This window comes from Onychomys torridus, chromosome 14, assembly GCF_903995425.1.
Source record: "Onychomys torridus chromosome 14, mOncTor1.1, whole genome shotgun sequence".
NCBI classification, from domain to species: domain Eukaryota; kingdom Metazoa; phylum Chordata; class Mammalia; order Rodentia; family Cricetidae; genus Onychomys; species Onychomys torridus.
Window position 1 is genome coordinate 5,346,022 of NC_050456.1, and position 121,896 is coordinate 5,467,917.

Sequence of the window (121,896 nt, forward strand, 5' to 3'; positions counted from 1 at the left end):
CAGGGTGCTGGTGACACAGCCACCCAGCCAGCTTTACTACTGCCTATATTCTTACATTTAAAATTACTTCTAAGTGTTCTCTGTGGAAATGTCTCTTACCCATTAGTCACTGTGATGGTGAGCATGAATTGTCGGCTTAGTGAGATCTAGATCGCTCAGGAGACAAACCTCTGGGTAAGTCTGTGACAGAGTTTCAGGACTGGGTTAGTTGAGATGGAAAGACCCACTCTGCTAATAACGGGAGCTCCCATTCCCTGGGCTGGGGTACTTGACTGAGTAAAAAGGGAAATGCAAGCTAAACACCACCTTCCTCTCTCCCTGCTCCCGGATTACATGTGTAACCCAACCAGCTGCCTCCTGCCCCCGAACCCAACTTCTCCACTATCATGGACTCTACTTGCAAACTGTAAGCCAAAACAACTCTATGGGGGATTTTGTCACAGCAGTCTGAAGCTCTATCTGTAGTGAGGTTCTGTGATTGTTTTGTGCCTGTCCTCCCTTCCCCTCTTTTAGGTATTCAGTTCCCTGATATTTCAATCGCCTTTGTAACTCACAGAGGTACCTAGCACAGTGCCACGTTTAGAGGCAAAAGCAATCTGTGTGCAAAAAGTCACATTCGGTCTGCATCTTAAAAGAAGTCTATCTTCAAGCATCTTAGATATGCAATGTTGGTGGCTATCATAAATTAGTGTTAGCCATGTCATGTTTTTCAGATGGTTTAGAGTCATCCCAGACAGACCCAAGATGCTGCAGGGGTGTTGCTGGGATATAGGACACAGTCCAAAGATGCAGCAGAGGTGCTGCTGGGATACAAGACAGGCTCAAAGGATGCTGCCGGGGTGCAGGCTAGGCTTGCTATAGAAAGAGATGGGACAGGCTTAAAGAAAAGTTTCATAGGCTCTGTCACTCCCAGAGGTGACACTGGGGACACCTACCTACAGCCATGCTCTACCCCTTCAATTCTAAGTACTAGTTTATCCAAATACTACAGCATTTTGCCTCGGAGTTCAAGCACATGGAGATTACAATGTGTGTCTTCTGTCAAAAGGGCACCTAAGTCCTTCTAGGTCTCCGGTTGTGCCTCCTGCTCTCCCAGCTTCCAGCTCACGAGGCTTCAACCCCATGCCCGCCCTGCTCCAGCGCCTTCCATCACTGTTACTCGGTGCTCCTTCCTCTGCCTGTCTGACAACCTCTTCTTGTTTTATGTGAAGCCTTTCCAAAAATACTCAAAATTATAGACACAGGGACCCACAGCCAGACCTTATGCAGAGAGCGGGAGACCTTGGAACACTCAAGCCTAAACTTGATGTCTACATCCAAACTCTCCCCTCAGAGCTCAGGGAGCCCCACCCCCATCCCCGAGTGTAAAGAGCCAGAGTGATGGAGGACACCAAGAAAACTAGCCTTCTAAATCAACATTAGCAGTGCTCATATGAACTCACAGAGACTGAGGCATAGAGGGTGCACAAGTCTGCACCAGTCCTCAGCACATCGATGATGGCTTCCAGTCTAGTGTTTTTACGGGACTCCTGAGTGTGGGGTGAGTGGGTCTCTGATTCTTATGTCTTCTCTTGGGCTCTTTCCCCTCTATTGCCTTGTCTGTCCAACTGTGATGCAGTAGTTTTTGTTTTATTTAATTACATTTTATTTTGTTATATTTTTAAAAAATAAAAATAAAAAAATAAATTAAAGATGCTTCCACCCATGACCTTGGCCTGGCTCACTTTTCTTCCCCTCATCTCTCTTGCCCCTCCCAAGACACGACATCTGTCATACAAACTTGTTTCACTCTCTTCCCTGAGATGTGTGTTCCAGAGGCCACAGAGTTTACTGCTTACTCACTGCTGAATTTCCTATGCCGAGGAAAGTGCCTGGAAAGGGCAGGCACCCTAACTATTTTGTGATGGAATGAAATTTCCTTCAGCTTTTCATTGCCAACAGTGCAGAAGCATTAGGTGTACCACACCCACACATTATGCGTGCACTTTGGGTGCCATATTGGGCATATTTTTTTTTTTTAAATGCCAAGTTTTAGACATCGAGTTTTCCTGAAATCAAGATAGTACATCCTGGGTAATATATTTACCATCTGCATCACCGGCCTGTTTCTTTTAATGTTTACACTAGTGCAAACATATCCTGGATGTTATCATGTCTCATTTCGGAAGAAATACATAAAAGCAGGAACCTAATACAGGAAGCATCAGGGGCTGTTGCATTCCACCCAGCCTGCACCAGGCCTCTGCCTTGGCACCCATCTGCTGCCCTACAGCTTTGCCATCACCACCTGACTTGCTCAGGCTTACCCTCAGGTCCCCCCTTATCTACTCCCCACCTAGTCTTCCTTTCCAAGGTCAGTGTGAGCAAAGCCCGGCAGGGCTGTCCCCAAGACTCCAAACAAAGCCACTCCCATGTTACCATGGAAATAATCACTCCTCAGACAGAACTCTTTATGCCATCTTTCTGCTTCCTCCCTTGAAGGGAGTAAATACTTAGACAATCACATCTGGAGCTGCATTGACACAAATCAATCCCTGCCTGACTAGTACAGGAAACTGCTTTTATTATCTGTCTACTCAGACTGGCAGTTCCAGAGACTATTCAAAACTGTCAATGGAAGACTCAGAGAATTTGCCTGCCAGGAGAGACAGTGGCCTGAATACAAACCCCAACACTGTTCCCTCATCACCCCTAACTCCCAGCCTGTCCAAGACAAGGGCAAGTGAATTTAGCATGATTTTGATGGAAGTAAAGACGTTAGAATTAACTTCATCTCTACTGAAAGGAAGGAGGGGAAGGAGCCTAGAAAATGCCACCAAGTAGCCAAGAAACATGACATTTGTAGAAACCTGGTAAACACAATAAAAATATAGTAAGATACATTCTTATGATAAAACAGAATAATTCTCAGTCTGTCCTTGGTGTAGGTATAGAAATGGCACTTCCATGCCCTTCTTAATGTGGAATCTGCTAAAGAAACTGGCATATGAATGACTATGGGCCAGAGATACTATTCAGGTATCTGCTCAGGGCTGGCTCAAAGGCTTTCTAGAGGGCTGCAATGTGGTTCAGTGATAGAGCTCTTGTCTTGAGTGCAAGAGGCACAGGGTTCAATCTCCACTACCAAAAACTAAAAAATAAAATAAAATAAAAACTAACTCACAAAGGCTCTTCAGAAACCCAGCATACTAGATTCCAATAAAAAAAATCCTCCAGATGAGCTCACAAACAAAAAAGCAAAGAAAATGGGCTTCTTAAGCACCAGTAGTTCAGAGATGCTTAAATTTATGAAGGAAATGTTTATAAGGAAAGACACAATGTAAAAAGGTTAAAAACTAGGCAGGCAGATTGAGAAGGATGCCAATAAAATGTCTAGAAATGAAAACTGAAATTTAAAATATGTTGAGAGTATACAGGCCCAGGTATCGGGGTGGTAAGTGGAAAATGATCCTGAGACACCAGGACGGTATTTTGCATTTATGAAAGGGAAACCTGAGATATCAGAAGGACAGCATCCTGCCCAGATTCTAATAATGGTGAGGTACAAGAGTTCTCTCTGGAGTTCCAAGGGCAGTGTGCTCACAGATGACCATCCTGGAAGGCTCCTTAGACAGTTCCTTTGTAACAAGGCACCTACATACTGACTGCACAGGCATCCTTTCCAGACCAGCTTCCAAGACACGGGTCTAGCTGAAATGCTGAGTGCAAAGATGGGTCAGGGAGTCCCGTTAGGTGACGGTAGGTGCTGGAAGCACCATCTTATTTCTCTTCCTTTTGCATTAAGCACTGAGTTCTTGTACAGTCCTGGAACTACTCTCTTGTACTTCCTGTGTCAAGACAGACAGAGCAATGTCCTTTTGTGTCCATGTGTCACTGCTGCTGAACTGAGGTTGGAGAGGATTATAAAACACCTTATACTCAGCCAGCACCCAGAATGTTGGCAGAAATTGCCCCTGTGGGTACCACTTTCATAGTGGTAACTTCTGCTTCCTGAGCTTAATAAATCTTTGTGGCATTATTGCCTAATCTGAAATGTTCCTCCATGGTGCCTTGCAAAAGGGAGGCGGCTACAAAATCAAAGCCTCAGAATGGTACGCACAGCCCCTGGTGGAAGGTGCCATTCTTCAGAATTGTGTCCTTGTTTTGGCCTCTAGAACCCCTGAAACTTGTGGTGTTTCCAAGTAACAAGATGTGACAGGTTGTACTATTGTTCTTGCATAATATGCACTGAGGATTCATTTTTAAGTTTACTCTTTCTTGGATCACACATGCCTGAGTAAATATTAACTGACTTTAGACATGGCTACCAGTTTGTTCTATCTCAGAACATGTAGTTAGTCAACAAAGAACAGCCAAAATGCAGTCTTGCCAAAATGCAGCAGCATGTACTGTTCAAACAGGCTAAGAAAGGTCTACCATATACCACAAAATTCAAATTTCACTTTTACTTCTAACAATAATTTTATGGATGAATAAATTCTCCCTTGAAATTCGTACCTTGGTTTAGAAATCTTTTTGTCCACTGATCTGAAAATGTTATATATTGAGGACCTGTCTTTTGAATAGATTCTGAGGAAATAAAGGACATGTGATAGATAGGTAGATATACAATGGAATTCATAAGGAAAAATGAAATCATAACTTACAGGTAAATGGATGCAACTGGAAGTCATTACATTAAGCAAACTAAGGCACACTCAGGAAGAAGAATACAATGATACAATGTGTTTCTCTTACAGGCAGAACCTAAATTTAAAACTATGTATATATGCACATATGCACAGATATGAATGCACATACACATATGCACAGGTGTGTGTTCTTACACATGTATGTTTGTTGGTCATGGAATTAGGGGATCATGAGAGGTAAAGATGAGATTTTTTTTTTTTTTTGGTTGTTCGAGACAGGGTTTCTCTGCGTAGCTTTGAGCCTTTCTTGGATCTCTTCTCTATAGACCAGGCTGGCCTCGAACTAACAAAGATCCAAAAAATCCTCCCGAGTGCTGGGATTAAAGGAGTGTGCCACCACCGCCAGGCAAGATGAGATCTTAAAGGAAGTAGGAAATAGAGAAAGGATTGAAGTACATGTAATAGGGAAGTAGAAAAATCTATGAATTTGTTTAGAATATCAAAATAAAAATTCCTTCCAATTGTTTGCTGATTAAAAATAGCAAAATCATTTTAGTGCTCATTCTTGTATTTTCAAAAGAGCTCAATGATTTCATCTGAAAAAAATTTTATAGAAAAATCTGTATTTTGTGCCATGGAAGTAATCAATCATTGGCAGTCTTATAAAACTACCATTTCATCAAATTTCTTAGCATTTACAGTAATTGGTTAGAATTACTTGCCTTTCATCTGGCAACCAGACTTAATATGGGAACAATGGGAAACTGGCTTAACTGTAATGAAGAGCCACTTCTAAAATGACATCCTAAATGTCCCCTGATTGGAACTCCTTTTCCTCCATCATGCAGAGTCCAGAGGACAAGAGTAATAAACAAAGGGGACCTTTTCCCGTCCAGTGAACAGAGGAAAGCTTCATCTCGAAATGATGACGAGGTCTTAAGGAAAGTCAATGTGAGGAGTTCTGTTTGCTTTCTGGGCTGGCCAACTGCTGAGGACTGAGAGTCAGGCTGAGTGACTCATATGGAAAACATAAGCAAACAGAAGCATACTGAGAAACACAGTATGTGTTATTCTCTCATTGGTGTTCAGTGGGTAAAATACAAAACCTTGACAGTGAAAGGGTTCTGAAAAGATCAACTTGTGAAAAAAGGAGCATATTTATTTTTAAAGCAATTTAACTGATACACAAAAATCATGTATATATGTGGTACCTACCATGTGACATTTTGGTATATGCATGCATTATATAATCAGGTTGAATATCTGTCTCAAGCATTTATTACTTATGATAGCAACCATTCAAAATTCTTTCTTCCAGCTTGTTGATACACTCACCAGTGGGGTCAGTGTAGATTGTTGTTATATGCTGGGTACACCAGACCTAATTGCAATCTATTATACTGGTGAGATGTCTCAGCAAGTAAAGGTGCTTGCTGCCAAGTCTGAGGTGCCACATAATGGAAGGAGAGAAGAGACTCCCATCAGCTGTCCTCTTACCTCCACAAGCATATCATAAAAGGAGCATACAAGCACACACACACACACACACACACACACACACACACACTAAAATAATAAAAAAGCAACCAGTACCTATTACCCATTGGTCAACCTTGCAATTTTTGTTGTTGTTGTTGTTATAATTATCAATTTAATCCAAAAGTCATCCCAACTCAATTTTCTTAAGCCAATTCTTTCACTGGTAGAATCAGTTAGCTTAGAAGATAAACACACCCCATGGAAACAAATTTAGAATCCTGGCTTGCTGAAAAGTTAGCTTGAGGTCTTGAAAAGTTACTTCTACCTATTTGGCAGACAACAAAAATACCTCCATGCATGGCACAGTGACACACACCTGTAACAGCTCAAGAAGCAGAAGCAGAAGCAGAAGAGTAAGTAACTCAAGGTCATCCTGTGCTCCATGGCAAGTTTGAAGCTGTCTCAAAAAGAAGAAAAAAAAAAAACTTAAAGCCGCAAATATACTGCATAACATGTTATATCGTGCATTATATTTGCCCAGGTAGTATTGATATATGATGTACCTGTTATTGCCATACTGTGTTGGTATTTATTTACTATTATCTGATAAAACATGGTGTTTTACTATACAGAAGCTAGAGAATAATACAGAAAACTTCAGTCATGACCACAAAACAATCAGATGGCATTGGATAGGAAAATTGTGACATCTTTTAAAGGAAAAAGGTGAATGGATGGATACATGGATGGATGAATGGGTAGATAGAGAGGTGGGAAATCTCATAAAGCCAAAGCAGCACAGGCAGTGCTGGGCTTTCCAAAGTCATTGCCGGGCATAAAGGAGTGACAGCCCCTGATCGCAGCTCTGCTTGCTCAGTGCCCCACCCTAAGGAGTGTATTTGTCTGCTAACAATGTCAGCTTCAGAGTCAGGCTCCAACGACTAAGGACACGTTACCTTAATGAGTATGAAACTGCCTGGCATATGCAGCCAAGGATGTTAATGGACCCAGATGTAAAACAGACAAGTGGCTTCATTAGGAGCACAGCACTCTGGTGGGAATTCCAAGCATCTGCTGAGAAGTCTTCAAATTCTTAAAGATGCTACCGGTCTCTAATAAATGCTCAGCTTCGAAAGATTCAAGTTCCTAGGAAAATCACATAATGACCCTGGGCGCATACACATTTTAAACTGCTTTTAATTCCTCCTTCCTTTCAAAAGGAATCTCCACCATGATGAAAAGGATTCAAGGCACTCATCTTTATTTGGGGAAAACAGAGACTTGGAAAGCAGTGAGAACAGGCTTCCTTCCAGCTCAGGACAAGGTGTAAAAGTTCTGGATAGCAAAGAATAAATATTAGGTCATTCTATAAATCAAGAGACTGAGTGTCAAACTCTAGCATTGTGGCATCCCTGAGAACTTTAGCCTGAGAGCAAGAGTTGCTAGCCTGGGAACCACGGACACAACAGAGATGCTGGACTGGACTCAGAATTGAAGCAAATTCAAGGAGATAATTGTTAAACATCTTTCTACAAAAACAGGGGCAGTTTTCCTAACAAGGCTACAGATTTCAGGCCAGCAAGGTGTGCTCAGCAGGTAAATATTCTTCCACCAAATCTAAAAGCTTGAGTTCGATCCCTGGGACACACATGGTAGGAAAAGAACTAATCTCACAAGCTATCCTCTGATGTCCACAGCCATGCCATGGTGCATGCTTACACACACACACACACACACACACACACACGCACGCACGCACACGCGTGCACGCACATGCACACATACACACACACACACACACACACACACACACGCACACATGCACACAGTTTAGGTTTACACATTTTATCAAGGCTATATTATTTATTCTTGAAATCATGGTATTTTTTTTAGAATGAAAGGCAATATTCTTAGTAATTATAGCCCAAGAGCAGGTTTAACCTGAAGCTCTTCTCAGAGGTCTGGAGAGCATGTTACCTTTTTCTTGACTTACAGTAATATACTGCTACACATGATTTGGTCTTCCATTATTTCAACCCATGCAGCAGGCATAGAATTGGACTTAGGGCAACTGATTTTTACCTAGCCAAGTATATTCTCATGTATCTGGCTGTTACCCACCCCTGCATCTCACTGGTCACTGCTTTGTGACTCTCAGGTCCTCTGAAGCTTGGACTTGGAGCCATAGCACATTCTGAGGTCTTCTTATCTCATTTCTATATTTGTACTCTGGAAACATCTCCTTTTCTCTACCTCTCATGTGAACGGTTACTGCCACAGTTTGATGCTGGTCCTTCTGTTCCACATTCTGTTCACATCTGGTGGTGTGACATTAATGTCAGCCACTGACTCTCGTTATAGTCCCAAATCATAACAGTGCATGTGGAAGTGTATTATTGGGGGTCAAGAAGAATGGAGCATCCAAGTCAAGGAGCCTCGATTCACCACAGAAACAAGCCTGTTCCTCCCTCCATTGCCACAGATGTCAAAGGGATGACGACATGGCATCTATAAATGGGGATGTCCTACTAAGCTTTGAAATCATTGCAATAACTTCAACGTGTCTATAAGCCTGACATTGAAAGGTAACTTGATAGACTGGGAGAATCATCAGAAGCATCGGGTTTATCATCAGCGATGACAGGGAACTGTGGGTCCCCTCTCCAGCTGTTAACTTTGCCTCTGGCCTACTTGTGACTAGTTATCTGATTGGCTTTTTTAAAGAAAATTATAAAGGCTAGTGAAGTTGTGACTGTGGAAAAAAAATATGTGTTGAAGATTTAAGACTTGAGATAGGTTCAATCAAAAAGTAACAGGGTCTGCAAAGACAGCTCTTGGATTCAGAGCTCTTGCTGCTTTTCCAGAGGACCTGAGTTCAGTTCCCAGCACTCACATCAGGCAGTTCATCACTGGCTATATCTCCAGTTCCAGGAGATCCAATGCTCTCTTCTGGCCTCTGAGAACACCCACACATACACACACAAACAAACAACAACAATAATAATAGCAGTAATAATAACAATCATTTTAAAATAATTATGATTCTTAAGTCCTGGAGCTGACAATCTGAAACCATAATACATGGAAGCGAGTTATACATCATTTATTAATAATTAATATATTGATTACTTACTATATGCTAAGGACTTTGTTTCTTTTTGTAAACATGTCTTTATTTCATTTTATTTGTATGGATGTTTTTCTTCTGTGTATGCCTGTGTCCCACGCGTGTACCTGGTACCCATGGAGGCTGGAAGAGGACATTGGATCTCCTGGAACTGGAGTTGCTGTGGAGCCACCGTGTGCAGCAAATGCTGTTAAAGTCTTAGCCATGCGTGTGGCACTGTTGTGTGATGTTTTGTTTGTGTTCTGACAAATAAAGCTTGCCTGGAGATCAGACGGTGGAGCTAGATACTGGTTAACCATAGAAACCAGGCAGTGGTGGCTCACACCTTTAATCCCAGCACTCGGGAGGTGGAAACAGGAAGTGATAAGGCAGGGAGGGCAGAGACAGGATCTCAGTCCCTTTCAGTCTGAGAATCCAGAGAGGTAAGAAGTCACTGGTGGCTGCTCCTCTGCTTCTCTGGTCTTTCAGGTTATCACCCCAATATCTGACTGTTGGTCTTTATTAACAAGACTAATTAGATTCACGCTTCAAAGCACCAACTTTATTTCTTCACAACCTTCTACATATCCTATAAAGTATGACCTACTAGCTCCTCTCACAAACAGGATGGTCAAAGCACAGAGAATCAATCATGACCCTAGGTTAGTGAAGTATGCAGTGCCGTACAGCGAGGTTTGAACTCAAGCCAATCTGCTTGCTCTTTAACCACCACACACTTCCTTGTGAAGGCAAAGTCTGAACAATATAATAATATGAACAAATAATATGAACATTTTCTCATACTATTATACATTAATAATATGGTAAAAGGTCTCACTCAGGCAAACAGCCGTAAGACATCTTACTAACCTATTCTGTCTAGTCTGTTCAGATGGACTATCTCCAGCCAGACTCCTCCAGTAAATATCCATGAATACATTATGCAAATTTTCATCCCTGTTTCATATGAGAATCTTGATTTTGACCACTAATTCGAGCGTTCTAGTAGACAGCTTTGCCTGCTCTGAAAGTGATTCCTCTGGTCTGTACCACTTTCCTGCCCCTCTTCATACTAGCCTGATGTGGACAGTGAATCTTAGAGCGGTTCTATCCTTTTTCTTCAGTCAGATTATTTATTAGTAACCTAAGGCAGGAGCAACATCCTGAGCTTCCAGGGCATGTTGGATCACCCTGAATTTCAGTTATCTAGACCCCTTCCAGTCTAACTCAACAACAGACCTAGCTTCTCCACCTATGTATTTTAATGCCTGCCGTAGTACTGGCTGCTTAGCACTGTTGGCTATTTGATGAAGGATAAAAACATAGGCTTGGTTAATGTGTCAGTAGATAAAGCATTTGTCACACAAGCCTAACAAGCTGAGCTTATAGGACCTATACAAAAGCTGATGTCATTCCACAGGTGCCTGTCATCCCAGGGCATCTCAAACCAGAATGGGATAGAGGCAGGAGGATCTCAGTACACTCATGGCCTGGCTTATTCAGCATTAACAACACAGACCTTATCTCAAATAAAGTAGAAGGTGAGGAGGCCTCTACACAGGCCATGACACACACAATAAATAAATAATAAATGAAACAATATACTACACACTCAATAATTGCTAGTTATTACATGTCTTCAGATTCTACCCAAAATAGGAAGTCGCCTAGTTAGAAAAGATGGTGTGGGTAAGGGAGCTGACCTTCCCCCTTATTAGCTGCAGCCCTTAGGAAAGTGATCCCTCGCCTGGGCAATGCAGTAGAGCTGACCCTACTGACTGAGGGGTGGGTGAACTGGCCCCGAGGATGTAAGCATGGGAGATCTGGCCCTGCCTCTCATACGATGTCTGGTGGTGTTGACGGGGAAGAGATGTCCTCTCCTCCCTGCCACGGCATGCCCCTCACTACCTGTGGCCGGTGAGAGAGCTGGCCCTGAGGTCAAAAGAGTGGGAGAGCTGTGCCTGATCCTCACCAGCTGCAGCACTTGGGAAAGTGGCCCCTACACCTAGCCTGGGCAACACAGTAGAGCTGACCCTGATGGTGTAGGTGTGGGAGAGCCCACTGAGGGCATGAAAACAGGAGAACTGGCCCCATCCCTTGTTTATTGCTGCAAGGGGTGAACTAGCCAAGGCAATGCTGGAGAGCTCACCCTGGTGGTGAGGACTGGGGAAAGCTGGTGGTCTGACAAACCCTGCAAATACCCAAGTCCAGAAGCAGGGTTATAGCTTGGCCCACCCCAACATCCACCCCATCTATGATGCACAGCAGCACGTGAAGGGGCCAGTTCAGAACACTCAGAGCTGCAGGATCTCCATGACACAGGGCAACAACAGGACATTCAAGAGTAGTTCCAGTGAGGGCCCAGCACCAATAGTATAGCGAAACCAGAAGCCTTGAACCAGACCAAAGATTCTTTGCAATGAACACTTGCCAGTAAAGAAAGATATATGGACAAAAAGGTTTACTGTGTGATTTACTGTGTCAAACTATGGTTTCCATGAGGGGATTGATTTTTCCTTTTTTTTTCTTCCCTTAAATTTTATTTTATTTTATTTTATTTTGAGGGGGGTTCAAGGACAGAGGGAGGATACTTAGGGATGGGGAAAAATGGATGGGATCGAGATCCAAAGAATAAACAAAAAGAAAGTTTAAAAAAGTAAGTTCTTGCCGGGTGGTGGCGGTGCACGCCTTTAATCCCAGCACTCGGGAGGCAGAGGCCGGCAGATCTTTGTGAGTTCGAGGCCAGCCTGGTCTACAGAGTGAGATCCAAGAACAGCGCAAAGCTACACAGAAAAATCCTGTCTCAAATAAATAAATAAATAAATAAGTCATTTCTTGAAAAAAGAAAGATATGGTTGTATAAGTCTTTAAACTGACAGTGCAAACATTTGAAACATAAACATCTTCATTATGACAGCTCTTAGGATCATTGTTATGAAGCTTAGTTCTATTGATCCAATATTTATTTGGAATTATCAAGTCCTACTCATAGAAACCTAGATATGATTCAGATTTTTTAATCAAAACTATAAACCTAGCAATAGCATACTTTTACAACATCAAGTTATCACAAAGGATGGCCACACAACACCACAACCCTCACCCACCCATCTCAGAGCTACTGTAGACATTTGCTTCACTTCAGGATTGAAGCACCAGCGATGCCACAGTGTATGCAGGATGCTGGAATAATCACTTCATGCTTGCTGTAATATCAGCACCATGGCAAATATCAGATCTTTATTAGCCTGGGATCAGGTACTGTTATATAATTACAATTAATCATAGCAAATCAGAGATGCTTTTAGTTATCAAGAGATATGGCTGAGATGTCTCAAAAGAATCCATGTATTGAAATTCTGAGTACCTCAAATGTGACTGTATATAGAGAGGGGATTTAAAGAGTGATTGAGGGGGCTGGAGAGATGGCTCAGCTGTTAAGAACACTGGCTGCTCTTCCAGAGGTCCTGAGTTCAATTCGCAGCAACCACATGGAGGCTCACAACCACCTGTAATGAGATCTGGCGCCCTCTTCTGTCCTGCAGGTAGAAAGCTGTATACATAATAAATAAATCAATCTTTAAAGAGTGATTGAACTAAGGTCTGACGGTGTAGTTCTGCAGTGGAACACTTGCTAAACGTGCACAAGGCTCTGAGTTTGAGCCTAAGCCCCGCAGTTAGTAAATAAAGCAAAAGCAATTGAGTTGAAACAGGTCATCAGACTGAGTTCTAACCTAATCTGACTGTTCCTCCCACAAGAAAGAAAATTCGGTCACAGATGGGAACAGAGACAAGACCAGGTCCCAGCACATGAAGACTTAGTCACCAGCAAAGGACAGACATGCTAGAAGACCCTCACCTGCTGACACACTGATGGTGAACATGGACCCTAACCCTGCTGACACACTCATGGTGACAGGGATCCTGACCCTGCTGACACACTCATGGTGAACATGGACTCTAACCCTGCTGACACACTCATAGTGAACATGGACCCTAACCCTGCTGACACACTCATGGTGAACATGGATCCTGATCCTGCTGACACACTCATGGTGACAGGGAGCCTGACCCTGCTGACACACTCATGGTGAACATGGATCCTGACCCTGCTGACACACTCATGGTGAACATGGATCCTGACCCTGCTGACACACTCATGGTGAACATGGACTCTAACCCTGCTGACATACTCATGGTGGACACTGGAGTTATGTGTGTTGCTCAGACTGGTTGTGTATCACCATTATAGATATGGAAACTGCAGTTTCAGAGGTGTTAAATGCCATCTCTGATATCAACATCCAGTGAGCAGAGGCAGGAGGCTGACTGAAATCTTGACCCTCCATCCCATCCATTTCCCAATTTCCATGATGAAGGACTAGAAAACCCCCAGCTTTGCTCCAAGCCGTGCCCTCAACTCGTCATAAGGCCTTCAGAAAGTCACTGTTCGCCGGTTTGTTTGGTGTCGTCATTGTAAAACCTGTAAAATGAGGTTTGAATTAACTAAATAGTAAGACCCTGTGTGAGAGCAACTCCAGTCTCAAGACTTAAGCTCAAACCATTAAATCAAACTTTAAAAATGCTCTCTGTAGACTGTTCTAAAAGCAAAAGCAAACGCAATTATTTTGAGAGTCACTAACGCACAAAATCTAAGCCTCTGCTGAAAGAAATATATGCATGCTAGAATAGTTTTACATATGGTAAAGTTAATTCATACTAAAAGTTCCTTTCCAGGCCTTTCATCCCACAGGCTCTTTCCTGTTGAACAGCCCTGTGTTCTGAGATTTTTAAGAATCGCACATGGATTTGTGAACAAAACACAGAACTGAATTTTTCTAAGAGAAAACTTGAATTCCAGTTTTAAATTTCTCAGTAATTAGATAATGGAGTAGGGGTGGCTTCCAGACATTTGTATGAAAAGTGAGGTAAGTGGTTTCCTGTTTGTCTGCTTCACAGGAAAGTTTTCAACTAAATAAAAAGTATCTCTGGAGTATCTTTAAACTCTTTGGAGGAAACTTGCTGTACACACACACACACACACACACACACACACACACACACACACACACACATCAGCAGGCCAGTTATTAGCTCACAGTGTTAATCTATCCTTTTTCTTTTCAACAACCTCTCCAAGTTTGAACTAGCCCATGTGTAGATGACTTGTGTTTCTCACCCCTGGAGTTAAAGCATGCTTTTTAAAGAGACGAAGTATATTGTGGAAAATCATGGGTATGGTAATAGAGCAGGGCCAGCTATTTGATTATAAGAAGGGTTAGAATTGTGAATCATCACTTTTTTTTTTAACCTAAATAAATGCAATCTTACCAGGAGGGAGGAAATGAATATCTATAAACTACAACTTCCATCCAATCACATACAGACAAATCAACCTTCTGCCCAATCAAATGTCTTCATTTAAAGCTTACCTGGATTTGGCACACTGCCCAGCTTTTCCAAAACTCCTGACAATAATACTTTCACCAAAAGTACGCTTACAAAAGAAAAAAAAAAAGAAGAAGAAAGAAACAAGAAAGGAAGGAAAGGAAAGGAAAAAAAGCTTTTGCTATGATTGCTTTTAAATCATAGGAACTTTTTAACTCAGAAAAGACAATTGCTTGGAAGAAGGAAAGTTTGCTTCGAGTTAGCAGCTTGAGGAAACAGGATTAGTGGGTGGGATTGGGGTGTGTTCTGCCCATAAATAGAGGCTCAGGGCTCTGCTGGCACATTCAGAAGCTTGGACGGCAACCTGGGCAGCTCACACAAAGCAGGAGGGTGGGGAGCTCAGGTAAGTCAATGCACAATAGCTAAGCTCTGGCCTCCAACTGACTGATGGAAGCAACATTCCCAGGGCAGGAAGCAGGCTCTGGAAAGAGTGTCAGCCCACCTGCAGAAGCTTGCTGGGGCCTTTCTTTGGCTAAAAGTAGCAAGTATCATGTTCCTGCCTAGGTGCAGTGTGACGCTTTCCTCCTCAGGAAACTGGAGGTTTGTGAGTGGGTGGGTGAACTGAAGAGTTTTCAAACCTGGGTTAGGGTGCAGGAAATCCTGTGTCAGCCCTGCCTCTTCCCCTCCCCTCCCACTAGGTAATGCAAAGGCCACAGGCTTTTCCCTGTGAAAACTCAGCTCAGATTGCCCCCGGGAATATCTTATTGCAAATCAGGAAACAGTTTGCTTTATGCTTCTGCAGGTTTTAGGACTGTCCGAGAGGGGCCTTGGGCACTTTCTGAAGCACCAGCAAGAGTCACTGGAACCTATAGCAAGGACATTCATTAACACAAGATTGGGGAATGACAGTAAAATGCCCCAGTTCCAGAGGATCAGAGGCCTGGGGGTGGAGAGGGCCTGCAAATGATCAGTCCTGCAATAATGCCTTTGAGCATGGGCGCTGTGGGCTTTGAGGGGTTTATGAAGATGTCTGTAGAGTAGAATGTTTGCAGACAGACTGTTCTCATCATGAAGACTCAGTACTGAATCCCAGAAAGCCATCTCAGAGCGGGATGTTTGTACAGCAGTATTATATTAGCCCTCCTTGTTTCATCCTGCCATAAAACACATATATCAATAGTTCCAGCTCATAATCTGTAGAGTCCTAAGAGCCATGTGTAAAGCAGGAATTGACAATGGACTAAATACAGAACTTTGCCACCAATTTACTTTTATATGTTCGATATCTGTGAGTGCTTATACAATAATATATTCAAATATTTGTTGATAAAGTCAAAGAAGTTAATCCATACTTCTGAACCAGCTTGTGTTCCAGAAATATAATAATTCTCACATGAGGCACCTCATCCATTTTAAATACTAAACAGAAGTCATGACACCGAGAGAGCTGCTAGGTATTGCTAGCTTATACTACGCTTACGCTGTTATTGCAGAATTTTAGAAGATAAAAAAATTGTTAGCATTCCTGCATCCTTATGAATGTAGAAATTTATAACATTATGTCACTGCTTTACCTTGTATCTTTTCTGAGCCACTGTGTGGCTGTATACTATGACTTGGATAACAGTTGGCCAGTTTATTTTAAGCCTTCACTTGGGTTGGTAAATAAGTGACTTCTTTTTAATCACCTAATGTCTAGCAAAGCTTCCCATTCAAGCTCACAGATTCTGAGGACCTTCCCTCTTCAAAGCTCTTAAACCAGGATGATCTACCCTGCTTCCTTTGTAGATAGACTTAATCCAGAACTATACCCATACTAGAGATGGACAGTGTGGTTCTTTCTGCTTTCTGGGCAGATTTAGCATTTGGCATTTCCAGATTTGAAGTCTGCAGCAGCCCATGGTATGGTCCATCGGTACTTCCGGTGACATGAAACACAACCTACTTGCCTTTCCTTTACACACACACACACACACACACACACACACACACACACACACACATTTCTTGTCACTTACAGCCCTATTCTTGATCATCAGCTGCAGCTTTTCCAAGTAATTACTGTCAAATACCAGAGGGGGAGAAAAGTGAATTTAACAAAGAAACAGCCTATGTTTGTTCTCTCTGTCACGTACATCACCACATACATCTGTGCACTGGAGTGGATGCCCTCCCCTGCCACACAGGCCCAGACAAGGGCAAAGAAGGTCCGTTTTATGTGTCTCAGACAGTCCATAGCTAACAACATTTGAGCAGATCCTCCAGTAGGGGGAAACAGCATTAGTATCCAGCCCTAAGGCGAAGCTTGCATGCCCTAAATGAAGTAAGAATGTGACCATGCTATTCATATCCATTCCTCAAGGGCAATGTGTCCATCTCGCTGTAAGGGTAAAGATGTCTGTTTCAGGTGACTGTCTCAGGGAGGGGAGATGATGGAACTCAGCACTTTTTCTCTGAACTCAGCCCCAAAATCTTTCCATCTCTCTGAACTGTAGAGTCTTCATCTACATGGTGAGAAATCAGGGAAGGGGGAAAAGAGGTACCTCCAAATTACCTACCAGTACTATGCTTTTTTAGTATAACTTTTAAATGTGCATTTCCTTAGCAGCAGAGTATATACATCCACCTAGTTAGATATTTCCTTAAAATATATTTATTATTCTGTTGCAAGGTAAGATAAAACAAATATCATATACTCACTGGTAGGGAAAGTGGAGACGGTGCTGGCAGATGGGCCGTAGATGTGTAGACCCCACAGGAAGTGTTCCCGGGAAATTCCTCATCATGTGGAAGGCAGCCTTCCATTCCCGCCTTGTGTCTTACCTCAGTGTAACCTGGTTCCTGCTGCTCTCCTCTGCTGTGATGTACTCTGGAGATTCTAATCCCTTTCTGTTTATTTCCCATGTAGATTTGCCATGGAGAAAATCTCAGTGTCAGTGTTCCTGCTCCTTGTGGCCCTCTCCTATACTCTGGCCAAAGACACCACAGTCAAACCAGGAGCCAAAAAGGACCCAAAGGACTCTCGGCCCAAACTGCCCCAGACCCTCTCCAGAGGTAGAAGTCAATGCTTTGTTGGCTCCCAACTGCAACTTAATTCATAAGAACTCCCTGACTCTTGGTATTAAATGTGTACACTGAAGATATTTGGGGATTTTTTTTTCCCCTAGATTTAGCATTGTTAGTAAACAGGTCTCCCTGCTCCAAGACTTTTGTTCTTTTACTAAGTCCACATTATCCGGGTCTTTACCACTACTTTTCAGCAGGTTTGAGCCTGAGACTGTGATGGATTTAAAGATACCAACTCCTCTTGTTCTAGGTTGGGGCGATCAACTCATCTGGACTCAGACTTATGAAGAAGCCTTATACAAATCCAAGACTAGGTAAGGCCACCAGTTACATGAGCGCCATCTAGTGATGACTATCAGATGTTCGTGGCATCCTATTAAACATCCAATCTCATCTCTCTCACAGCAACAGACCCTTGATGATCATCCATCACTTGGACGAGTGTCCACACAGTCAAGGTAATCCGTTCTTCTAAATTTCTTTTACAGGCTTCTATGTGGGGTCAGGGTTTGGATCACTCATCTATACATTCCTAGAACCTAGCACTCTTGAAAGAATATTTTAGATTTAGCTCAGTGGTAGAACACTTGCCTAGCAAGTGCAAGGCCCTGGGTTCGAGCCTCAGCTCAAAAAAAAAAAAGAAAGAAAGAATATTTTAAAACATCTTAAAAGAAATGCGAGTGTTTCCATGTTTTGAATTAACTACTGGTGCACATTTTGAGTAAGAAACGCTGGGGTCCATGCTCCTTACACCCTTTTCCATCCGATATGTCAGCAAATACCACTGGATTTCCATTAAAACATCTCCAGTCAGTACTAGCTTCATGGACATGCACCCCACGTGGTTGCATGGGCTCCCCACGTTTGGTGTAGTAGACCCATCACTGGTGTCACTTAGTAATTCTAGCTCAAGGGGCTCTGTGTTTTCACTTCCCGCTGGTCTCTGTGTATTAGGTAACCCTTCTTGCCCAAACCCAACCACCTTAGTGCAAGCCAACATCACACCTTGTCCACGATACTACAACACACCAGTCGGACCTCTGCACAGAAGCCAGACTGAAGCTGTTCCACACAAATCAGATCCTTCACTCATGTGACAAGTAAAATTAAACCTGGACTCTTGGCCATGGCCTTCAAGGCTGGACCCCATCCGGCCAGCACATGGTTTTCTTTTCCTGTCATGGTCCCTTGTTCCCAGTCTACCCAGCTTGCCTTCAATCAGTTCATCCCTATTAACCAAGGCTGTTACTCTTATAGCCCTCTCTGCCCACAGCGACCTGTCTCCGATAGCCTGGGCAATCTGCCCCCCAGATTAACCACTCTCTGACCTCAGCATTACCTCTTTAAAAAGATCTGCCATGACAAATTAATAGCTCTTCAAGCCTTTGCTTCACTTTATTTTCCCCTCCGTATGTACCTATACACGGAGTTACATATGTAGAGTGTGCTAGTTTATGCTGCAATGCCTACATCAGCATCTGGGGTCCGGAAGTTGCACGTGCTTTTCTATTCAAGACACTTTTCCTAGTCTATAAAATCATGTCAGCTACTTTGTAGTCATTCAATAACGTTTGCTGGAGGAGCAAACGTAGGTATTGCATTTATAACACTGTTCAGCTTAAAAGGCCACAGACAATAAGGGTTCTGACCAAAACTGAGACAAACGCTCCATGACTTTCTTCCTGTGTCACAGCTTTGAAGAAAGTGTTCGCTGACAGCAAGGAAATCCAGAAGTTGGCAGAGCAGTTCATTCTCCTCAACCTGGTTGTAAGTTCCCTCACCATACCCACATCTCCTCTGGGTGCCACGTCTGATTTTTCTGTGCATCTCAGGCATGCTGCAGTAACTAGAATCTTCTCCAAGTACCCATCTCACAGATGAGAAACCCAAACCCTTTTACTTTATTAATAACTTTTTTTTGAAAAATTTGCATTGCTGGTATTGAGGCCAGCACCTGGCACATGCCGAGGAATATTCTACCACTGGGCCACATCCTCTGCCTCTTTCTTAGTAATGTATGTGGCACACTTATGTTGTAATGTGGTAATTAATAATCTTATCTGAAAAATACTCTTCGGTGGTGGTCAGGATCTCTGTGTTGCTATAGTAACCGACTTTGGTGTTTTGCACATCACTGCCTTTGCCCATCTCCCTCCAGTCCTGGCTCACTTCCTCCTCACCAGCCCTCCATGTTTTCTACCCTAGGACAAATGGTCTCCTACCCATCCAATCACAGCTGCCCCGAGTCTTCCTCCTTGAGCTGTTCTGTTCTTTGAGTATCAAATCCGTTAGCTGCTTCCTCCAGTCCTGTATCACTTGCTGCTCTTTCCATTCTAAGATGCTTGTCTTCTCGTCTGTGCTGTAAACTCTCTGCAGAAGAGACTCCCTGGCAGTGCCTTAGGCCCATGGCACAGTACGAAACACATTCTCTTTGCTGTTTTTTTTTTAAGGTTTATTTGTTTATTTATTATATGTAGAGTGTTCTGCCTGCATGTATGCCTGCAGGCCAGAGAGGGAAGCAGATTTCCTTGTAGATGGTTGTGAGCCACCACGTGGTTTCTGGGAATTGAACTCATGACCTCTAGAAGAGCAGCCAGTCAGTGCTCTTAACCTCTGAGCCATCTCTCCGGCCCTCTGGTTAGCTTTTAAATGAGTCTGGAAAGTAATGGATTCCTCCACCGTGGCGTCTTCATGTGCACTCTGCTTCCTCCACCCCACTAGTCTCCTTGCCCATCCCTGAAGCTCTCCTTCCGTTTGTATAGTCTATAACCTTTTCCAACCCGCAGCCCTCTCATAACAACTGTGTTTCACCGCTCACGGTGCCCTTTCTAGTTCCAGGAAGATTTAACAGACACATTTTTGCATTGGCAGGTTTGAAAACACCTAAAGAATAAACAAACAGCTTTTTGTTTTGTTCTGTTTTTTTATCTCAGTATGAAACGACAGACAAGCACCTTTCTCCTGACGGACAGTATGTACCCAGAATTTTGTTTGTGGGTAAGTGGGTGTTCCAGCGACATAAGACACACTGGAGATTATGACACTTCCCCATCTATTTCCCCAACCTCAACGGCCACTTCACTATGAGCAAGGTCACTGACCTCCAAAGGGGCCTGGCATTCTGGGCAGGATAATGCTAAATCTCACAATATACTTTCATCCGAAAGGGTAAAGTACCATTTCCCCACATGACTTATCTCCTCCTCTGCTCATTTTACTTCCCACCTTCTGCTCCAAGCACATCTGTGAAGGCAGGGCCATGTTTTCTTCACTGGCTATCAGTTACTCAGCTTTTCCTTTGTCCTTATGGGAGGATGCTATATTACATGGCAGAGCTACAGGTTTCTGCCCACCATTCAAGCCCAGTGTGATCCTGTGATAGGCTCTCAGTGTTTGTTGAATAGCTTAAGAAATATATGAGGTTTGTCACTTAAATTGTAATTAAGGCCACTGCCTAGCAGAGCTCATCAAGTGGGCAACCTGGATAAGCCATCAAAGCTTACATTAAAAGTAAAATTCAGGGCAGAGAGAAGTAAGTGACAGGAAAAACAAGAAGGGCTGAACTAGAGTACTATTTGTGGAAGAGTCTGAACACTGGTGCAATCTGGGGTTTTCTAGCTCTGCCTTAGACGGGACTTTTCTGAAAATCTCCTGAAGTTTCTGAGCATATTCATCAGCATTTTTGCCTTCAGCCATAGTACAAATCGCAATGCTCTAACTTGTGAAGCTCACTGGTTCTCCATGCTGGCTGAGGGTTAGAATCCCATGAAGATTTGAAAACACAGCTGCCCTGGCTGTGTCGCAAACCAGTGATTAGGTTCTCTAGGGGTGTGATGTAGGAAGCCGTGGTTTGTAAGACACTCCAAGTAGTGTAAGTGCATGAGCATATGTGTAAAGGCCTTGTGTTAATTCTCTAGAAAGGTTAACTGTGTCTTTGTATCCTCTCATGTGGAGGCACCATTGCTAAGTCTATTGAACAAATGAATCTCTGCTTCTGGTCTGTTGGTCCTGGCCCGACATGCTGAAGTGACAAAGACAGTCCCCTCCAGGAAAGGACAGACTGCAAACATCCGACTGGTTCTCACATGTCATCTTCTCTATTTGAGGACATTCATTTTTATCAGCACCACCACCCCCTTCCAGTTTTAGGAGTCCAGCTTGTTCGTACTTGGCAAATGCTCTCCCATCAAGTCCCACACCTCCCCTCAGTCACCCCTTCCAGAGCAAAAGTGTCTGTACCTCTCCATACTCCCTTACTGTTCTTCTGGATGCTCCATGCCTTTAAAGTATCCTTTTTTCATTAATTACATAATTTCAACTTACATAAAAATATGACAGAATGAATGTATGTGTTTGGGGGTTTCATTGTTGTCTTTTGCTTTTTGAGACAGTTTCATGTAGTGCAGGCTAGCCCCAAACTCTTTATATGGCCAAGAATAACCTTGAACCCCTGATCCTCCTACCTCCCAGCTCCAAGTGCTGAGATTACTGGCATGCACCACCATGCTCAGCTTGACCAATGGATCTAAACCTAGAAGGATATTTAACGAGAGAAGAAAGGGAAAACTCATAAATCTCTATTTTTAAAATGCAGCTGATTAAAACCACAAAGTATTAAAAAATAAAAGTGGAAAGTGCCTTGTGTAGTTATCTGACTCTGCTGTGCTCAGGGACTTGCATTGTTTTGTTTAAAGAAAGAAAGAAGGTTGGGGATATATTTCAGTTAGCAGAGTGCTTATCCAGTATGCAACCAGCCCTGGCTTTCATTGTATAAACTGGGCATGGTGGCTCAGATCTAAAATTCCATCACTTAGGAGGCTGAGGCAGGAAAATTGTAATGAATTTGGAGTCAACCTCATGTACATAGCCTGGGCTACTGAATGAGATTCTGTCCAAAACAAACAAGCAAACAAAAAATAATACTGAAAATTAACTAACAAAAAAAAAAGACAATATCTGACCCAGGTTAGCCCCTCCCCTCCCCGGCAAATCACGTGCTTCATTCCATCTTTCCCTTTCAAACCCCTCGATGGAGGATAATCATAACCAAATGCCAGCATTAGAAGTATCCAATTACCGAGGCTATTCTTAGGGATGCCGATCAGGAGCAACAAAATTGCTTTAAAAAATCTCACGGCAGTATTTTCACAAAGAACCCCCACAAAATATGCACCGTCCAGTTTTCAGGGTGCTTAGATAGGATGGCAGGCTTCGAAACCTTTTCCAGAGCGGCACTGAGCCACTGCTGAATGTTCTTTACTCCACACTGCTCGGGTGAGAACTCCTGGGCGGGGTAGCAGAAGGCAGGCGGAGGGCCACACTGCTGGACAGTTTCTTCCACCGGGTACAGACACAACAGCTCCAACACACACTGTAGGCTCCCTGGAAGCAGAGGTGTTTCATCCTTGTTCTGTCTTTGCAGACCCATCCCTGACCGTGAGGGCAGACATCACCGGAAGATACTCAAACCGTCTCTACGCCTATGAGCCTTCCGACATAGCTCTGTGTAAGTGTTGACTATATATCTGTGTTGCTATAGCGATGGGGAGAGGCCCGACAGAGGCGGGCTAGGCCCCTGCCCAGGGGTGCCAGAGAATCAGTTTGACCCAGACTAACTTTTTGCCTGTCGGCAAATCACATGCTTCACTCCATCGCCCGCTTTGGAAACATCTCAACGAAGGATAAATCATTCAGTTGGGGTATCGGCTCCTCCAGGAGACTCTTACCAACACCCCCCCCCAGCTTTTCTCCCTGCACAACAGCACACAAACCCTCTGTCACAGAGTGCTGCCGCAGATCACAACAGGCTTGCTTCATTTCCCCCAAACAATGAGAAGGAAAATAATTTAGTTCATTTTGCTGTGGTGAAACTCAGGTTCAACTTGAGATCATCATGGGCAAATGATCCGGAGAGTGGCTTACTCACTTTCTCAGCTGCCGGATATGACGGGTGAGGGCGAAAAAGGTTCTTCTGGGGAGAAATTGGATTTTGTCCTAGGACCAGTCTTGCAGTGGCTTCTAGAACCTCACTATCCCAACCTTAGCCATTACCCATATACACTATTTGATTTTAAATTAATATTAATGAGACGACAACCTCGGTTTTGAGTGGCACCAGCCACATTCAGTATGCACACTGGGGATACGTTCTCAGCGGCTGCAATGAACTTTGTTAGACTGTACAGACTTACACTAGTAACTACGCTGGGGAGGAAAGCCTGGACCTAGTGAACATGAGCACACACTCCCACGGTGCACTAGCCATGTCTCCAGGGAGAGCATTGGGACAGAGGGCAGCATGTTCCAAGCGTGGGCATTTGTGAGATTCAGGGTATGTCTTCATAAGGTGGAACACGTTAAGTGCAGATACCCAAACAGGTAAAATCACCATGCCTTCCCTGTTTAATAATTACTTGTAGAAGGGAATAGTACATCATCCAGACGCCTCACTCCATTTCACCGGTTGCTGCTGCTGCTGCTGAGGATGGTCTCAAGTTTGGGCTCCTGAGCAGCAGTTTTGGCACTTGTCAGCTGTGTGACTTTAGTAAACAACTCAGCCTCTCTGAGCCTGTCCCATTGATAAGAAATAAGTACAAAGTTTTTGTGGGGATGGACGACTTCATCTGTACAAAAACCCTTGGTGGGCTGACCATCCCCAGGCTTCTAAAATAACTTGCAGTAGCTGCACACACCTGATAATATTTCTCATGAACATGATTGAAAATCTTCTAAACCAGGTGAGGTGGGCCATGCCTTTAATCTCTGTGAGTTCAAGGCCATCCTATTCTATATAGAAAGTTCTAGACTAGCCAGAGGACAAGTATGCCTGGTCCAAATAAGTTAATTAATTAAATGAAAATTAAAATTGCATCTACATTAGCCAAAACAGTCTGCTGCTGACAGCTTGTGCAGCTCTGGGATGAAAAGGCTTGGAGGAGGGATTGCTAAGGAAGGCCTGAGAACTGCATTGTCAACAAAATCCACTGCCCTTGACAACAGAAGAAAAAGAGCAGTGGAATGCCAACTGCTCCCCCTAGGACTATAGGACACTGTCAAACCATGGATCCAGCCCTAACGCCAGGGCTCACTGTATCACTGGTGTCTGTCTTAGCCACTTTCCTCTTGCTGTAAAGAGGCACCATGACCAAGGCAACTGACTCTACAGCGGGCTTGCTTACAGTGTCAGACCATGAGTCTGACCATCATGATGGGAACACGGCAGGCAGGTAGGCATGGTGCTGGAGCAATTGCTGAGAACTCACATCTGATTCATAAGCAGGAGTCAGAGAGAGGGAATGGGCTTGGCCTGGGCTTTTGAAACTCACCTACCCCCAGTGATAAACCTCCAACAAAGCCGCACCTTCTAATCCTTCCCAGACAGTTCACCCGCTAGGGACCAAACATTCAAATATCTGAGCCTATAGGGGCCATGTTTGTTCAAACTTCGTCATTTCTGATAGTAACCTGGCTGTCCTAATGTTTCTCCCACCAGTGCTGGACAACATGAAGAAAGCTCTCAAGCTGCTGAAGACAGAATTGTAGAGCTGCCTGTGCATTGCAGCAGGTGAAGAGACAGCAGAAGCATCTGAACTTGACGATTACATTACAGGTTAATGTTACACAGATGTATTTTTTAACTCCCATGTGTGGGAAAACAATATTGTTATCTACTGCAGTGAAGCATGATTTTCTAAAAAATAAAGTCTTGTGAGTACTCCAATTGAAGGGTTGTTTCTATTGGTTTTTCATAGAAAAGCTATTCGGACCAGCCCATGGCTAACATCCCTGTAGAGGCACAGCATTGACCTGAATTGGAGGCAAGCTTGAGCTATAGAGTGGGATGCTGTCTCAAAAATGGAAAAATATTGTTCTTTCAAATTAAAAAATGAAGGAAGGAGGGGAGGAAAGGCTATTTGGTTCTGGTTTACTCACTAAACAGGAACACTGGACACACACAAAGTGCTCATGAAGGATCAAGACAAAGCTAATTCAAACAACGGAGAGAGAAGCCAGAAAGGTTGTTGCCCACATCCTGACACACTATAGGGTGTTCTTGATGATACATGGGCTAACCCTGCAGAAGCATTAAACAGCATATGCTTTGTTGTAAAAGATAATATAGGAAGGCAACACACCCCCACACGCACACACAAAATGGAATCTCATGTAGAAACAGCCATTCCCATACTAGCTAGAAACTCCTAGGTACACACTGAGTAATTCAATTACAGACAGAGTTTTGCTCCACTTAGTGATCTCAGAGAAAACCTCTAGCACATCTGATGGCTGTATCCAGAAGACTCGCCCACTAGAACAGTCACCGGTGGGACTGTTCTGATTGCCTCGTTGTACCCACATGTGTCTGGGCAAAGGGCAACAAGGAACTGCGGGGGAAGTCAAGGTCAGAGGCCACTGTTGTTTGGAGAAGTGAAAAGGCACAGCCTCAGGCGGTGAGGGTAGCTTTGCCTGCTTAACTCTAGCCACATTGAATCTCACGTAGTCATGCAGACTTCCTGCCAGCCACCCCCACTGGCCCCTGAAGCTCTCGGGGTGGGTAGCTTCACTGGATAGTTCATTTTCTGAATAGATGCTTTAGCACTGTTGATTTTCCCAGAGTGCTTTTCTACCTCTCCCAGGGATGATGAGCATGTGGTGACCCTGGTAACACAAGCCCACACTAAATATCATGGGGCCAAGAGTTTACCTCTCACAAGCAGGAAACTTACATGTGTTGAAAAGGGAAAGTATTCCATGTAGGAAGCTTCAGAGCGGCAGGCAAAATGGCTCAGCAGGTAAGAGCATCTGCCACTAAGGATCCGTGTTCAATCCCTGGGATCCACGTGGGGGAGGGGAAAACAACTCCTGCAAACTGTCCCCTGACCTCCACATGTGAGCCATGGCATGCATATGTACACGCACGTCACATGCACACACACACACTAAATAAATAAATAAACAAACAAACAAGAAAACAAATAAATGTTTGGGGCTGGAGAAATGGCTTGGAGGTTAACAGCACTGACTGCTATTGCAGAGGACCCAGGTTCAGTTCCCATGGTGCCTCACGGCCGTCTATAACTCCAGTTCTGAGGATCTCACACATTCTTTTGGTCTCTATGGGCACTGAGCACGCACATGGTGCACATACATACATTCAGGTGAAACATGCATACACATAAAATAAAAATACATAAATCTTTAAAAATTCTTTTAGAAGTGATGAACGTGGAAAACCAGAAGAGATCGTATGAAAAGAACTGAAGAGTTTCTGCCTCACATTTGTAACTACAGAAAACATGAAAGATGTGCACCCAAAACCTGAAGGGCTGGAGATTGCGCTCTGAAAGCACCTGGAGAATTTGCTCATAGAAACATTAGCAATGCACACTGTTTCTGCCAAATCCAACTCCCAACATTCATAATCTTCCATTTGTGCTTAAATTTCAGGTAAAAATGAACCTAGATTATTTCTTTGACAGATAATCACAAGACTGGGGGCGAGTGTGAAGAGTATTATGTCTGAAAGTTGAAGAAAAATGTCAGTAACCATGGGAATATAAAATGGTACAAAAAAACAGACCAGCTGAGCTTAAAATGCTAAACACTAAGTGAGAACCAAGCTGGCAATTTGCGTCTGTGTGTGGACTCAAAACTGAAAGCAGGACACACATGTCCATGTCCGAGCTTGGCACCGTTCTCCTTGGCCATCAGTGGATAAAGGGAAAAACAAAGTGCAGCTCCAACGTGCAACCGGACACTGCTCAGTAAGCAGGACGGAAATCCTGGTCTGCTCCCACCCTGAAGGAGCATGAAGACATGGTGTGAGCTCAGGGAAGCAGGCAAGCCCAAAAAAAGACAATCCTCTCAAATGTCACCTCGATGAGGTGTCAAGAGTATCTTCATGGAGAGAGAGCAAATATGGTCATTAGGAGCTGGGAATAAAGGTGGTGTGTGTGTGTGTGTGTGTGTGTGTGTGTGTGTGTGTGTGTGTGTGTGACTGTTCAATGGATGTGGCATTCCAGTTTGGAAAATAAATGAGAATGGCCCCATGTTAGCTGAAGGAACTGTTCAGGAGGATTAGGAGATGTGGCCTTGTAGGAGGAGGTGTGGTACTGGGGGTGAGCTTTGAAATTCCAAGAAGCCCAGGCCAGGCCCAGTCTCTCTCTGCCTCAGGCTTGTGGATAGGATGGGAGTTTTGAGCTACTGCACCATGTCTGCCTGCCTGGTGCCTTGCTCTCCACCATGGTGGTCACAGAATCACTGTCTGAAACTGTAAGGCCCCAATTAAATGTTTTGTTTCATATGTCACCTTGGTCATGGCATCCCTTCACAGAAATAAGAAAATAAATAAAATAGATGGTGATAGTTGTGAAATATAAGTGTACTTAAAGCCACGGAACTGTATGTTTTATAATGGTTAAAATTACATATATCTCCACAATATTTTTCCCAGTTTTATCTTAGACCCTATAAGTGAGAGGGGCAGGGAGAAAACTGGCTTTAAGTGACTGGGGCACACCTTAAATCCAGCACATGGGAAGCAGAACTAAGCAAATCTTTGTGAGTTGGAGGCCAGCCTGCTGTGGGATATCTTTCTGTATACTGTAAATAAGTGTGGCTCCCATTGGATAATAAATAAAGCTGTTTTGGCCTATAGCAAGAAAACTTACAGCCAGGTGGGAAATCCAAGCAGAGAGAATGGTAGAGTGGGGAAGAAATGCCAGCCGCCGCCCAAGGAGCAGCAAGATGCCAGCAGACCAGTAACGCCACAGCTATGTAGTGACATACAGATGAATAGGAATGGGTTAATTTAAGATGAAAGAGCTAGTTAGCAAGAAGCTGAAGCCATAGGCCATGGAGTTTATAATTAATATAAGCCTCTGTGTAATTATTTTATAAGCAGGTGAGGGACTGCAGGGCTGGGGGGCGGGGGACAGAGAAACTTCCAGCTACATTTGGCACCCAGACATGGTAGCAAGAATTTCCACCCAAAACCTGAAACAGCTTTTTAAAAAAAATACAACTAGGAAGCATGTTTTTAGCTGCGTCTCTCAAGCAAGCTGTGATACAGAGAAGCCACACAGTGTGCAGGCTTGAGCTTCAGTGTGGCAGGTTCATGGCTTGTGGGCTTGACCTACAGTATGGCAGATGCTTGCACAGTACACAGAAGTGTCTCCAAGCCGAGAAGCACACTGCAGGGTGGCTATAGCTTTTGCTAGTACAGACAAAAAAAAAGAAAGAAAAAAAGAGGTTTCTGCGCTACACACTGCTGGATGGAGGCATAGACCCACTGCCTCCCAGAGTGGTGGTAAATGTACCTCCCATGCTGGGAAGTTGAGGAGGGCAGAGTCAGTAGCCATTTTCATCCTAGCTATGTAGATTAACAGTTTAAAATCTCTCCTGGCCAGAAAAGGATTATAGATTCACAATAAGGCAGATTTAGATGGAATAAAATGCTAAACAGTTCACAGTGTGTGTAAAAGGTACATAGGCTTGAAAGAGAGAAGAGAAAGAATATAGATGTCAAAAAATAAAATAAAGTCTTAAAAATAAAATAATATATAAAAATATGATAAGACACATAAAGATGGAAATTGCTCAGTCTCAATTGTGTTTTCTTTGGGATTTTTAACGGGAGACATTTGTTGTAAAAACTGCTGAGTTAAACTAATATATATATATATATGTATGTATTTTAAAGGTATCTTGACTTCAAAATTTGGATCTAGGGTTGCTTTGGAAAGGAGGCTCTGCTTTTGTTTCCACAGGAAGCAAGAGGCTGTGGATTTGCTCCAGGTTAAGATGGATCAAATTTGATCAAGTGAGACCTCCTGAACCTTGACAGATGGTATCTATCAACAAGGTTATAGCTAGTCTTTCCAGGACTTGACCATTATCTTGAATTTTCTCAAGATCCTCATAAGATTAACAGTGCCTCCAAACAGCAGGAAGTAGCCTAGAGAACTATTCCCCACCACTACCCCCACCAAAAAATGGATTATGGATGTTTGTCTTTGTTTAAGGGTTTGGTTACAAATTATTATTGGTCATAGTCAATCTCTTTCTAAAAGAAGAAAGGGGGATAGGATATAGACATGTATGATACAGAAATAAAAGGGTAGATTATTGAATCTGCTTTAATCTAAGAAAACAGTTAATCTCAAAATATTTTACATTGGTATGGATTTCAGGTTATTGGTACAAATTTAAAGTTAATTTTGTTATACTGTATATGTGTGTATATATATATTTCTATCTTGTTTAAAATATTATGTTTATGCAGCTCATTTAAAATGTAATGTATAGGTAAGAAATACAAACTAATAGTCATCTATAACAGTCAAAACTTAGTCGTGTTAGTTAAGTTTCCTGGGTATACATAGATATATTTCAATTAGGTAGGAAATCTTCAAACACTTCAAAGACCTACAGAATATGGCATTTAAAATGTTTTAAGAACTTAGACTTTTCTGGACATTGACACATGCCTGCTCCTGGCATTACCAATCTACTTCAGAGAAGATGATGGGCATTGAAGAAACTCTATATGGAGTTTACTTTCCTTATGGCAAAAGTTAGCTATTTGGGCAAGAAACTATTCTTGCCTGGACTGCTTGACAAAATGTTGTATGGACTGGACATGCAAGACCCATAGGAAGGTGACCACTGAACTTTGCAAGGCAAGATGGCCCTTCGGGCTCCTGCTTCACAGAAGAAACTGAAATTACTGATGAACTTTGCCAGAATGGGTGGAATAGTCCTTAAATTTCCTACTTCACTGAAAACTATGCCAGAGACTGTAGGCCTGTAGGCTGAAGATGGATGCCCCAACATTACAGAGGAACTTTGGATGACTGTCCAGGCAGCCAGATGTTTCCAGAATTTTGGAAGTTACTTCCTGTTTACTTAGGTACTATTATATCCTTCTGGGGTCTTTGATGGAGTTGAAGACTAGATAATTATAATTATAGTTTTCCTTAGTCATAATAAAAGATAAATTAGGTATAAAATTTTAGAATCACAAAAATAGGATAGATGATAAAATATTTTCTTTACTTTTGCCAAATACAAATATTGTAACTGTAATTCTTGCTTAATAACTGTTTTGTTATATATAATTTTACTATCTTAAAGTTAAAACCTTCCTTTCTGATTAGATAGAAAAGAAGAGGTGCTGTGGGATATCTTTCTGTATGCTGTGAATATGTGTGGCTCCCATTGGATAATAAATAAAGCCATTTGATCTATGGCAAGAAAGCTTACAGCCAGGTGGAAAATCCAAGCAGAGAGACAGAAAAAAGGGTAGAGTAGGGAGAGACACCAGCTGCCACCCAAAGAGCAACAAGATGCCAGCAGACTGGTAACACCACGCCTACGTGGCAACATATAGATTAATAAGAATGAGTTAATTTAAGATGAGAACTGGGCTGGAGAGATGGCTCAGAGGTTAAGAGCACCAACTGCTCTTCCAGAGGTCCTGAGTTCAATTCCCAGCAACCACATGGTGGCTCACAACCACTTGTAATGAGATCTAGTGCCCTCTTCTGGCCTGCAGGGATACATGCAGGCAGAACACTGTACACAAAACAAACAAACAAACAAACAAATAAATAAATAAATAAATCTTAAAAAAAAAAAAAGATGAGAACTAGTTAGCAGGAAGCTAAGGCTATAGGCCATGCAGTTTGTAATTAATATAAGCCTCTGTGTAATTATTTTATAAGCAGCTGGACTGCAGGGCCAGGTAGGACCAAGAAACTTCCAGCTACACCAGCCTGGTCTACACAGTGAGTTGCAGGGTAGCCAGGGATACAAAGAAAGATCTAATTTCAAAATGAAAAAAAAAAAATGTTGATAACATAGATCAGCTGTTAAGTCAACACACTGGAGTGAACCACTCTTAACTGCTGTAGAACCAGTCTTGCTCAAATGGTCATCTGAGCTGTTTTGATTTGGGTTTTGGGTTTGCTTGGGTTTTGTTGTTGTTTTTGGTTTTTTGAGACAGGGTTTCTCTGTAGCTTTGGAGCCTGTCCTGGACTAGCTCTGTAGACCAGGCTGGCCTCCAACTCACAGAGATCCACCTGCCTCTGCCTCCCGAGTGCTGGGATTACAGGCGTGCGCCGCAGCCACCACCTGGCCTTGCTTGGGTTTTTTCCCCTTGCATTGAGGAATCTTATGTAGCTAGTGAGGTTTTTCCACTATCACCACTGAGAATGGGACAGAGCAGGAAGGATGGAAAAAGTTCTAAGCAAGACCAGAATTCTCTTCAGTTACTTTAAGAGACTGCGATCATGTCGGCTTACCAGAAGGCCCCTTGCCAAATTAGGACGCCACCTCTTTGAAAAGATACTGAAAGAAAGCAAACGTGGTTTCACCCTCCACACGTGGCAAAGCCCATTCTTTGACACATACTTTAACTCTGGCAACTCCCTCAAGGACTCACTTGAGAATGAATTTCCAAGACAGTTGTCCTATGGAGAGTGGTGACAAGTAGCTGGATTCACACAGGGGAGTCTGACTTCCCCCTTACCACCTGTCTCAGTGAGCGAGCTCAAAGAGTGCTGTGCCCAGGTATGATATAACATTCAAGAGAAACTGCAACACAGGCTGGAGAGACAGCACAGTGGGTAGGAGCACTCACTGCTCTTCAAGAGGATCCAAGTTCAGTTCCCAGCACCCACATCAGGCAGCTCAGAACTGTCTGTAACTCCAGACCCAGGGGATCCATCACCCTCTTCTGGTTGCCATGGGCTCTGTACTGACATGCATATAACCCCCACACAAACATATATGCACATAATTAAAAATTAATCTTTTTTTTTTCCCAGAGCTGAGGACCAAACCCAGGGCCTTGCTCTTGCTAGGCAAGTGCTCTACCACTGAACTAAATGCCCAACCCCTTAAAAATTATGATTGCCTGTCCTTGGCCATCTCTTCCCTCAAACACTGTTTGCATAAATCCCCCCAATCAGAAGCCTAGTAAAGTTGGTCATTAATGTGCAGGTCATCTCTAGTAAAACCATTCCTACACTAACAGTCATGTCTACACAGTTACAATGTGCTCTTCTGTAAACTTCTTGGTGGAAATGTGCTCCCATCTCAGTATTTTCTCAGCTAAGAAGTAAAACAGTTTCACATATTTAATGTATTTATAAAGTGATGAATAAACTAAAGCAGGGTTAAACAAATATTCAGGAACAACGGAGTAGGAGGGTTCGGCTCAAAGAAACCCAGGACTGAAGGCCAGGTTTCCTCTCCCTCTCTGGAAGATTCCATCCGGTGGTGTATTTTCAAGGTTGAGCAAGCAGAACTGGTTTTCACAGCAAACACTGAGCTGCCCCACAGCACAGAGTACTGGAGATGAACTTCACCCATCGTGAGCTCAGATGAGAGAGAGGACAGCGAGCCTTTTCCCCTTGTACTAGCTGTCTTTTCCCGAGCTAAAATTTCACCCTGAACACCAAGGCTGACTGAGCACATGTTCTAAGGAGCATTCCTCTAAATGGAACATGTAATCAGGGAATCAGAGAAGTGCTTAAGTAGTGAGTTCCTTTTCAAGGAGATAAAAGGTTTGGATGGGAGGGAGGCAGGGTTCGCCGTACAGTCACTGGCTATGACTTGAGAACTGCACCCCCCTCTCCAGGCATCATACTCTGTGGCTGCATGTACACAGAGAATACCCATCCTACAGACAGGAGGAGCCGCCTGGGCTTTGTAGGCTCACAGTTGGGCCATTCATGGAATGGCATGGGATGGAGCTGTTCAAAGGGCTTTCCCTTTGAACATGTTGAAACAGCATGAAATGGCAGATGTATGTCTTCAATACAGGGGTCACAGCAGCATCATAGAAGGGAGCGGACAATCACCACCTTCAGATCCTAAGCAAAGAAAAAAGTCAGATTCATTTGACAGAGAATGTCCCGGCTCTTAAAAAGTGCGTCCTGACTGGGTAGTCATTTACTGTTCACTTACATAACCCAGCAATTTCAAAATCCTAATGACTCACCCTGGGCTGTGGTAGCACATGAGTTAGGAGAATCACCTTAGCTCTGAGGCTAGCCTGGGCTACAGAGAATTCGAAAACAGTCTATATATAGCAAGACCCTGCCTCAAAAGACAAAATCCATAACAAACAAAAATACTCACCAGGGCCACCTGATTTAGAAAACAAAAATAAATTTATTTTTCTCTGTGTGTGTGTGTGTGTGTGTGTGTGTGTGTGTGTGTGTGTGTGTGTGTGTGTGTTGGGGTATATGCATGTGTGCAGGTGCCTGAGTCCAGAGGCATCCGATCCCCCTGCAGCTACTGGAATTACAGACTACCATGAACCACCACCAATGTGGGTGCTGGGAACAGAACTCAGGTCCTCCTCAAAAGCAGAGTGCCGTTTCCACAGCTGAGCCATCTCTTCAAGCCCTCAGATCCTGACTTTGACTGCAATGAAGTCATTCCAATTAGAGCACAAACCAAGTCATAGGCAAGTTATATGAGTCACTGTGCATGGCCTTTCCATTTCCAATCATTTACACCACGATTGAGTACACCGGGGTTCCAGAACCTTGTCAGATACTTTGAACTGCTGCTGAGCAAACAGAAAAAATACAGGATGATTGAAAAAGAAAACAGAACATGCTCCTTTTATGAGTCACGGCTCCCATCTTATGGCATAAGCAGTTCTGCCCAGGTGGCCACAGTGATCAGCATGACACCCTAGAAATAGCATGTTCTACTTCTGTACAAGACTTGCTAGCAGCAGAGAGTTCTGGGAGAGTCAGACCAGCAAAATGCTCCAAAGTGCACTAATCTGCAGATCAACCCTTTACCAGCCTTCTTAGTCTAAAACTTACCAAAAAAAAAAAAAAAAATCACCAGTAATGTATCACATACTACTCTAAACCAAGACAGGAAATTAACTGTCCCTAATGGGAAATAATGTGTGTACTCTTCCCATATAAATACCAGTGACTTCTCAAATAAATAAAAACACCTTTCTTATCATGAAGATAAAATTAACCACTGAAATAGTTCGATAAGGCATTTAGGGAGGTTGTTCAGTTGTAACAGCGCTTGCCACCCAGTCTGATGACCAAGTTTGATCCCTAGGACTCACCCACATGGTAAGAGAGAACCAAATCTTACAAACTGTCCTCTGACCCCGCCATACACAAACACACACACACACACACACACACACACACACACACACACACACACACACGCACACTCACACGCACACTCACACGCACACTCACGCACAATATTATTTTTTAACCTAAGAAAGGATTTGAGGATAAGTACTAATAGATGTCATTGCTGGGAATTTATTTCCAAGCCTTGATTAAACACTATTTTGATGTACAACAGAAGGCCATCAAAGCAGAAGGAAAGATGCCGACTTACCTCAGTTTACCAGTGCTCCCAGTACGTCCTTTTGATTCAAACATCCATACACAAAGAAAGGTTTCCAGCTTTTAATTTTTAATGTAACATACAGAGCCACAAACAGCATTTCTCTCTCAATTTATGGGAGGTAGCACATTTAAATATGTTTGGATTTGACAACTTGCTGTCACAATACCAAGAAATATCAATACAAAGTTATTTTTTAAGATCATCAAATATCTTTTTGTTACATAAGCCACATATTGATTGCAAGTTGCTTACCAATATACAGTGTTTTGAACTTCAAATTATTTAAAAAAAAAAAAGAAAGAATGTCAGATTATGTAGATATACACTATCTTCCTCAAACTCATCCCATTCTGAAAGCTGAAGATAACTGTTCCACAGCAGAACATTTCCCAAATGGCACCTCCTTTGCCCTTGACTATAAATGTCAAAAACTAAACTTTAGTTTCCTAAAGACACAGCTATTTCTAGAATACACAGATATAATCGTGACAGACTACTAGAACTAAATGACCACTTCTGTGTTAACACTTTTTACTATAGTGAAGCTTTCCTAGAAAGACAAGAAGCATAGACAACTTAGATTTCTGCCAATGACCTGAATACAACAGACTCTTCTCCTCCTTTCTGCCTTCACACATTTCAACTGTCTTCACTGGGAGCTGCTTGCACAGTCCAAGATCTGTACAATTATCCTGGTGAAATGGAGATTCGGGTTCTCAATATCATTCCCCCAGTGGGGTGCCATACAGTTTTACAGCAGGTAAAAAGGCTAAGAAAGGCCACAGTGGACAGTGCCAGACACCAAGAACAGCAGATCACACAGACCACTGAAGGTCAGGGAACACCATGAATTTCAACTGCTTTTACAGCAATATCAACAAAACGCATTTAGAGAAATGTTTAAGAGTGAAACTATTTAGTTCCACTGTTGATAATATAGTTTTCTGATACTGTTTCCTCTGTCAAACGAACAAATTAGTTTAAGATAGAGAAAGTGAGCAAGATCAACCTGGGAAAACCTTTCCTTGTTTTCTCATCAGAGGAAAGCACTCGGGTTGGCGCGAGGGTCTTTCTGGTTTCTGTATCTGTAGGTCAGCCAAACGCCCAGGATCTGGAATTAAAACAAGAAAAATCAAGTGTTGTGTAGATTTAATCAACAGAATAACTGAAACTTCTGAGTTGCTTTGCTTGCTTTTTGTTCAAAGAGGGGACACCTCAGGCAAATTGAAGGATAGACCCTAACACACTGAAATAAGAACACTGTGGTAGACTGCCCGGAAACTGCGAGTGTTACTTTCTGAGATCAACGGCCCTTGGGCGGTGTGATTATGCTAGGGAGGGGTCTTCCAGGTGGGCTCAATGGTGCAGTCACTGTGGTCCTGAGGAGGGGAGCTGACGTGGACCAAGTGAGGGAACAGAGACAAGGTGCAGACAGGGCAGGAAGGCAGAGCACTAGGGTTCCACACGGGCAGCTGGGTTTGAAGCTGGAACAGCAAGCTTGACTTTTCCATTTTGATCAATAGCCAAATGTGAGCTCTGCACATTTTTTGCATTTATTTTTATCGTTCCTAATTACTTGCATGTGCATATGTGCAGGAGTACCTCCCAGAGTCCAGAGGTATTGAAGCCCCCTGGAGCTTGAGGAACAGTGACGGTGAGCCACCTGACCTGGTCATCTTCAGGATAACTGCCCAAAGCAACAGGCATTACTAACCCTTGAGCCATCTCTCAGCCCTGTCAAGTATTTTTAATAACAAGAATATTTGGAGTCAGTTATTAAATCAAAAGTTGATAGATTCTTCTCAGTAGTCTATTTACCAATACAAAATTTCATTCATTGTTTATTTGGACAGGCTCTCACTATATATATAGTCCAGGCTAGCCTGGAACTCAGAGATCCACCTGCCTCTGCTTCCCAAGTGCTACGATTAAAGGTGTGCACCACCAAGCCCAGCTTTTCAAAATTTTTTGACTATTCCCATACTGTCATATTTTATACCTAGAAATGCACCCCAAGAGGAAAGCAGGGTGCATGGAAACAACATTCCACACACAGGAGTCAACTGTGTAAATATTTACATATTAAAAGGAAATTAAGTGATTGGGTTGACAAGATGGAGCAGTAGGTAAAGGCATTTGCTACAAAGCCTCATGAACTGAGTCCCTTGGCTTTGACTGCCAAGACTCACATGGTAAAGAGACCAGACTCCCAAAAGTTGTTCCCTGATCTTTATACATGCATTATGGCACAAGTGCACCCACACCCACATAATTAAATAAATGTAAGCTGGGCAGTTGTGACACACTCCTTTAATCCCAGCACTTAGGAGGCAGAGGCAGGAGGATCTCTGAGTTCAAGACCAGACTGGTCTACAGGACCAGGACACACAGGGCTACACAGAGAAACCCTGTCTCAAAAAAACAAAATTAATTAATGAATTAAACTTTTTTTAGGAGGTGGGGTGGGGTGCCTTGGAAGGTGGATGGACTTCGTCCAGAGCCTGATGCCCTTAGTTCAATCTTCAGAAACTAAATGATCCCAACACACCCACTGTGGCAATGCATGTCACCTCCCAACACACACACACACACTAAATACATGTAATTTTTTTAAAAAGAAAATTAAACGGTCAACAGATTAAGTGATCCCACTTACGGCTAAATTCTAACCATACAGAACACAGAACGTTTGCAACTTCCTAAGGATGTCTGTTGCTCTTATAAACAGCCAACTGGGCTTCTATAGCTGTAACACAAACCTTGTTAAAATAATTTGATTCATAGGCTTCTGTTATCTATTTAAAACAGAAGTGTGATGTGGACATCTCAGGTTTCAATAATAATGACACACTGCCTTTTTCTAATAGGGCTATGACATATACTAATAATTTATCAATGGCTACAAAACAAGAAACGCTCAAAGCATTCCAAATTTTATATGCACTGGCTCCTTTAGTCTTAACACCAGAGGTGGCTGCTATTGTTGTTATCCTCCTTAGAGGGTGAGACACACAGCAAGATTAAAAAATTTGCCCCAGGACACACAAGGAGGAAGTAGATGCACTTAGGTTCCTCTGCTCTGTGGCACAGATCTCAATGGATCCAGCATATTGTCAGGAACCAAAAGGAGCCCAAAGATCTATCAGGAAAAGAAAGGGCTTGAGGGCCAGAGAGACTGCTCAGCAGTTAAGAGAGCACATGCTACTCTTGCAGAAGACTGGAGTTAGTTCCCACATCTGGTGGCTCACAGCCCTCTATACCTCCAGATGCAGAGGTTCTGACACCCTCTTCAGGCCTCCAGTGACATTCACACTCCTATGCATATACCTACACATAGACATACATTCATGTACATAATTAAAAATAAACCTTTAACAGTTGCTTATAAATAGCTTTGTGTATTCATTTTATATTGTTAAATAATTATTTCTATGAAATAAAATACTACATATGGAATTTTTTTTAGTTAAAAATGAATTTTAAAACCGTCATGGTGACTCATGCCTATGTTAGCACCCAGGAGGCTGAGACGAAGGGGATTTAAGAGCAGCAGGGGCTACATAGTAAGACCCTGCCTCAAAAACAAGAATTTTTTCTTGATACATATTACCAACTCAGAAGCATCAAGAAACGTTCACAGATATTGAGAGTTTAATACAGAATTAACATTCTGGTCCTGTTTACTAATTAGTTCAAATACATTAGTGTAATATAAACATATACAAAAATGACAGTAGCTACCTACAGGTTTTAGAAAGGCAGAGGAAAAGGTGGATGCTTCTGTTCGTTCCCACCAGCCTGCCTCGGCCTTGGTGATGGCAGTTACATCACCTGCAGCCAGGCACCACAGGCGGGGTGCATTTCCACCATCAAAGTGATCCTCCGTCACATCTCTCTCGCCTGTTCTGTCTGTCTGCCTGTCTGTCTGCCTCTCATGTCCCCTTCTGCTCTCCCCCCCCCCCCATCCAATTTCTTGCATTAGATCTGTTCCTTGTGCAGTTTCTCAGCAGCACACCTTGGCAGGGCCTGCCAAAGGTCCGCTTTCCACCATTTCTTACCCCTTCCATGTCAGGCAAATTTTTTTTTAAAGTTGAATGTAACACAATTTTTATAATTTTTTATTTTTGAGATTACAATGTAATTACAATTCTCCCTTTCTTTCTTCTCACCAAACCCTTCCATATACCCCTCCTCAATCTCATTCAGATTCATGTCCTCTTCATGAATTGATTCATTAATTGTTATTGCATGCATAAATATATACGCCTATTCCTAAACATAATCTCCGTCCATATATGTTACTCTGTATATGCTTCAGGGCTGACCATTTGATACTGGATAATCAATTAGGGAGCTCTTCCCTGGGAAAGATCACCCCACTTCTCACGCTCTCGGTTTTCTTCAGCTACAAGGGCATCATTTTTTTTTTTTTAGACACAGGATTTCTCTGTGTAGCCCTGGCTGTCCTGGGACTTGCTCTGTAGACCAGGCTGGCCTTGAGATCCATCTGCCTCTGCCTCCAGAGTGCTGGATTAAAGGTGTGTGCCACCACAGCCCAGCAATAAGGGCAATTCTTAAAAGCAAATCTTTACATGCATATGTGTGTATTATAGTATTATATATTAGCATATATTAAGTAATATAAATGTTCTACTTATGAAGAAATCAAACTATAACTTATTGTGTAAATCTAGAAAGAGAAGAAGGCTCAGAGCTAACTCCCCCAATCACTTTTCATTTATTACAATTTACACAGGACAAATAGACCAAGAATGGTACTCCATAATAAAGCTTATACTAGATTTGCCAGATGTCTGATTCCAAACTAGGCTGTTCCTGGCTTCCTGTGTAGGGACCTCAGGGAAAGGAGCTTTTGGGTGTTAGATACTCTACAGAAGTGCAATGCTCTGTCCTCCAGACATAAAAACAAAACTCCCTTTCACAAAGGGAGACAACAAACCTCTGTAAAACTGAAGAAGAGGCCAATGCCACCAACAAATCTCAAAACATCTCCAGCATATGCTCCGATTATGGGGGCACATGGTAAGCACTTATGTCCAACTTTAGCACAGGTCTGTATGGATAAAAGAAAAGACTTGTTACTTCAGAGTACATTGATTAAAAAAATACTCATATAAAAACTACATCCAATTTGAATATGGATTTTTAAATTGCATGTAAATTTCCAAGATGTAGGATCCATCCCTTTCTAGGAACTATAAATATGATGAGTAGATGTCTAGATTGCATTGTGTAAGACTCAATTCTACCAGAACAGAGAGATTCTCATGCTGACTTGCATGCACTGTAAGACACCCAAGTATGTCCCTCATAAGCTCCCCTATTTGAATGGTTGGTTACCAAGGAATGGAACAGTTTGAAAGGGTTACAAGGATTAGGTGTGGCCTTGTTGGAGAAAGTGTGTCACGGGAGGGGGGGGGTGTTTCAGGTTTCAAAAGCCCATGCCAAGCCCAGTAGTTATCTCTCTAAATATATGTACACACATACACCCTGCCTGCAGATTGGAATGTAACTCTCAAGTCTTTTCCAGCACCATGTCTGCAGGCCACACTGTTCCCCTCCATGATGACAAGTGGAAGAAACCTCTGAAACTGTAAGCAAGCCCCCAACTAAATGCTTTCTCTAGTAAAACTGTCTTAGTTACGGTGTCTCTTCACAGCAATAAAACTAATGGTGACTAAGACACCAGCTGAGAGCCACCAAGCAATCAGGACAATCCTACAAGAAAAATGAGTCCACAAACAACCACTGAGCAAGAGGGAGGACACACGCCAAGCCTCGAGTGAATGTCAGTCTCCACAGACACCTCATTTCAGCATCGTGAGACACCTGCAAGACAGGGCTCTGTGAGGGGTTGTCTTGAATTGCTATGAATAAGAACATATTGATATGTGGGAAGAACCACCTTGATGGATTCTCCCTAGACAGGGATCCAGGGCTGCGTGTGAAGAGGGAATGTGAACTGACAGTGGTGCATGCATTCCTTGTCCTCACATGTGACAGTACCAGCTCCCTCAAGCTCCTGCAGCTGTGACTTTCCCATGACGATACAACATAACCTGGAACTACAAGCTAAAATTGCTGTTGGCAGGTATGAGATGATAAAAAGATAATTGTCTTAGGCCATGAGTTTTGTGGTAACGTGTTACATAACAGTGGAAAGTTAATACAGACCCATGCAAAGAAATAGCTTCACAAAGGCCTCAGTGAAGAGACATATACAACTCAGGGCTCAGACAGATCGTAAAAGGAGTTGTCCCAAAATATAAACATACATGAACATTCCAGATGAGCCGGGCCCTGAGCTATCCACACAGGACTGGGGTTGGAGTTAGGAAGTCCAGTCTGGCAGGAAATACCAGGATGGATCCCATTGGACCATCAGTAGCTCAACTTCAAACATAAAGAGGGAGAAATTGTGATGTGGAAGAAGGGAAAGAGAATAGTAGGGCTAGTTAAGAGAGCCGATTTAATACAGACCCTTCTCTTGCTACCTCCCTAGTAAACTGCAAAGATGGAGGTCTCTGAGACTGATCATTTCTCTCTCACAACTTGTTATAGGAAAGAGCTGAATGAGAAAGAATTACAGGCAAGAAAATAAATGCAATGTGTCTCACTAAACAGGGAATGGGCAAATGTGACAGTAGTGCATATGGAAAATATAATAGGAGCATATGTCAAACAATTTTGAAATATAATTCAGCATCAGAAAGCCCACCTCTTCTTTGTTAACCATTATTAAACTGTATGTAACACATTCAAGGAAAAAAAAAAAAACTTTCATAGTGTGGACTTACAGCCGGACAGGTGTCATTTGGGTTATAACTCCGGAAGCCACAGCAGTTCAAGCTCCTCTGGAGGTCATTCCGAGCACTTGCTGTATTGTTCCAACCAACCTCCAGCAGCTGACCCTAGGAAACACAGTTCACAGACGCATTAAAATATATCATCCCCACATAAAATACAAGTGATGCATGTTGCGGAATATTATTCTAAGATCTGTTGCATTTGTTTATGCTGTGGAACATTTGTTTTAATGATGCAAAGATGGGTTGTATTCTTTTATATTTCATTTGTTTAACTCTGTGAAGCTGTGTTACTGTGCCTGTCTAAAACACCTGATGGTCTAATAAAGAATTAAACAGCCAGTAGCAAGGCAGAAGAAAGGATAGTCGGGGCTGGCAGACAGAGAGAATAAATGGAAGAGAGGCAAGAAAAATCAAGGAGCAAGGAAGCAAGAGAGATCGAGGAGTGAGAAAAGAAGGGGGCTAGCCACACAGCCAGCAATGGGAAAAGAAGGAATGAAAGGTATAAAGAAATAGAGAAAGGAAAAAGCCCAGAGCCAAAAGGTAGACAGGATAATTTAAGTTAAGAAAAGTTGGCAAGAAACAAGCCAAGCTAAGGCCCGGCATTTATGAATAATAATAAGCCTCTGTGTGTTTATTTGGGAGCTGGGTGGCAGACCCCCAAAAGAGCTGAAGAGCCATAAAGTAAAACCAACCAAATGCAATAGAGAGCCCACAGTTAGCAGGAGAGTGTACATGAAATCAATAGTCTCTATAAAACTACTGCAGGGAGCTGGAGAGATGGCTCGGCGGTTAAGAGCACTAGCTGCTCTTCCAAAGGTCCTGAGTTCAATTCCCAGCAACCACATGGGGGTCACAACCATCTCTGTAATGAGATCTGGTGCCCTCTTCTGGCATGCACGCATACATGTAGGCAGAACACTGTGTGTGTAAAAAATAAATCTTAAAAACAAAACAAAACAACAACAACAACAACAACAAAAACTGCAACTTTTCAAAAGCTTATCCCTTGGTCTGAAAAAAAAAAAGCAATGTTTCTGTCCTACAAATAAAAACAGTCCTGGATTTTTACAAGCAAATTAAAAACAGTACTTGGTTCAATGGCATAATTCTCTAAGTATAACAATACAAAGTTTCAGTTGCAACAAGACAGAAACCCATTTTTTCTCTACAAATTAAGAGCTTAAAAAGAGCAATGACTACAAGGTAACCACAGACCCTTTGGACACTGAACAGCAGTGGGGAAGAAGAGGCAACATCTTCTAACAACAGCAGTTTTCAATGAGAGTTAAGTCTTACTTAAGGATACAACTTATCAAAGACCCGACCCCTCGTCACTTCCCCTGGGATCGATTGTTTCCACTAACCTCAGGACCAAGAAAATAGGTAGGGCATTCTTGGCAAAAAAGAAATATTTGTCCTCCAGTCATCTCCTCCCATCTTTTTCATATATATGCTATACTGTATAATAAAGTAAAAAAATAAAGTAAAATAAAATAAAATAAAATAAAGCCTTCACTCAGCTGGGCACAATGACACATTCCTTTGAAACCAGAACTGAGGAGGCAGAAGCAGGTGGATCTCTGAGTTTGAGGACAACCTGGGCTACACAATTCTAGGACAACAGGAGCTACACTGTGAGACCCTGCTCAAAAACAAAACAGAAAAGTATCTTTACTTACCTGTTGTTCCCGATTCAGAGCTAGACAAGCACAAGACACTGAAAACTGAACAATAAACACAAGCAGGAGAATAATCATATACTGAGAGTTACAAGTTAAGGACTATTTTACTTTATTTTTTTATTATTGCATTTGCTTATTCATTATTTGTGCGAGTGTGGCAGGGGTGGGGTATGCACACATAAGTATATCTGCATGCGCCACGCTGTTCATGCAGAGGACAACTTGCAGGAGTCAGTTCTCTCCTACCACTAGGTGAGCACTGGGGACTGAACTTCAGTTATCAGATTTGGCAGCAAGTGCCTTTACATGCTGTAGGGACTCTGCAAATGCCCTAAAAGAGCATAAAGCAGGAATGTTGACATAACTTTCAAGTACACGCTAGGCAATTCACCTAGAAACTAGGACAATGGTACCTAAAGTTCAAAGTGATACAGTATAACTATAAATTCATTTAGAAAAATATAAATAATTATATACACATGGTGGGTAACACGTGTAATCCCACAAGGACTGCCCAAGCTTGAGATTAGCCTAGTCTACAGAGACCCTGTCTCAAAAAGAAACAGAGGGAGAATTATATTTTGAAAAGTTCACATCCAAAATGAAATACAAATTCTGCAACCTGTAAATTAAAAAAAAAAAAAAAACAGATATAGAGACATATATAAGCTTTCTCAAAAGTAAATCTAGAGAATACACTGTTAAATTCTCAACCAAAGATTAACATGTTAGGAAGGCCCAGAAGTAAAGAAATGAGTTCAATAATTTAACTCTGAATTTACAAAAGAAAGTCAGAATTATGCCCCATCTTGTAGAATACTTTATGATGTGACCAGGAAGGGTTGGGGATAACTAAACATAAGGCTTTTTCCTTATAGATATTCCTAAATTGTCTTTCTAAGGGTTACTTCCTGGAAATGAATTCCCTAATGATAATATTAAATTAGTAGCAACCATTGGAACATAATTGATAATGAGTGAAAACTTCACCTGGTTGAGTTAAAAATCCTGATTTTTAAAAAGGATACAAAAAACAGCAACACCTGATGATGTTTTACAGCGCCAATCAGCCCCACCAATGCAATCAGGAACAGGAAGATGCCCACAGCAATGACCACGCCCACCACTCGGAGACTGGAAATCAGCCCAAAGCCAATGCCCCAAGCAGCAATCCCAATGAGCAGCAGACTGACCAGCTGTGGAGAGACAGAGGGGTTCAATTATACAGTGCCAGCACTGTCCAGGTGTTTACATCTTAGTAATGTTCATACCATAGCAGGAGTCTCTCAGGATCTCCAAGGTGTTAGTTTCAGAACCTGCCACATATACCAAATTAAAGTTTTCTATTAAGTTGTCATATTTGTATAACTTCTGACATTCTGAAACACACAAGCCTCCATGGATACTATCGTTATAATTAATTTAATGTAACCTTCAATTATGCTTTTTTAAAAAGATTAACAATAATCCAGAAAGCAACCACGGAGTCTCAGAGGTCATCTAGATTACAAGAGCAACTGTAAGCTAGCACAGTACCAGCACATATAAACTAGGCAGCAACACGTCTCAGTCTGTGATTCTGATCTGTTCATATGAAAATGATTTATCTTTTCCTTCACAACCCAGCTGGTCTGCAGCCCCCTCCGTCCTCCCACTCCCCAAAAGGGTCAGCCAATCCTCCCTCCCCGGCAAGCTGTGCTCCTCCAATACGAAGCTACTGTTCCCTTCCGTGCACTACAAGCTGGTCCCGTATCTGTCTCTGCAGGAGCGAGAGGCGATTCGCAAGTGCTCCTGTGTTCTTACCTCCAGGTAACCGGAACTTACAGGCCCGAGCTGGAGAACACTCGAATGTTTCCAGAACCACGGTTGAAGTTAATTGTCATCAACAACATGTAGGTGAAAACAGAGAGGGCCAAGCGGCCACTAAAGCCATCCAGATGCAAACAGGGTAGGAGAGGGCAGCTCTTGAAAATGAAATGGCATTTGAGCAAGAAGCAAGCAGGTCAGACTCCAGTCATTTTATTTATAGGTTTGTCAATCACTACCAGAAGAGCTAGCACACCTGTGTGTAACAGGAATTACAAAACTCCAAGCTACAATTACTTCAAAAAAACAAACAAATCGTAAACCACACAGGGCCTATAGTTAGCCCACAGAAGACATATCTGCTTAACCAGGTTTCAGAGAAGGGTGGAGGAGGTTTGCAGGGCTGGACAGAATGCCTTTAGTACATGTGTGGTCAATCATCTCCTGGAGTAATATGATAGTGCAATGGAAAAATCAAAATTCAAAACCAGGTTTTCCTAGCATCATATTACTGGAAGGTCTGGTAAACTCTGTTTAGAAATATATAAATTACCATTTGAATTTTCCTGCTAATATCTATCATTGTTTATGTGTTAAACAATACTAAACATGCTTTATAATGCACTAGTTAAAAAAGATACTTTTTAAATATCTTTTTTTAATATATATTTTAAATATATGCACTGGTTTAAAAAAAGATATGTAGAGATACAAAGAAAGCTGCCAAATAATGTTCATCTATTTATATTTTTTATCCAAAACATTTCCTTTTTGGAATCTTGGTCAAAGAGCCAAAACATAAGAACCAAAGAAATCACCTGTAGGACCACAGAATCAGTTTCTGGTGACAGGGACCTGGAGGCCGTCACCACTGTGGCTTGTACATAAAGAGCCATGAAAATGTTCCCTCAGGCTCTGCCATCACTCCTGCAGGGTCACCTCACAATTTTAAACAATGGTGACCTGAGAAATAGTCCTCTGCTCCTTCACAAGTGATCTTCCTTCTGACTTCATAATATCCAGTAAGAGCAGACACCTGAGGGAGGTGTGAGGAAGGGCCTCACCTCTTCCTGGCTTAGCATCACCACTGTACCTTGGTGTGGGGCACAGACGGCAGTCCATGAGCACACACATCAGAGTAGCTAGCTGCAGTAGTTAGGGGTCTCCAGAAACAGAACCAATAGAAAATATGTGTATCTATATCTATTTATCAAAAGAAAACGAAGCTCAGACAAGAGAAGTTTTAAAGATGTGGACTACACAACTGTGATTGACTGGGCAGAAATCTGTGGGGCCCAGGACAGTGAAAACAGAGCAGAACACCCTTTTCCTTCGGAAACTTCAGTAGATGTAGATAAAGACTTCCCACCCACACTGTGGAGGGTAGTCTTGATTCGCTAAATCAACTGACTGTAAGTGCTGGTCATGGATACAAAGTACTCTTACAGCTGGCACCGTGGCCTGTGTCCATGGTAACACAGACTCCTCATCCTGCCTGCTAACGCAAAGTTCTGGGTGGGAGGCTCGTTCACTAACTCAGGTAAACCCATGGGACAAACCACCAATCTGCATGTCATTCAATATAAAAAACATCCTTCTGGACTAGGAACATGGTTCAGCGGGTAAAAACACTTGCCACAAGAGCCTGACACCCCAGTCTGCTCCACATGCCACAGTGGTGTCTGCTATTATCTCAGCACTCCTCACAGGAGACAAGAGAATCAGCTGGACCCATCAGGTCACGTGACGCGGAATGCACAACACAGGAACAGAACAAGAGACATGACCTCCACAGAGCCAGTCCCCAAGAGCTGTCCTCTGATCACACCCACACTGGGTGGCACACACGTATGCACAGGAGGCTTTAAAAAATCCTTCCGAAAACATGCCAAGTCCTTACTTTATTAACGGGATTTTTTTTTTTAATTAAGAATATTGAAAGTTCAATATTCTTAAGTATTAAACTAAAGACTAAGTGAAAGACTTAAAGACGGGACATATGGCAGAGCAGAAATTGCAAGTGTTTTCTGTTAACCTGGTTGTGCAGACCACAGCCCCACACAATCACTCAGTTCCAATACTGTCCGCAGCACAGACACACATGCACACAGACAAGCAGGGCTGTGCTGACACCACCCCCATCTCTCAGTTTTATGTGGCTCAAGTTTCCAATTTTGTTTTGTTTGGGAGTTTTGTTGTTGTTCAGGTTTTGCTTCATTTTTGTTGGAAGGATTTTAGAATGGTCAGTTAGCTCAGGCTAGCCTCAAAATCAGGAATCTGTCGCCATGGCTTCCCAAGCATGAGAGGACATGCACATGCCACCACAGCCGTCAACACTTTCTCTTCAGACTATGTAGTCTGCGATCATGAATTTTCATGTATCACAAAGTATTTTTCTTCCTTTGATTTTTTTTCAGACTATTTAAAAAATGTGAATCCAGGCCAACAGGTTGATACCTCAGCAAGCAAGGGTGACTGCTTTCAGGCAGGACAACCCGAGTTCACACAGTACGAAGAGAACTCTCACAGCCCTGGAAACTGTCCTCTGAACTGTACACATGTGTTGGGGTACATACACACACACACACACACACACACACACACACACACACACCACACACACATGCACGCACATGAAATAAGCTGTTAAATCATATAAATATCATTTTATTGTAATGAACTCTCAAATAAAAACACTATGCATCTACATTAAGGTACACATTTGAATAACTTAAAACAAAACGGTGAAACTATTCTTGGCTATCGTGTTATACCAAAGACCATGGGACGGATTTAGTTCGTAGGCTGTCATTCACTGACTTTTGCTCTAGAAGTCAGTAGAGCAACAAATGAAAGTTCACAAGAAGACAAGTAATTGTTGTGTTAGAGGGTTTTCCCAAGTGTGTCACAGCATAGATTAAAACAAAAACAACCCACAAACCCACAAACCCACAAACCCACAAACCCTAGGTAAACATAATGGCCAAAGAATGCAAAGAAAATAAAGTATATTAAAGTGCACTTCCCTTCATGAGATGAGGTGTCCCCCTGACACCCCAACTGGCTCCTACGTCCATCCCAGACTCAAGCAATCCTCTGTGACTACAGGAGTACACCACGATGCCCAGTTCCAAAAGCCAATGTCCACAGTGTGAGCATTTCAGATGGGACAAGAGGATTTTGAAGATGAGGGTCAACTGAGAATCTCAAGATAGGGTTATTCTGGATTATCTGACTAAGACTTAAATAACCCCAGAGTCCTTACTAGAGGCAGGAAGAGGGTTCAAACCAAAGGACTTTGCTGAGGGAAAGCAGGGTGGAGTCTGAGAGGTTGGGACAGCATGCTGCTAGCGTTGAAGGCAGAGGAAGAGTTCTGTGCCAAGGAATGCAAGGATCGGATTCTAGGAAACAGACTGAGGTCTGCAGCGACTTCTGCTGTCTGGTGCAGAGACTATACCTTTGTTTTAGGCCACTACCCGTGCAGTGACTGGTTAACAATAGGAAACAACCTTTGGTGGTTTTGAAAGTTTGCCTGATCAGAACAATGGGAATAGACTGGGAAGCATATTACAGACACAACAGAACCCAAGATGATGCAGCGCCTTTGAGAACAGGCATTACTGCCTGGCGTGGTACAGGCAGTTCTGAACTATCATGAATTCTTCCTATAGAGACATGATGTCCACACTTGCAATCCCAGAATTTGGGAGCCTGAGGCAGGAGTATTTCCATGAGTTCAAGACCAACCAGACTATGTAACAAGTACCAAACTAACAGCCAGACCTCCATTATAAGACCCTGCCTCTGGGGAAGAAAAAAAAAGAGGGGCTGGCAAGATGGCTCAGCCATTCAGAGTGCTTGCTGCTCTTCAGAGGCCCCAGATTCGATTCTTGGCACCCATGGCAGATCATAACCTGTAACTCCAGTTCCAGGAGACCCAGTGCCCTCTTGTGACTTCTACAGGGCACCTAGCATGAATGTGTGGTGCACAGATGCAGGCAAAACACATGAAAAGTAGATACAACTTTTCAAACGTTTTTTAGCGGGTGGGTGTGGAAGAGATTGCTCAGCCCTTCCAAGCTCTTGCTACTCTGAGTGTAGTCCCTGGACTCCTCTGGGAGTCCTGGTGAAGGGAGACAAGAACCCCCACCCAAGTAATCTGAGCACAATGGCACTTGCCCACACTCATCCACACATTAAAAATTAACTGATTAATTGATTAAAATAAAACAATTCTTCCTGCTAAAATGTATTTCAAACAAGTGGAAAAGGTTTTAACATACAGGAACTACGGGAGATCCCATAGACCCTCAGAAGAAAGCAGAACTGAAAGCCTTCACTGTCCTGGCCCAGCTGGTGGAGAACAGCCTTCTGGGGCAGGGGTTGGCCAAGAGCAGAGTCTACAGGAGACTCTGGGTTCAGACCAAGCAGAACAGGGAAGTAGAATCAAGACCGCGCACAGCTGGGAACTCCAGAAAGCTATTTTCTCAAGGTGAAGTACTGTGGAAGACTGCAAAGATTCTGAGCATCTTCAAGAGTTATGTGAGAAAAGGACACGCCCAGTCTTCTAGGTGTTGAAATTCACTCTCCCCATGCACGCAGGAATCTGCACACCAAACAGACGAAAGTTGATCACCAGCTGTAATGACAGAGGGTGAGGGAAAACTCAGAGAAGCAGACTAAACTGAATCACGGGAGAGACATGTGCAAATCCCAACCTCAAACAGTTCCAGATTTTAAAAAGACAAGCTGTGTTACCAATCAAAATTCTCAAAACACCTAAGAAAAAAGAAATCTGAGAAAGACACAACAGTAATGGAGCTCCCAAGAGCCGGATGTCAACAGAGCCGAGGCTCAAATTGGCATATTTAAACTAACAAAGGAGTGCTGGGCATGGTGGTACGTGCCTTTAGTCCCAGCACTCAGGAAGCAGAGTTCTGTAAGTTTAAGACCAGCCTGGTCTATGTAAGTGAGTTCCGGAACAGCCAAAAATAAAAATAAAAATAAAAATAATTAACTAAAGGGATTTTTAAAAAATATAAACAAAATGGACTCATATTTTATAGATGTAGATGACATGAAAAGGAACCAGATACATCACATCAAATAAAAGAGAGGAACAGTAGGGCAGCTCAGTAACTAAAGGCATTTTGGCCAAGCTGGCAACCTGAGTTCAATTCCTGGGACCCACATAGAGGTCAGAGGACAACATTCGGGAGAAGGAAGTACTGCCATGTTGTCCTCTGACCTCCACACACGTGCATAGTGATGTAAACACCTATATACAATAAATAAATGTAATTTTTAAAAATTAATTTAAAAATAGAGATCAGGGCCAGGCGGTGGTGGCGCATGCCTTTAATCCCAGCACTTGGAAGGCAGAGGCAGGCAGATCTCTGTGAGTTTGAGGCCAAGCCTGGTCTCCAAAGCAAGTTCCAGGAAAGGCGCAAAGCTACACAGAGAAACCCTGTCTCAAAAAACCAAAAAAAAAAAAAAAAAAATAGAGATCAGAAGGAAAAACTTTGGCTAAAGCAAGACTGTGAGTATGGTGGTCCCCACTTATCATCCCAACTGCAAAGGCAGAAGCCGAGGATCAAGGGTTGAAGGTCATCCTCAGCCAAACAGTAAGTTTGAGTCCAGCCTGTGCTCCAAGAGACTGTGCCAAAGAGAGATAAACATTTTTTCAAAGAAGGAAAAATAACAGCTATCCAAACAAATGAATCTTTAAGAATAAGAGTAAATCCCACAAAATTTCCCCAATAAAGGACACACAACAAAACCCAGAGCAAATATTCATACAAAATGACAAAACATGAAATTCCCTTCAAATTTTAGGAACACAATTTCCCCATAAAAGCGGTTAAAAAGCAGATGAGGGGACACCATGGTAATTGTGAATAATTAATGACCACATGGAGAGGAAATCCAAGCATTCACACAGTATTAAAAACAAGTGAACTTACTACCAACAGGATAAAAATCAAAAGCAGGGCTAGAGAGACGGCTCAACAGCTCAGAGCACTGGCTCAAAGGTAGTTGAGAGGCGTTAAGAATAAAAAGCCGTGCTCGCATAGGCAGCACACAGACTAAAGCTGAAGCAATACAGAGAAGGTTAGCATGGCCCCTGCGCAAGGATGACACACATATTCGTGAAGCATTCCATATTTAAAAAAAAAAAGAAAAAAGAATAAAAAGCAATCGGAGAAAAATCCCAAGGCCAATCAACAAACAAAATCCTACATAGTAGGCCAAACACAATCTCATACATACTGGATTCACAAAAATCCAGTGACACAGTCAAGGGAATCTGAATTCACCCCAGGTCCCTTGACTATGTCACTGGATTTAGGGTAAAGCCCTGGAACACTTTACAGAGTAAGAATTTGGCAGGACCCCGAAATCCCTCACTAGCCTAGCAATTCTGTTTTCAGGTTATCCTCAAGACTCAGTCCACCAACTAGACACACACCAGGACACTGTTGTACCCTTGTGTGGACCAGGAAATCAACAGATTCAACCCATGACTATGACTAGACACCCTCCAACCCAGTGTACTGACATAACAGAATACAAGTGATTTGGATCTATTCCTATGAAATCAACAGACTTCAAAAACAAAAGATAAATCAAGCATTATAAAAATCTTGATGAAATATGTCAATTTCCAAAGACAAAATAGCAACACAATTTCCTGTGGCTCAAGAGTTGTCTTACATGTCACACACGGGCATGTACATGGCAGGTGTGGATCTTGAGATATCTTCCTAGGGGGTAAAGGGCTGCAGAGTGACTGTCTGTTCCATTAACATTCACTTCTTAGAGAAGATGTCATGGCAGAACACTGGGCATCTGTAAGATTCAGCTGCTACATTCACAGGACTCTACCATGTTATATACTGTGTATATGAAATGTCTCATTAATAAACTATGAAACATTACTAGCACTTTCTCATATGTGCACCAACTCGAAAATCTTCTGCTTTGCTTTTCCCTGTAAATCAGCCCAGCCTGCCCCAGCCTGCCCCAGCCTGCCCCAGCCTGCCCCAGCCTGCCTCATCCAAACAAGTGTTGATCCCCTTCTATGGGTTGTCCAGGGCCGTCCACATTGCCCCTTACACTTCACTCCCACTGTGGAAAAAAAGAAAGAAGTTCACCCGAAGGCCACTGGCAGTAACTTACTGACTCTCCCTGCACATACAGCAAAAGGCACTTCCAGGGCTGAGGGGACAGCTCAGTAGCAGTGCTTGCCTAGGACATTTAAGGGCCTGAGTTAGATTGCCAGCACAAAAATAGGTAAATGAAGCCCTCCAGGTCCGTCACATCTGAACAGTCTGAAATGTGAACCAAGACACCACCCTCGTCCCCTCCCATACGCACACAAGCACAAACGCACAAATACAATCATCATTTGTAAGGGATGTTCCCAAAAGTAAAAAAGAATGCAGATTCTGCATCTATTACTGCAAACAGTAAAATCACATGACCATGAACTTATTTGAACTAATCAACTTCTCTGATTAAAACCCAAAAATAGGGGCTGGAGGGATGTCTCAGCAGTTAAGAAAGAACATTTGCTGTTCTTGCAGAGGACCTAGGCTTGGTTCCCACATGACAACTGACAACCATCTGTAACCTCAGTTCCGGGGACTCAGCACCCTCTTCTAGACGTTACAGGTGGATACCCATATCTGCAGACATGCGGACAAAACATTCATACACATAAAATAAAAATAAATAAATCTTAATAAAAAAGAGAGACACTGAAGAGATGGCTCAGCAGTTAGGAGGTAACACTGCTCTTTCAGGAGACCCAAGTTCAGTTTCCAGCACCATTAGGCAGCTCACAATAGCCCCAGAGGAGCCAATGTCTTCTTCTGACCTCCAGGGGCTCTCAGGAATGTATACAAAGCCACACTCAGACAGCTAACTATACATATACATATAATTAAAAATAAAAATAAATCTTTAAAAATAGTAATAATGGGCTGGAGAGATGGCTCAGAGGTTAAGAGCACTGCTTGTTCTTCCAAAGGTCCTAAATTCAATTCCCAGCAACCACATGGTGGCTCGCAACCATCTGTAATGAGATCTGGCATAATAAATAAATAAATAAATAGATGGATAGATAGATAGATAGATAGATAGATAGATAACAGTAATAAGGCAAAATCCCCAAGCAAATGAAAGTCTTTTAATTTAAATGATCTGAAAATGATGTATATGCTTGTGATTGGTGTTAATAACATATCATAACTGAAACCCACCAAATAGTCATATTAATTTTTCCAGCAATTAATAACACCTAAAGGTATTTAATGTACTTCTAAGATAGATTATCACTTTAATTTTTACAAAAAAAAAAAGGAGTCTTCTCCACATACTAATGAAATGACTTATTTCTCAGCAGTGATAATTGTTATCATTGGCTTACAATTTTAAGGAGAATGAGATCAAAAGTCCAAGTTAGTAATCTAAAAATTACAGCTTCAAATGAAACTAACTGTAGCTGCATAATTAAAAAATCTAGGCTTGTCACTATACCTTGTGAGACAAAGCAACTGCAAAGACTCTTTTGTTCAGGAATAATAACAGTTTTCTTGTGAAAGCAATTGTAATGGAAAATAAATTTAGAGCCATGACAAATAGTTTCCTTCCTCTGGGAGACGGACTGCTGATAAAAACAGATTATGGCTCCATTAACTCCTTGATGGTGGTGTTTTTATGAGCAGGAAGCACCAGCCTTTCCTGTTTTCTCGTTAAAACAAAGAAAACTTGATATACAAAAAGAGCTTTAAAAGTTAAAGGGCTGTGATGGAAAAGACACATGACAGCTAGATTATGAAAGTATCTCAGTCTGGCATAGCTCCTCCTAGACAAATCCGCAGAGGAGGATCCCCAGATGCCACCAAGTGCACCATTGAGGGACACATCCTCAGCTAAAGCTCAAGACAGTGCAGGCAGAAGAACAGCCCCCAAGGGGACAGACCTTATCTGGAGAGGGGGCTTTTGGAAGGCAATTCAGGTCAGATGTGATGCTGAAGGCAGAGCCTTGTTGACCAGTTAGCTTTATGTAACCAGGAAGGGCCCTGAGCTGCCCTCGGCTCTTGTGCCCTGGGAGACCTTTCTCCACACAATGATAGTGAAGTGTCAGTACATGATCTTGGACTTTTTACCCTACACAAAGTGTGAGGAGTATTTTTTCTTTATTAATTGCCCCGTCTGTTATATTCTAGTACAGCAACAGAAAATGGACTAAGACACGTCATAGTTACTTTTCCATTGCTATGATGAGGCACTGTGACCAAGATAACTTGTAGAAAAAAAGAGTCTATCGAGGCTGACAGTGTCAGAGAATTAGTCCCTGAACATCATGGTGGGGAGCATGACAACAGACAGCCAGGCATGGCACTGGAGCAGCGGCTGAGAACTTGGAACAGCCAGGGCTCTTGAAACCTCAAGGCGCACCCCCAGTGACATGCCTCCTCCAACAAGGCCACACCTCCTAATCCTTCCCAAACAGTTCCTCCACTGGGGACCAAGCATTCAAATACATGAGTCTATGGGGACCGTTCTCATTCAACCACCACAGACACTAATTGATGTTTAATTGGCTTTTGAAGCCAGGAAGATCGGGTCATTCCCATGCTGGCATCCTGCCTATCTTGTTTTAATGTATTAAGTCTGTACTCCTATGCTCTCAAAATCCCAAGATGTGAGAGGTCTGACTACTTCTGAAAGTAAGTCATGAACTACCACTCTACAGTTCCAGCCAGCTTTGCCATCTTTAAAGGAGCCCTACACACTACAGGTGCCCTGCAGTCAATGCAGATGTTGATTTTATATTCCCAGCACTTAGCTAAATGCCTAGAGCAGAAGAGGTGGTCAGTGCAAACAGCTGGACGAGGGTTCTCACTACTCCTCATCCTGTGCTGGGAAATGCTTATTCTTCAGTCTTCATATATTCTTTGTATATGCAACACATAAAATTACATTGTTTCATCAAATATCCACCCTATTCAAGAATAAGATGTGTTGCACAAATCCTAATTAATCTTAATAAAAATGCGGAGTCAGATATAGGGGTAAAGATGAAGAAAGAATAGAAATATTTCTAAACCAGCTACTTCTTTTGATCATCAGAAATAGATTATATGTTGCAATTAAATTATTCAAAATGTCTCATTAGCTCTAAAACAAAAGGAATATTCTGATGACCAGGCATGGTGATACATATGAACCTGTAAGCCCAGCATTTGGAAGACACAGGCAAGGTAAGCACCACATACTTGATGCCAGCCTGGTCTAACTATTGAATTTCAAGTCATCCAGGGTTACATATCAAAGCCTTGTCTCAGAACAAACAAACAAGGGGCTGAAGAAACATGCTGCTCTTGCAGAGGACCCATTTGGTTCTTAGTACCCTCACTTGAAGGATCAGAACTATCTGCAATTCCAGTTCCAGGGAATCTGATGCCCTCTTCTGACCTCCTCTTCAGACACCAGGCATGCACATACGACAAAACACCAAGACACATAAAATAAAATAAATTTTAAAATAATAATTAAAAAATTAAAAAGTAGAGCTGGAGATATGGCTCTTTGGTAAAGAGCATTTGCTGTTCTTCCAGAGGATCTAGGTTTGATTTCCAGCACCTACATGCTGGTTCACAACCATCTGGAACTCTAGTTCTAGGGAATCCGAGACCCTATTCTGGCCTCCACAGACTCCTGCATACATGACGTACATATACATATACTCAGGCACACACACATACACATACAATAAATAAATACAAATAAAAGGAAGGGAGGCAGACAGGCTGGCACTCAGGAAGCAATGGCAGGCAGATTTCTATGGCCTTTAATTCACCTGCTCTACAGAGGACATTCAGGCCAGCCAAAGCTACACAGTGATACTTTGTCTCAAAATAAACAAAAAGCAGTAGTTCTGATGAAGCAGCAGGCAAGAAAAACCTAAAATATTACTATGAGAGCACAGGATTGTATATTGACAATGCCATACAGAACTTGGTTATACATAAACAAAGGCCTCAAAGCACCTTCCCCTAGGTGCTTCATTTGCTATGAACTTGTGATTTCAAAAATCAAGCAAACAGATGTATTTATAACATATAACATCTGGCTGAAGATGTGAAGCCCAGGAATAATCCAGATATTGCTAAGTAGCCAGGCACTGAGCATGAAGCCAAACTTCCAGTTCTTCCTTCATTGTAACTCTTTAAATGACGCAAACATTGCTCCTGCACATACCTGTAGGGTTCTCTACAGTACCACTGGTTTTTGCTTATGAAGCACAAAACACAAAGCACTCGACTCCTGTAATGAAATTATATAAAAGGGAACTAAAAGGGATCCTGACTTAATCATTTTCCAAGGTCAATTATTTTGAAATGCCACCAAGCTGCCCACGAAATTCCACCCCCTTTTTTCTTTGCAGCAGTTACAAAAGAGAGGTGGGGTTACTGGCAGAGCAGCCCTCTGCCGACTTCTGTACTCAGTAACTCATGCTGCCCTGTGCACTGAGCAAAGAAAACGATGGGGACATGGTCCTGACTGTTGTTACTACAAAAAGAAAAAGGGAGTGGGGCACGGAGACCAGCTCTTTGCAACAACTTCCTCATGTTAAACCCAGTAACTAGTACCTGGGGTCGGAGCACAGTAGGTTGACTAGATGTCTAGCATGCACCAAGGTTCGGTCACAGCAAGCCCTGGGCTCAATCCCCAGCACCAAATCCTCCAGGAGTGGTAGTGAGAGCATGAACTTACAGCCAGTTTAGTCTTAGTGCCTTAATCAGCACCGCCTGATACCAGGGTCAAGCCCAGCTCCTTGACACTGCTGTTTTTCCAACATTCAACTCTATCACGTTCTCCTCCTGCTTAAACAGCTGTTCCTTTCCTGGCTCCTTTGCAGAATCCACCTTGTCACCTAGACCTCATAATGTCATTGCTTCCGTCAGTGGAGCAGTGCCCTTCTCTACCTGCCTTCATTGACTTACTGATTTCAGCCAATCGCAGCTCTGCTGATGCCGTTCTAATGCTCGTGGTGCCTTGGAAGGTATCTCCTGGTAGCCCTCTCCCTTGATGTCCAGTGCTGTGAGTCTCAAAGGCTCGTTAACAACTCTGAGAATCCTTGACATCACGTCTCATACTGAACCTTCTCTGGTCCTGGTAATCCAATTCCATCTTGCCAGGGGACTAGGCCATACCCATGAGGCATCTGTCACTTGCTTCTTTCTCTGGTACCCCATTTTCAATCCATGAGAAATTATCTTGGCCCCACCCTCAAAACAGGCCCAGAATTTGTTCCTTCCACTTCAGCTGATAACATTTTTCCAAGCTTTTGTTACAGCAATAACTTCATGACTACTCTCAGTAGTGCACATCTGCACGCACATCTGTAACCTGTTTCACTTTGAGGACACTACTGGCTAGGAAGCAGAAGGCCATGAGAAAAGAAAAGTGTTCTCCCTCTGTCTCCTGGTTGGCTAACAGCCAGGAATTTTGCCATCACTAACCAGAAGTCTACAATAGAATTGCACTCCCCTTTCTCAGAAACTTCACAAACAATGACTAAAAGCCTATGCCTGAAGTCCAATGTCCTTGTGATCTAAGAATCAATGTCCTATTTTCCTAGATCCTCTTTGTGTAAGCCTAAACAAAATACCTTAAAAAACCTCTTCCAGAACAGAACTCTGTGGATAAGAAAACTGAGTCCAGCAGAACACATTAAACTTAGTTGCAGACCCTGTGGCTTCAAAGCCCCAATGCACGTGCAGGCAATGCACTTAGTGTACCCCTCTCCTAACTCACACTTGACTCTTGTCAAGTGCACCGCGTCTTTGCGATTTAATGGAGAAAGTAACTTTGCTTCACTCTGAATGTGAGCTTCTTTTCAGTGGTGCATGTCAGAGATCATGTGGACCTTTAGTGGTTTGAATAAAAGGGATACTACTGCACACACCTAGTCATACATCAAAGTATCAAAGTAATTTGAAGAGGCAGGTGTGGTGGCGCAAGCCTACTAACCAGCAAGAGTGGCAGAAACAAGAAGATATTAAATTTGAACAGCTCAAGCGACATAGTGAGACCCTGGTTCAAAAATGCAAAATGAGGCTGGGTGTGGTGGTGCAGCCTTTAATCCCAGCACTGGGGAGTCAGAGGCAGGAGAATCTCTGTGAGTTGGAAGCTAGCCCGGTCTACATATAGTGAGTTGTAAGCCAGTCAAGATTACATAGTGAGACCTTGTCTCTAAATAAATAAATAAATAAATAGCAAAATAAATAAACTAGAATAGTTTAAAATGATCAGAATTTTGAAAAATGCTAACTATAACCATTTGAAAGCAATTTCAATAAGGAGATTCTCCTTAGCTGAAGTAATTGTATATTTTACTTAAGAGTTGAGACTAATATAAAACTACAATTTGCCAGAATTTTAATGACTCGGTTAGGACGAAAAACTGTACTAAATATAAAATATATTTAAATTTATTTATATTAAATATAAATTTATATTAATATTTAAATAGTTATTTAAATAAATATAGCTAAATATAATATCTAGGAGCTAGGGATATGCTCAGATGGTAGACTATTTGCCTTGCATACATGAGGCACACATATACACATTTAATAAGAAAAGAAAATAATCTAAAATTTGTAATTCTATGTTTATAGTCAACACATATCAGTCATTATTTTCTTACAAGTAAAAGACCATTGTTTTCATTTGTGGACATGAACTCTGGCTTTCCCAGGGCATGTTGACTTAATAGCAGCAGCCTGTATGTGTCAAAATCCCAATGGCTTGAATAATCTGAGTCACAGCCTTGGAGACAAGGAGCATTAGAGAGGGGTTCTGTGGGGTCCATGTGAGTTTACTTGCCAAAACGAAGCATCAGGAACTTTAGATACAGAGGATTCTGAAATTTCAATTTTCAGTGGGAAATTTGAAGAGCTGCCATTATAGTTAAATATCCGGAACCTTTTCTAGTTCTCGCCGTGAAACCTGGAGACAGTAATTTGAATTTGATATAAAATAGTAATTCTGTTTCATAACTGAAAGCAAAACTTACCCCCCTACCCTTGAACTTTTGGAATTCTGAATTAATAGGAACTTACATATTTGATTAACTTTAATAAACAGCTAAGTAATTTGAAAGGAAAAAGAAGCTGAGGCAGGAAGATTCCAAGTTTGAGGGCAGCCTGGGCTACATAGTTCAAGACCAGACTGGGCAGTACCCCAGCTCAAAATAAATAAATAAAATAATTAATTTCCCAAACTAATTTTAATTTATATGTATGCCCTGAAGATACGAAAGAGACTTGCAAACTACTCCTTCATTTCCTCAGTTCAAATACCCCTTTCTAACTCAGAAAGATTTCAAAACTCAGGCCTAAATTCTCACACACCATCTGCTATCCCCAACTAGAGCCTTCAAGTACGTATTCATACAGGGCTTCTATATTCGTTTCCCGTGGGTTCCAGTCCCCACCTAGAGCCTTCTTCATACAGGGCAAGTACGTATTCATACAGGGCTTTTCTATATTCGTTTCCCATGGGTTCCATGCAGTACAAGATAGACAAAATTTACTGGCAGAATAAATACTGTCCTCAAGATCATATGCAAAATGAAACACAGTCTTCATCAAAGCATACTTACTTCAGAGCCCTATTTGGTTTGCTACTGCATTTCCAGGCTAATGTCAACACACAGTAGGACACAACCAACACTGTTGACTAAAGAAACTCGTCATCTTTAAATACAGGAAGTTCTGAAGCAAGTGGTCCTTTTCCTTACAGCACTGCTCGGCTTCCCCTTTCCATCTACATGTACAGATTGTTTACATACACTACATTAACCCAAGGTTATCCCAGTACCAGAGAGTCCCCCCAGTTAAAAGAACCATGGTAGAAAAGAACAAAAACCCACCATTCACCTCCATAGGGTCACCGAATTCCCGTGACAAATTGGGGGATGTTCCTTCCAACGTGTTTTAGGGACCTGCTTTCTGTTTCTAGACTGGTCATACTGACGAAGCTCATTCGATCACTTGATGCACACAGCTTTGTGGCTAGAGTCCCAAGTTCCTCAGGAAATGCTTCAAAACAACAGCGATGATGTCTAACACAGGCAGGGGCCTTTGCACCTGCCTCTTGCACATGCAATCCTGGTTCTAACACTCTGAGAAATGACCTCATATTTAATCCTGCAGCACTGAGCAGACCTAAGAGGCAGTTACCAGAGCCAGAGGAAACCTACAAAGGCTCTTCTTATTCCTGCCCTAAAAAAATACCTCCGAGAGCCCAAGCTCAACTCTGTCAGCAACAACATTCTTTTAAATATCTTCAAATGTGGGAGCGACGGTGAAGACACAGAACTTAATTGATAGCTGCAGAAGATTTTTCTGCCTGTTGAAAATCTCGTCCACCTTTACCTCTCATTCACCTACCACATAAACTGTTACATTTGCTACACTATAACCTATTTACCATATTATAACCTACTTATTATATTATAACCTACTTGCAATGTTTAGGAGACAGATAACAGCATATTTTAAGAACTGTCCCTTTGTTTAAAACAGTCTAGGATTTTAAAAAGCAAACCATATTTACAGCCCCACGAATTTCCAATTAATTACATTTTACTGCACACCTGTTAAAAATCAACAAAACACACTTTGGGGGTCAATAGTTTGGGGGACATATATTAAATAATCATAAAATATTCCTTTAGGGTCAACTTTTCTCTCTCCTGGTGTTCATGACATGCTGTAAATACAGCTGGAAATAATGTGTCTTGAAAGCAATGGTGCTCAGTTTGAATAAAAACATTCCTGTTTTTCAAAATGGATAGCACATTGGTAGATACAGACAGGCAAGGAAGCACAGAAGCAGCCATTGTGCTGTGTGTGTGCGCAGGCACAGGAAGATGGAGAATCAGGTAAACAGATGACTGAATCACTGGAGGGGGAGGGAGCTCAAGTCACAAAACATGACGTTCTAAGCAGATCATCCACGCTAATAAGAGAAAACGGTTGAAGAACCGATGGGAATTTACTTTATAAGCAAGCAACATGGTAGGCATGCTTTCCATGAGACGGGTGGATTTCGATAGGAAACTTGACATGTATCTCCAATTACAAGGAGCTACATCCCCATGTGTTCTAGAATCTTCCTTCCAAGTCTACCATTTGTGAACATTACTGTCTGGATTCCTAAGAACCAGCCAGAAAAGCTTACGCCATTGATGCCTATTTCTGGCCTGCTTTCAGAGCTTTGCCATTGTGTCCAGACGCTCACCAAAAAAAGGTAAAATGACCGGTTGTCTGTGTTTTTAACCCCTAGCAGCCAGCCTCTCTTGCCCATGGATGTAACCTAAGCTGGCCCAGATGGCCTGGCTCTGCTAACGCAGGGGAGCTGGGTTTGTTTTCAGGGTGGGTGCTGCAAGCACCAGGTGTATTTATAGAAGAGATCATGGGAGTGAGATGGCCGAGAGGAAGTTTCGTCCACACAGTGGAGACAGCTTATGGAAGGATCTAGATTCCACAGCTCAGTTCCACTCCAGACGAGCTATGGAAACGTATTAATTTTTGTTTGTTTGTTTGTTTGTTTGTTTTGGGTTTTTTTGTTTTTACCGTTATAAAATGCAGACAACTCCGCTTGCCGCAGAAAAATAACAGAATGGCAAATGTACATGAAAAGGCTGGGATGTGGAAGATTTTCAACAGACGTCACCTTGTCTTCCTCCTGTTCAGCCAGAATTACGCCTCAAAAATGAAAACGAGCTTTCAACGTCAAGACTGGGAGGCACAGGCTTATAAGCAGGGAGAAGAAAGAAACAAACAAACCACCTGGGTGGGGAGGATTATATACTGAAGGACTTCGCCTGAAATGGAGTTTAGATATTGATAAAGGGGGAGGAGGAAGAAGGCATGGGAAAAGCATCAGGTTGGAACCTCACTGACAGGAACATCAACAAAGAGACTTTATGTAAGCACGAAACAAACTTCGGAAGCCACGGATATCCTGTGAAGTCTCTAGGCGGCCTCCATTCAAACAACAGCGCTCAGGGCTGAGCCAGAAGCGCGCCATCCACAGGCCGCCGGGTCCATACCAGGCCACGCTACCCCGCAAAACCGTCCTCCAAGCCCGGGCTGTTCTACAGCCTCGGTCGCGCTCCAGATGTGATGGGGAGTCGGGAGCGTGCGGCTGGAGGGATGGGGATGGGATCCTGGGGAGCGATGCGAGAGCGGGGAGGGACGGAGGAGAGGGCAGGGATGCCAGAGTGAAGGGCTGCAGAGAGCCACAATGAAAGACGGGCGGAGACTGCGACAAGCAGGATCGGGGTCCCGGGCGGGGGCCGCGGGCGAGGCCGGGGCGTGGGAAGGCGGCAAAGGGACGCGGGCTGGGGCTTAGCGGGGCTGGGAGGAGGCTGGCGACCCCCGCAGGTGCCACCGGGCGCGGGCTACTCACGGTGTACAGCAGGTTGAGCGCGCACAGGCAGTTCTTGGAGCACGAGAAGCCCCCGCACACCATCGTGGCGCGTGGGCTGGAGGGCGTCTGCGGGTCGAGGCGTCCTCGGCGGGACCGGGCGGGTAGCCGCTGGATCCTAACCTCCTGGGCCTGTGCACCAGGCTGGGCTGGGGGTTCGGGTTCGAGTTCAGGCTCAGTGCTGCAGTGCCGCGCCTGCAGCGGCTCCCACCCGTTCTGCAACCTGCGGGGCGCAGCGGCTCCGCCGATTGCACGTCCCGCCCCGCCGCCCCGCCTCGCCCCGCACGCTGATTGGCCACGGCCGGGGAACAAAGGTAGAAATATGCAAATCAATGCGCTCGGCCGACCCGGATCCGGGAGGGCGGGGCAGCTCTGCGGAGGGGGAGGGGGTCTAGACCGCCCCGAGGGAACCCGGCCCGGGGCCGTGACAGTGGCCTGGGTGTCATCCCCCGACACTGCACCCCCACCCCAGCAGGTGAGCAGAAGAGGGCGGTGCTCCACGCTGGCAGCAGAAAGGAAAGCGCCTCTCCATTCTTGCCCCGTGGGTGACGTGGCACCATTTTGAACGAGATGATAAAACAAAACGAAGCACCTGGCCTCGTTTGAATGAAAGAAGACAAGAATGAAAGATTGACAGAGAAGGAGGGTGGAGGCAATGAAAGGGGGGGAAAAAAAGTGAAATACTAAAAGGAGCAAACAAAAACCTGTTTCTCTCAACGTAGGTATGAAATGTGGCCGAGAATGGTGGCAGGTCTCAGGTCAAGAGGACTTACTCTGCTAAGGACCTGAGAAATACTTATGGAATACGTATGTGCTAAAGCAATCAAGGATCGTTATTCTTGTGGCAGGGTCCTGAATTTTAAAATGCTTCTTCGCATAAATAAGAGCTGGGGAGGCCTTTCAATAACGGATGCAGTTAATTTATTATCACTTTATTTTCAGCGTCTTGAATTCTGATTCCTTCCTCTAACTAGAATATTACAAGTATATCAAGCACGTTTTGACAGACCCTTGCATAGAATAAAGTATCATATCAGATGATATTAGTCCAGCTAATGTGTTTTAAGTACCATTACTGTGTTCTGGTTGTTAGACTGGTGGTAAAGGCTTGGTTATTTCATGGTACTTTCTACCAATGGTGGATTTTATAAAGAGATTTTCAAGGGCCTTAAGAGTTGGCTCTGTGGTTAAGAAAGCTTACTGCTCTTGCAGAGGACCCCAGCATCCAAATATCACTTCCATCTGTGACTCCAGTCCCAGGGAATCCAGTGCCCTCTTTGACCTCAGTGAGCATCAGGCATGCACATGGTACACATACACTCATAAACATAAAATACTAAAATAAATCTAAAAAAGGAAAGATTTTCAAATTTATTGTATGTTTTGAGCCTATAACTTCACACTGTAACCTGAATGTATGGGTCAAAAAACCACTGATTTAAAGAAGTTATTTAAAATAACTTCAAATACTGTACGCCCTCTTCTAGCCTCTTCCTACCTCCTCTAACCTCCCCATACAAACTCTCATGGATTTGGTGTCTTTTGTAATCCTTCTTGATCTTTATATACGCCCAGAAATATTTTTAAAATTGTATGGGAAATGACCCTCAACTCCAAACTATACTTTCAATTCCACTTTTTTTTTTTAAATTCCAGAACTTTAAGCCTTGTGTGGTGGTGCCTGTCTTAAATTCGTGTTTCTGAGGCAGAGGCAAGCAGAACTCTGTGAGTTCCAGGACAGCAAAGCTGCCTAGGGAGACCTTGTTTTAAAACTGAATAAATAAATAAAAAGAAATTCAGAAGTTTACAAAGAAGTATCAACAGGAAAATCTGAGACACCAATACCCAATCAAATAAAGGGTAAACAATTCCAAGACATAAATATCTACTTCCGTCTCAATCTTTTCTTCATAGTTCACACATAATTTAAAATTCTGAAAGATTTGGATGGACAAAAGAAAAATGTATTTAGATGCCAAGCTTGGTAGTGCATCCGTGTAACCCCCTGAGAAAGCAAAGGCAGGAGCATTGTGAGTTGTAGACTAGCCTAGACTGAATAACGGATCTGTCTCAAACAGGAAAGAAGACAGACATGGAGAGACCGGCTCTTGCAGAGGACAGAATCAGGTGCCCAGCACCTACAACCACTGGCAACTCCAATCCAGGGATCTGTCGCCTCTGGCTCCAGTGGACACCTACACTCAAGTTCACATACTTACACACACACATTCCCATAACTAAAAGTAGCACGGATCAGAAAAAAAAAATATTTTTAAGTACTAAAAGGAAAGACACCCTGGCACTGAGGATGTAGAGACAGGAGATGGATTCTTGGGACTCAATAGTCATCCAGTCTGCATATATATAGCAAGCTGGGTCAGTAAGACTAAAGAGGTGGATGGGGCCGGAGGAATATACCTGAGTTCACCTCTGGTCTCCACATGCATGCATACCATGCCTGAGCACCTGTAGCACTTTACACACACATGCTCCAGTACAGAACCATGCATGCACACTCACACACAAGTACATATACACAAACAAGAAAACTTGATTAAGTCATTGTCTACTGTTTAAAACTGGTATGTTTTCTGTCAGCTGAGTATGAAAACAGGCTTTATAAAATGTGTTTCAGTGTGAAGTACATGGTCCTTTCGTGAAGAAGTAATGGACTGAATATTTATGTCACTCTCAGTAGACTAGTAATAAACTGATGTGGTGGTTGCCTCCTACCCAGTAGGTCTGATTGCTGCTCTTCCTCTCTAGCACTGTGCCTTGATTTCATTTCTTACAGAATCAGAACTGGCAGGAAATATTTTAATAGATAACTATTTAATTGACATTTAGAATCAAAGGAAGACAAAGAGCTGAAATTTCAAACCCACTTCTACCCTCCGGACTCTCTTCTGCCTCCTCCCTCACTTTCTCCTTTCTTCTGCTTTCTCTTTATTCTCCCTCCCTGTCCAGTCTTTGTCATTGCTGCTACTATTTGTCCCTTTATTTTTCTGAGACAGAATATATATATTGCACAAGCTGACTTCATGCTGGATCCGCTTGCCTCAGCTTCCAGGTGTTGCAAATAGAGACATGGGCTGCAACACCTAGCTGTTTGTGATGTCATTCTGAGCCATGGCAAAGACAAAGTCTTGGGAATCTTTCCAGATCTTCAAAGAGTCTAAATGCCAAGGCTGAGTGAGTTAAATGTGCAAGACGTTCATTGGAGAGGAAAACCTCAGTGTGGGGCGCAGGAAGGAATAGGAGCCTGGAAATGCTAGACAACCCCCCTGCAAGTGTACCTGTGCAAGAGCAGGGAGAGGAAGGCATGGGGAAGGGGCAGAAAGCACAGAAAGGAAGTCTGAGGGTGACACAGTTTTAAGATCTGCAGAAGCAGCTACGATCTGAATACGGTTTAGTGTCTCCCCAAGACTTCACGGATTTAAACTGATTCCCCATTGTGAGGTATTAGGAAGATGGAAACATAATCTGACTTCACCTTTGGGATGTGATTCAGATTAGATAACATCACTGGGGTGCGGCCCCCATGATTGTACCTTGGTGGCATTAGAAAAAAAGTGAGAAACTTTAGTTGCAGGACATAAAGAAGTAAGCTCAACTGATCGGGAAACTTCCTTTCTGCTGCATACCTTTCATAGAGACGGGAAGTGCTGTGCAGGTTACTGGGGAGGAAAAGGCATCCAAACTCTTACCCAGCTGTGAACCCTGTGAGCTATATTACCAATCTGCCAGGCAAAGATGGTCTGTGTGCCCACAGGTACAATAGTGGCATGCTTTTAAAGAAGAAAACTACTGCTTCTCTTTGGGTTTGGGCCTGCTCTCCACAGCGGGGAATATATGCCTCATGTTATACACCTGATCAGAAACGAGGCTATGGAGATCAGAGGCCCTGCAGGGAGGTGCACTGCAACTGTACTTTTGTTAAATGGACATGAGCTCGAATTGCCTTCTCAGTACGTAGGTTTTACGCATAGCGCATGCTGCTCTCACACTGGTCAGAGAAGCTTCTTTTCGCAGTGCTCGACAGTTAGTGCAGAGACTGATAAGTGATCTAAGGCCTGAGAATAAATAAGTGACTGTTGAGTTCTCAGCCCTAAAGGGAAACATATCACCGACTCCTAGGCTCAGGGGATGTCACAGAAGAGGGTAAAAGCCAAAAGATGGTGGGTAGTGCTGCAAATCACTGATATCTGGATCATGGCTGCTGCACCCCCTCACAGCAGCTGTTGTGACTTGCTCAAGCTGGAGCCCCTGTCAACATGCCACCATGGATGGGAGGGGCTTGTGAAGCATTACTGCTCCCTAAGGAGCTATTGGCAGTTAATGATTGTTGGAGGAGGGGAAATCATAATATTCAGTGGCAACTTGCCTTGATCCAGTAAACGCAACCCACCAACTACTCATGCTCATGCAAGCAATCTGAATTCAAGTCACCTGAAACTAACTAACTAAATACTACTACTACTAATAACTACAATAAACTCAGTGGGCCACAACATCAGCAACAAAGTGGGAGGGACTTGTTTAAAGAAACGAGGGGTTCCGGAGGAGAAGGGGAACAAGGGGGCAGTAGGGAAGAGGGGGTGACCAAGATGCATTATATACTTCATAGACATACATGAAGTTATCAAAGTAAACTTGTCTGCTAAAACTCCCCCAGTCTATGGTGTTGTGCCGCTGGCAACAGAAAATGAATGAATACCAAGGCCAACAGAATGTCTTTGGCCAAACTCAGGAGTCTCCACAATCCCATACGCCTCTCTGGAATGAGTAAGCCACTGAATGAAAAGTCACCACAGTGCTATAAGTTAGTTATTTGTGGTGCTATTTACTGGGCAAGAGGGAACACAAGGTACAATGGAACCCACTATAAGAGTTTTATTAGGGAAAGTATAAGAACATGGATAGGCCTGCCAGAAATGAATAGTGCAGGAGAGCGAGCAGGGAATGGGTGAAATCTGCTTTTATACATCACCCCCACGCAAGTGCATATGGGCTTATATAGCTACACCCACACGTGCATAGGTTATGTGATCATGAGGTACATGGATTGCGTATGGTATAAGGCCCTGGGGTAACTAAGCATTCTGCCTGACTGCTGGTCAGCACATGCGAAGTCATGTAACTAGGAAGTGGCTATGAATTATAACACTATCTATAACTGATTTCAAAGGAGAGCATTGATCCATTTTCTTAGGCTACCCACAATGGGTTTGTGGAATTCATTTTCTAAAAAAAAAAAAAAAAAAAAAAATTAGGGTTAGCATGTTTATATACTGCAAATGTAGTCACATTTCAAACTTTCATTCATTTTTATCATCATGATTTTAACAGGAAAAGAAATCTGTGATCTAGAGTAATTCAGGTGTTAATAATCCTTACTTAAAAGCTCTTCCTCATTTAGATTTAGCTTGACATGATCTCAAAATGTCTTAATAATTTTAAATAATAATTTAATAATTTAAGCTTAAGGCAAACATTTTGTTTGTTGGGAACCTTGCCTTTAATGACTGAGACATCTCTCCAGCTTTGTCACAATTTCTTTTAAAGAATTCAACATCAGAATTTAGTAATGTTCAATTTGTCCTGAGAAGAGCCAGTGAGATGACTCAGTGGGTAAAGGTGCCTGCCTCCAGTGATGAGCTGAGTTCAGTCTCTCTGGACCCACACTGTGGAAGGAGACCCAGTTCCAGCAAGTTGTCCTCTGACTTCCACATGCATGTACATGTACACACACACACACACACACACTTTAATTAATAAATAAATGCTAAGCAAAATTGTACCCCCAGACACCTCCAGCAGTGGTAATGATGACACAGCAATGCTTTCTGGGCTTCTCAGTCTGAACACAAACTTAGATAAACATAAAATTATTCACACACAGTTTGTAGTCATGTAAAACGTCAACGCTATAGTAACTTCAGATTGTTTCATCTAGAGTCTGTTGTCTTTGTCTAAGTCCCAGTGGACTATTTCATAATCCATAAAATAGTATTAATAGGTAAATCATCAATGTTTTAAGTGCAATTGATAGTTAAACTATTTCTAATATCAATTTTTATTACAATTTGGGGGCTGTTATTCCTCTGATAGTCTAATGAGCAAACGAAAGAAAATATGAAACTTCTCAAACTTTCTTTTTTTTTTTTTTTTTTTTTTTGGTATTTTGAGACAAGGTTTCTCTGTGTGGCTCTGGCTGTTCTGGAACTTGCTATGTAGAACAGGCTGGCCTCAAACTCAAAGAGATCTGCCTGCCTCTACCTTCCAAGTGCTGGGACTAAAGGTGTGTGCCACCACCACAGGACCAGCTTTCATACTGAATGAAACGCCAATGGGGACTTTCTTTCCCAACAGGGAAACACAGAAGCTGGTCAGCACAGTCTCTCTCCCTCCACATCTGGTCTAATGTCTCCGTCCTCCCGTCCTTTTTAAAACATTTTCATTATTTCTGTTTATGTACGCACATAGGTACAGGTGACTGCAAAATCCAGAAGACAGCACTGGATTCTCTGTGGCTGAAGTAACAGGCGATTATGAGCCACTAGATGTGGGTACTGGGAATTTTGTTAATTATTTGTGTTTTTTATTTCACTGTACATGTATGAATTATAAAAATGTACCCCATCCATGCATCCGATCCCCTGAAACTGGAGTTGAAGATGGTTGTGAGCCACCATGAGTGCTGAGAACCAAACCTCTGCAGGAGCAGCAAATGCTCTTCACCACTGAACCATCTCTCCAGTCCACGGGCACTGGGAGTCTTACTCTGGTGCTCTACAAGAGCAGACAATACTCTCTGTAATCTTACTCACTAAGCTTCTCCCCAGTCCACCAGCCTGTCTTTCTGATGTCTTGCCAGTTTCAGCAATTAAATTGACACATTCTCCATTCCTACAACAATGTTCTGCCTCCTTTTGCCACACAAGATGGTTCACTGTTCATGCCAGAATATTTCAACCAGAACTTTGCTTTTAAAAATGTTTTTCTTCTAGCCACAAATGTAATGTCAAGGTTTCATTTTCTTTCTTTCTTCTTGCGATTTTTGTCATATGCAAATGGCTCTCTTTTTCCCAGAGAAACTAAATCAGTTATGTATGACTACCTTGCTGTGGGATGTCAGCATGGACATCTCACTTCCGAATTTCTGATGAGAACTTTTAGAGGCATGTTAACTGCTGAAGTATTCCATGCAGTTTGAGGGATCAGTGGGCGAGGTGGGCTTACTGAACAGACCAATCCAGCCTGACCTGGAGCCTTTGATGAGGGGAACAGCTTGAACAACCAGTAAATACTTAGACCTGTTGTCTCTTCTCCACATCTTCTCTTCCAAAAGGGAGGCTCTTCTCTGTTCATGCTGACAGTGCTCTCATGAGATTTCTAGTTAGAGTGAACTGAGAATACTCTTAATATTCTACCACACCTAAAGAATTTCCTACAAACATTCCCTGTCTGAATTCTGAGACCTGAGTGTTTCCATTTATTCATTTATTTACTTAACTTATTACGTTTCTAGGAATTGAATCTTGGGCCTTTATGCATGATAGGCAAATGCTGCTCTACCACTGAGCTCCATCCCTAGCACTTGCCTGGAACTTATTATGTAGATCAGGCTAACTAGCCTCAGATTCTTAGAGATCTTCCTAGTACTCCTGAGTACTAGGATTAAAGGCATGTACCACCTTGCCCAGATCTTATTTTATTTTTGATATTGTAGATTAATATTTATTAAATTCATTTATCCAATAGAAATTTCAAAAATACATGGGTTCTTTGATCTAAAAGCTAATAACACAAACTTAATTCACATATATCAGAGAATAATAAAAATGATTAGGAACTGGGTATGTGGCTCTGTGATAGAGTGCATGCTTAACATGTACAAGGTCCTAAGTTCAGTCTTCAGTACCACATAAACCAGATGTCATAGTGCAAACCTGTAATTCCAGCCTTCTGGAGGCAGAAGCAGAAGGATTTAAATCCTCAGTCATTTGTGCTGGCTAGTCCTGTGTCAACCTGACACTCGAACCAAAATTCTCTGAAAGGAGGGAACCTTAACTGAAAAAGTGCTTCCATGAGGTGCAGCAAGAAGACATTTTCTTAATTGATTACTGATTGGCAGGGTCCAGCCCATTGTGAGCGGTTCTATCCCTGGATGGTGGTCCTAGGTTCTGTAAGAACGCAGGCTGAGGAAGCCATGGGGAACAAGCCAGTAAGCAGCACCCCTCCATGGCCTCTGCACCAGATCCTGCCTCCACCTTCCTGACCTGTTTGAGTTCCTGTCTTGACTGATTTCAATGATTTAAGTGTAAGCCAAATAAATCCTTTCCTCCCCAACTTGTTTCTTGGTCATGGTTTTTTATTACAGCAATAGTGACCCTAACTAAGACATCACCATGACTAGTTGATGAGTTCCAGGCCAGCCTAGGCAACACAACACGAAACACTCTGTTTTTAAAAAGAAAATGAGGGGGAAATGCAATCAAGCTGATCCTTGAGGGTCTGTTTAAAGTGTGGCCTTGTTTGAGACAAGGGAAGAAATCCTGACACTTAGAAAGGGTGATTAAATGTTTAAAAAATTTAAAGTAAATTTGAAAAAAATCTTTAAGAAAGATACATTTTTAACAGAAATGTAGCTTTCTGCCTGTTATCTCTGAATAGTTTACACATTCTAAAAGCCAGATGGATGCAATCTGATTCAGCTCGTGGTATGCTGGTAATCCTCCAAGCTAGAAACAGCTCAAATACCCACCAACAGCGGTACATACTAGCCAAACCCTGGTTCATCCACCCTATGAAAACCTACTTACCTACCCAGGACCAGGATGAGGTCGCACGACCACCTCAATGGTTTTCTTACAAGGCATGGAGTTGAGTAAAAGGACCCAGAGATTCAAAAACATGTATTGTATGGTTCATGTACAGCTAGAAACATTAGATGTTAACATCTGTATCTAGAGATGAAACTATATCTTGAAACTATATCTCTATATATGCAGTGGTGCATATTGGGGGAAGGCAGTGTGGAAATGATGTATTAGGAAGGGCCATAGGGCACTCCTGGGTGATGAGAATGTGCCTAGACTGTCACCTTGCAATTCATCTGGAAAAGTTGATGGATGTGTGTGGAGGGGGCGGCCAGGAGTACCTACAGCCTACTGTACCAACAATCTGGTTTTAGATTGTATGAACAATGTTATTATAGGAAAGTAATGATGAAACCTCCTGTGTGTTTCCAGTTTCCTGCACTCATTTTTCTTTAGAATGGCACCTGTTTACCAGGAAATGTAGCAGATAAGACGGTCTTTGTCATATCACTTGTGGCTGCTTTTGAACACTGACTGTGGCTGTCAAAAGTGCCAATTTTGTCTTTTTGATATTTCTGGAAAAGTCTAACAATCCCTGCAGGACAAAGAGACATCATTTTTGGAAATAAAAGTATATCAGCCTTTAATCCTATCCTGTTTACACAGCCGCAAATGTACCAGAACATGTTGTTTATTACTTTCCCCAAACCAAGTGCATGGCAAAAGTTTTAAGACCTTATATACTATTTTAGAAACACACTTAACCTCCTCCTGGTTTCACTGTGAGTTTTGCAGTATATCCAGTTTCTAGGTTGGAAATTATCTCTTAGAAACTGAAAACTTTGTTCTTTATCAGTTCAAGATATCTGTCTTGTATTTTTTTTTTTGGGGGGGGGGCTTCTCTTTTGGAAGCTCATGATCTTGTCTTTGACTGGAAATACTGGAATTTTTCAGATATTCTTTTTGATGTGCAAAACAAGATTGGGCACAACAGTAAATACTTTAATGAAAAAAAGCAACAAATTATAAATTTTTGCAAGTAAGTGATTTAAAACTACAAATTTTCCAAAACCTTGAAGAATATGGTGCATAAGTGTTTTGTTGTTGCTGTTGTTAGGTTTCGTTTTTCCAGTCGGAACATTTACTTTATGACTGATTGTTGAAATCTTCATGTTGAGCTGCATGCTGCGGCAGCTACCCTCCTGGCTTGGGCGGTTGTTCCTTCATGGATCCACATCCTACTTTGATGTTCTCATGCCTCAGTCCCCCACAGACAGGGACTGCAAATATATGCCATCCCATGTGGCTCACAATTACTATTATTATTATTATTATTATTATTATTATTATTATTATTACAGTATTAGCAATTAAACCTAGGAGTTTGCAGATGTATTCTACCACTGAGATACATCCAACCCATTTAATTCTTATCAATAACTTAGGTTAACTTCTTTCTGCCTTCCCATTTGAAGTCTCAATCTCTATAGGTAATGCTATATACATTTGGGGAAGTCTCCATCATTTCTCTCTCTGTTACATAACCTCTAAATTTAACAGCTTAAGATTGTAACAGCCCCTGCCAGATCACCAGAATCATAAGCCTACCCTGCACCAACTGGGAACAGGTAAGCCCCCATCTCCACACCAGCAGATCAGGTCTCTAACTCCTAGGCCCTACCCATTGGATCCCAGGGACCAGACAGATACCTTTCCCTGCTCCTCCACCAAAAAAACAAACAAACAAACAAAAACCCTCAACCCCTATGAACCCAACAACCACTGAAGCCATAAGCACACCCTGCACCAACTGGGAACAACTGCTCCCTGAGACAGAACCCACTAACACTGATTGGACTAAGCTGCTCCCAGAGAAACAAAGCCCAACAGCACTGATTTGAACAAGAACTAGTGGACCAAGACTAACAATTAGAACAAGAGAGACACCTTCAGACACAGACACCGCTACACCGAGCGGAGAAAGAGATGAGCAGACACCAGTGCAAAAATACATGCAACAACACGAAGATCTGCATGACAACATCAGAACCTAGCGATTCTACACCTATAAGACCTGAACATACCAAGGCAGAAGAAACAGAAGAAATCAATCCTAAAAATTACTTTAAGAAAATGATAGAGGCCCTTAAAGAGGAAATGAAAAACTCCCTTAAAGAGGAAATAAAAAATTCCCTTAAAGAAATGGAAGAAAAAAACAAAAACAAAACAAAACAAACAAAAACCACCAAACTGGCTGGAAAAATGGGTAATGACCTGGTCACACCCACCTCACACTACACTTAGCAATCTCATCATCTCCCTGCCACACCTGTTCCCAGCTGCTGTCGCTACTCATCATTTAGTAGTATATAGAAAATTCCATGATGGGATGAAAGTATATTTGTGTGTTTACCCATTTTGTTCTCTTCTAGTCCCCATCAAGGTTTGGGTAACTAATGAATGTTTACTGAATGAACAAATGAATAAAATATTTAAATTGGCAAATGTTTATTTCAACACTCAACTCCAACTCACCATAGTCACCTGAGTAAATCATAAAGCACATTTATATGCACTCCTTTCCTTTCTTTGTTTGTTTTGTTTTATTGTGCCGGGGTCTGCCACTGAGCTCTAGCCAAAGCAGTTTTGGTTTGTTGTGTGTGTTTTGTTTTTGACAGGGCCTTGATGTACAGCCCAGATTGGCCACAAAATCAAGATCTTCTGGCCTCATCTTCCCAAGTGCTAGAGTTACAGGTGTGTTCCACACTGCCTGATTGCTTGTTTTTATTTTCCTCTGAGGAGTGTGGTATGGTTTCCTACACTACTAAGTGTTTTAAAGATGGTGAAGCTGAGGCTGTGGGCTTACAGAATGTTCATCACTGGCTGCCCAGCAGAACTGCTGTATTCTCATGCCAGATCCCATTCACTGTCAAATCAGGCCTGAGTCACTTGACCTCTACACATTCCAAAGAAAGGCCAGTCTTGAGGTGGGCACTGGGCCAGCTCCTTTGGAGTACTCTACCCAAGTAAGTGTGAAGTGCTTTGCATGCCTGAAGTCTTGGGCCGTGCTGTATTTATGGTAGATGCCTGCTGCTCTAGTGAGAGCTGAAGAGGAAGGGTAAGAATCTGAACAGCTGCTGTTATTATACCCTCACTGCTGGATACACAAGTGACCTCCAGCAAAACGCTGGCTCTCACAGCTAGGGTGAACATTTATAGTTTGTCTCATTTTGCAAGAGTTGTCACACAGCATTTCTAAGATGTGTATCTCATGGGACTCTACTGGGGGGAGACCCCTAGAACCTCTAACTGTCCATTCCAGGTCTCTCCATGTGCGCTCTTTCTTTTGGTAGTAGTTTTAGTGGGTATTCATTCCATCTATGGCCTTGGGATACCAGCCCCGAGGGCATGGCCTCTTGGCTAGCTTAAGATCTGGGGACCATATAAGGGGCACTTCTCTCTGTCATGTATGCACTTTTGGAGGGTGGAGACCTAATTGGGCAGTAGGAAGCAGCGTGGGGCCAGTTCTCAGCATAATGCCATATCCTGCATTAGTGAGTTGTTCCCCCATTATAATCTTTTAATAAATGGTTCCTTTATTAGTAATCCATGTATTTTCAGCAATATCTGGTGGCCAACATAGTGCTCAAACCCATGACCCTGAGGTTAAGAGTCTCATGCTTTATTGACTGCAGGAGAAAAAAAGCTATGGATACCAACAAAATTAATAAAAACCCGATTCGAACACGGGAAACCTCTTGATAAGGAGAGGTGATAGCTCATCTAACAATGGGACAATTCTACAAGTTGTAAGGAAGATTCACCAAACAAGGATTGGGACAGGGTTCTGTTTTTTGTCTTTACAGGATAATAGAAATACCCATCATCAGGAAGTCAAAAGGCCTTGGACATCTAGACATCTAAAGCAGAAGGAAAGGCTATATAGAAAAATTTTACAAGCAAAGAATATCGGACCTATTGGTACCAATATACTCTACAGGACAATATCTCACTGCCTAAACATCCATATCTATTTACTTCTAGAAAAGTTATGGTCCAACTCAATCATGAATCAAGCTGGCTCCAGAGTTGGAATGTGGCTCTCTCCTTCTCTAAACCCAAGCATGTTGCTAAAAGAAAAAAAAATTAAGAGATTCTGTCTCTTATCAGAAGAGCTACATAGTGTGGGACAGAAGAAAGCCAATAATCTGGGGACTATTGCTATCAAGATTCTATTTCTCTCCATGCCTAGTCTTGATTCTTTATAACCCTTCTTTATATACCTTGGATCTTAAGTTTTAAACTTTCCATTTTGATATTAGTAATGTTTAAGTTATCCACAGTGAACAATAAATTCTCCTAACAGTGATCTCTGAAGCCTCCAGAAGGAAGATGGGGCCCCATAACAATTCTGCCCGGTTCATAATGATACCATTGAGCCCATAAACACCATTCAGTGATGAGCTTTTGACTACAAACTGTTCAGGATGGTTCCAAGATGGCTAGCTGAGACGGTCCATCATATTACACTTCTAGCCAGAACTTCACATAAGCTTTACATATAACTTGAAGACTGACTACAGGGATTATAGCCAGTTCCTATGAGGCCTAACCACTGTTTTAGTTTTTTCACAGGATCCCACAGAAATACCATTGCCCCCTAGACAGCAGGAAACAATTCTAAGAAAATGATGCCCCCTTTCCCAAGAGATTGTTCTCTCAGGGTTATAGATAATTATAATCTGTTAGGGTTTGGTTTTAAGTTGTAATAGGGTTGGGCATGGAACAATGAAGTTTAGACTCAGGATTCTCTTTTGGAAAACAAAAAAGGGAAAAGATAGGATAGGATAATAAGGTAGATTATTGCATCTACTTGTATAGTGATATTTTATTTGTATTGAAATGTGATTTTATTTGTATGTCAATAAAGTTGCCTTGAGGTCAGAGCAAGCCAGAGCAGAAGCTGAACAGTAGTGGGGCACGCCTTTAATCCCAGCACTTGAGAGGCAGAACTAGGAGGATCTCTGTGTGTTCAAGGACACAGCCAGCATGGCAGACACACGCCTTTAATCTCAATACCAACCATAGAAGACCTGGAGGTCTGTACAAACAGGCAGTGGTGAGGAGGTCATGTGGCTGGGTTTACAACCAATGAGAAACAGAAGAGAAAGTCTTTAAATAGACAGGACACACAGAAGTAGGTCTCTTGCAGAGAGGAAGAACAGCAGAAGCAGTGAAGGGTAAGGTTTTCCCGCTCTTGCTCTGACCTTGTGGTTTTTAACTCTGCAATTGGTTCTGTGTTTCTTATTTAACAAGCTGGATACATCTACATACTTGTAAACTAAATCAGCAACTATCAGCCTTAGATAATTTGCATTGGTATGGATTCTTGTATATTGATACAAATGTAAAATTATTTTTCTATTCCTGCTTAAGACAATTTGTATATTGATACAAATACAACACTATATTTGTTATATTGTACATATGTGTAGCTGGAAGTTTCTCCAGTCCTGCCCAGTCCGGTGGGGATGAATCTCTCCCACCCACGTCCCTCAGCCACTTGGTCCCAAGTAAACACACAGGGGCTTACATTACTTACAAACTGTATGGCCTATGGGTCAGGCTTCTTGTTAGCTAGCTATTATAACTTAACTCAACTCATTCCTATTAATCTATACATTGCCACGTGGCTGTGGCATTACTGGTCTGCTGGCATTTTGTTGCTTTTTGGGGTACAGGCTGGCATCTCCCCTGACTCCACCCTTCTTCCTTTCGTCTTCAGTTTGAATGTACTGCCTAACCTTATCCTGCCCTGCCATAGGTAAATGCAGCTTCATTTATCCTTTTTTTTGTTTTGTTTTCGTTTTTGTTTTTTGAGACAGGGTTTCTCTGTAGCTTTGGAGGCTGTCCTGGAACTCGCTTTGTAGACCAGTGTGGCCTTCAACTCATAGAGACCCACCTGCCTCTGCCTCCCGAGTGCTGGGATTACAGGCGTGTGCCACCACTGCACAGCGCAGCTTTACTTATCAACCAATCAGAGCAACACATGTTCACAGCATACAGAAAAACATCCCACAGTACACATGTTCCTACTCCTATTTGAAATATTTTGTATATTGATACAAATGTAAAATTACATTTGTCATACTGTATGTATGTTCTACCTTTGTTTAGGATACTTTGTATATTGACAGATATTAAGGATATTGTTGTCATATTGCACTATACAGTTCTACCTCTGATTAAGATATTATGTATATTGTCACAAATTCAAGGTCATTGTCCTTATACTGTACATCTGTTTACAGATTGTTTACTCATATAATATGAAGCCTTAGTCTTTAAGTTATTTAGGTTGATAAGATTTATAGGTTAATAGTCACCCATACTTGTCATATCTATAGTCATGTTTGTTAGGTTTTCTAGATATACAGAAATATATATTGGATGAATAGGTAATCTTTAAATACTTCATAGACCTAGAGAATATGGCATTTAAATGTTCTAATAGCTTAGAATTCTGTTGACATGAGACAGGATTGCTCTTGGCAGCACCTGTCTACTCCCAAGAGGATGTTAGGTGATATATTTTGCACCCTAATAAACTTACCTGGGGTCAGAGAACAGAACAATAATCCCAGGAAGTGATGGCAGGAAGCAGAACAGTATATAAGGTATGAGGACCAGGAACTAAAGGCTTTTTAGATTTTAGGCTTTTTAGCAGCAGTTCAGCTGAAATCCATTCTGGATGAGGACTCAGAGGCTTCCTGTTTGAGGAAACAAGATAATCTGAGGAAATGGTGAGGTGAGGTTAGCTGTGGCTGTTCTGCTTCTCTGATCTTTCAGCATTCACCCCAATACCTAGCCCCTGGTTTTTTTTATTTAATAAGACCATTTAAGATTTGTGCTACAGTTAGGCATTGAAGACACTCCATATGGAGTTTGTCTTCTTCTTGGCAAAAAAAAAAAAAAAAAAAAATGGCCTCTTTGGCAAAGAGCTGCCCTTGCCTCGACTGCTAATAGTAAGCATACAGTCCAATCTGGACAAGCAGGACAAAGGAGAGCAATTGCTGAGCTTTCTCAAGACAAGGTAAGATGGTCTTTCAAAATATACTGCTTCTAAACAGATGAAAAGAAAAAACAAAATATACTGCTTCTGAAGATGGTCTGTCAGATATTTTAGGGCTATAGCCAAAATATGGATGCCCCAACATTACAAAGAAACACAGTGTGACTGTCCCGGCTGCTGGCTGTCTCTGTCATTTTTTGGAAGTTGCTCACTTGCACTTCTGGTTTACTCAGGTAATATTTTCTTTCTCAGGTCTTTGGTAGGGTTGAAGACTATATAGTTAAAATTACAATCCTCTCATATTTTAGCTAAGAATATATTAGGTACTAGAGTTAGATTCTCCAGGATAAGACAGCTATCAGAGTAATCTCTGTAATTTGCCATTTACCTATGGTCTGGACACATAGCATGTGTTTCTTGCTTGCTGTTGTTCTTGTTGGCTGTATTTCCATTTTGGTTTATGTTATTACCTTTTCCTTCTGGACAACTTGATAATCATTCTTATTGTATGTAGTCTTGTATTAGGTTTAGAACTTTCTTATTTAGACAAAAAGGGGGAATGTACCAGCCCCTAGGGTGTGGCCTCTTGGCTAGCTTAAGACCTGGGTAGCACATATGAGGGCCCTTCTCTCACATGCATGCTCTAGGAGGGTGGAGACCAAATCAGGCAAGGAAGGTGAAGCAGCATGGGACCAGTTCTCAGCCTTCCAGGACTCTGGGACTGAATTTGCCATCTCCTGCATTAGTGAGTTGTTCCTCGCATTATAATCCTCTAATAAATAGTTCCTTTATCAGTAATTTGCATATTTTCTGTACTAAGTTGTCTGCGCATAAACTTTTTTTTACATATATTTATTTTTTTGAGAACTTCACGCATATATATAATACACTTGACCATATCCACTCTCATTGCCCACTATCCACTCTTTCTAGGCCTCTTTCCCACTCACTGTGTCCCTGTCCCTCTCCCAACCTCATAACCTCATGTCATCTTTTTTTTTCCAGATCTCATGATGGAATTGTGGCTGGCCTACAACTCCCTATGTAGACCACCAGGCCTTAAACTCACAGAAATCTGTATGCTTCAGCTTCCTGAGTGCTGGGACTAAAGGCATGCACTACCATGCTCAACTTCATGTACATACTTTAAAGAAATCATAATTCACTGAGTCTAATTGGTGCTGCCTGTGTGTTCGTGCTTGTGGGGCCATCCACTTGAGCATGATCAGTCTATCAGGGCCACACCCCTGCAGAAAACTGACTCTCCTTTCCCCAGTAGCCATCAACTGGGATTTTGAATGGCTCACTCTTGTGCAGGTCTTATGCAGGCAACCACAGCTGCCATGCATTCGTGAGCGCAGTGGCCCTATCATGTATAGAAGACACTGCTTTGCAGTAGTCCTCTGTAGAGAGCCGCGTGTAGCCGCACCCTAAAGATGGCTCTGGCTTCTACCCTCTGCCTTCCCGATGGCAAACACTCTTTAGGGTAAACAGCTCCTTATTTGGCTATGGCTGGATTCGTGTGTTGCTGGCATATGCGTGAACCTGTGGACAGTGCCCACGTGGCTGCTTGGGGTTGGCAGCCCAGCCCTACTTAGGTGCTGGGAGAGGCTTGCCCCAGCGAGAGAGACACAATGTAACTAATCAAAGGTCTGATTAAACTGTGATGAGAAGGATCCCGGTGTCGCGTCTTCCTTGCTGGTCGAGGCGGGCGCGACAAGTGGTGGCCTCGTATGGGGAAAACGGAGAAACGAACGTACGGGGACAATTACCACGGCTCTCTCCGGATTCAGAACTCATTTACAGTCAGGCGGTACCGGTAAGTCCTCAGAAAAAACTGGGGATCCGCGACAAAAGCGGGTAACGCTCACCTGTAGAAGGGAGAGCGGGATAGCAGAGCCGCGACTAGAGCGGACGGATAATTCAATTGGGCCGCGACTAGAGCGGACGGGTAATTAAAATAACAAAGTCAACAGGTGGAACCTGTTCTGCGACTACAGCAGACGGGTAATTTGCATAACAAAACCCGCGGGTAAAACAAACCAGCAGGTAAAACAAAACAAGCAGGAGCCCGGAGGGCTGGAGCAATTCTGCAAAGGCTCTGAGAAACCTCCGAGAAACTTTTCAAATTGAGAAAAGAAAAAAAAAGTATACTAACATGGGCGCCTCCTCCTCGCACCCAATTTTTTTGGCTCTTAACGAGCTGCTTCTCTCTAAGAAACTGAAAATAAAAAAACGCACCTTAGAACGATTTTTACAACAGTGTGATGTAATTGCTCCTTGGTTTGCAATTTCAGGAAGCCTCACAGTGCCTTCCTGGGAGAAATTGGGAAGAGACTTAGATTTGGATTGCAGGTGCAGATTGCAGTATCATAGCTAGCAAAGATTGGCCTCGAGGTTGGCCTATACAGGCTTCCTCACAAACATTGCAGGGACTGGGTTATGCCAGTGTTCCAAATGTTAGTGCAAATTTGTTAAATTGGCAAGATTCCGAAGGTCACTCTGGCGTTATGCAACCCTATGTCCTTGAGCTTCCAGTGTCCCTCTGTGGGAGGGATCTTATGAAATCCATGGGCTTTCAGTTAAGTAATGAATACTCCAAAGAATCTAAAAATATTATGAAAAACATGGGGTGTCATCCTGATTTTGGCCTGGGAAAATTTTTACAAGGCAAAAAGGAGCCAATACAAACAGTACCTAGGAAACTCAAACAAGGGTTGTGTTTTTCCTAGGGGCCGCTGAGAAGGGCATTCCCATATCCTGGGTAACGGAGGAGCCAGTTTGGGTTCCTCAGTGGTCACTCTCCTCTGAGAAATTACATGCTGCATATCATTTAGTGAAAGAGCAATTAGAGAAAGGGCATATTAAACCCTCTCTTTCTCCCTGGAATACACCCATATTTGTCATCAAGAAGAAATCAGGAAAATGGAGATTGTTACATGATCTTAGAGCTATAAATGAGCAAATGAGAATTATGGGACCTGTACAGCGTGGTCTTCCATTGCTGTCAGCCTTGCCTGAAAATTGGCCTATTATTGTGGTAGATATTAAGGACTGCTTCTTTTCCATTCCACTGAATAGCACCCTAAAGATGGCTCTGGCTTCTACCCTCTGCCTTCCCGATGGCAAACACTCTTTAGGGTAAACAGCTCCTTATTTGGCTATGGCTGGATTCGTGTGTTGCTGGCATATGTGTGAACCTGTGGACAGTGCCCACGTGGCTGCTTGGGGTTGGCAGCCCAGCCCTACTTAGGTGCTGGGATAGGCTTGCCCCAGCGAGAGAGACACAATGTAACTAATCAAAGGTCTGATTAAACTGTAATGAGAAGGATCCCGGTGTCGCGTCTTCCTTGCTGGTCGAGGCGGGCGCGACAGTCCTCCCTGATGTCTGGATCTTGAAGTGTTTCTATTCCTTCTTCCACAGTGTCCTCTGAGCCCTGGGAGGAGCTGTGATGTAGATGTCTCATTTGTAGCTGTAAAGTGTTTCTATTCCTTCTTCCACAGTGTCCTCTGAGCCCTGGGAGGAGCTGTGATATAGATGTCTCATTTGTAGCTGTAAAGTGTTTCTAATTCCTTCTTCCACCGTGTCCTCTGAGCCCTGGGAGGAGCTGTGATGTAGATGAATCATTTGTAGCTGAGCTCATCACCATTACTTAGTCTCTGGACTTTGATCAACGTCTCTGCATTAACCAACATCCCTACAAATAGAAGCTTCTCCGATGGCATCTGAGAGCTATGCTAATTTATAATACTAAGTATGTAGAAGAAATGAGCTTATGTCCACTTAGCAAAATAATGGTAGTGGATCCCACACTATGGCCTATGACCTCCTTGGCCATGGGTTCACTGCCAGATATGTAGTACCAAGCAAAAGTCCCATTCTGTGGAGTAGCCTTAAAATCAATCATGAAATGGTTGGTTATCCCATGGTATTTAAGCCACTATTACATAACTAGACATATCTTTATCTTTTTATTCTAACAGGTTTCTGTCAAGCATATAGCTGCTTTTCCAAGTCCCAAGAATCTATTCAATGAATCAGCAAGCCTGGGTGTGGACTCAAGGAGCCTCTAGTACAATTTTTAATATGTCAGGCTACCTGCCTTGCCAGATTCCATTATAAACTTGGGCTTTAATTTGGAAAATCAGTGCCTTTTACAATGGGCTTTTCCCATCTTTATTTTGGTTAGGAACTAAATCTAGAGTGCCACACATGTTAAGTGTGTGCATTATCACTGAGGTATACCTCTAGGTCTTTAACTTTTTTGTTAACATGTAGTAATCATACAGAGTAATAGGTTTCATTATGATAAATTATAATCTATTTGATTATATATTCCCCCTTATCTTCCTCTCTTGCCCCACTTCTGCTGATGCTCTTCCTCTTCCCAACCAGTCTGCCTTTTAGGTGTACATCTTTTAAATTGTATTTATTCTTTCACAAGTTCATACACATATATAATATATTTTATCACAGTCCCCTACTATCCTCTTCTCCTTCCACTGAACCTCTTCTTCTTCCCAAGGAATCTCCAAGTTACAGCATGAGAATGGGTGGGTAGGGAATTATTTCTTTGAGCAAGGGCTACACCATTGAGAATGTGACTCCTCCTACCCTAGCAACTACTAATCGCCTACAGTTCTCCTCAATTTCTTTGCAATAAAACATTGCCATGCTATTTCCTAGTGATGTATAGTGAATTTGATAAAGAGTTCACTAAATGACACATAGCATATAGCCCTATATCATTCCTGTGTTTCTTGACCAGAAGGAAGTAAACATCCAGCTCTGACCAGTTACCTCACAGCAAAATGCAGTAAATAAGTTAATATTACTAAAAGTAGGACTAATTATGGGCTCATCTGTTTAGATAATCATATAAAGCACATACGCACATATACACATGTATATAAGATTGATTAGAGTGGTTTACATGCTGTGGTCCAACTAGTCTAACAACGAATGTTTACCAATGGACAGTCAAAATCCAGTAGTTGTTTAGTCCATAAGATTGGCTGTCTTGGCCGGTCTGCAGCTAAAGCCAGAATCTTGAAGTTGAGTCTAATGCCGGTGAAGGAATGGACTTGACAGTGAGAGTGAGGGCAAGCAAGCAGAGTGAAAGCTTCCTTCTTCCACATCCTTTACATAGGCTGTGACCAGAAGGTGTGGCCCAGATTACAAATGGCTCTTCCCACCTCAAAAATTCTGGATTAAAAGTGGGTCTTCCTACTTCAAATGAGCCAATTAAGAAAAATCCCAGCCACTTGGATTTTAGTTAATTCCAAATGTAGTCAAGTGACAACCAAGAATAGCTATCACATTTGCAATAATAGGTTTGTGGTAGTGGCAGTGGTTGCTTTTAGATAGGGCCTAGTTTTGTAACTCTAGTTGACCTTGAACTCATTATATAAATCATGCTGACCTTACATATACAATCCTTGTGCCTCAATTTCCTCAAATGCTGGGGTTTCTGGTATATGTCCCCTTGCCCATCATTTGTGTGTGTGTGTGTGTGTGTGTGTGTGTGTGTGTGTGTGTGTGTGTGTGTATTTGTGTTGTGTTGCAATAAAAGAACTTGGTGGGAAAAAAGCATGTTTTATATATTAACTTATAGTTTTAAAATGACAAAGATAGGATCATAAAGAGAAATATTTCAGAAAACCAGTAATCTCTTCTTTTGCCAGCATGAATAATGTGTTGGAAACATCCAGTAAAAGCTCTTGAAACTTACAATAGTGCTCCAACATGCCCAAGTAAGATATAATATTATGAACAAGATAATCTAATCAGTATAACTGAAAACTTCATGCAAGAACAAAATCAGAATTAGTTTCTTGTTTATGCTCTTCCATACTGTCACTAGGTTCCCATTGATGGAGACACTACCACCACAGTAGAAGATCCCTAGGGCCATCACCTCATGGAGAGGAGCATGGAAAACTCATACCTGCTTTCTTAAATGTTCAGCCACTTCCCACAATACATGTTCAGAAATAATGATTGCCAGGGCCTATGAACTCTTCCAGAGGACCAAACACAGTAAGCACTATTCACCTATCTAAGTACAGCACATGCTAACGAGCCAAGGCTCTGTGAGAAGGTGTGAAGACCACACACCACAGTCTGCTCTCACCTCCAACAGCTCACTGGGTGTATATAAATGATGTGTTGTTAAATTCTGGGTAGTAGACCCTGTCATTAAGTGTTGGGTGTACACCTCATATCCACTTAACTGAGCTAGCTTCTTCCTTGCTAAAAGTATACAGTGTTCTGTAAAAGCAGCATTGTAAATCAGAAGTTGGTTCTATCCACCTGTAAAGTCGGGCCTTAGGTCTGATTGGCAGCAGCATTGATTCTGGGAAAGGCATATAAATCAGAGGTTTGATTCAGGTAAACCTTCCAGCCTTGATTGGAGAGAGGTGAGATTTGGGGTGGACTGATGTGGAATAATCCTTCTGTACACTGTGAATACATATTACCCTTATTGGTTAATAAAGAACTGATTGGCTGATAGCTGGGCAGGAAGAGATTGGGCAGGGGAGCCAGACTAGGAAGATGCTGGGAAGAAGGAGAGCAGAATCTGGACTAGCAAGGAGGCACAGAGAGAAACAAGATGGGCATGCTGTACTGAGAAAAGGTACAAGCCACATGGCAAAGCATTGATAAGAATTATGGGTTAATTGAAAAATGTAAGAGTTAGCTAGTAATAAGCCTGAGCTATTGACCAAGCATTTATAATTAATATTAAGCCTCTGTGTGGTTACTTGGGAGTGGCTGCCAGGATAGAAACTCCTGCCTACACTGGACCACAAAAGGAAACCAGCCTGAGAATGTGGAAGCACACAGAGGGCACAGCCAAGGTCATGGAAGCCATCTAAGTGAAGCCTGGGGTGGGGATCAACAAACTATTTCCTTGTGGCTTCATGAGCCACAGTTGTCTTCCTAAAAACCCTCGAGTCAAGGATTCTTCTAGATGTAAGCAAAGAAATCTTAATGAATTAAAGAGCAAGCCGATCAGTGATGGTGCACCCCTGTAATCCCAGCATTTAGGAGGCAGAGGCAGGTGTATCTCTGTGAGTTCAAGGCCATCCTGGTCTACAGAGCAAGTTCCAAGACAATCAGAGATGTTACACAGAGAAACCCCATTTTGAAAACCCAAAATAAACAAATAATAAATGAACAATCAAATAAATAAATAAAATCAATTAATTGATTAAAGAGTAAATCAGCTGGGAAGTATTTGTTGATTGAAATTTCATTTAGTTTATTGTCTTGGTCTCTAAAATCAAACTATGTACCTTGTACATAGACAAATACAATTAAAAAATTCTCTCTGCTACAATTGGGAAAAGATTTCCTTCCTCTCCATTTTTAAGTAAGTAGCATTTACTTTAAATTTGTAACTGGAAATACTTTCTCTTCTGTTTGAAATGCAAACAAATAATTTTGAAAAGTAAATTGCTATTTTGCCAGCTTGATCACCTACCCAGAGAAAGAAGTTTCTTTTTCCCCTGAAAAAAGCTAACCAGCTAATATAAATACTACCATATATTCAGATATTTATCATAACAACAACCAAAACATGGAGAGGGTTATACAGCTGCTGTAGAAGAGAGTACTATTTTGTCTTTGTATTCTGTTAGTAGACTGTCTGTGTGTTACAGTCTGGATAATTCTTTCTCAGTAGTTTGTTTCTTTTGCCTGTTACCTTTGTGGAGATTTCAGAGAAGAGTTTATGTTAAAATCTGTTTCCTCAATAGCACATAATGTTTAATAACAACCATGCTTTGAAGATGAAGTCCAACTCCTGATAATTCTTCCCTAGTATATTTTTGTTTTGCTCATGTTAGTTTTCAGTCAATGTTAAATTAATTCTTTCACCATTGCATTTATATACTAATACTGCCATGCTGATAATTAGATGGGCTTTTTCTATGCCAGGTAATATGTTGGGCATCTTGTCCCAAATTTACTACTGGGTCCAGGAATTTAATAGGTGTCACTCATGAAAGTAATATGTATAATTCTTGCATATTGTTACATGAGTCAGAGATTGAAGATGGGCAACTATCCCTTAAGAATCTGGGAAAGGAGAAAAAGGAAATATTCTAACTTAACAGCAAAAGCCAAGGAGAAAAAGAAACACATCAGAGCTGAGTGACTGTGGGGGATTTTTCACTTAATAGCCCTCATGTCAGTATTCTGGCCACCATCAATTTCAAGTCACAAGATCCCAAACATATACATCAGCATGTGAATTTGTCTTTACCCAGACTGTCGCGAGCACATACCCCAGTTACGGGGGAGGAATAATCACTCTTGATTCAGACTTGGTATAACACTCATTTATTCACACAGTAAGATTACAAGCAATATTTATCCTGTCTTCCAAGTGGAAGCAGAAGTACCTCTCCAGGTATACAGGTCCGGACTCACCACATCTGTTCCTCTGGATCTTGGGTCAGCCTTCCTCTGGTTAGCCACGCCTGCACTGGGGACAGGATCCCACGTCTCTGGGAGAGGAGAGTCGTCTCACTCGAGGGCCTGACGAGCTCTGTTGGTTGGGCCTGGGGCTTCATCTTTTATATTCTTTCCTGGCTAGGTTTCTAGTCTTATCCCTACTTCCACACATAGCTTATAGCTTATCACTACTCCATTTGTGGTTTTCTTATGTCATTCTATTGCTTATCACTCCTGACCAGGGTTGTTCACCCTAGGCCTTACATGTTCCTTACACAGACCTTTGAATGTATTACCATTGGTCACTTCACTGTAGGTATCTGAAATTATCACAATATTGGAAGTATTGCAGATCTGCATGTTTATAGGATTGGGTAGTACCCAACCAACCCTATTAGTTAGCAGGGTTATTGTTTTGGTTAGAATTTTGAAGGGAAAAAAAACATTTAAATGTGAGAAGAATGATATGAGATTAAATTTAGAATACATATGTGTGTGACCTTTTTTAAAAAATTTAATTCAATATTATTTCCACTAAACAAGTAAGTAAAAAGAAAATGAGAAAGAAAAAAAAAAACAAAAACCCAGACTGGTGACTGGTGAACAGGAGAAAATTCAGCCATGTTACGTATATTTAGGAGTCTAAGGATCATCCTTATTTTATTTTCTGTTTGATATCTAGGATTTGGCACAGAGTCCATACAAACTAACAATTAAATAAATGTTTGTTTATAAGAAGTACCAGAAGGGCCTGGCTGTAGTGGCGCGGGCCTTTAATCCCAGCACTCGGGAGGCAGAACCAGGCGGATCTCTTTGAGTTCAAGGCTAGCCTGGAAAAAGGCACGAAGGTGCACAGAGAAAACCTGTCTCAAAAAACCAAAAAAAAAAAAAAAAAAAAAAAGTACCAGAAGGCAGGGTGGGTGTACTGGCAGGTAAAATGGGAAAAGACAATCACAGAATGATCCCCACGACAAAGAAAGAGCATGCTCTTAAATCTGTAGGGGGCCCAGAGGGGCTGGAAGGGTAGGGGAGAAAGACCCAGAAAGCAAAACCTGAACTAACAGCTACAGAGAAGAGAGGTGCCTCTGAGAAGCCTATTATCTTTGACCTTTGAGTTGCTAATTTACTGATTAAAGACTTGGCCTAAGTTCTTTATGCCTAGATTTTATTGGTTGCCCCTGAAAGGCCTTGACAGCTGACCCAGTAGGAAATGGCTCTTCTGCTTGACCTGACAGTGAAGAAAGAGGTGACCGGCCACGCCCTTCTGATGTCTTTCTCGGGTTACCAGCCTCTGTAAAATGGGCAAACGACCCTCTGGTATTGGATAGTTTCCTCTGAAAAGAAATGTCATGTTTCCTTTTCCACGTGGATCTTTTTGTTTGGTGATGCTGTGCACTGCTGTTGGTTCTTTGAGGACGCCTCTTCCAATTAATTTTTCAGAACTTACCTGAACCTTCAAACTGAACTACTTACGACACTTTGATGTTGGATTCTTGAGAATGGCATTGTCTGCGCTTGTGGGTAAGTTTATCAATGAGCTTATCAATGAGACTAAGAATCACAGAAGGTTTCCCACAGTAACATCTATGTAGCCTCCATTCATTCTTCATACCAAATCTCTGAGCAACACTTGCAGAAGATCTTGCAGTCTCCTCTGTTTTTAAGAATAAATTCCCCTCAGGCAAGATGGCTCAGCTTTTAACTGCACTCTAGTCTTTGCTAAGCCTTGACAGCCTTGAACTGCCTATCCGGAGCCCAGTGGAAGGAAAGAGCCAACTATCACATGCTGTCCTTAGACCTCTACATGTGGGCCATGGCACAGTCATGCCCCACCACACACAAAGAAGTAGTAAAAGTGAAAAAAATGAATAGCCATGGCTCACTCATATCCCCCCACAACTAAATAAATAAATGAAAGTGAAAAAAAGAATAAACGTTTTTTGCTTTTATTATTCTACTTGACTTACTGCTGTCTCCCCTTGACATGTTTCCGTAAGTCACTGCCCTTGCTTTATATTAGTTCCTGGGCCCCGTTCACTCGGCCTGAATTGTTCAACCTCACATTGCTCTCCCACTCTCGACACCAGATTCTTACCCCACTTTCCCTGATAGTTTCGCCTGACTAAATTTTATTTACTCTTCAGTTCTCCTGCTAAATGAGACCGTTATTCACTCTCTAAACTAGGTTCACTTATTAAATGTTCTAGCACAGTTGTGGGTTTTTTTCCTTCAAAGCATCCATAACAACTGCAAGGAAAAATTATGTATTCTTTCATCCCAGTAGAAAATAGGCCAGATAAAGTCACAGATTAGGCCTGATCTAGAGTGTTAAGTGCAGGCTACTGGGCATGGTGCAGGGGTACTAGGAGTCCAACGGAACCGTGTTGAATGAAGGATTCCAATAAGAGCTTCCCTTTTCTTCTACCAGTGCCAGCGAGATGAACACAGCTACATAAGATTGATGTTCACACAGACTCTCGGGTTTGGGCCCATGCAAGTTGGGACTAAGAAAATCAATTTACAAAGAACTCTCGGTAGGATCTTAACTGACAAAGCATAGAACTGAAGTTTTCTAATAAATTATTTTTGATAGACTGTTTTGATTAAACAAAACCCTGCTTATCTAACGAGTCCTGGTTAATTGCTGTGGCAATGTAATTCCAAAGCACAGATCTGATATGCAGGGTAAAGGCCAAACACAGGAAGTGAGAGATTGAGGAGATAGTGATATTAACCAGAAACAGAAACTGGTCAGAAAGTTTAGGGACAAGGACCTTCATAAGTGTTCTTGGAAAGAAGCAGAACATGTCCTTGGTTTTGTCTTGGTCAGAGGCCAGTCATGCCAGAGATCTCTGGTCTAGTTTTATCTGTAATAATCCTACTAACAACACCATTAATCTTTGGACCTTGTGTACACAATTGCTGCCTTAATTTTATCTCCGTCATTTACAGTTGATCTGTGACAGAAAGAACATGTCTTCCCAGTGAGAAATCAGTCCACACACTTAGAGACTGATAAAGAAAGAGCACTTTAGTAGAGCTTGTATGCCTGTGGCTAATGCCCAAAGAAGAGTTAGCCCTGAATAGCAGCAGGTTTTACTCCTTTATATACACCCAGGCTTGTGCATTTCAAATACACTGTCACCCTTAAATCTCTTTTATGTACCAGCCCCAGGTTATATATTTTTTTTTAAGATTTATTTATTATGTATACAATGTTCTGCCTGCATGTATGCCTGCAGGTCAGAAGAGAGCACTAGATCTAATTATAGATGCTTGTGAGCCACCATGTGGTAGCTGGGAATTGAACTCAGGACCTCTGGAAGAGCAGTCAGTTCTCGTAACCTCTGAGCCATCTCTCCAAGGCCCCCAGGTAAAATTTTGAACAACTGAACAGGGACAAGAGACTGCAAGTCCCGCAGATGGGAGATTTACATGGCATGGACAGAGCCAGGATATTTCTTTCTTGTTTGTTTGTTTGTTTGTATGTTTTCCAGACAGGATTTCTCTGTAGCCTGGGCTGTCATGGAACTAACTGTAGATCAGGCTAGTCTCTAACTCCGAGATCTGCCTGCCTAGTCTGCTGCCTGAGTGCTGGGATTAAAGACCTGCACCACAGCCTCCCAGCCAGAATATTTCTTAAGTATACCAACGTTCTTCTGTTCTAACAGTTTTTATCCAGGACCCTCTTGTTTATTTGGCAGAATGATGCTTTTTTCCAGGAAGAGAACTGAGTTTATGGCAGGCCAGGACTTTAGCATGGCTTGTGCCCTTGCAAGGCACCTTGAGCTATTAGAGGCATTCTCTTTGGGGATGGGTCTAATGGCTGGTCAGTCCTGGGGAATGGGCTATTATATCCTAGCATCCTAAATTTCTCCTATCTACTTATCTTTGGAATATTTGGGGTGGAAGGCAGGGCTCCCTTAGCTAAATTCTACCACATGTGACTTAGTGTCTCCTACACAAATCTTTTAACATCAATTCTATTACTTTGAATTTTTCTACATCAGATCCATACTTAGATGGGTTTTCTCTGGTCTAATTCTTTCTATCTGGATCCTTGTGGTTGCCCTTTAAGGCTGAATGTTAGCAATAATGGAAATCCTAAACCTTTCTATGCTCCAATTTCAGCAGATCACCTAAATTATTTGGGGGTCTCAGATCTCAAGGAGGGGATGTTAGTAAGGTAGTTGGACAGGAATTAATAGCCTTGGAGAACATTGAGGATAGAGCCTTCTCTCAAGGCCAGATATGGACCTCACATTCCATTTAACACCAGAAAGCAAAGTATCATAACTGCCCTTCCTCAGGCCTCCTGGTCAAAAGGATGAAGTATACCTGGCTCTTGGTACAGAAACAGTATTCTGATCTTCCCTCATAGACTCTCTTATTACATACTGCTGTCTCTTCCCTGAAGAGTTAACCCAGTTGCTAGAAAGGTGGCTCAGCAATTAAGAGCACTTGTTGCTCTTGCAAATGATCCAGATTCAGTTCCAAGCACACACATGATGCACATACATGCATGAAGACAAAACACTAGTAAACATAAAATAAATAAGTCTAAAAAGTACAAAATAAACAGCAAATCCAACTTGGCCTGTCAATCACCTAGCCAAGAGAATTTGATTCACTGGAAGACATGGTAAGGAGATGGGAGGAATAATTATCTCCTTAATTAGATAATGTATTTATCCTTTCAGAAGCCCTCCCTCAGTGCAGCTGCTTAGAGACTCCACCAGCTGGCATGTTAAACCTGCCTGATTAACTAAAATAGTTTAACTTTTCTTTTTCCTTCTTTTTATCTCCTTTTCTTTCAGAGGATGGTCAAAGCCTAAGCATTCTCTCTCTCTCTCTCTCTCTCTCTCTCTCTCTCTCTCTCTCTCTCTCTCTCTCCAAACCTCCCCAGTCAGCTGCTTACTGACCTCCATTGCTGAACAGGCTTGCTTTCCTGCGCCCTAACTCCAAGGCATGGTTTCCTCTCTTCCTTTTCAGCCATCTCCCTTTTCTTCACAGTTACTGAGATTTATAAGTTGCCTGGCCCACTGCATTTCTCCAAAACTCTAATAATATTGTCCTCAAGCTTACTTCTGAATCTGTTTTAGTACCTTTTATTAATTAAACTAAGAGCCTAAAAAAGGAAACCTCAATTTATTGGGTAACAACATAAATCAATCACTAACACAGTGAATCTTAGATTTCCATTACAGGGGAGACCCTCAGTTCGGGGCCCGGGTGCTTCAATGGCTTCACAGTCTGAGCAATTGTTGCTTCACATCACACAACCATTTCTAAAGCTCTTCTAGTGTCACATTACATAATCAACATTTTTACTAGGTTTAACTAGTTGAATCATTTGTGTTCCAGAGTGTTAGGGTCGGTGTCCAAAACAGAGAGCTTCACTCCGATATCGGGTCACAAAAGAAGCTTTATTTAGCACGAGCTCGTGGGTCACCAGCACGAGAAAAAGCTGGCGACCCCGAGTTTAAGGCTCGCAGGCCTTTTATGAGGCAGTTCTACCAGGGCAGGGGAGCGGGGTCATCCAGAGTGCAGACATCTGGAGGCCAGATGTCTCCACCAGTCTTTCTCAGAGTCTGGGTAGGTAAACGAATTCCAAGCTTATCTAGCAAGGGGTTATTTTGCATGCATTCTTCTTAAGCAATTTATCTTGCAAGCACAACAGCAGGCGGTCATCCTGCAAGCATCCTGTTAGCACAGCATGATGAGCTAACTTTCTGGTATGGGGCATGGGGGCAGAGTGCAGTATTTTCCACTGAATCTACAATTAGCAGAGCTAGTGGGGGGGACCTTGTTTCCCTTACAATGCCCTTTCATTCCCCCCCCTTTTTTTGTGCTGACCTTTAATCCTAAAGGTCATTCCCTGGTATAGGCTGATATCTTTGTCTTAGGACCATCATTTTAACCCCGTCTACTTGGGAACAAACAAAGCCTGAAATCCGATTTAGGACATATGGTCCAATCATTAGTACTAGGAGCAGAACAATTAGAGGCCCAGTGAGGGCTGAAAGCAGGGTGGTCATACAGGATGACTTTTCATACCATCCCTCTAACCAGCTTTGGGAGCCTCGTAGGGATTTTTCCCTTGCATCCAGTCTCTCCCTGAGTTTTGTCATTGATTCCCTTACTACACCTGTATGATCCCTGTAGAAACAACGGTTTTCCTTCAGGGCAGCGCACAGACCGCCTTCCTTTAAGAACAGTAAGTCCAGTCCTCGTCTATTTTGCAGGACTACTTCAGATAGCGAAGTTAAAGACTTTTCTAGGGCAGTAACGGAGGTCTCGATTGCTCTCAGGTCTTGTTGGACTGCCACTTCTAGGATCCCCAACTGCCTAGGGCCTTCAATTAATGCTGCTGCTCCGGTTCCTACCCCGGCTACCACTCCTGCTCCTAGCAACACGACTAGGGTGGCACTGACAGGTTCTCTGGGGAACCTAGTCCTGCCTGCAAAATGCTCCTCGAACTCTTCAGCTGGGTAATAGACTAGCCTCGGGTAGATTCGGACAAGGACACAGAAGTCTCTAGACTGGTTGAAACTGGCAACCGAGACACATGGGGTGAGTCCTGTGCTGCATGCCCAATATAGGCCGAGGGCCGGGACAAGGAAGAGGGACCCATTTGTGGTTGTTATATTCTCTGTGCGGGCGCAGAGGGGTCTCCCCGAGGTAGGGGTATGTCCTAGACAGGTTCCCAGGCCAGTCACTTCGGGCAAAGTTAACATATGCTTGGTTCCCCAATCACAGCTAGCCGAGGTGTTGTAAGTGAAATGTTCATTCATAGCCATCCCCTCATAATAAGGAGGGCTAAGCTGAAGGCAGATCCAGCAGGACTCAGTGAGATTGGGATCGGTTGAATTCAAAGCCTGATATCCTCCTTTGATTAAGTTTATAAGTCTTTCTCCTGTCCCTAGGCCTGGGGGAGTTGTTGGAGGGCCTGAAATGTTTTTTGGGGGTGAGGGGCGAATCCCAGGCTGATAGATTTTAGGCGTGGGCCCCTTTTGGTCCGGAAGGACCGAGTTTGGGCCAATAGCCGAGCCGTACTAGTATATTATCCTTGCTTAGCCTTATCTTAAAGAGAAGCCCAAAATCATGTCCGGGAGCATAGAATCTCAAACCCCAGGTCTGACCTTTGTACCATTCAGCTAGAGATGTGGATTTTTTTCCTTCAGTAGTGAAGGTTATGTTTAGGATGTTACACAGGGAGGCATTCTGGCATCCCGTGACGTGCTTACCCTTAGGTGCAAGGTCATCTGGGTGGCAAGGATGATGAACTGGATAAGGGCCCCTGGCCAGTTCAGGATAAGTGATGTTTCGCCCTACTCAGATCCAATCCCATGTAGAGCTAGGTTTCCAATTTGTGGTTTCGCATCCCCAAGCCTTACAGTATAGGGATTCTGGTCCCCCACACCTATGAATCTCCCCTCTTTTTCTACCATCTCGGGGGCATACATAGAATGACAAATAATTGAGGTGGCATCTCCTACAGAGGGGGGGCGCATCCCTGAGGCCTTCCATCATTCATTCTCCCTTCACTTGTTATGGGGAGTTCACTACCGGGTTCCTTCCCCTGCAAGTCCCAGGTGTCTAGTCCGGCTGCTAACTGACAGATATCTGGCTGGAGTGTAGGCCACCAGGTTCCCAGAGGGTAGTCCGAGCTAGACACTGTCCACACCATATCTTCCGTCCCAGATATCACTTGCCAAGTTTGTGGTTGTGGCCGGTGGGGGTTTGTCTGGCCAGCTTCTGCGCCTAATGCAGAGCTTGAGGGGATGCTCAGTCCGCTCCACAGTCCAGTCCAAATCAGCATCCAGGTCAGGGGCAGGGGCAGGTTTGAGATGGGAGCCATGAATCCAGGCAGCAATCCTGTCCACCTTGACTGCCGTCGGGGTGCTCAGCAGGACTTGGTATGGTCCCTTCCACCGGGGTTCCAAAAGTCTGATGCTGGTGTCTGCAGACATATAGGAAGTCCCCCACATGGAACTGATGGGCAGCGCTGTCCCCGCCGGGTTGGTATGCAGCAGACAGTTGCTTCCACAGTGTATGCTGGACAGATGCTAAAGCTTGCAGCCTGTCAGACAGAGGGGAAGGCATGATTTCTCCTTCCTGGATGGTTAGGTTCTTAACTGGGGGTGCACACCCAAAGAGCAGTTCGAAGGGGGTAAGACCCATAAAGGAAGGGGTATTTCTAGCTCTAAAGAGGGCACACAGTAGGAGCATCGTCCAATCTCTAGAGCCAGTCTCCATGGTCAATTTGGTTAAGGTCTCCTTAACGGTCATGTTGATTCTTTCTACCTGTCCTGAGCTCTGGGGTCTGTATGCACAATGCAGCTTCCAATCAATCCTCAGTACCTTTGCCAGTCCCTGACTTACCTGGGCCACAAACGCTGGGCCATTATCTGACCCAATTACCCGAGGCAGTCCAAATCTTGGGAAGATCTCTTCCAGGATTTTCTTAGCGACTATTGCTGCAGTCTCCTTTTTGGTGGGGTAGGCTTCTACCCATCCTGTAAAGGTATCTACAAACACTAGCAGGTACTTTAGGCCATACTTAGCTGGCTTTACTTTGGTGAAGTCTACTTCCCAATGCTGGCCAGAGCGGGTTCCTCGTAGTCTTTTTCTGGGGGCCAGTTTCCCAGGATATGCATTTACCTGCTGGAAGGCCCGGCAAGCAGCTACCACCTTCTCTGCCATTTGTTTCTTCTCAGATGGGGAGAGGGTCTTATCTTCTGTAGTCAGCTGGATCAATTTTCTGCTTCCCAGGTGTGTTAATTTGTGGATCCTTTCCAGAGTGTCTTTCCGAAGTTCCGGGGGTGGAGCCTCTTCAGGAGCTGGATCCTCCAGAGACGAGGCGTGAATAGCCAGGCTCCTTGGATCCCCGAGCGCAGCCTCCTTTGCCTCTTGATCGGCCTTCCTGTTTCCCGCTGCAACTGGGGAGTCCCCTTTTTGGTGCCCAGGGCAATGTGTGATGGCCAGCTCTCAGGGCAACATTACAGCCTCCAATAGGGCCTCAATCTCTTTTTTATTTTTGATTTCTTTTCCAGCCGATGTTAGTAGCCCTCTCTCTCGATATATTGCCCCATGCACATGTGCTATTGCGAACGCATACCGGCTGTCAATATAGATTGTGGCCCGTTTTCCCTGCAGCCATGGTGAGAGCTTGCGTGAGTGCGATCAGTTCTGCTTTTTGGGCTCAAGTTCCTTCCAGGAGGCTACTAGACCAAATTACCCGATTTTTGTCCACTACGGCTGCTCCCGCTTTCCTCTGTCCCCCCACTCAGGAAGCTGCTGCCATCCGTATATCATATCAGATCAGAGTGGGCTAGAGGCTGGTCTGTTAGGTCCTTTTCAGACCCCGGTCTCTTCGGCTAGGATGGCCTCGCAGTTATGGACTAGTTTATTTTCACCCTCCTTCTGGGGAGATTGGGAGGAGGGTGGCCGGATTCAAAAGGGACAGGGGCCCAAATGTGATGCGGTCTCGGTCTAGTAGCATTGTCTGGTAATAGGTGGCCCGGGCATTGCTCAGCCATCGTTTGGGCGGCTGGCGAACAATGCTCTCTAGCGCATGGGGAGCAATGATGGTCAGGTGCTGCCCCAGAGTCAATTTGTCCACGTCTCTCACCAGAGTAGCCGCTGCTGCCACTGCCCGTAGGCAAGTGGGCCACCCTCTAGCCACTGGGTCGAGTCATTTGGATAAGTAGGCAACGGGCCTTTTCCAGGGTCCAAGAGCTTGCGCTAGTACACCAACCGCCACCCCCTTTTTCTCGTGGAGGTACAGGGTGAAGGGCTTACTCACATCAGGAAGGGCAATGGCAGGTGCCGACAGGAGTGCCTTCTTCAGCGTCTCGAACGCTGTCTGGTGTTCCTCTTGTCAGACAAAGGGGTTCTTTTCCTAGGAACTCCCGCAGTTGACCGTGATCCGATGGGGCCAGGATGTTGGCCACCATTTTCTTTCAGGCGTCCGTCAGCCATCTTTTTCCTCCTTCAAGAGAGTAGCTGAGAAAGGTGACTCAGTTCTGGCAAATTTGTGCCTTCTTGGTGGATGCTCTATATCCCAATTTTGCCAAGGTACCCAGCAGTTTCTCTGTCCCCCACCTATAGGCATCTTGATTGTCAGTTGCCAGTAGGAGGTCATCAACGTATTGGAGGAGAGTGACCTTGGGGGTTGTCTCTCGGAACTCTCGGAGGTCCCGATGCAAGGCCTCATCAAAGATGGTTGGAGAGTTCTTGAATCCCTGTGGGAGCCTGGTCCAAGTTAACTGCCCTGTTCTCCCTTTCTTGGGGTCTGACCATTCAAAGCCAAAAAGTTTCTGAGAGTCCATGTGAAGGGGCAAGCAGAAGAAAGCATCCTTCAGGTCTAAAACTGTGTACCAATTTCGTTCTGGGGGCAGCGTACTTAGAAGGTTGTAGGGGTTGGGCAGTGCGGGGTGTATGTCCATTACTCGAGTGTTTACTTCCTGTAGGTCTTGGACGGGTCTATAATCATTAGTTCCCGGCTTCCTTACCAGCAGGAGCAGAGTATTCCAATCCAATTGGCATGGTCTTAGTATGCCAAGTTCTAGGAATCGTTCTTTGTGGGGTTTAATGCCCTCTCTGGCCTCTCAGCTGAGGGGGTATTGTCTTACCCGAGCCAGAACTGCTGTGGGTTTTAAGGTGACCACAACGGGTGGCTGTTCTACTGCCAGTCCAGGTCCCCCCCGTCTCTGCCCAAGCCTCCGGGAACCTGCGGGTCCATTCTTCATTTCCCAGTCCTGTGGGGACCATGGTCAGTTGGGCCGCGGGGATGGTGGTCCCATATAGCCGATATTCCTCTGTTGTTGGGAGTTCTAGAGTGAGGAGGCGGAGGTCCCTGACCATGGGATGGGCAAACTTTAATTCAGGTCCTTGGGCAGTGAAAGTTATTTGGGCTCCTAATTTTGTCAGGAGATCCCTCCCCAGGAGAGGCGTGGGACAGTCAGGGAGGACCAGAAAAGAATGTTGCACAGTACCTTTCCCCAAGTTGACTGTTCTCTGAGTGGTCCAGAGTCTCTCTCTACTCCTGTTGGCCCCTTGGACCAGAGACTTGTGGGAAGATAGTGGCCTGAGTGGTTGTTGTATTGCTGAAAAGACTGCCCCCGTATCTACTTCAAAGTCGACTGGGGTCCCCTCTACTTCAAAGGTTACCTGGAGCTCGGGGAGGAGTTCCGAACCCTGACTTCCTCAGTCCTCAAAGGTCAAGACTGACCGGCCTCGTCCTCTTTGTTTTTTGGGGCACTCTCGGGCCCAATGACCCTCTTCTTTGCAGTATGCACATTGGTTAGGCTTTAAAGGAGGGCGACCTCCTCTGCCTCGAGGCCCTGAGTTGTCCTTGACTGCCACTGCCAGGATCTGTGATAAATTTCGATTTTGTTGCTTCTCTCTTTGTCTTTCTTTTTCTTCTCTCTCTTTTTCTAACCTAGCTTCTTTTTCCTCTGCAGTTTCTCTTTTATAATAAACTTTTTCTGCTTCCTTGACTAAATCTCTCAAACTCAGTCCCTGCAAACCATCTAATCTCTGTAACTTGCATCTTATGTCTGCAGCTGACTGTCCTATAAAGGCCATCCCTACCACCCCCTTCTGTTCTTCAGACTGTGGATCGAAAGGCATATACCTCCTGTATGCTTCCATGAGCCTTTCGAGGAAGGCAGAGGGAGTTTCGTCAGGCCCTTGGAGAATCTCACCTACCTTGGCCAAATTAGTGGGCCTTCTGGCCACCGCACGGAGACCCACCATTAGAGTCTGGCAATAGAGGGACAGATGCTCCCTACCTTCCAGGGTATTAGGGTCCCAGGTTGGTCGTCTTAGTGGGATGCGCTCATCAATCAGGGTGGGGAGTTGAGTCGGTCGCCCATCTGGCCCGGGGACTAGTTTCCTGGCTTCCAGGAGAATGCGCTCTCTCTCTTCCATAGTGAAGAGGATCCCCAGGAGCTTCTGGCAATCGTCCCAAGTAGGTTGGTGGGAATACATGATGGAATCTAAGAGATCTGTTAATCTGGAGGGGTCCTCAGAAAATGGAGGGTTATTATTTTTCCAGTTATACAAGTCAGAGGAGGAAAAGGGCCAGTATTGGAGAGCGGGCATGTCACCCCCGGCCCCATCATCGACCGCTCCCCCAATGGGGCACAAAGGCAGTGTGATAGTCAGGGGTGTCTCATCCGGGGGCCTTGCTCTCTTCTGGCGAGTTCCCTGTGCTGGACCTGGCGGGGAGACCAAGACAGACTCGGGCCCAGTCTCTGCCGGTGGTTGTGGTTCGGGCCAATAGGGAGGCGGCCATGGTGGTGGCGGGAAGTCTAAGGCAAATGAAATGAGGTCATTCTGAGATTCAGGTAAGGGGGGTTGAGGAGGGGATGGAGTCGGTAATGGAGTCGATTGGGAAGGTTTGGTTGCGAGAATCGGAGCAGAAGTTAGTGGAGGCACTATAGGAGCAGTCAGGAAGGGTCGGACCCACTTAGGAGGGTCAGTCACCAGATCCTCCCATACCCAAATGTAGGCCTGCTGGTCTGGGTGTCCGTGCGAACCTGGAAATGAAAATCTTTTGTTTGACTGCCCTGATTATATTAAGATTAAAAGTATCATCTACTGGCCACCCGACTCTGAAGGTGGGCCATTCAGACGAACAGAAAGTCTGCCACTTTCCCTTCCTCACCCGAACCGCCAGGTTCGACACGTGGTCCATTACTGCCGACCAGTGAGAGAGGGTTAGGGACAAAGGGGTGGAGGCAGACTGTCCCATTCCAAACAAGTAGAAACAGAAACAGAAGGACACAAAAATCGAGACACAAAACACAAACAAGACAAGCCGGCAAAATGGTAAGGAAAATGAAACCAAAAGATTGTCTATTGGCCCAGGCCATCTGAAAAATCTCCTAGGCAAAAGGGAATCAGATGGGGCCCCTGTCTCAGGGTCCCCACACTCCAGAGAGTCCTCCAGAGCTGCAGCCTGTGGGTTCAGGACACGTCTGTCCCCCACCGTCCAAGGGTCCTCACGGGCCGCTTGAACAGCTGCTTCCCCGCCGACTCACCACTGTCCTTACCAATCTTGGTGGGACCTCCAAAACAGAGAGCTTCACTCCGATATCGGGTCACAAAAGAAGCTTTATTTAGCATGAGCTCGTGGGTCACCAGCACGAGAAAAAGCTGGCGACCCCTAGTTTAAGGCTCGCAGGCCTTTTATGAGGCAGTTCTACCAGGGCAGGGGAGCGGGGTCATCCAGAGTGCCGACATCTGGAGGCCAGATGTCTCAGCAAGCACAACTGCTGGCGGTCATCCTGCAAGCATCCTATTAGCACGGCATGATGGGCTAACTTTCTGGTATGGGGCGTGGAGGCAGAGTGCAGCATTTTCCACTGAATCTACAATTAGCAGAGCTAGTGGGGAGGGGCCTTGTTTCCCTTACAATGGCCTTTCAAGAGGATACTCACAGAAGTCCAAAACATTTCTGCCAGTCATGTTTTAGCTCAGGATATATGCCAGTTAGTCAACTATCAAAGAGCAATCCACTGTCTGAGTTTGAGGTCAGCCTGATCTACAAAGTAAGTTCCAGGACAACCAGGGCTATACAAAAACAAACAAACAAACAAACAAACAAACAAACAAACAAAACCCTGTCTCGAAAAACAAACAAAAACAAAGAGCAATGCATTCTTCATTGTTGAGTAACCTCTTTGTACTTGTTTGTGCTAATGTTTTTGTTTTGAATAATTCAGTCATGAGACACCAATAAAAACCGATCTGTGGGACAGGTATATAAGTCACTGATAAAGGATTCACAAAGTCCTCAATTTGATTCCCAATAAACAAACAAAAATTTAATTGTTTATGGCAGTCAATGAAAAAAAAAATAGTGAGACCATAGTACCCAGAGAAGCTTAAGACAGATATATTTCCTACATCTTTGGGTTCAGTCTTTTGACACTGACATAGTTGACTAGGCTCCAGATTCTTCAAGAAAACTGTGACAAACTTCTGGAAGAAGCTATCCACTTCAGCTTTTATAACTTGGTACTTTTGTGAGGTACCCACCACAGAAGACCACTCTGACTCGGGATCGAGCTGATGAAATGACGTTATTAGCCGGCAACCACACTAGGTGTTGGGACCCATGTACAGTCTCGAGCCTTGGTCAGGGAGAGCTCTTAAGCACACACACACAAAACCTCTTCCTGGGTTGACAAACCTCAGTGAGTAAGAACAGATAGCCAGAAGAGGAACTCTGGAAGCCAAAAAGGCCAGATTAGTACATTCAGGGCCTTTCCCAGAGCTATGGACTTTAAAGGATTAGGTCTTAGTTCTCATTTTGGAGGTGCTGCTGCCTATGTGCTGGGTTCCAAGGCCTGTTCATTACAGAGCCAGTTCTGCTAAGGTCTAGGGGCCTGTTGTTATACCATGGCATTTGTTTATGTTTTTGAGATTCAGTGTGTACACCAAACAGCAATCCTCCCACTTCTGCCAATATGTCTAGGATTGTAGGTATAACCCACCAATAGTGGAATGTGCATAGTCATGTTTTTTTTTGGGGGGGGGGTCTGGTCTTTTTTTTTAAGATTTATTTATTTATTATGTACAGTGTCCTGCCTGCATGCATCACTCTCATTATGGATGGTTGAGAGCCACCATGTGGTTGCTGGGAATTGAACTCAGGACCTCTGGAAGAGCAGCCAGTGCTCTTAACCCATCTCTCCAGCCCCATAGTCATCTTAAGAAACTGCATATTTCAGTTCATTTTAGCCTCTACAGTTAGCAATTATTTCACAGGAAATAGATTCAGGGTGGTCCACCAAAACAGTCATTTACCACAGAGACCAACATTATGGTCAGGAAGAGCCCGGCAGAAAGGCCAAGTAAGTTGTGTATGCACAGAGATAACCTCTACTCTGAAGTAACTTTAATCATCCCATGGATTGTGCCAACAATCCTGTGAAGAATTAATTAGTTTTTAATGGAGACTGTATATAATGAAAGTCTTGGTTGGAGTTTTATTGCTGTGAAGAGACACCGTGATCATGACTGAAAGGATAAACGGCGCTGGTTGGTTGGCGGAAGAGTCACGAGCCATGGTTACCAGAGTTAGAGTGGGCTTTATAGAGAGAAGAGGGGATGGGAGGGAGAAGCCAGGCCTGGCAGAGCGGGGAGGTGGGGCAGAGCAGTCAGCGGAGAGGAAATGGGAAAAGGAGGGTGGGGGTCCACGTGCGGCTTTTTAAGGCTGAGATTGCGTGATCATGCAGCGGTACGCAGTGCCCCCCTCAACAACCTGATGACGTAGGACATTACACCCGGGAGAGTGAGAGCAGGATACTGACAATGACAACTCTTAGAAAGGAAAACCTTTAATTGGGGCTGGCTTATAGTTCAGAGATTTAGTTCATTATCTTCACGGTAGCATGAGGTAAGACATGGTGCTGGAGAAATAGCTGAGAGTTCTCTATCTGGATCCAAAGGCAGCAAGGAGAGAGAGACAGACAGACAGACTAGGCCTGGCTTGGGCATTTGAAGACCCAAAGCCCACCAAATGACACACTTTCTCCAGCAAAGCCACACCTCCCAATGCCCCTGCCTAAGCATTCAGACACAATTCATGGGAGCCATTCTTATTCAAAGCACCACATAAGCTTTGGAAAAGTAATGGCTGTGGAAAACCTGTATTCTAGATTCATAAGAGCAGAAAAGGGGTTGAAGAGATGGCTTGGTGGTTAACAAGAGACTCATTCTCCTCTCTGTGTCTGGTTCCCAGCAGCCAAGTCAGGCTGACTTCCAACCGCCTGAGACTCCAGCTGCAGGGAATCAGACACCCTCTTCTAGTCTCTACAGGTACACAACTACACATGCACCCACTCCTACACAGATGCACACACATACACTTAATTTTTAAAATACAAAATAAATCTTTTTTAAAAGGGAAAGAAGTTGTTCCAATGAAACTGGTAGGAAAAGACAGAACTCCAACCCAACACAAGATTACAGGCTTCAGCATCAACACTGATAGTCTATTGAATCACAATGAATACTAATCTATACTTTGTAAAATATGTTAGTTACAAATCATATAATGTGCCAAATACTAGATAGAAAATTCAGAGACATCTTAATTAGCAGAGTTCATTTACAAGCCCAAGGAAACAAGATTTTTACTGAGTTCAAATTTTGTCTTTAATTATCTACTTAAGGAAAAAAAATCCCACTGAGATAACATATTTAAGTATACTTTAGTATAGACACATACATCAAAGAGTCAACCTTAACATTCAGTGATAGTGAATTCCAAGGAAATTCTTTTTAAAACTTTTTATTATGGCTGGAGAGATGGTTAAACAGATAAAGGAGCCAAGCTTGATGATCTGAGTTCAACCCCTGGGTACACACACACACACACACACACACACACACACACACACACAAAATAAAACATTTAAAAATTACTAAAACAATATTATATATGCCAAGTAAGCTTAGAATTTGTACTGAATGTTATGTGCTTTGATTAAGGGTACTGGGGCATGTAAGATGCCTGAAAGCCAGGCTTCCGTGGCTTATTACTGATAAGAAGTAAGTGACTGGGATCTGGAGACCTGTAAGTGGTGAAGTCCAAGTATTACTTGCTCTACAGGCCTGTGTTTACAATAAAAAAAGAAACTGTATTCCTTTTCTTGTTTGCCATAGAAAATTAAGAATAATTACTGAAATGACAATTATCACTGCCAAGTTACACAGAGGCCTATGCATTTATTTGATTATTATCTTTTAAATAAGGCAAATACTTAAAATAAAACTAAGTGGCTTGAGTCATGATACTAAAGCATTTTCCTCCATTCAAGACAAGGTTTTACCAAGTAGTCTTTATTAGCCTCAAACCCAACTGTTAAAATCTGCAGTATCCTGAGTGTTGAGATTAAAGCCAGAGCAACCATGCCATACTGAGGCATTCTTGGGCTTGGTGTTATTTAATTTTTTTTAAATTTTATTATTTTGTGTGGGGGAGAGGGCATGCACAGGCAACATCTTGTATGTGGAGGCCGGAGGCCCGTAGGTCCCAGGGACTGAAGCCAGGTCATCGGTCTTCATGGCGAACAGCTTGACTTGCTGATCTGCCTCCCGGAATGTACAGTGCATATTTAGTGGTTGTATTAATTACTTTTCTGTTGCTTTGATAAAGCGTCATGATCAAAAGCAACTTCTGGAGGAGTTTATTTTGGCTTCCGACTCCAGAGGGACAAGACTCCATCATGGCAGGGAGGTGAGAAAGCAGGACAAAAAGGTGAGAGATCGTGTCTTTGAACACACATACAGAGCAGAGAGAAACAGAGTAAGGCGAGGCTATATACTTTCAAGGCACACCCCCAGCAGCATACTTCCCCCAGCAAGGCTTTGTTTCCTAAACTTTCCTAAATATCACCAACTGCGGATCAAGTGTTCAAAAGCCTGAGCCTATGGGGACATTTGTCATTAAAACTACCACAGTAGTATTTGCTCTATTCATCTGCTTGTAAGAACAATTTGTGATCAATTTTAGAATGCTTGCAAATTAGACATTTAATCAAAATTGTCTTGAATAGTTGGAAATATTTTTGTTGTTGTTGTAAATTTGACTTTAGCAACCAGCAGAGAGCTCTCATTGTGCCCATTGTTCATCTTTGAATTGCCTTTGAGGTACATAGTCTCCTAACTGATTTCTTCCCTCATGTTGCTATAACAACAAGCCATATCCTGGGTGGTCTGAGCAACAATACCCATCACTCACAATTATGGAAGCTTTGAAGTTCAAGGACAGGATGCCAACATGCTTCAGCTACGGTAGGGGCCCTCTACCTTGCTTGCAATAGCAGCTTTCTTGCTACACCCTCACCTGGCAGAGGGATGATTCACCTTACAAGGGGAGTCTTCCATCATAGGACCACTACTTCCATGACAGCATCTAAATTTAATTATTCTCAAATGCCCTACCTCCAAGTACCATCACCTTGTTAAAATTTTAACATAACAATCTCAGAGAGACACAAGAATTCAACCCATAATATTGGCTGGGGTTGGTATGACAAAGAGCCACAGATTAAGACACCTAAACAACATATATTTATTTATTATATTTATGGAATACAGAGGTCTGGAATTAATGGATCCTTAGAGCTGGTTGCTAATAAAGGCTACAGGGGACAGTTTGTTCCATACCACTTCTGATGAACCCTCAGTGTTCCTCAATGTCTGCTGCATCACTCCCATCTCTGCCCTCAGCATCGTCCAGAGTTTTCCCTGTAGTGTCTTGGGTTAGTGTGGTGGTGTTGTGTTCCCCAAAATATTGTGCACCTAATAAGCTTATCTGGGACCAGAGAACAGAACAGCCACTAGATATAGAGGCCAGAAAATAGTGACACACATGCCTTTAATCCTAGCATTCCAGAGGCAGAGATCCCCAGGGATCTCTATGAGTTCAAGGCCACACTAGAAACAGTCAGGTGTGGTAACAAGAGCCTTTAATCCCAGGAAGTGATGACAGAAAGCAGAAAGGTATATAAGGCGTGAAGACCAGAAACTAGAAGCTTTAGGCTGGTCAAGCTTTTAGGCTTTTGAGCAGCAGTTCAGCTGAGATTCATTCTGGATGAGGACTCAGAGGCTTCCAGTCTAAGGAAACAGGACCAGCTGAGGAATTGGCAAGGTGAGGTAGCTGTGGCCTGTTCTGTCTCTCTGATCTTCCAGCATTCACCCCAATACCTGGGTTCAGGTTTGATTTTATTAATAAGAACTTTTAAGATTCGTGCTACAGGTTAGAAGCCCATTGTAGCCTATTATGATCTTGTCTCAACATCTACAACTCTTCCCAAATAGTCACATTGTATGACATTGGGGCTAAGACTTCACTGTATGTATTTTTAGGGTACACAATTCAATACAGATAACCTCCTTAGCTTTAACATCTATAAAATAAAGGGAAGTATATAGAGCATTATTTAACTTTCAGATATTAATAGAATATAGTATATGAAATATTATTCAATACATGATGTAGCCTAAATTTTCTCGCCTAGTATCCATGATGGTTAATCTTCATTGTTAATCTGACTGAATTTAGAATCACCTAGGAGACACACCTCTGGGCTTGTCTGGAGATTTGCTCCCAGATAGTTTTAACTGAGAAGAGATGCACCCCAAATGTAGGTGACACCACTCATAGGCTGGAGTCTGAACTAATTAAGAAGGGAAAAGGAGAAATGATCCGAGCAGCAGCATCCATCTCTCTCCTTTCTGACTGAGCACCTGCCTCAGGCTCCTGTCACCAGAGCTGTTCTCAGCAGCATGTCCCCCAACAGTGGTCTATACCCCTCACCGGTGAACACTAGCAAAACTTCTGAAAGTTACTTCAATCAAATATTTTCTCCCAGCAATGAGAAAAGTAACGAAAGCCAATGTCTCCCTGAAGTGAGAAGAATTGGCAATACCATCAAATTCCTGAAGCTTGTGGGAAGCACTCATTTGCAAGGAGGAACTGAGTTCCTATGTGTCATCTGAGATCAAAGCTGTTCCAATTAACCATTTGTTCACTTTCCTGGGATGATGAATTCAGGTTGAAAAGGCAGAATCTAAGTCAGCTATTAAAAAGCACTTAATTTTTCACAAAGCTGCTTTCACTACAAAGCCTTAGCTAAAAGTCACTACTTAATTATTTATATACCACTCAGGGCATTCATATGATTTCCCAAAAAGTGGCAACTAAGCTTTCACAGAGTTGTGAGCGTTGCATACAGTAACTCTGGTTCGTTCAGAACACTCTTAGTTCTTTGAGTCTGCTGTTAGCTTTAGAGAAAGCTGCCAGCTAATGAGGATTCTGATGAGATCAAAAGCCAGGGAAATGCTGGAATTTGGGGTACTCATTTAAAGTCCAGAGAAATTCAAAGCTCTAAGTTTTATCAGCTCACAGCAGAACAATCTGGCAGGTACACAAGCAGATTTTTAAGAACCAAGTAACAATCCTAACCTAAGAAAGGAGACGGTGTTATCTATTGCAGTATCACAGTGAGCAGGCTGGCTGTGAGGTTGCTAGAGTCCCAGTCTGGCAAACTCCAGCCCTGGGCAACTGTGTGTGTTGAACTTGCAAATTCTTGTCGTGGATGACTCAAAGTCTTATCTTCAATTGGCTGTGTTAGTAATGACAGGATCAATGAAGTCACAGATCACAAGACTGATGCGGGACTTCAACCTCTCGGGCAAACATCATTCATGCCATAAGCTAACAAATATAGCTCTCTAAAACAAATATTGGTCTCCATAAACCAATACCCAGAATATAGCTTATAAAAACTGGTGCTAATACATATGTGAAGAATACAAAATTTAAACATCAGGAGGGAGCCTCTCTCTCTCCCAGGAAATAAGCTGAATTACATAAGGGCCAAGGCTTCCTTGCCTTCCTCCTTGCCTCGCTAAGGATGGTTGTCCCAGACACTGCCTTCTCAGAGCCAAGTGTTTCAGCACTTTCAGTTTTCCTTGAGAATCTTTGCCTAATGAGTTCTTAGCTTTAATTTAATCCAATCTGAAGTCAAGTACCCATGATTTAAAATTCCTTTGTCTTCATTGCTGTGTATGAATAAAGCTGTTGCATGTATGTGTGTGCTTTTATTTATTTATTTATTTAATTTTTGTTTTTTTTAACCAAAGGTCAGTCTTCACATGCTTTATGCACTTTCTTCCTGTGAGGTAAAGTCTCACCCTAAGAGTGGAACTTTATTTTCAGCAAGGTTGATAGCCAGCAAGCATCCATGATTCTGTTGTTTCTATCCTCTACAATCCTGTGGTTTCAGGTATGTACAGTATCATACCTAGACTGTTACATGGGGGCTGAGGCCTGAACTCAGGTCCTTATGGTCCATAGTGAGCACTCACAACCACCTAGCTATATCTCGAGCTCCTGATAGTTTTTGAAATATAGTCTTCCTAAAAGTAGCCCAGACTAGCATTGAGTTTGTGGTAATCCCCCTGCCTCAGCCCCTGGAATGCTGGGATTATGTGTGTACAATACCCAGTCATTCCAGGGAAATTTAAAAAGAAATCTTTAAAGTGTTTTTAACTTTAAAAACTGTTTTACAATGTGTTTAAAAGATAAAGAGAGGAAAAACAAAGGTTAACTTCTCAAAGTTTATTTGAGCAAACAATGATTTATGTATTGGAGGACTCCAACCAGAAATAGATCAGTTTCTCCAATATAGGAATGTTACAGATGGAGATAAAGCAGAGATAACACTAGGCTGGTTAGCAATTATTCAATTGGCTTGATTAGAAAGTCCCAAGTCATCTGTAGTTATTTAATTTTTAAAAATGTAGGTATTTACTTGGCTGTTGTAGAATATTATTTTAAGATGTGTTACATTTGTTTATGCTGTGGAACATTTGTTTAATGATGTAAAGATGTGCTGCATTCTTTTATGTTGCATTTGTATAACTGTGAAAATGTGGGTTTTTTTTGTTTTTTGGGGTTTTTTTGCCTGTCTAAAACACCTGATGATCTAATAAAGAGCTGAATGGCCAATAGCAAGGAAGGAGAAAGGATAGGTGGGGCTGGCAGGCAGAGAAGATATATAGGATAAATCTGGGAGGTAAATAAAGAAGGAAGGAAGAGGCTGCTAAGGGTCAGCCATGCAGCCACACAGCCAAAGGAAAAAGCCCAGAGACAAAAGGTAGACAGGTCAAGATAATTTAAGAAAAACTGGCTAGAACAAGCCAAGCTAAGGCTGGGCATTTATAATTAAGAATAAGCCTCCATGTGATTTATTTAGGAGCTAGGTGGTGGGCCCCCCAAAGAACAAGGAGCCAAAGAGTAAAGAGTGAAAAAAAACTAAGTATACTTGGCTAAAGTTAAATTTAGCTGGTTTTGTTTGCTTGAACATTCTCAAAGGCCTGCTGTTTTTCTTTTTTTAACTACATTATTATTATTATTATTATTATTATTATTATTATTATTATTACTACCACTACTATTACTATTACTATTATCATTATTATTGCAGCCTTGTAGATCAAATTCAGGGCTTTGTGTATGGTAGAAAAAATACTCTGCCACTGAGCTACATTTCAGGCCTAAAGTCTCCCATTAAAATATTGATTATTTAATTTGGTTTTTCAAGACAGGGTTTCTCTATGTAGCTTTGGTGCCTGTCCTGGATCTTACTCTGTAGCCCAGGCTGTCCTCAAACTCACAGAGATCCGCCTGCCTCTGCCTCCCAAGTGCTGGGATTAAAGGCATGCGCCACTGCTGCCCAGCTTAAAATATTTATTTTGGTTGTGTGTAGTGTGTGTGTGTGTGTGGGGGGGCACACCTTCCATGGCACTCATGGAAGATGGAGGATAACTCCTGATGGAAGGCCTTGTTTTCTACTTTGTTCAAGACAGACTCTTACTGTTTATTGTTGTGGATGCAGGACTAGCTGGCCTGGGGGCTTCTGGGATTTCAAGGCTGTCTCTGCTTTCGATCCTGCTGTCTGAGCACTAAGATTACAGATGTGTGCTTCCATGTCTGGCCTTAATCTGGTTCCTGAGGATTGGAAAGTGGAAAGTGTTTTATGTTTTACCCTTGAGCCCTGCTCCAGCCCATAAGCTTTTCTTTAAAATTTTAAAAAGATTTTTACCTTGTGTACACATTTTGCTTGCATGTATGTCTGTGCACCACATGTGTGAAGTGCCTTGGTTACATGTATGTGCTGGGATCCAGAGCCAGGTTCCCAGCAAAAGCAACACACGCTCTTAACTGTTGAGTTTTTAATTAGTATCTCCAGCCCCAAAGACTTTTTTTTTTTTTTTTTTTTTTTTTAAGTAGGGTCTTGTAACTGTGGTTGGCCTGAGATTTGCTATGTTGACAGGCTGGAACTCACATAGATTTGCCTGCTTGGGATATGTGCGGGGTGCTGGGATTAAAGGTTTACTCCACTATGCCCGGCTCCTCCATCCTCTTTTGAAATGGTTTATTTATGTTTTGAGTGTGAGCATGTGTTAGAAGTCAGCTTTCAAGAACTGGTTCTTGTTTCCCACCTTGCTGAGGTAAGCACTGCACTGGCTCTGGGGTTGTTAGAGTTTCGTGACCAGGGCCTTCATCAGCTGAACCATCTCCCTGGTCCAGGTCTCTGTAGTGTCCATTCACAAGTGTTTATCAAGAGGAGGAAAATAATGTGTTCAAATAGACACTATTAGACCATGTTCCTTACTTGGCTATTATATTGGTCAACTCAGATTAGTTACCTAAATTTTCAAAAACAATAGAAAGTGAGTTATCTAATTGTGCTGTGTTTATTAGTCCCTGGATCACCGAGTTTCAGAAGCTTTCACGCAGTGTTCAAGTCTGTTCTATCAAATACAGACTGAAGGAGGTGGTCTCCAGAGCCAGCACTCGATTGTGTTGACACCAAGCTTTCCTCTTGGGGTCCCTTTAGCTGTTCACGCCCTGTGCTGTCCTTTCCTCTTTACTGTCCCGTTGTCAGAGTGTGTTCGAGGGAAGGAATAATCGCCTCCAGGACAAACAGGGATGCTGGCAGGGTCTCTCTCTGACCACTGCAGTACCTTGCACTGCAGTGGGAGGTGGCGCTGGGCTCTCTGTGATTTTGTGAGCAGGCTGGTCACTGAAGTTAGGCGAGCTCTCACAGCTCAAGGCTACCAGCTTTTCTTAGGAGTTTCATATTCTCACATGAGTTCTCTGTAATTTTCCTGAATGCACTTAATTTTCACACATTAATCTTCAGTGGCATCTACTGTATGCTTTCATTACTTACAAATTTGTCCGTTAGAATTATTCTTTAGTTTTAGCATGAGTTCCAGACTAGAATATTACTTCCTGTCTAAAGCAACCACAGTGCACAATTGTAACAAATGCTGGAGTGGGTTTACTTTGGAATTGCTTATTATTATATTCAGAGGTTGTTTTCTAACACAAGGGAGGAAATTAAGATTTGGATTCTTTTTTATTATTGTTTTTGTTTTTAATTGATCCTGATTGCAGTTTCCCTTCCCTCCCCTCCTCCCAGGCCCCTCCTCCCCTCTCCCCCAGATCCACTGCTTCGCCTCCTCCCAGCCCCCTCCTCCCCTCCTCCCAGCCTCCCTCCTCCCCTCCTCCTAGCCCCCCTGCTTCCCCTCCTCCCTGCCCCCCTCCTCCCCTCCTCCCAGCCCCCTCCTCCACTCCTCCCAGCCCCCTGCCTCTCCTCCTCCCAGCCCCCTTCCCTCTCCTCCTCCCAGCCCCCTCCTCCCCTCCTCCCAGCCCCCTTGCCTCCCCTCCTCCCTGCCCCCCTCCTCCCCTCTCCCCCAGATCCACTGCTCCTCCATTTCCCTTCAGAAAAGAGAGCAGGCCTCCCAGAGATGTCAATGGAATACAGCATAACAAGATACAATAAGACTGGGCACAAACCCTCATACCAAGGCTGGGCCAGGCAAACCAATAGGAGGAAAAGGATCCCAAGAGCAAAAGAGTCAGAGACAACCCCTCTCCTACTGTTAGTAATCCCACAAAAATATCAAGCTAACAACCATAACATTAATGCAGAGGTCCTGGCACAGACACATGCAGGCTCCATGGTTGCTGATTGGGTCTTTGTGAGCCCCTGTGGGCCCTGCTTAGTTGGTGTCTGTGAGCCTTGTTCTTCTGCTGTCCTTGACCCCTCTAGCTGCTACAATTCCTCCCCCCACTTCCCCAGGTCTCCTGAGCTCCAAGGGATCTGATGGAGATCTAGAGCTTGGTCTCTCTCTCTACCTAATGTTTGGCTGTGGATCTCTGCATCTGCTTCCATCAGCTGCCAGCAGAGACCTCTCTGGTGACAACTGGGCTAGCCACTGACGTATGAGTATAACAGAACACCATTAAGAATCACTTTATTGATTGTTATTTTCTAAACTAGGTCTCTGAGCTATCCAGCCTCTGGTTCCTGGTTATTCAGACAGTGTTGGGAATAGGCTCCCTTTCCCTTCACAATAGTCTCAAATAATAGGAAATATCTTGGGGTAATTCTAAGAAAAGACTTGTATGATAAAAACTGCACATCTTTGAAGAAAGAAAGTGAAGACCATCTCAGAGATGAATAGATCTCAGAGGCTCATGGATCAGAAGGATAAACATAGTAAAAATGGCCATCCTGCTAGGTGGTGGTAGCACACACCTTTAATCCCAGCACTTGGGAGGCAGAGCCACGTGGATCTCTGTGAGTTCAAGGCCAGCCTGGTCTACAACGAGAGTTCCAGGAAAGGCACAAAGCTACACAGAGAAACCCTGTCTCAAAAAACCAAAAATAAATAAAAATAAATAAATAAATAAATAAATAAATAAATAAATAAATGGCCATCCTAACAAATGCAAACTACAGATTCAATTCAATCCCCATCAAAATTACAATATAACTCTTTACAGACCTCGAAAGAACAATACTCAACTTCATATAAAAAAAAAAAAGAAGACCCAGGATAGCTAAAAGAATCTTGTAAAATAAAAGAACTTCCAGAAGTATCACCATCCCTTATTTCAAGCTGTACTACAGAGCTATAGTAATAAAAGCTACATGGTGTTGTATAAAAACAGATAGGTTGATTAATGGAATTGAATTGAAGACCCAAACATAAGTCCATATACCTATGGATACCTGAATTTTTTAAATTTTTTTTTTTTATAAAGAAGCCAGAAAGACACAATGGAAAAAAGAATCTTCAACAGATAGTGCTGGTCAAACTGGATGGATGAATGTGGAAGAATGAAAATAGATCCATATTTATCACCCTGTGTAAGACTCAAGACCAAATGCATCAAAGACCTCAACATAAAACCAGATACGCTAAATCTGACAGAAGAGAAAGTGGGGAACAGCCTTGAATTCATCAGCACGGGAGACAGCTTCCTGAATAGAACACCAGTACCACAGTAACTAAGATCAACAATTAATAAATGAGACCTCGGGGCTGGGGATTTAGCTCAGTGGTAGAATGCTTGCCTAGCAAGCACAAGGCCCTGGGTTTGGTCCTGAGCTCCAAAATAAATAAAATAAATAAGACCTCATGAAACTGAAAAGCTTCTGTAAGGCAAAGGACATTGTCAATGAGACAAAACAGCTTAAAGAATGGAGAAATGTCTTCACTAACCCCACATTAGACAGAGAGCTTATTTCCAAAATATATAAAGAACTCAGGAAACTAGACACAAGAAAAAAAATTACAGATCTAAACCGAGCATTCTCAACAGAGGAATCTCAAATGGCTGAGAATCACTTAAAGAAATGTTCAACATTCTTAGCCATCAGGGAGTGCAAATCAAAATGACTTTGAGATTCCATATTATACCTGTCAGAATGGCTAAGATCCATAACATAAATGACAGCTCATGCTGGAAAGGATGTGGAGAAAAGGATGTGAAGCAAGGGGAACATTCCTCCATTGGTGATAGGAGTGTAAACTTGTACTGCCACTATGGAAATCGATATGGTGGTTACTTAGAAATTTGGTGGATGATCTAACTCCAGACCCAGCTATGCCACTCTTGGGCATATACTGAAAGGATGCTCAAGCATACCACAAGGACACTCACTCACTATATTCATAGCGGCTTTATTCATAATAGCCAGAAACTGGAAACACCTAGATGACCCTCAAATGAAGAATGAATAAAGAAAGACATATTTACACAATGGAGTATTACTCAGTTGTTACAAAAATGACATCATGAAATTTTCAAGCAAATGGAAAAATCACCCTGAGTGAAGTAACCCAGACCAATAAAGGTAACCATGGTATATACTCACTAATAAGTGAATACTAGCTGTTAAGTAAAGAATAATCAAACTATAATCCACAGACCCAGAGAAGTTAGATAAAGAGGGGAGGTCTAGGGAAGGATGTTTGGATCTCCCTGGGAAGGGAAAATAGAATAGATATTGAGGGTAGACTGGGGGTAGGTGGTAATGGGAACAGGAGGGATCAGATTGAAGAGGGAGGATGGAGAGAGAGAATACTGGAAGAGATGACTGGAATAGGCTGACATTTAGGGGGTGATGTGGAAACACAGAGCAGTAGAAATTTCCGGAAACCTATGAGGTTGATGCTAGCAAGGACTCCTAGTGACAGAGGGTATGGAGCCTGAACTGGCCATCTTCTATAACCAGGCCAGTATCCCAGTGGTGGGACTGGGACACCAACCCAGCCACAAAAATCTGTAACCCATACCATGCATACTGCCTGCATGATGTGCTGGGGCAATGGTAGCTCAGAGCTTGTGAAAGTGACCAACCAATGACTGGTCTAACTTGAGGTCCAAGCCATGAGAAGGAGCCCATGCTTGACACTGCCTGGATGGCCAAGATCCAGAAGCTGAAAGGCTCAGAGACCCTAGGGTAGAACCAAATCCAACTGACACAAAAGGAAAAAAAAAGAGGCAATGAAATGATTGCCAATGAAATTCTGCTATACTTATAGATTAGTGCCAAGCCCAGTTGTTTTCAGAAAGGCTTCCTCCAGCAGCTGATGGGAGCAGATAGGGAGACTCACAGCTAAACATTCGACAGAGCTCAGGGAGCCCTGCAGAAGAGAGGGGTCAAGGATCATGGGAACCAGAGAGATTGAGGACACCAGGAGAACATGGCCCACAAACATCGACTAAGCAGGGCTCACAGGGGCTCACAGAAACCGAAGTGGCAACCATGGGCCTGTATGGGTCTGTACCAGGCCCTCTGTATACATGTTGTGGTTGTTTAGTTTGTGGTTTTTGGTGTCTCTCACTGTTTTGCCTGCTCTTTGGACCCTTTTCCTCCTACTAGGTCACCTTACTCAGCCTTGATGTGAGGGATTGTGCCTAGTCTTATTTCATCTTGTTATACTGTGTTTGGTTGATATCCCTGGGAGGCCTACTCTTTTCTGAAGGTAAATGGAGGAACAGTGGATCTGGGAGAGAGGGAAGGTAGGGGTTACTGGGAGGAGGGGAGCAAGGGGAGGCTAAGCTTGGGATGTATTGTATGAGAGAAGAATAAAGAAAAAGAGAACAACAACAACAAAAAAAATGGGATGTAATTCTAATAGGTCTTCCTTTATATGTTACTTGCCCTTTTCCCCTTGCAGCTTTTAATATTCTTTCTTTGTTCTGTGTTTAATGTTTTGATTATTATGTAGTGAGGGGGCTTTGGGGGGGTTCGAGACAGGGTTTCTCTGTAGCTTCGTGCCTTTTTCCTGGAACTCACTTGGTAGCCCAGGCTGGCCTTGAACTCACAGAGATCCGCCTGGCTGTGCCTCCCAAGTGCTGTGATTAAAGGCATGTGCCATCACTGCCCAGCAAGGGGGCTTTCTTTTCTGGTCCCACCTATCTGGTGTTCTATATGCATCTTTTACCTTTACAGGAATCTCCTTCTTTAGGTTAGGGACAATCTCTTCTGTGATTTTGTTGAAATGTCTTCTGGGTCTTTGAGCTGGGATTTTTCTCCTTCTAGTCCTATTATTCTTAGGTTTGGTCATTTCATAGTGTCCCAGATTTCCTGGAGGTTTTGTGTCAGGATAACATTTTCTTTAACCAAAGTATCTATTTCTCTATTGTATTTTCAGTTCTTAGACTCTCTCTTCCAACTCTTGTATTCTGTTGGTGATAAGGTGACTGAGGATAGGGTAGGTGGGCACAAAGAGAGTGAGAAAGTTGGAGAGGTCTATGGCAGGTGGCCTACTTGGAGTTCTGGAGACTGGAGCGACCTCTGGTCAAGCAGGGGGATCTCTGTCTGAGTTGGGGGCTGGAACACTGAAATAGGGAGGGGATAGACTAGAGGAAAGGGTGGGGCACACTGAGAGAGTGGGGGAGGTCTTCAGGTTGGTCACCTGCTTGGACTTTTGGCAGCCTACATAGCCTCATGCAGGGTATCTCTGCCTGAGTTGGGGGCTGGGACATGGTGATGTGAAGACACAGGGATTGGGGAAAGGGGAACCACTAAGAGAGTGGAGAAGGTCTGCAGGTGGGTGGCTTACCTGGACTTCTGGTGGCTGGCATGTCTCTGGTAGAGCCAAGTCTTTGGATTCTAATAAGACAACTTAAGCATAAATGCTTAGCTTGAGTGACCCTTTTCAGGAATGGTCAGGGCCTTATCAGTGTTTTCTGTGTATTCCACTGAACACTAGCAAGCTGTGGTATAGCTAGGAGGATTAAGGGGAATGTAGCTAGCCAGCACCTTTTCTCTGTCCTGCTTGGTCCCGCAGCAGCTTATAAAATAACCATTCAGGGGGTTGTGGATTTAGCTCAGTGGTAAAGCCCTTGCCTAACAAGTGCAAGGCCCTAGGTTCAGTCCTCAGCTCTGGAAAAAACAAACAAACAAACAAACAAACAAAATAACCATTCAGAGGCTTAATATTGATTACAAACTGTTTGGCCTATGGCTCAGGCTTATTACTAGCTAGCTCTTCTATGTTAAATTAACCCATTTATATTAATCTATGTATCACCACGTGGCTGGTGCCTTACTGGTACTTTCACATCTTGCTTCTTGGGAGGCTTACTGGCCTCTTCTCCCTGTATCTCTGCTTGGATTTCCCACCTGGCTATATCCTGCCTTGCTATAGGCCAAAGCAAATTCTTTATTAACCAATGGTAATAAAACATATTGGTAGCATACAAAAAGACATCCCATAGCATTTTCCCTTTTCTGTCTAATCAAAAAGGAAGGTTTTAACTTTAGCATAGTAAAATTACATATAACAAAACAGTTAGCAAGCAAGGATTACAGTTACAATAGTTAGTCTATTAATATTTGATAAAATTAGAGAAAACATTTAGTTCTCTATCTTATCTTGGTGAATGTAAAGTTTTATATCTAATTTACTTTTATCCTAACTAAGTAAAACTATAACTATCTAGTCTTCAGTTCCATCACAGACCCTAGAAGGATATAATATTATCTGAGTAAACAGGAAGTACATTGCAAGCAATTTCCAAAACTCTAGAAATGACAAGAGACACCTAGCTTCCTGGACAGTCATCCAAAATTCTTCTGTAACAGTGGGGCATTCATCTTCAGCCAACAGGCCCATAGTATCAGGCAGACTTTTCTTTTTCTTTCTTTCTTTCTTTTTTTAGATAGGCTTTCTCTGCGTTGTTTTGGTGCCTGTCCTGGATCTCACTCTGTAGACCAGGCTGGCCTCAAACTCACAGAGATCCACCTGGCTCTGCCTCCCATGTGCTGGGATTGAAGTCATGTGTCACCACTGCCTGGCCAGACAGACTTTTCAATGCAGCAGGAATTTTGAAAGACTGTTTTGCTTTGTTTTGGCAAAGTTCATCAGTCACTTTTTTCTGTGTCCTGCAGAATATCTGACAGACTCTTCTATGAAGCAGGAATTTTGAAGGACTGTCTTGCCTTGTTTTGGCAACATTCAACAGTGTTTTTCCTGTGTGTCCTGCATGTCCAGTCTGCATAGCATATTGTCAGCAGTCAAAAACAAGAACAGTTTCTATGCCTAGTGGCTAACCTTGCCACAATGAAAGCAAATTGCATAAGGAGTTTCTTCAATGCCCATCATCTTCTCTGAAGTAAACTGGTGCTATCAGGAGCAGATGTGTCTCATTGTCTAAAAAACTTTAAAAACAAAACATCTTAAATGCCATATTCTATAGGTCTTTGAAGTACTTGAAGACCATCTATCTAAAATATATATATTTAACCTAGAAAACATACCTAACATATCTACAAATTTGATTGTTATAAATGACTACTTATTGGAAATTTTGAGGTCCAGCCTCTTAATTTCCTTCAGGGGCCCAGGAGAGACACTGCTAATGGAGGGGAATGAATCTAGATACATGGAGCTCTTTCATCTAACTCCTTTATTTGTCTGCCACCATGATTCTGTTTGGTTCTCTTGGGGATAGTCTTTATCTCTCCAAAAACAGCAACAACCTTCATGTTTACAATACAAGAATTACAGGGTCCCCACCAGAAGCTTCCTGGTTAACTTCATTTGCAACCCAAAGAGGGAGTGAATAAAGGTTGAGTTATATAGGAGCTGGAATAAATCAGAAAAGGAATTTATGTGCTAGAAATATATCCACATCTGTGGTGAGGTGCACATTATGAGTCTATCATAAATGTGTTCGAACTACAGACTTACAGGTGATTGATTAAGAAAGCTATAAGTCATTAAAATAAAACTGCTTCTATCTTCCTATGTGGCTGGTTTTCTGACAGGGCGGGGAGGAGCACTGACAGCCAGGCAATCTGCATCATAGCTTGAAGCACCTGGTGAGAAGAAAACTTTTTGCTCTGGGGCAGTGAGAAGAGGGGAGATCTGAGCTTGATTTGCACAAGAAGCAAAGCTATGCACTAGGAGCCTGGCACTTGGCCGAGGAGCCAGGTTGCCCCTGAAAGCATGTTTTCACCTTAGTTCAGGAGTAGTGGATGCTTTGTTTGGAGCTGGCCCTATCTTTGGATGTAGCTAAAGCAGATATTTGCAAAAGGCAGATACTCAATTCAAATGCTAGAAAGGGAGCTGGGAGCTTAGAGGCAGAAGGGCCTGCCTTTGTGACCTTATCCAAGTACTTTGAACATATATGCCTGAGGAGGTTCACACATACACCATTCTTGGGGAATTATGAGCACAAGAAATTCATAGAAAGAAACAGCTGAATATTACAAAGCTGAATAACACCAATTATTCCATGGTAAATGGCTTTCTCTTTCAGGACTCCTTGGTCAATCAAGGAGTATTTTTTTTTTTTTTCGAGACAGGGTTTTCCCTGTGTAGCTTTGTGCCTTTCCTGGAACTCACTTGGTAGCCCAGGCTGGCCTCAAACTCACAGAGATCCTATGTTTCTTGATTATTTATAATAATATGTGTTTATTATTTATAATAATAGCCTTCAAAAACTAAAACTTTATGTTACATTTTTAAATAAATTGCAAGTAAATTTAAATTTTAAACAAAATAGAAAAACATATATAATCCTTCAAACAAGAAAAGAAACTTATACACAGTGTAACAAAAATTACAAATGATAACAAATATCCATAACACACCAAATAACCAAAAGCGATCCACACCCCCCAACTCTTGGGAATGTGGGACATAGTTTTATCTATACTGCTTTCTGATGTCTGTGGACGAAGCAACTTTAGGGTTCCAAAGAGAAAATTTTCAGATAATGACCAAGTCCTGGGAAGACGAGCAGTAACCTTTGCTGATAAATATCACTTGTCAAGTTTCAGGAGGTCTTTCTTGATCAAACCTGACCATATTAACCCTGAACGAATCCACAGCCCCTCATCTCCTATAGGAACAAAACTCCTAAGCATTCTTGATTTTCATTTGACAATTATATATTTTGACTTCTTTTTTAAAGTTAAGATAGCCCTAAAGTATCTAGGTTGGTTCAATTTTGTAGTGTTGTTCTTTTGCCCTTCAGCATTCAAAAAATTCAGTATCAACACATTACTATACAGGATCCAGACTCCTTATACATTTTATGTCTTACTTGGCTTTTTTTCTTTTACACTCTTTTTAAAGACTTTATTTTATAAATTCTTCATGTTTTGGCACGAACAGTTTTCAGCTGGTGACAGAAGTGAGAGATGGGAACACGACGTGGACACCAAACAGAGCGCCGCATGTACTGTAATGAGCGACAGCGGACAAACCAAATGTAAGGGGTGGAAGGATAACTATAGAAAAGGGAACCAATATTACTCAAATGCTTTCTAGAGCCTTTCTGTAGATACAAATATATATATCCAAAAATATGTTTTATACAGACAAATGTTTCTCAATTAAAGATGGGTCCAAAGCTATAGCATAACATAAAAAAAATTCTTCGTTTTTTTTTCTATGGCTATACCCTCTTTCTTTTCTTAAGCCTATGTACATTGTAACCTGTTTAGAGGTTTTTCTGTCTGGACCTCTTTTATTTTCTATCTTCAGCCTTTTTTGACCATACAAACAAACCTTTAAGCTGCTAACCTACACCTGGATCCTCTGCATGTGGCTCTTAGCTGGCTCCTCCTGCTTCTCAGGTCATGAAAAGCAAGCATGAAACTCATGGCCTGGTAGGAGGTTCATGAACAGGAACTGCATTCAACCTTCCTAGAGCTCCAGAATGCCAATGCTTGCACTTTTACTTAGTGGTTTTTTTTTGTTGTTGTTTTTGTTTGTTTGTTTGTTTGTTTGTTTGTTTTTATTCCTACTTATCATACTAGCTGTTGAAAGCCTCACTGATGGGCAGAAACTGTCTAGCTGAAATTCTTAAAGGAGTGGTATCTCCCCCTCCTCCTTTTTTTTTTTTTTTTCCTAGCTTTCTCATGCAGTATGGAAATTCAAGCACCTCATTGGTATGCCAAAATGTTGTTGTTCTTTGGTCTGTTGCGGGAGTCTACTACCCAGCTCCCAAATAAATCACACATAGAGGCCTGTTCTTACTTGTAAACATCTGGCCTGAGCTTGGCTTGTTGCTTGCCAGCTTTTTTAAACTTTAAATTATCCCATGCATCTGGGCTTTTCCCATTCTCTTACTTCTGTAAATCTTACTCTTACTCCATGGCTTGCTGTGTAGTTGGGTGGCTGGCCAGGCTATCCAGGCGTCTTCTACTTCAGATTCTTGCCTCAGAGAACCTTCTCATCCCTGAGAATCCGGGAAATCACCAGCCAGTTTTTCCAATGGTCCATGCTGGGCAGAATCCATGCACAGGCATTCACCTTTGTCCAGATGTTCCAGCCCTACTGGAAGGATGATTTCTTCATGCCTTTTTTTCAAAGACCTGAATGTTATTTCAAATTTGCAGTTACTCTCAGATTCTTCTGGACAGTGGATCACATTAGGTTTTGTTCATGGAAGACTGAAAAATATAAAGTCTTGAGCCCACTGGAAAGGGAAGAGTTCTTGTTCTGTCCCTTTAAGTACTCTGCATGGGAGGGTCCCTTTGTCAGTATGAAGATATGATTAAGCCATATATGGAGACAGCAATGCTGATCTATAAGGATCTGATGAATGGTTGGAAACAACCTCAAGCCAAGGAAATGCAAATTACCTCTTCTGTCTTTAAAATGAAATTCTACAACTCTGCTGGTGTGTGCTACCCTTCAGCTAAAAAGCATTGAACAGATGTTCTCTTACTTCATCGTGGATCCCATTAAGCATCATGTGAATGTCTTATACCATTGCTCTGGTGTGGGGAACATGGCTGAGTCTTGTAAAAACCATCAGCTGGCGCTGCTCCTTAGTCACTGTGTCTCCTTGTCAGCACTAATGGATGGATAAATGTGCTCTTGCAGATCAGTCAAAAGCAACTGCAAAGAGCCTATTCCAAGCTGGAGAAGGCAAACACTAATGTGCCTCTCTCTACATTTGTCCAGCATACTCATGCAGGGATCCCTGACGGAACCTGCACAGAGCAGAATGGTTGTAGAGCATTATTTTTAGAAATGTTACTTTTGTTTATGTTGTATTTGTTTAACTCTGTGAAACTGTGTTACTGTGCCTGTCTAAAACACACGATAGTCTAATAAACAGCTGAACAGCCAATAGCAAGGCAGGAGAAAGGACTGGTGGGACTGGCAGGCAGAGAGGATGTATAGAAGGAGAAATTTGGGAGAATAAGAGAAATAGCCAGAGAAGGAGGAAGACATCAGGGGCCAGCCACCCAGC

General features: G+C 42.8%; 2 protein-coding genes, 1 non-coding gene and 1 pseudogene across 3 annotated transcripts; 3 read left to right on the forward strand and 1 right to left on the reverse strand.

The window, feature by feature from the left end:
* Positions 1-14,967: 14,967 nt before the first annotated feature.
* On the forward strand, positions 14,968-25,389 carry Agr2 (anterior gradient 2, protein disulphide isomerase family member). Its single transcript, XM_036206678.1, has 8 exons — positions 14,968-15,007; positions 17,513-17,658; positions 17,921-17,984; positions 18,076-18,128; positions 19,364-19,437; positions 20,604-20,667; positions 23,093-23,176; positions 25,163-25,389. Exons 2-8 carry the CDS (start codon positions 17,520-17,522, stop codon positions 25,210-25,212), a joined length of 528 nt encoding a protein of 175 aa, XP_036062571.1. The 5' UTR covers positions 14,968-15,007; positions 17,513-17,519; the 3' UTR covers positions 25,213-25,389.
* A 9,737-nt stretch (positions 25,390-35,126) lies between these two features.
* Tspan13 (tetraspanin 13) lies at positions 35,127-63,178 on the reverse strand. The gene is made up of 6 exons (XM_036206310.1): positions 62,900-63,178; positions 44,623-44,790; positions 43,592-43,672; positions 41,901-42,014; positions 40,043-40,156; positions 35,127-36,193 (listed from the first exon to the last, which is right to left on the reverse strand). The coding sequence occupies exons 1-6, from the start codon at positions 62,960-62,962 to the stop codon at positions 36,119-36,121; spliced, it is 615 nt and encodes a 204-aa protein (XP_036062203.1). The 5' UTR covers positions 62,963-63,178; the 3' UTR covers positions 35,127-36,118.
* On the forward strand, positions 51,463-51,569 carry LOC118595984. The gene has a single exon (XR_004946653.1). It is a non-coding gene; the product is annotated as a U6 spliceosomal RNA (small nuclear RNA).
* Positions 63,179-63,239: 61 nt separating the features above from the next.
* LOC118595634 lies at positions 63,240-121,509 on the forward strand (annotated as a pseudogene).
* The last annotated feature ends 387 nt before the right edge of the window (positions 121,510-121,896 follow it).

Coding starts and splice junctions, on each gene's coding strand:
- Agr2 (XM_036206678.1), top strand. CDS start 17,520: ATGGAGAAAATCTCAGTGTCAGTGTTCCTGCTCCTTGTGGCCCTCTCC. Junction 19,438..20,603: donor TCATTCTCCTCAACCTGGTT/GTAAGTTCCCTC, acceptor TTTTTATCTCAG/TATGAAACGACAGACAAGCA. Junction 23,177..25,162: donor GCCTTCCGACATAGCTCTGT/GTAAGTGTTGAC, acceptor TTCTCCCACCAG/TGCTGGACAACATGAAGAAA.
- Tspan13 (XM_036206310.1), bottom strand. CDS start 62,962: ATGGTGTGCGGGGGCTTCTCGTGCTCCAAGAACTGCCTGTGCGCGCTC. Junction 43,673..44,622: donor ATCAGGTGTTGCTGTTTTTT/GTATCCTTTTTA, acceptor TGTAACTCTCAG/TATATGATTATTCTCCTGCT. Junction 40,157..41,900: donor CAAATGACACCTGTCCGGCT/GTAAGTCCACAC, acceptor TTATCCATACAG/ACCTGTGCTAAAGTTGGACA.